Consider the following 126030-nt stretch of genomic DNA (forward strand, 5'->3'; position numbering starts at 1 on the left):
GTGGTGTTTCTTGGTTCAAATGGTACTTTTTGGAACAGATGTGTTTCGGTCCTTTCCGATGGTTTCATCCAGCTCATCAATAGGCTATCTGCCAGTGCTTTGGAAATGCAGTTGAACTTACTTGAGTCCTTATTTTCTCTACAGCTAGGGCTAAGAACAGAAACTCTAGATGTTGAAAGGGAGTGCAGTGTATGGAAATAAAATATTGAGGGGTGAGACAAGAGGAGGTTACTAGTCTTTGCTAAGTGGTAGGCACTATGAATATTTGCTCCATTGCTCAATAAAAAGACTTCAAACAGATCCTAAGAAGTGAATGGCCTACATCTGGCCATTGTTCAAAAGCATAGCTTTTATGTTGTCCTCGTGCTACTGCTTCCCTTGGAAAACTGATACAGGCAACGGTGTAATGCATGTAGATAAAGTCACAGACAGAATAAGCTAAAGGTTGGGACACGGAAGAGACAGATGGCTCTGTTGTACATCGCTCCGCAGTCATGGGCCATATTACAACATTATCTTCAGGTAGGTTTTATTCATTAAAAAAAATTGCATTAGAAGTTATCAAAACTTTCTCTGATACCAATAACATAAACGTGCTTGGCTGTGACATAAAGGGATTCTTCATACAGGGTCTGATGGTCTACTTCTTTCATGACGGTAGAAAGAGCTTCACAAATCCAGATCTTGTATATTTTTGAAAAGCAAAATAACAACTCTCTGACTGCGGAGCTCATAGTGGAACATATTGTAGTTGCTATTTTCTATTTCCTTTCCTCTATTAGTTTTGTATCTTCTTTTGTATCTTCCTATACAGAAAAGAGGAAGGAATAACCACTGTCAGAATTGCATACAAAAATTAGCGACCTCAAGAGTGTTTTTAGTGTTAGTCTGTCACTTGGGCAGCAGCGACTCAAAGCAGGTCCTCGAGAAATGATCCATACGCTTCATGTATATCGCATCTGAAGTCTGAGACTAGTGCTTGAGTACCCCCTGCCCCACCACAAGCTAACTGAAGCACTTACGCTTACTCAGTTCATTAGCAGAATTGCAGGCGCCCTTGGCTTGAGCCATGTCAGCTGTGACGGGAGCTTCCTCCTGCACCAGCAGTTCCCTGCGAGTGTGGTACAGGAAAGCACTGATGAACCTTAATACGGGGACAACCACATGAGAGAACTGAATTACAAAAATTGGTGTCTGCATTACCTGAAACATCCTTGTCCTTCATCCCAGGTGAAAGGGGATCTTACCAAATTTGATTACCTTAGAGATGCAGAGAAAAACAGGAATATCCCACCCAGGTTTACCTAGTGTAGTTAGCAATCCTGTTGTGTCTTCATCCAAGCTTCTTTCCAGCATTTGGACACAGGTTTTTACAAGTAATATGTGAAACAAAAGCAGCATTTCAGGTGGATTTCAGAGTTCCTACTGGAGTGCTGTTGCAGCACTGTTTTATTATTTGAACTGTACTGCTGATTTAAGCAAATGAAGTAGAATGCACAATTTTTTTTTCTTACTGATTTACCTGATGACCTAGGGCAAATCAATAAGGATATTGATCTTTATTCATCTTTGTATAAGCGTGTAAAATATTCCAGTTGGATATAGTAAACAAGCCCTAAGCCAGATCAGCACATTAAGAAACTGGACAAATACAGGGAACAAAGGAGGCATTAAATTAGGGTTCAGGTGAAAGAATTAAGTTGTGATGGGCGAGGCAAGCACCGCAGATTAATGGAGAGTGCAGAGCTGGTTCTGTCTAGTGCTGGAAAGAATTAGGGAAATAGATAATGTTGTACTTGCTCTGCACGGTTGGCAATGGAAAATTTAAGAGTGGGTTTGACACTAAGTGATCAGCAGAGGACTTAAAATGCTACTGCACATCTGAGTCACAACCCCTTTTTTAGTACTTAGTTTTTACAGCGAGAGGTATTAACGTTAATCAGAGAGACACATGCTGTATGAACGATCCCTGGAGGCGCGTGCAAGTGTCAAGGTGAGGGAAAGACTAGAAGAAAACAACTAGAAAATACCCAGCGCCAAGGCCTCGATGTCTTTATTAAGCCAGTAACAGTTGATAGAGCGGTAACTCCTGAAAGGAAGCCCTGAGCTGGCTGTCGGGGGTGAGCGCTGCCCATCCGCAACCTGGTAGTGACGGGGCAAGCCTGCTGCAGGGAGGCTGCTTAAGCGCCCAGCTCCCTGCTGAGAGCCAGCCTTGGAGGAAAGCGCGGCCGTGTTGTCCTTAACAAGCCTTGTTAAAAGCTAGCAGTGAGAGTCCAGCTTTCGGGTGAATCCTGCCATGAAAGCCCGGCTACAGGCCTTTGGGTGCTCGCTGGCCGGGGAGGTCACAGATCCCAGCGAGCAGCCAGAGGCACGCTGGCAGAAGGAGGGTACCTTGCTTGTTGCATGCCCCTGTCCTGATCCGCTGATGTTAGCAAGCAGTGGGAAATAAGTAACAGAAGAATGTGCGCCTCTGTCAGAAAATAGAAAAAGAGTGTTAGATAATACCTTCACAGACCAACAGCGTATGCAGTACAGTGAGGCTGGAGCCATCTCCACAGACCCACGGTCTGTGCCTAAAATAGTCTGGGAGTTTAAGATAAAATTATGCATTTATTTAATTCCAAAGAAATTGCAATAAATGAGGAACAGAAAAATTTGGAAATAAAAGTGAACCACCCCAGAGGAAAATTCAAAGCAAAAAATTTTCCTTGGTTAAGTGAACTCTGAGCTGCTATTCTGGGGAGCAAAGACTTGAGACTGCAGCAGAGCAACTTGGCAAAAGGTGTTTAGCCCTGAGCGAGAGCCCAGGCAGACTGCAGCGCGGTTTGGCTGCGTTTGCTGTTTGATACAGGCAGTTTAGACGGTAGGTGGGGGCCCCCGTCCTGCATCTCAAACATGTTTGCAGGGAACAGGCCGTGACAAGAAGGCCCTTCCAGGGCTGGGAAGTTCCTGCCACTCTCGGCCAAAGTAGAGCTGGCTGGGAAACCCCAAAGCTGTCTTCTTAGGCATCTCTTTCAGAGAATCCCATACGGCTTCTTTGGCTTTGCTTTAGAGAAAGCAAGAAAAACATCTGTACAGGAGCATTCTCAGGTTAAGAATCATACTGACAATGTGCCAAAAAATGTCATTTCCCAGGCCATGTTACATGGTGGAAATCAAAAGCTGTGGAAATCAAGGCTACCACGTTTTACATAGTTCAAGGCTGAATACGTTGGGAGAGACTGCATAGTGAAACTATTAAGGGTGGTCCCTCCCAGCATTTCCGAAGGCCCTTTCCCATCCTGTGTCCAAGAGTGTTTGCATGAGGTCAGCTCCTTTTCCCAGACAGTCCCTGGCCCACGCGTCCCCTGCCTAAACACCAAGTGACTGTAGATACCCCACCTAGCACCAGCTGCAAACCCTGGGGCTGTTCAGGATCCTGGATTTCATCCTACCATCTGCCAGTGGCAGAAACATCCTTATTTTTCACATGATGCCGTTAGAAGTCTTTTAACAGGGGGATTGGAAGATCATTGGTTTCTGAGCAGCTTTGATTTTATAGCATGAACCTCTATTTCTCTTCCTCCCTCTCTCCTGGCTGACCATATGGGTTCTTCAGCTCTGTGTATTAGCAGGGCCATTTCTTTCCCCATCTGCTGGCCTTCTCCCCTTAGCAGGTGGCTGCTGGTACAGAGCTGCCACCCCCTGAGTTTCTACAGCTCCACGATGCTCTCCATGGCGGCAGGGTGTGAAATACAGAGGCTGCATCTTGATGTCCAGCTGGAAGTGGACAGGAGGAGGAAGGAACAACTGGTTTAGCTTGCCCTAGCTGGTGAGCTGAACACCAATGAGGGAGAGAGGGACTTGTTGAAGTATTCCTGGTATTTGGAGGGGCAGTTATCTTTTGCAGAACTCTTATTTCATCCACACATGCACAGCCTCTACCTGGCATCCTTGGGACCATTGCCTGCAGCGCAATGGTAAAACCTTTCTCCTAGCAAAGGTCACTTTTACCAGAAGCAGCCCTGTATTGGGGACCCACCACAGACAAAACCTTGTTGGAACATCTTCTGGAGAAAGGCTGGTGCTTTCTCTTCAGAGGGCTCCAGAAGGAGAGGGGAGCCTCACTATCAGCAGCAAAATGCTAGAAGTTAGTCCCAAAGCAACTCTAGAGTGGGAGCACAAGAAAATTATTAATCTGTCTAAAAATGAAATTATGAGTATTTTTTTTCCCCCACACGCACGATGCTGAGCAGTTTAAGCGCAGCCGCTCATTCCACACTTCTGCTCTCAGCTCCAAATACTTTGAAGGAAGACAGTAGCATCACTAGCGAGGGCTGGGACAGCAGGAATTGGGAGGCTCCTTTCACCCGCTGCCGGTGTGGCTTCCCAGGCACCCCTGCCACCACCCCAGGCTCTGTGGGGTAGGACTGCAATAAGGTCTCCCCTCAGCCTCCTCTTCTCCAGACTGAACAACCCCACTGTCATTGCCGACAGTGCTTCCCCGCACCAAAGGGATTCATGACAGCACCAAGTGACAGCCTGGATGTCTCTCTGTGCCTCCCCAGTCCAAAGCAGGTCTCACCCCACCCGCCAGGATCCTGAAGATGAATTTCCAGCATCTTCAGGGGACAAGTAATTCCCAGTCAGTGTGTCCCGGCTCCTCTGCCAGCCACCAACATTTTGACTTTCCGCAGAGGACAGCCCAAGCACAACCACACCATGGGGACACGGACACGTGCGTGCACACACTGGGGCACCGACTGCAAAGACATCGCTTTCCTAGCCTTGATGGCAGCACGCACCCCTGCACTCACAGGTCTCCTCCCTGGTTCCCCGCTTCCAAAACACACTCACTTGCACACACTGGGCCATGGCTGCCTGGCAGCAGTGGTGTTTCTTGTCTCAAGGCATGAGAAGTCAAAAGCTCTGTAGAGAATTCAAATATTCCGTATCAGAAAAAGAAATTCTCTCCTGACTTCAGCTGGTGATCAGCTTTAAGTTGTGGGGCTCAAGATACCTCCAGGTGGGTTTTTTTAGCACTTAGAACTGGGGAACTATTTCACACTGCTTTTAAACACAGAGGTATTTCCTTGTTCAAGGAAAAAAAAAATCAAATTGCTTCTCAGATATCTTGCAATATGAGCTCCACAGATTGCTTATGTACTGGTTAAAAAGGCTTTATTTTAGATATGCCTGTTGAGATCACATACTTTTTCAATGCTAGGCTAAATTTGGGTTATTGAAACAACTATTTAATCATTTACCCTCTGACGGTTATCCTCGTTACTTAGGTCTAAACGCTGCCCAGGCAGGCAGGGCTCCGCACACCTTGTATGTATAGCCAGCAGCCCCTCACACTCCCTGCATATTTGTCTACTGATCAGTGTGAATCAAACACCCTGGAGGGGTGATACTGTTGGATCCACATATGCCAGAGTTGAGACACCTGAGATACCTACGCACCATCTGCACAACACGTAAAAGTATATGCAGCTGTCCCCATGGCTGTACGGGCACATTTACGTCTCCTCGCTATCATAGAATCGTTAAGGTTGGAAAAGACCCTTAAGCTCATCGAGTCCAACCGTTAACCTAGCACTGCCAAGCCCACCACTAAACCATGTCCTCAAGCACCACGTCTACCCAACTTTTAAATACCTCCAGGGATGGGGACTCAACCACTTCCCTGGGCAGCCTGTGCCAGTGCCTGACTGCCCTTTCAGTGAAGAAGTTTTTCCTAATATTCGACCTAAACTTTCCCTGGTGCAGCTTGAGGCCGTTTCCTCTTGTCCTATCGCTTGTTACTTGGCAGAAGAGACCGATCCCCACCTTGCTACAGCCTCCTTTCAGGTAGCTGTAGAGAGCAATAAGGTCTCCCCTCAACCTCCTCTTCTCCAGACTGAACAACCCCAGCTCCCTCAGCTGCTTGTGCTCTAGACCCTTCACCAGCTTTGTTGCCCTTCTTTGGACACGCTCCAGCACCTCGATGTCCTTCTTGTAGTGAGGGGCTCAAAACTGAACACAGTACTTGAGGTGCGGCCGCACCAGTGCCGAGTACGGGGCACTATCACGTCCCTGGTCCTGCTGGCCACACTATTCCTGATACATATTCCTGTGGCACACTCATGGCACAAAGGCATAGATGCGATATATAAAAAAAATGTATGCATGTGGGCAACCTCATACCAATACCCGCTCTCTCAAAGCCACGCACAGCATTTGCGCCTGTTAAGCCAGCATATTCACTGTGCAGCCTTTGCTAAGTGGATGCTACTCCAGAGTAGCAGCAGCTCTTGCAGCCCTCCCAGACTGCCGGTGGGATGACTTGGTGGGAGAACAAAGCAATGAGAAGTTTGGGTGGATGGCAAAGGCTCCCGCAACATCCGCAGTGGCCCCTCAGCTAGCCCACAAATGCTGGCTGAGGTGGGAGCAGTCCCTGCACAGAAATGGTCCCTAGGAGAAGAAGTGCTGGTGGAGCAATGAGTTCTCCCAAGCCTGCAACATCGCTGGACTTTAGGAACAGGCGCGCAAGAATTGTTAACATTGAGGATGTCCACGTCCTGCCCGTGGCAGTAAAGCACACGGAAGACGTTCTGCCACGCTGTGTCCAGGGGGAGCCATTCTTGACTAAGAGCCTGAGCGCTTCCTCACTCATGCTCTAAAATCTTTGCATTTTGAAATTTTCATCCCAGCGTAACAGTGGCTACTGCTGCAATGCAGGTTAAAGGTGCTAACCTATTAAAAACAATTAAAAATGTTATTACTCCAGCTATGTCAATGCCATTCTGCAACAGAACATTCTTCGGCCTCATACACATTGTGTTGGCAGGCACGAAGTGTTTACTTTCATCCAGCCTGAAGCATTTGCCTTTCAGTTCCACTAAGTGATCACTTGTGAAGTCATCTGGAGCTGTAAAGTAAATCGGAGCAACCATCCAGCTTTTTTTCCGTTCCTTATTTAATATATTGCTACCATATCTCCCTGCATCTGATCCATTTTATTGCTCTGTACTAATCATTCCTTTTTCATCTTGCATTTCCTTATTTATTTAATATATTATTTAATATATTGCTTATTTAATATATTGCTTATTTAATCATTAAGGTTGGAAAAGACCCTTAAGATCATCGAGTCCAACCGTTAACCTAGCACTGCCAAGCCCACCACTAAACCATGTCCTCAAGCACCACGTCTACCCACCTTTTAAATACCTCCAGGGATGGGGACTCAACCACTTCCCTGGGCAGCCTGTGCCAGTGCCTGACTGCCCTTTCAGTGGAGAAATCTTTCCTAATATCCAATCTAACCCCCCTCTGGCACAACCTGAGGCCATTTCCTCTTGTCCTATCGCTTGTTACTTGGGAGAAGAGCAAGGTTCAACTTACAAATTATCCATTGGCTCAGGCGGAGGGGACACCTGACACAGTGGGAAGATGGGGAAAGTGCATATTTCCCCCCCTCCATGCAACCCCAAATGGGAATCCCCCATCTGCAGCACCTAGCAGGGAGGTTTGTGCTCACTTTGGCTCTGTGCTTGAGGTCCCCGTAAGACTCCTGACCCCTCATTAGGTAACGGCGGGGGAAAAGAGGAGAGTGGCAAACCCTTGGAGCTGACCGAAGTGCAGCTGCTTTATTTCTGTAACATGGTCTCCGCGCTGCTGAGTGAGGTGCTGGTATCCAGGCATCCACCTTTGCTTTGATTTTAACCTTTGGCTGGTGATTTAGGGCAGTGGGCTCCAAACTTTTTTGATTGTGCACCCCTATTGATGAAAGTAAATAATTGGAGCATACCCCCCCATATATATATATATATTTACTTATAAATTATGTACATGTACTACTGTACTAACATTACGTACATTATAAAACATACACAAAAATAGAAATTAAAAAAGGATGAGATTAAGATGAAATAAATATTATTTTATTTATTTTATTTATTAATGGTACAAACAGTATGTTCTTCCTGCACCCCACTGGTGTTTTCTTCCTCACGCACCCCACTTTTTGAAGATCTCTGATGTACCGAAAAGGCTTTCTATGCCAGCAGGTGTAGCAGCCCCTGTGCATTGCCCTCGGTGCCTGGTGCATCTCCGAGGGTCTCAGAGCTTCCCCAGAGGCTGAGACTGGGAAACCCCTACAGGACTATGAGAAGATAAGAGGGCTGCAGAAATTTGCAGGGGACAAAGGTGGATGTCGGACGGTGATTTCCCAATCGCCATGTGGAGCCGTAACACCCCTCAGCTCCTCTCAGGTATGCAGGGTGGGGTGGGAGGTGCAGCGGTACCACAGAGGCCCCCCCAATGGGTCCCTTTGCCTCCTACCCCAAGAAGCAGCAAATCCCAGAGGCATGGAAGTGGGATGGGAAACCCGCAAAGCACGCCATGCTCACCCCCCCGCTGCTGGATGCTGTTAGTGGGAGCAAAGGGTGCTTTTCCCCCCGGCACGGCCTGGGTTGCAGGGAGTGCCAAAGAGGAAAGGGGGTTTGGAAAGCAAACAAAGAAAGGGAAGGAAAATATCTTGGAGAGAAGATAGAGAGCATAAGTTATAAGTCTTTTGGGAGGCACAGGGGTGTATGTGCGCATGAGTGAATGGAGGATGCAGTGAGCGGCAACTTTGATCTCCCAGGACATCTGGCATGTGGGCATCCGCCATACATCTGCCTATAGGGCAGGCCCAGAGACATGCGTGACTGGGAGAGGGGGATAAAAACCCAAAGCAAGATGATCGCTGTTTCCCATGCTCCGTGCACCCTCTCCTTCAAAGCAGGCAGGCGGTATCAGCCCCGGAGAAAAGGCAGGTGCTGGTGGAGCCAAGCGGCGTCCAGCCCTGACTCCCCACTGTTCCCATGCCTGCCAATGCCCTGGGGCAAGAGCTGTGGTGCCCAGTCTCAGCCCCCCAAACCCTTCTGAGCAACATGGAAGCTGTGGCTGTGGCATGGAGAGGCTCCTGGGCTGCAGGGAGATCAGCTAAAGCAGGGCCTGGGGAAAGGAGAGCAACCTTTGGGGTGTGTGCCCTGGGTTTAATTTCATTGATGCCTGAAAATGGGCACTCTGAGCCCAGACAGTGTGACACACCTGCTGGGATGGGCACAAGGCTCCAGGCAGGGTGGCGAGGAGAGGGCCGTGTTTGGTGTTTTGGTAGTCACAGACCCTAAACACCAGCAGGCCCGGGGCCAGCACCCAGGGTACAAAAATCTCCTGTACAACAGCCCAAGCCTGCAGCTGCTGGCCCTGTTCAGCTGCAGGGATGATCGCCATGTGGTGGGATGTCAAAGACGGTGAGCCCCAGCGCTACTGACTCAAGCACTTTAAATAAAAAACCCTGAGAGATTTGCTTACAAGGGAAAAGGGTTTGTTTCCCCTTGCCATGTGAGCAGAAGGGCATTCAAGATTTTCTTTACAGGCAACATTTTTAAATGGAAGATGACTGTCAAGTAACATCACCTGCAGCTTGGCAAACAGAGAAACCAGCCCTGCCCGGACTCATGCCAGAATCACAAGCTTTGGCATAAGCAGTGCTGGCAGGTTTCTGACCTTTCAGGGGGCTGAATTTGGGTACTTTTGTCCCTGCTGAGAGGAGCAGCCCCATCTCTGCAAGTCCCCCAGACCAGGGCAGCTTTCCCTGTACTGCTGCAGCAGAGCGTGCCCCATCATGCCGCCAAATCGCAGGCGTCCCCCTTGCACAATGCCCAGAGATGTGCCCATTGGTCACACACGTGGGACAGCAGCTAACACACACCCCCATGTCACGCTGATCACTGCCTTCTGCTCCTCCAGACCTGACATCTGGCTTGTGGTGGGTTGCACCAGCAAAGTAAGACCTGGTCTGATCCCTAAAAAAAGGCTGGTTTTGGTGATAGGCTTCATTCCTCTCCACCTGGAAAAGAAGCTGCCCCTGGTCCTGCCCAGGGCATCCTCTCGAGGGGACAGACTGGTGACAGGGGGGTTAGCTCTCTTGGGGAATGCCACAGCCTGTACTCAGTCCATAGCAGCCTCCCGGCAACTGGAGGAAAGCAATGAGATGTTGGATGCCCTCAAAGCTGTCACACCTGGGGCTCTCACCACCAGGAACAACTGGGCCCCATGGGGCAAAGGGCGGGAGGCAGGCCAGCCAGAGGAGGGGGGTTTGGTGGGCCAGGCTGGCTCTCAGGGAGCTGGGCGCCGAGCCAGGTGTTGGGGACATGCACGCAGACAAGGGCAGAGAAGAGGGTTGGGTTTGGTGCCAGTCAGGCAGTGGGTACACAGGTGTTAGAGGGGGAAATCAGAGCAGGAGAAGAGAGCTGCAGAGAAGTGACATCAGCATCCACAGGCTACAAAATGTGATGATGATTGACATGGGAGAGGAGGGCGATGCCTACGAAGAGGTCTGGCTTGTCTCCTACAGACTTTCTGGGGAGCTCGTGCATGGCTCCCTCTGAGTTGGAGGAGCTGCCTCCCCCTCCAGCACAAGGTTTTCAGTTCAAGATTTAAAAGGTCTGTCTCTTCTCCCCCACCCCGAGCTCAAAGGATCCTCATCAAACAAGGAACCAAGCAGCACATTTCTCCACATCGTGGTCTGCCATGCCTGGAAATCAGCACAGAGCTCCTTCCTAGAAAAAAAAGAGCACCCTGGTTCCCATGCAAGTGGTCAGGCTGGGAAGGCTGGTCTGGGCATTGCAAGGCCATGCTTGGTGTTACAGGAGGAGGCAGGTGAAATACTGAAACCCTTTCTTCTCACCCCAAAATCTAGGGGCTCTCCAAGGGCTTAACCAAGGCGGGGGGGTTGGTGACAGAGTAACTTCCCAAGGGAATCTGTATTTAGCAGCAGGGAAGTGCGGTAGGATGTGTTTCCCTAGGGAAGCGGAGATCAGAGGGAGGGGAGCCGGGGCAGGCGGCCAAGGGAAGCGGGGCAGACTGGTATGTGCAGGCTGCATTTCCTTAGGGGAGATTCGTTTCATATGCAGGTATGTCTTCAAAGGGGACACCCGGCTGCAGGGGAACATGTGCTCCTGGGATGAATTGCCCCCCTGGGAACTTGAGTGGAGAGGCAGATGCCTACAGGAGCCATTTCCCAGGGGATGGTTCCAGTTTGCCGCTGATTTTCCTAACAAAACCTAGTTGTGCGGGATCTTCTAAAAGCCCCGTGCAGCCTGGAAATGTCGGGGACCATTAGCAGCCGGGGCTTTGGAGATGGTAAATCTGCTAGCGTGTCCCATTTTGTCCAAGCTCCTGCTAAAAGTAGGGTCCTGATGCAGCTGGCCGGTCTGCAGGGCTGGCTCTAGGCACAAATCCTTTAAGACATCTTTCCCCACTCTGCTGATGCAGCAAATTGCGATCCAGCATCCCTCTTGGGAAAGAAAATTAAAGCAAACTCTTTCAAATCTCTCCGGCAGGAGCCTATCGTGTGGCACCCGTGGTGCAGTTTCCCTCACTGAACCCCCCATCGGGAAGCTTGAACTGTCAGCTGAACCGGCAGCGAGGCGTCCCCCTGCCTCTTGACAAAACCCGAGGGGCAAAGCGGTGTCCTTGTGCCCCCTGCCCCTCAGAAAGACACCCCCCATCAGCCAGCCAAAGGCAGCCCTCTCCCCTACCCTGGGTGCGGGCCAGGCGAGGGTTTGATGGATTGCAATCCTCCTCCGCCATGGTCAAAACAAAGGTCACGGCCTGAGGAAATTGCAAACAACTTTTGCCCACCGGCCCCGGAAGAACGGGTGCATTCGTGACAAGGGGGTGAACTTTTTACGATCCCGCCGCTCTGGCAGCTTCTTTGGGAAAGGAATTTAAAAAAGAGCAGTGGTCAGGGAACATGTGGCCTCCTGGCGCTGACAGAGGAGGAGGGGGCAGCCCTGAGACGCTGCTCCAGGCCCATGGTGAGCCTCTGCCTCTTCCCACCTTCTGCTCCTCCTCCAGCAAAGCTGCTCTGTCTCCTCTCTGCTGGGCAAGCACAGGGCCCTCGGGGCTCCCCATTTGGGGGCGGCTTTTAGGGCTCTTGTTATGGTCCAGAACAAGTTTGGCAGTTTTTGCCAGCACTCAGGAGACCCTAACATGCTCAGCCAGTGTCATTTGTTACGATATAAATACATATACAACGCTGCACCCTCAGACTGAGCTTATGGCTGGGAGCAAGGCATTCGGGTCCATTCCCGCCTGCCAGGGATGCGGGCTGCCCCGCTGGGTGAGCAGCTGTGCTTTTCCTTTCTGTGCCTGTGCCTTCTCCACCAAACAAAAATTGAAGCTTCGAGGGCTGGAGGAGATATAGGGGGGTCCCACCCCTCAAGAGAACCCTGTCTGCTTGGAGAAGTTGCATTTTACATCTCAACGTGGGACAAATTCAAAATCTTGAAATTATGAGTGGGTATATTTCTTCTAATACGTATAACAAAACATTTCCATGAACAAAAACCATTCATTTTAGGCTAAGTCTGAGTCTTCCTGAGCTACCCCAAATGTCCTCCCTTTCTGTGTGAGGTGGTGTCTCCCATGCTTAAGTGTGGTGACTAATAGGAAAATTCAAGACGGGAACTTCACCTGCAGGATTCTTTATTTTAGGGAAATACACAAAACAAAACAAATAAACCCTTCCCAAAACACTGATGGGTGCCGAGGACACTCCAGTTCTTCCCTCGCCATTAGGCACCCCCCAAAGATGCACCGTCCATCGGGTCTAGCAAAGCCTTCCTGGAATTGGAGCTCTCCCTGGGGGCTGCCCCATGATGGGGTGAGGGGCTGCCATTTATTTCCACACCCAAACTGGGCACTAAACTGGTCCCCATTGAAACCAATTCATCCACCCATCCTCAATTCAAGCCTACATGAATTAGAGAGCTGCTCTGAGATGGCTCGACAAAAAGATGGAGATGGAAAGGTGCTTGGAGGTGGAAAGCATCCCAGTTCGCAGGGAGAAGGAGGCTAGAAAGGAAGTTGAGAGTTTAAAAGCCTCGGCCTAAGAGCTCAGGAAAGCACTTTCTTAGTACAAGGGGTTATCTTTGCCAACCCATGGAGGGAAGGAAGGAGGAGAAGAAACAAGAATTGTGGACAGCAGAAAGTAGGAAGAAAGGTAAAGAATTAGGGGGACATGTGGCCTAGCTTGATACTGCCTGTTATATTCACGATAGCATCTTGTCGAGGTTAGGACGTGGCATTTCCTATAGCACAGATAAGCTTTGTCTTCGTCTGGGCTGCAAGGCAGCTCTAAAAGCAGCGACTTTCCGTCCCTTTCCTGGGACTGGTTCCAATTAGCACCGGCTCCGCTCAGCGCCAGCTTAGCCCCAGGATTAAAAATCTCCCCCTGCCAATCCCCTCTGACCCAAACGCTTCCTGGGACTGATGGGGCGACCAAATTCCTTGCTTTCCTAAATTGGACAGCTTGCTCTCATCACCCTGAACTCTGGCCCCCGCGGGGGGGGGAGAGGGGGAAGGGGGATACGTGACAGAGTGCAGCCCTTCGCTCACCCCCGGGGACAATTTACCTCGCCCCGGCTCGGAGGAGCCAACGTCCTCAAACAACCTTTGCAGGGCCTGGAGCTGCGGCTGTGCCGGGAAGCACCGACCGGCTTCACCTGCCTGGCCCAGGCAGCAGGGACAGCTCCCACACCCGGCTGGCGGTTTTGGGGTGCTTGAGATGTCAGGGTGCAGCAGATCACATCTCGGGCTCCTCTGAAAGCCCAGGGGCAAGACAGTGCCAACATGGGCTCCTGTGGGCTTCCTTGTGCGTAAAATATGCAAGTATGGGGCGGGATAAGTCACTCCCAGATCAAGCCACGGAGGGTACAGTGAGCCCCTGAATAGCCCCAGGAGCAGGGATGCGCTGGGGATTTACAGTCAGCTCTTGACCAATTCATTCACTTGGGCTCCTTTGCCCCTCTGTGTAAAATGCTGGTGACCTCAGGGGATGAACTCGCTGCTTAGGGCACACAGAGGGAAAGAAGAGCTACGAGGACAGGACGAGGCCCCAGGTTTGGCCAGCAAGTGTTGGGTTTCATATCACAGAGAAACATTTTGTGAGCATCTCTTTGCAGAGGCAGCTTTGGTGCTGTGAGCCGGAGGAGCGCGCTGGGCTCGGGGGCAGCCCTGGCCCCACCGAGGCCCCTGCAGGAGGGGCAGACGGAGCCCATGGTGTAAGCAGGCTACTCTGCAAAGCTGTTTTGGCAGGAGAAGAAGATGTGAGCAAGAGAATCTGTCACCAGCCCTGGAAGAGACAGAAGGAGCTTTCACCAGCTAGAGCTGGGGAGGAAAGGGAAGGCGCACGCAACGTGCACCTGGGAGCCTTCATGCCCCCGGCCTTCTGCCGTTTGTCCCCCATGCCCCCTTTTGCTCCACCAGCTTTTAAGGAAAATTACCTTGATGTCCTGATGAAAAGCTGCTGAATCAGCAAAATTGAGCACGTTTATTTATTCAGGGACCAGCTGAGCAAGGGTCAAGTGCAAGCTGCCCCCATGCACCTACAGCAGGTGCCTTCCCACATGAAACGGTATGGCCAGTTCCCAGTTTTGGTGCCAAAACCCTCGTGAGAAAGTCTTTCAACACCTCTCTGCTGGCAGGGCTGCAACCACTGCCCCATCTCACAGAGGAGATCTAATAAACAGCAAATGGCAAGCGCCGTTTTGGGTCCAGTATGCATTTGGACGACTGCACATGAGCTTGAAAGGCTTCCCATTCCTCTAACAGCCCCTGAGGGCCATCATACCCTATGCTGCTTATCATTAAAGCAGCACAAAAGGGAACCACGTAGGCTAAATTCATTCCTCCTTCATAGCAGCATCACACCTCAGGCTTTACTCAAGGGCAGTCACCATTTTTAAAGCAGAGAGAGGTTTCGTGCAAGTTTGGGGGAACGGTCTACCTGCAACCTAAGACCCTGCAGTGTTTTGGGGAGGGAGGCAGGCTTTCCAGCACACCTGGGCTGCAGAAAAACCCGCAGCCCACCAGGGACTCAGGGGGAAAGCAGTGACACCATCTCATTTCCACAACTGGGTTGTTTGTAGACAGACAGCTGTGTTTCGGAAGGGGAAACGATCCCAATTAGCTTTCCAGGTGCTCTCTTGTAAATGGCTTTCAGGTGGTACAACCGGGTCTGACTGTAGTCCAGGGCTTTGTCTCTCTGAAAAAAGCCCTCTGTGTTCCCCTCCCAGCCCCATCCGCTCCCCCCTTACAAAGGAAGAGGGAGACCATCCAGGAGACAAGAAAACACACATACAGCATAGGTGATTGCTATTTTAAGAACGTACTTTATACAAAATAACCAATTCATATGGAAATAAAATCTACAGACCTCCAAGGATCAAGCTTTTAAAAAAGTTCTTTAAAAAAATTACCCAACACACAGTATTAAACTAACTATTGAGGTAACTGTCGCTCTTGGGGAACAAAGGTAATCAGCAGACCAAGACAAAATATACACAATATAAAAATAAATAGCATTCCCCTTTCCAGTATTGACCAGGAAAGTTCACACAACTTTGCAGCAGCAGGAGAGAGAAGAGGATCCCTGACACTGTGCTCTATGGGACGGGGAGGGAGGCGGGGGCGAGAGCCGGGGCTCCTGGGCACCAGGCGATGGAGAGGTGCAGGACCTGAGCCCCCAATGGGGAGAGGAGCACTGGGGTGAGCAACTCCAGCATGAACTCCTTCCATGAGAAATTTGGGCTATCAAATCCAACCTTCCCTAAACAGGATGGGCAGCCGGCCAGCTCAGTTTCTAACTGAGCCGAAGACGAGTAGGACCAGCCTTCAAGCATTAAGTCCCACCACCCAGCAAAACACCCCGGTGCAGAGCCCCATGCATGTCAGATTCCCCCCACTGAAGGATGCAGGCAGGGGTGGTTTTCACAGCTTGGTGTGGGAGGTCTCTGCTGCAGCATCAGCTCACCCTCCCTGGGACAGTTGCAATCAGTTGACAAGGGCCAGGCTTTTGCCCCCATGGCCCCTAGACCCCCTCCCCGTCCAACAACAAAAAACACAGCAACATAAGAACAGCCTCACCCAAAAAGAGAAAGGCCCCCGTTTTCTCCTTGTGCCCCCAACAGACAGATTACATTCTTTACAAACTTACAATAATACAAAAAAACCCCAATGTCACCCACCTTCAGAAAAATGGATATAGTGGCATAGGCTCTCCCGCTACCTTCCCCATCAATGCCAAGTCAAGCAGCAGTGGGTTGCTCTCCTCCCCCAGATGCATTAAATCAGCGGTGCACCCACCCCTCGCTCTGCAGCAGCAACACACACCCCTCTTCCATGTGCTCTGCTTCATGGATGAGGCTCAACTTTACCAACTTGCTCCTTTCCCTTTCTACCTTCCTGAACACAGAGGAAGCAACCAGCTCTCCCCCGGCTACCTAAATCGATCCAACAGTCACTGGGAAAGCAGGAACGTGGCATAGACAAAATGCAGGGCCACAGAAAGCACCTTGCTTCCCACTCAAACTGTGAAGCTCCGCAGTGTTTCATAGCCATCTGCTCCCTGAAACAACATGGGAAGGTCAAAGTTGCACTGCTGCATGTTATTATTGCTCAGAAAAAATCAAGCAGCAGTGTTCATTGATCTATCAGGGAAGAGAGGCAACAGCTTTCACGGTTGTACACGGTATATATTTTTAACCTAAGCCCCCCTGGAGGTAGACACACCAGGATCATGCATGGGAACACTGCATAGGGGCCAGGAGCAAATCCTTGTGCTGGCAGAGGGACAGACATCACCGTGCCAGGATGGCAAGCCCCAGGCGCACGCAGGAGAACACCAGTGAGCCACTAAGGACACCTTAATTTCATGAGGAGAGTAAATGTGTACTCCCCACCTGCTTTATATATGCACGTGCAGAGGAGACAACTGGCAAGTTCAACCTTCCGCCCTTCTACTTGTGTGGGCAGTGAGCTTTCATCTCTGCACTTGACAGCAACCGACTGCAGCAAAGTGAGCAGAGGGAAAGAAACTTCAAAGCTAGGAAGCAAGGAGCAGGGAAGTGTTGGTGCATGACACAAAAGGGGGTCAGAGGACATTCCAGACCAAAAGTTGAGGCCTGAGCTCCTGTAGCTGCTTGGCTGGCTTCAGAAAGGGAGATCGCTCCTCTGACATACTCCACAGTGTTTGAGTGCACGAGGTGCCTGCTTGCCTCTTACTGATTTGAAGGCCAAAGGAGTCCCTAATGGCCATCTGGCCTAACTTTGTCCACAACAAGGGAATTTTGCCCACACAGAGTCAGTTCCACTTTTATTTACAAGATATTCCACTTATTACCCTTCTGCTAGTGAGCCAAGTGTTTCCAAATAAAAGGGGCAAAGGACAGAGGGACTTGCTAGAGTTGGTGAAAATCCCAATTAATCCTCAGCCCTAATTAATCGTTCGTCCCCTCTTCCACCGGTGGATGTAGCTCTTGCTCTCTCCTGGATGCACTGTCCTCTTTGACTTCCACATTTCAAAAAGAGGAAGACCTTTGCCAAAAGAAACCTAGGCTACTGCTGCAGATTAAGGAGGAAAAGCCCCAGTTGATGCAAGGCCAGCAGTGTTAAAACTACAAAACGCTCCACAGTCTCTCAAATACTGCATGTGAGCTGAGGCAGGAGAGTAATCCAAAAGGGTATGGCATCACACAGCTGGCTACACCTGCGGTTTGAAGGTACACTTGGATGTTACTATCTAGTTTGAAATACATACAACCCTGTCCTGAATTTCCTTGCCTAGGAGCGGACCGAGCCTTGCTCTTGTCATCCCAGGAGCTCCTATTCGGAGACAGCTGGAAACGGGTCCCCCCCAGCTCTTTTTCAGAGAGGGAGGTGGGCAGCAGAGAGTAAAAACCAGAACGCGTACTTCATTATGTGCTGGTTAAAAGCGTTTTCCTTCCGCATGGGCGGCAGGGGTCCTGCCAAGCCCAAATGTGCTTTACCCCCATCTGTATGTTAAACAGGTACAGATGGGGAAAGGCTGGAAGGTCAACGTTTGAGATGCTTTCTTGGTTACAATAAGCACATGCTCTTAAAGCTTGTCACATGGCCCGCAGCTGCAACGCTACTTTCATAGCCTGCTATCTCAATCTTGGCCTTGCAGAAAGGATACGGCACTCACACACCTGCTCTTCCACCACCAGCGCCGGACTTAAAGTGAAACAGGAATTCTGCAAGAGCAAACTCCTCTACCACCAATGCACCCCAGTAAAAACTTTTTAAGGGGTTGCTCTGATTAGGAGCAGACCCAGTCGCATGGTTGCTCTGCAGTGAGGGGAACCGGGGGCAACCACACTATCACAAATTCCCCTGTTTGTCCTCTCTAAGCCACCCCTCAGGATAGCTCTTCCCCATCACTCAGTTCAGCACCTTCTCCAAAACTCCACAATGCACAAGGCAACACCATCTCCTTGGAGAAGGAAAGCAGAACAAAGCCATCGAGAGCAAAGCTACAGCCCTGGCTGAACACAGAGATGCACAGAAGACTGACAGAGATCAGTAGAGGAAAAAAAGGAAGGTTGTTTCCTAATTATACTTTCATTTTAAATGGAGAAGCGTTGGGGTGAGAAGCTGCAGAACTGCCTCAGTCAGCAGAATGAAAGACAGCCTCTGTGACTAGCTTTCAGATAAGACATCAAGAAGCTGATAACTCTCCAGGACCCTGAGAAACCACACTTATAAAAATATACACAGGAGATTCGTTTTGGAAAGTCTGCATGGGAAAGGCATTTGGCAGACAATAAAGGATCAGAAGCTCTTCCAAGAAAAGTGTCTCCATGTACTTTAAAGTCACAAATCAAACCAGTTGGGCCTTGAAGCTTCAAATTTACTTTCCTCTTTTGTCCTCCTCATTGCAGGCTGGTGCCTGGGATTGCTACTGAGTGGTTTGGTGGGTCACACCATGGAATTTATAGACTGCAGACTTCTGCTGGACACAGCTAAAAATCACTGTGAAGCCTCAGTGACCGGCCTTCTTAAAATACTTAAGTTGAATTGCCAGAGCCTGTAGTGCTTAAGATGCTTGAAGCTTCCAGAGTCCCAGGGGAAGTTTATACAATGGCATTTATAATGGCAACTGAACATCTTGGGAACACCACACACCACTTGCAAAGGGCAAGGCGGTGGGGAGAGCAAGATGCTAAAGAGCCCGAGTCACATAAAAAGCTCTTCTGAGAATATTGGAAATTTTTGGCATGCTCAAGCATGGTCAACACATATTTGTTCTACATATTATATAGTCGCGTTTAATGTGAAATCCGTAATTACAGCAAAACATATCCTCTGTATGGGAAAAGTAATAGTTACAGGAAACTTTGCAAAGTCGCTAGCTCAAGATGCTTGCTGAAGAAGGACCAACTGGTAATATACTATACTACAGCAATGCTGGGGGATGAGAAAGAGGGCTTCCAACCAGAGTTCTGAATTCCTCTGTATTATGTTAAAATATTATTTAAGATAGTGACACAAGTATGGCACTCAAAAGCCAGGATATTTTAAAATGCAGCTACATTTCTCCTGCACTGTATGCCAACCCATGGCAAACAGTACCACTCTGTACATAAAGAGCTGCCATTTTACTCTCTTCTAAATCCCTCCTTAAACCTGTCTCTTTCACAATATATACAAAACAGCCCTGCGCAGCTTGGGTTGGGAAACCATAAACTATAAAATTCACATTTTCTGTGATTTGCTCAGATTGTACCTAGTGAGATAGAGCTCTGATTTTTGGGGCATCCCTAGATGCCATCATAAAAAGACAAAAAAACCCCAAACACCTATGAAAAAAGCATTTGAAAGTCTGGAAACTTCTGAGCTAAATTCCACAAGCAGCTCTCTTAGCGTGCCCTGTCCCCAGGATAGCCCTATCCCTGTAGCCCAGCCATAGTTACCCTTACGCTACATTAGTACTTTTCTACTATAAACCATGTGTCCTCACAACAGCAGCTTGTTAGTCACTTTAATAAGGATTACTGACTACGTCAAGAGCCATTTACCTAGAAAGCCTCCCAGGAGGAGTCAGCTTCACTACTCTGTTTTGTCTACCACCTGCAAGTCAAACCCTTCTCCCAGATTTCCATTATGTCAGGTAAGGGATAATATCTTCATGTCACACACTTCATATAGGATCCTCAGGGTATCTATCACTGTCTTAACACTCCACTACCCTCTCCAGGCAGACCACAAGCAATTCTTGCCTTTCTTCTTTGTCCCCTGTTTTGATCTGGGCTTGGTACTCATCCAGATGCCATGACCACTAGAACCATGTTTTCAGTGCCAGTTCCAGCTGAAGGCCAAGAGTGCTTCAGCTTGGTCGGGGTTTTTTTATAGCTTCTAAAAACCTCCTGTTCCACAAAGTTCACAATGAGCTGAATGAAAGGCACTTCAAATATTCGGGTAACTGTCCTGTGATACAGAAGACACAGGCTGAAGTATGGCAGGGGTTGTTTGCAGAATCTACACTCACATTTCCTGAATTCCGAATACTTTGCTACAAGTTATATTTTACAGGTCCTCTATTTTTAAATGTGCTATTTCAAATTATTTTTATATCTACAATGAACTAAAGATTGCTTTACAAGGAGAAGGAACTGTGTTTTCATTTGTCCCAGGTTTATTGTCTTGAAGAGCAGTTATACTTGTACAGTTTTTCATAAACACCTACTGCTGCTTCAGTACCTCCATTCAGGGAAGGATCCAGACCTGCATTTCTGACCAGCTGGGGCACCTCTGAAAACCCACTGCTAGCCGACGAGCCAGCAGCAGACCCTCAGATCTGGGACAAATTCGGATGAGCCATAGCATAATGTTCTTGGCTGGGGAGAGCAGTTACCTGCTTCTCAGTCAAAGGACAACCTTCAGGATCACCTGTTCCAGTTTATACCAATCCACCAGTGACAATTGCTCCCTGACAGATGAACACAAATGAAGAAAAAAAAAACCAACAAAAACCAAAAACACATCTCCCTTTCATAAGGTAATGGCATCTGTAGATAGATACTGCAAGTAATTGACATTATATTGCAGTCTTGCTTTGCAGAGGAGCCAGCTGTCCCAGGCAACTCACTGGACTAAGCAGACAGCAGCTATAGCTCACAGGCTAGCTGCAGCAGTAAGAACTGTGTTTATAAACATGCTTGTGGGAATACCTTGAAGAAGTTTAACTCCTGATAAACTTGGAAAATGCCTTGGCCCTACACAGCTCATCAGAGGCAGAAGTACTGTAGCAACAGAGCAGTGAGACTCATTTGTAAGAGGGCACTAATGTGGCAGTCCTTCCTTGTTCTATACTATTTCAAGAAAGAATATTTCTCATCTTTCAGGCTTTTTGTGCTTCCAAAAGCTTAGGACAGAAGGAGTACTGGCTCAGTCAGATGCTACCTGTCATTTGCTCAAACAGCTTTGCCAGCACATGGTAGATCTACACAGCAGGACAAAGGCGGTGCACCCATGCATGGTAGTGCAATCTAGCTAAAGATACGGGTGATGACACCATCCAAGACAACAAAGCAGCCAGAAAAATTCTCCAGAAACATGGAGACAAAGACCCTCCCCTAGCTGGTACCGCAGACTAAAGGGCATGCTGCTCTGTCCTCACTTCTGCTGCCACTTGTGCTTTTGCTAGCACACTTTGTCCAATGCATTGGCACACCCTCCTTTTAACCATACCGCTGTACCCTCAGTGCAACCAGCAGCCTGTGCCAGGGCTGCGGTCCCAGCAGGTCGTGCTGCCTGCTCAATCTTGTCATGTAGCAATTGCACCTTGTTTTACCCCAGCTCTCTCAAGAATCATCAGCTGTATTTCCTCCAAAACTCTTCTGTCAAACCTAGGTTTGAACATCAGTGCCTGGCAAAGCACTGACAAGGAGGGCTTCCCCAATGCAGTACTGCAACTGCGAGGAAAGCCCTTGCAGACTGTGCACAGCCTCCGAGGGAAGCTGCCACTAGCCCTGTAGGACTTGCTGCTACGTCATCAGTGATGACAAAGGTAAACCAAGTCAACTCAAGCACGGAGCCCTCTCAGACCTCACCCCCCGAGCCATGCCACCATAACATTTGATTTCGAATCAGTGCTTTCTGATTCACCTGCAACTTGCAAACGCCAAATGCAACTCCATAGGCCAACAAATGGCTCACACTGCAGCAAACCAACTGCTCCCCCAAAGCAGCCTCATGCTCCTCCTTCACAGGCAACCAAGAGTGGCCAGGAACCCCGGGGTACTTTCCGCTTCACTGCTGCTAAGAAGTGAATATAGCCAAGGGACAGAGAAAGAAAGGTGGGGACTTGGCTCCTCTCCTTGGGCAGCAGGGCAGTACAGATTTGCACAAAATTTGTTCTACTGGATAGGTGCTGCTCCACCCCCAGCTGCACCGGTTTCACTGAAAGAAGTCTAAGATGACCAGTTATGCCATTTTCTGTTTTCTAGAGCATATGTTTCTCCTGCGCAGGGAGAAGGGTACTATACTAGCAGAAGGGACAATGCCATGAGTGTCCTGTCCTGGTTTCAATTCCTGGTCCTGGTTTCCTTGTTCCCCCATGATGACAGGAGCTGGAAGTGCACTCAGGCCCTGGATCCAGAGGGGCGGAGGTTGGGGTGAGGAGGGAAGGAGGAAGAAGACAAGAGAAAGAGGAGGACACGTTATGCTCCTGAGCAATTCCTGCTATTCAGTTAACCAACCGTTGGGTTGTGTCTCGGTTGCAGAGGACAGGAAGGAGGACAGCAAGTCATCCATCACATGTTCCCTCACCTCTCCCCACTACCCTCAAATCCTCACCCTTATCCTGAAAGATTTCAGTGTGATATGATTGTAAACAGTTAAGGATTCCTCCAGTGCTAAGCCCACTACAAGCTGGGCCCACCCCCTCCCCCATTATGTACAATACATTCACCAACAACAGAAATTTATTTAAAAAGGCAACAGGTTAAATTCTGTAAACTGGATCCAGCTCCAAAACACACACGTTAATACTACAAGTAAAATTCCATCATCATCTTCTTCCACCCTGAAAAATATACCTGAGTTTAGCAGTCAATGAAAGTTTCCGCCCCCACCCCTGCCCTCCCCACCCAAAAAATCCCTCAAACCCTGAACGAGACGCAGTCTCCGGTCACAGAAAGCCACTAGTTTGCGATGCTCGCCCTGCGGTGGCGAGCCAGCTGCTCGGCTGGCTGAGGCCCAGCACCGCTCCAGGTTTCCAACACAAAAGCCGTCGCGGCACCGTGTTCCACGGACCCAGGAAGCTACATGCTGCTCGGGCGAGGGGAGGGTGGGAGGAAGGCCTGCCCCTCCTCCCCCTTGTCCAAATCAGGTGTGGCTTTCGTCTTCGTGAGGTCCTTCCTTCCTTGGACTAGCTCTGGAAGAGGAAGAACAAGAGTTGGAGGCTTTCACTGGCAGCTTTAGAAAGGAATAACCTCAGGATTGCATGCCACCCGTTTAAAGCTAGCACTATTGGTCCACCTAAGTTACGTTTTAGGGTCAGCTAAGACTACAGAGACATCCCCAGCTCCTCTGCAGAGCAGTAGTTTACTTCCTAGCCTCCTCCAGTGCTTCCCACTCTCATCCAACACTTCACCCCTTTAACTGGTGGGAAGGGAAAGACTCGCATTTCAACTCTGCTCTCTCCAGCAGCCCTTACTTGATCCAGAGGCAACGCTGATGGTTTTTGTGGCGTCAGATCTTCCCGGGACATGGTTGCTGTAGGCATCTTCGGGAAGGGAACTTGAGCCTGATGCATTTGCATTCTGGAGCCAGGTTGAATGGAGAGAGTTTTAGCACATGAACATCAAGAGCAAATCCCATCTACTTGGTTGAATGCATACATACAACATTCGCATACAAGCATGCATCATGTGTATTCTTCTTTCTGGCTTCCCCCCAAAACACCACCTTTAATCCATGCCACCCCTGCAATGGCTTAGTTGTAAGCCAAGTCCCCTGAATACTTGAAGAAGTATGCTGGGACTGTGACAAAACAGTAGCAGTCGAAGCACATTTATAAAATCTGAACAGGGAATTTTTGCAGTAGCAGAATTTTCCTCTTGGGAATAAAACGTGATACGCACAATCTCAGTGAGAAGTAATTTTCTGTGAGGGAAATTTGAGACAGAGAGGAAGGGCAAAGCAAGAGGAGGGGAAAAAGGGGGCAACATTAAAGTAAAGGAGTTCATAACTTTAGTTAACTACTCTGCCCCGCTACGAGAAAGATGCAATAAAATTCTTAAAAAGAAAACAGTAAGAGCTCATTTGATTAAGCAATGCACAGCCCTGGACAACACATTAACGAAACGCTGTCACATAAAACAAAGCACTGGTGTGGGGATGAGATGGATGGGACAGGCTAACAGGTCTCCACGATGGCTATTGCTACTTGTTTTTAAGGAGCTGCAACAAGACTCTCTCCAGCTTACAGAAAGGTCTAAGACACCTTTTACTCCAAGGGTCTAAGAGTCACCTGTTAGCCTCTCAACAGCACTTGCCATCTCCCCTGACTTCAATCCACGTCCTTTCAAGGGTATCCAACACTTATCGTCACCCAGGCATCACCCCCTCCCGCCTTGCCTTCTCGCAGAAAACACGATCTTACCCCGAGGGTCTATACAAGTCCTGGGGTGGCCCCCCCATGCCACCTCCGCTGCCTCTCTGCTCCATCAGCAAGGCCTGAAAGTGACCTACGTTCTCCTCCCGGCAGCGGTAGAGGGGTCCCTCCTGAGAGAGGCCGTTGGCCTGGCCGGAGGCCGGATGATGAGACAGGTGAGCATTCATGGGCGATCCATACGTCCTGGGCTGGAAATGACTGGCAGGATGCCGGGATGCATAAGGAGAGCCAGTCTGTAGCATCACCCCGTGAGGAGGGAAAGCCGACGGGCCGAATCCCATCCCCGAGCCCAGGTGCGGTGGGGGGGCTCCGTAGAGGAACTCCCCCGCTGCCACCGAGCTTTGTCGCTTTGTGGCCGCGTTGTGGTTGTCCAAATCAAGAAACTCTTTGGGACTCTCCGGTCTTTCCTGGGACTCCTCAGACTTCTCGTCTTCAGGCCCCAGATCCTGCCCGTCGCTCGGAGAAACCTCTTTGGCACTCGCTACGTCCATGCGGTTGGGAGAGGCCAGGGCGGCGCTCAGTGCCTCGCAGCCCTGCAAGCCGCTGGCGGACCCCCGGTCTGGGAAAGGGGGTCTGGCTAGGGGCGGGTGGGCGGTGGGGTGCCCGCTGGGGCTGGCCTGGGGGTGGAGCGGCCTCTGCCAGTCCGAGTAGCCCTGCGGACAGGCGTAGTAGGGCGGTCGCTGGTAGTGGTGGTAGGAAGGCTGAGGCTGTGGCTGGTAGGGGTAGGGCATGCCCTGGGGGGGCCGATACCGGGGGAAGACGCCGGGGTGGGTGCTGCTCGGCTGGAAGCCCCGCGGGGGAAAATGCTGGGGGTGGGAGGCAGGAGGAGGTGGCTTCCCCCCCATCACGGGACCAAACCCCTGCAGGCCCGGGTTGATGTGGTACCGCCCGGCCGAATTCGGGTATTCCAGACCGGGCATGTAGAGAGGGTGGAACTGGTTGGGGGCGGCCCCCATGGAGCTGGCGTCCATGACGGGGAGGCCACTGCCCTGCCCCATGCAAGGCACGGCCGCTTCGGACAGAGCTTTGCCCCCGCCGCAGAGGGGCTTCTCCAGCAGGTTGGCAGCTAGCCCCTTCCCCTCGGTGGCGGCTGCCGGGCCCTCGCCCGCTGCCCCATTCTCAGGCAGGGGACCCCCTCTCTCGGAGGTGGGCACCAGGTCCCTCACGCAGCCCGGGCTGCCGGTGTAGCCACTGTCCGCTGGCCATGCGCCCTTGCCCTGCCCTGCCTTCAGGTCACCCTTCACGCCGGAGCTGTCCCCCTCCCCGTCCGGGGGCAAGGCACGCCTGGTGCACTCCATGGGCAGCGGGGGCTTGGGATGAGGTAGGAGTTTGGCGTAGGCCCCGTCGGGAATGCCAATGCACTGAGCCTTCTCGTCCACGCCTGCTGGCGGCTCCACTGGAAAGAGAGGGGGGGAGAAAAAGTCACACATCAGTCTAATTTCGGAAATAGGCCCTCCCTACCTGACACATACACACCCCTACTCATGCTCACCCAAAGCACACATGCCAAACACTAATTCCTGCCAGCTTAACCAGGTTTACCAAAGTAGCCTCTCAGCATCCTCTTTTGCTGCTGACCCAAAGTTGCTGGGCAGCTCTGTCTGACAAGTCCCTAACATCTGGATGGAGAAAGCACCCACTTTCTAAACTATGCAAATGGAAGAGAATAAGGAGTGACTTTCTAAAGCCATGAAGGTCCTTCCATTGAAGGCTTCAAAGTACATGCTCCAAAGCCTACAAAATCCTGTCCTCTACTCAAACATCTCTACAGGACTGTTGGAGCATGGCACCAGGACAACTGCTCTTCTGTGGGGCTGCAGCCTCCCTCCCACACCCATCACACAGCCTTCCCTTCAGAGACCTTTAGCAATTCTGAAGTGCATTTTTGCAAAGTTGGGTAACATTTAGTGGCTGCTTCTTTTAAAAGAGCTCTTTTAAAAACTACTCATGAGGTTGCACCTGTCTTGGAAAGATGGCACACATGGACTGAACCCTCAAGGCACAGGCACACTGTAGTTTGTAAGCCGCTGATAAATCACACCTCCAACCGGAGTAACATTGCACACATGGGTTTGGTCTGACACATGGATGTGCAGAGGCTGCCTAATGGAGAGGCAGAGTTAGGAAATACCGCAGTGGTGTCCACATGACAGCAAGATAAGAAGCCGCGGCAATGGCAGTTTGATTTCAGTCTGTGTTGCCCCTTCTGGTCCACAAACCCCACTTGCCCACAGCTTGGTCAGAAGCAGTACCACACACCGAGATGCTGCAGAGCCGATCGCAGCCATATTTTAACCAACTGTGATTTAGAGATGCGACTACTTTGCCCTGCAATCACTCAACATCCTCCCCCGGTCTCTGTTCTGTATCCAGCACAGTTAAATGATGATGACTTTTAAGCAATGCCACACAAGGAAAGAGTTTCCTCTTAGTGCAAAGCACACGAGGGATTGATAAAAGATTCAAGGGTTTTGATCTCTAGTTTACCAGCTAGAATTAATGAAAAAAAAAAAATTTTTTTTTTTGATCTCTGGGGTTTTTTGATCCCTACTTTAGGTTTGTTTTATTTTTAGGTTTGTTTTTTTTTTGATCTCTAGTTTACCAGCTAGAATGAATTAAATTCAACTAGAAAGAAACTTGTGATGGCACACACGACAGGCTGCCATCCCACCTGAACTGACACGGCTGCTCAGGGGCTTTTGGGCAGTTCTGTTGTGTGAAGATTTTGAAATATTAAACTCACAAGGCACATGTGCATTTCAGAGAAGCTGTACTAACATATACTCAAAGGAGTGTTTTTAAACCATTTATTCACATAATGTCTTCTTTCCTTACCTAACTCTCTGTAGCTCCAATTTTTATATTAACTCCAAGTGAGCTCTAGAAGCATCACAGTCTATGCTTTGCATTTGCACCCCACGGCAAGCTGATAGCTTGCAGGTATAGCTGGGGCAGAGGGGACCTCTGGCAGGCTACAGTGAAACAAAACAATCTTAGAAAAATCTAAGTGATAGCTGGAGCAGAAAATATATTCCAATTCAGATTAAAAAAGACATGCGCAAAAAAGGTGTGTCCCACAACTATTTAATCAAAAATTTCATTCTTTTCTAGAAAAAAACGCTGCTTTTGTTGCTGAGTCTTAGCCACTGCTTAAAATTGACTCCAGTAAGTCTGAAAGTCAGGGCACAATTTTTGCTTATCCAGTGGCACAAATTCAAACAAAACCACATTTGCAGACACAGGTTTTGTGCATCTGCAAGACAGTTAAAGTTTGGGACCCTACAAGTATGGAGCCCAAGAGCAACAAAGCTGGCCTGGGGGTGCTCCCTTGCCCTCCTCACAAGCGTACTCCGGTGGGAAGAGGGTCTGCCCCGGCATGGGAAACGGTGATGCTGTGCAGTGGGCAGGAGGGATGCCTGGCAGCGAGCAAAGGTGCTGGCAGGGAAGGTCAAAGGCTACAGGCAGGGGCTGCTGCATTGGCAGGCAGGTGCTTGAGGGGTTACCTTGGTTGCTCTCCGGCTCCATGGTCTGACCGGTGGGATCCTGTGAGCTCCCATTCCCCACAACGGGTTTCGGAGGCTGCACACTGGTAGCAGAGGCAGCGTGAGCCAGCTGGGGAAAGGGTCCGGGGAGGTGCGGCGGGGGCGGCTGGCGAGGGTGGTAAGGCACACCCGGCGGGCACACACGGGAGGACAGCTGCTGCATGGCGATCATCTCCGGGCTGTCCATCATGGAGTCCCCGCCCTGGCACCCTCTTTGAACCTGAGGTGGTCCCCCAAACAGAGTGGCCGGCGGCTGCGGCATCCTCTGGCCGGTGGCTTTTCCAGGCGGTCTGATATACCCTGAGGGAGGCACCCCGTGAGGTAGGAAATTTGATTGCTCGGTCCACTGGCTGGGAGGCAGTGGCGGCCTCATGGCCCGGGGGTCCATCATATGACCCAGGGTGTGGGGCTGGAGCGAGGGTCCTGGCCCCATGGGCGCCTTCTCCTCCGGCCCCACAGCACCCTGGCTGGCGGGACCGTGGCTGCCGTTCCACAGGGCCGGGTGCGCGCGGTTCAGGTACTTGTAGGGCCGGTACATGTGCCCCGGGGGGACCTCCGAGCCCTCCGGCGGCCTCACAGGGGGCCCGTTGTGCCTCGGGGGAAGGAAACCCTGCTGGAACTGGGCTGGCGGGTAGACAGCGTCAGGCGGGGGGCCGCTCACGCGCCCCAGCTGCAGGGTGCCCGGCCGGGGGCCAAGGCCGGCGACGTGGGTCGGTCCTGCGCACGCCTGCTTCTCCGGGGCAGCCAACCTGTGCCCGCGGTGCTCGCTCAGTCCCACAGCCGGCTGGGGAGGAAGGAGAGAGAGAGATGGGGTGGGTCTCGGTGAGAGCTGTTGCACCAAAGAGCAGAGCAGACCTGCAGGTCCCGGGGTGCTGGGTCCCTTGGCTGCAGCGTTTCTTACCTGCATGGCAAAGTGCTGGTGCTGCTGGACTGGGTCTCCGGGATGGGGCTCAGGCACTCGTGGCGAGCCGTACAGTTTTGTGGGATCCGATCCACGCAGGGGACCAAACGTTCCTGGCACGGCTGGTCTCTGGGGGATGGGGAGGGGTGCGGGAGGGAGAAATAAAACAATTCATGAAGCACAGAAAAGCAGGAGAGCTGCTGCAGGTGAGGGGAAGCCAAGGCTGGAGGAACCACACAGATGAGCAGACAGGCATTTCGGAGATACCATGAAAAACCGGGAGTCTTTTTCCTACAAGGTGACACAGCTCCCATGCCAAAGCCAGTATCTCACACCTCAGCCACGCGTCCCTGCGCTCAAGGTAATACACTCAACTTGCCACCCAGCTACTTGGGAGGAAGCAAGAAGACTGGAAGGGACAGTGGTTCGCTCCAAGGAGGGGAGCGGACCACAACAGTATGCAAGCAGGACGACAGGGGAACATGCTGGATTTCCTTCAAAATACTCGTTGCCTCCAGCAATCCTACTGTCTCCCACTATCTGCATCGCAGGAATCACTCTGAACATTTTGTTTGGTCTCTAGCTAAAAGGGCGAGGGGTAGCCTGGATCTCAGAGGAGCAGCTGATACACCACACCACAAGACATCACTGGTTAAAATGGAAAAGGCAGTGAAGAATGGGTGAGGAACAGAGGGGAGGCAGAACAGGTGGCATTCAGAGAAATGTTGGGCTAAAGGGAGGTCACTGCTGCAGTCCAGGGTGGCCTTGTGTTTGATTTCGTTTACTGCTTTTATAAATACTCAAGGCATGAAATGCAGTAGTACACAGATGGTACAAAGTTACCAGGCATCTGTAAACAATTGAAACAAAAGAAGACAGGCTTCTTCAGCATCATAAACTGGAGGTTAAGAGAGGAAATGTGACTGCTTTCCCTGCATAACAGGGTAACTCTCCAAGGAGAGAAGAGAACTGGGGGAGCCAGGGCTGGCGCAAGCCCCTACGGGGATATGCTGGCCATAGGAAACATTAGGAGACTGTTCACAGCTAGTGTGGCAAAGACTGAAACTGTACCTGTTTAAATCTAAGGGCTGAAAAGTTTCAGTTGTAGAAACCACAGCCCTGTCTCCTTAATCTCTGGGAAAAGGTTCTTGACATGCAGTAGGGATTTCACAGTAGAGAGCTTCATTTCCCTTTACCTCCCTCCCTCCTCAGGCCTGATGGGTGAAGAACAGCAGAAACTGCTCCTTACCATCTGGCCGGGATGTGGCACAGGGCTGGGCATGCCGCCGTACTGCAAAGAGCGAGGGAAGCCTCGCCCATTGGAAGGGCCCACATCTCGAGGAGGCTGCATTGGGTTGCCACTTGGATCCTCTGCAGAGGACGAGGAGAAGGAGGAGGAAGAGGAAGAGGAGGAAGAAGCAGGAGCCCTGGAAGTAGCTCGATATGGTGGAGGTTTTCCTCCATTTTCCAGGCGTTGCTGCCTCTTGCCTGGTCCATCTGGGTCTCGCGACCGAGTCCAAACACTGCCTGTGCTGGAGCGGCCAGTCCGCCGGCTCCTCTTCTCTCGTCTCCCATCTTCTCTGATCCAAAACTCCTCATCTGTGTCTCCATCTTCCCCAGGGAAGTGCTTCATCATTGCTCGGTGGAAACATCTCTCTAAGTTGTAAGCCATCTTGGTATATTCTGCAGGCAAAAAAACCCAACAACATCAGGGACAGAGCCTTATAGAGTGAAACAATTAAGCAACGTCAGACTTCCCCCATGAGATAAATCATGTCCCCTCCACAAAGTCTCTCTGAGGAAGACTTCTGTTTCTAACTAGTCAACTTTGGTTTACATTCTTAAACTCGATAAGCAACGCAGCATCAGATTTGTTCAGTAACCCCACCAGAGGACAGGCACATGGGCATGACAAAGTACCATTAGCGGCACGGCCTGCACCGTCAGCATTAACTCAGTATTCCAGCATAGTGCCAAGAATTACATTATGAGAAGCACCATCTCTGCTTGCAGAGATGTGTGACCTGCACAGTTAGCCAGCAGAGTGCTGAGAGAAGAAACGTGAACTTCCAGCAATGCTATTTGATTACATTCAGAGGTTTTTCTTGGACTCGTTCAAATCTCTGCTGTATGCTACAAGACAGAGGAAAAGCAGCAAACATATTTATCCATGTATAGTTTCTAAAGCACTTGCTGCCCTGATGTGAAAGCTATTGCCAACACCAGTGTCCCCATTGCATCATTTCCATGGGACGGTTCTCCTCAGAGGGGTTCTTACTTTTCATTGGAGTGGATAGGAAGGAAAAGACATGTGAGAGGTGTTAATGATAAGGGCTTGAAGCAAATGACTTTCCATTTTTTTCCACTAAACTAACCCTGAAGTTCCTTGGGAAACAGACCTCTCCCAATGGCTGTGGCAGGAATGCTTTTACTTGGGGCCCACAGTGACAAGCCGGGTAGCTCTAACTATTTGCCCTGTCAAGGCGGTGCTGGTGAGACATAGTCTGCAGTGACGACCCACCACATGGGAACTGATTTCTTACCTAAGCAACATGTAGAATTTTAATTGGCATGGCAATTAAACCCAGGGTTTCCCATTTGCAGACTTGTGTTGCTCATTCATAGCCAAGGAACCTAAAAACTACATTTTCCATCCAAAGGACTACAAGTCTGGTTCATTCCCCACTTTTCTGTGATACTCAGCAAACACTGGGAGCTAACCAGACTTCAATGCTTTTCAAAGTCTGTGTTAGATATTATGAGAAAAAGGGGCACACAGACACACAAGCACACAAAGGAATGAGCTCAGAAAGAAACAGACTTTCTTCTTTTTGCATGTTCTGCCTTCACCATCTACCAACATGGGACTCCCTTAGTATGCCATGCCCCGATTCAGCATGACAAAATTATGCTAAAAACCTCGCTAAAACACCATGCCTTGTTACTCAGGAGCTCCTACTCTTTCGTCTGGCCTCCCAAAAATATGCTGAAAGAGAATAACTACAAATCAGTGGGTACAACTCACTACTTGTTGAGTAGGAAGAGATCACTGCTTGCTTTGACTGAGCACTGCAAATAGACGAACTTAGCATCTTACTGCTCTTACCACTGCCTTCACCATTGTACTTAAGACAGTTCCTGAACATGGTCTTCATATCGCCCACGAATTCTTCCTTGGTGCAGTACTGACCTCCATTCAACTTCTTCTCCATGCTAGAGATGTCCATGGGGGCCTGAAACACAACAAAACCTCCCTTCAGTTACAGCAAGCGTAGCAGGGCTTACACGGTTGCATAGCTAGCTTCCTCACAGAGAGGGGATGGGGAGCGGAGGCTGCTCTCCTGAGAGGCAGCCTCCCACCTTTGGTTTCCTTGACTTGTAAAGCTAGAAGGGACTACTGGAGTCATGCAGTTTGACTACAAGGGTAACACAGCCCACAAAACTTCAAAACACGTCCAAAAAACTGCATCCCGGTCAACAAAGCGCATCAGTCAAGATGGCTGGACTACTTTCCATACCTTAATGATCTGGTAGTAGTTGGGAGCATATGATTCATCAACAGGCTCCAAGAAGGGCCAAGAGTCCTTGTGAGCCTTTACCACATCTAGAACTGGCAGTAGCAAAAAAAAGGTGACTGGTTACACACACACGCCCAGGGGAGTATTTCACTTTGAGCAAGTCATGCAAAGGGGAAAGCTGGGGCAGGACTAACCTTTGTACATGGCTGTGAACTCATCATCCAGTTCAAAGCTGTAATGGGAAGCGCAACAGTGAATATGAAGACTGAGGACATATAAGACATAATTTCGTACTTCATCTTCCCCTTCCTCCCCATGCAGAATGCCATAATGCTGACAAATAGGCCTCATCACAAACAATCCTCTAGTGTGGACCAAATCCAGATGTTTCTCAGCTTACTCCTCGCTGTTCTCCAACCTTGCTGCTCCCTCCTCATTCCTGTGAATGATTGCACTCCTCTCCTTCCCCTACTCACTACTTCAACGCACTCGTGTGCTGCATGCCCAGCTGCATACTCACAGATCCTTGGTCCTTCGCTCTTCCCTGGTAGGGGAACTGGGATCCAAGTGGGAAAGCTCAGGGGGGAGCTCCTTCCCCTGTGCCAGCAGCCAGGCCCGCTCTTCACGAAGCTTCCTCCTCCTGGCCCGTTCTGCAGTGGGGAGGGGGGAGAGGTGAAAAACCATTCAGCACTCCTTGTCAACAACATCTTGCAGGGAAAACGAAGGCAGCTCCTGCAACTCTCAAGAACTCCAGTAAAACGTTCTTGTTCTTTCAGCAAAAGCAGCAACAGCAGAGGAGGTGAGAATACAGCGCACCATCCACACGCCTCTTCATTTTCCCTTGACTTCACAATCAATGATTTTGAAGCATTACGGTGATACAGATGCTCCCCTAGGCAGCTTCCAAATTCCTGACTATGGTGTGGTACAGAGAGAGTTCAACGCACAGACCCAGGCATAGATCAGCACTATGGAAAGAGCTGGCTTGTTAAGTTACCATCCTTCAGATGCTTCACCTCAGCCAGGTGAACTCAAGGCAGCTGGTTTTGCACCGAAGTGGATGAAGAGCAGTGCCGAGGGAAGGGTGAAGTTCTACCAGTTGGGTGACAATGAGTAACTGGGATCATCAATATCCTCCACCGCCACGGCTAGCTTTGGGAAGATTGCTCAGGTAGGCCTTCATGGCCAGCAGCCAGAGCGAGCAAGCTGCCACACAGGAGGGCCACTGGGACAGCTTTGGTTTAAGAGGTGAGAGACAGGAAGAAGCAACGCTGGTAATATAACCTGCGGTTTGCAACCAGACAGCTGGCTAACAGATTGCTCCATAATAGAAAGTTTATGGGCTCTTATGAACCTCATTTCCTTTTTCTTATAGGAAATCTGAATTCATTTGACTTGCTAAACACCTGCGGTTGTACCAACTTTCTGTAGGAGCGGAATTCTGTGAAAGTAATGTTCAAGGAGACATGTCACAGGAGTAAGACCCCAGAAAACAGGCCACATCGGGGAACACCCAGAGTGAAAGAAAGATGGGGGAGACTTGGCTAATACCCTCTAGTAGAGGCTCCGTCTTTGGAAAATGCCAAAGACTCAAGAAGCACCAGCTCTGGTGGAAGAGTATTAATTTACTGTCTTACTCTATCAATCAAAAACAAACTTGGGATGCGGGTTGAGGGCACAGGAAAACTAGGAATAGGTACAAGGTAGGTATTTCCAGGGAGGTCCATGGCCAGATATGTCAAAGACTGGTAAAAGAAAGTCCAAATTTCCCGTTAGAAGACTCTGGGTAGCACTGAAGTTGGGAGGACAGGACTTGCATCTAAGATGTCCTACAGAATCTAACAGCATCTATTATAATATTTAATGATGGGAAGCCCAACATCAAATTGCAGTTAACAGAGATTATCTGAGTCTGTTCAAGCACAGTTCAGTACTTCATGTTTCTTTCATAAAATTAGCATCACTTAGATGACATCGTAATGGATGTCTAAGTGAGAAAGCTGAGAAAAACATGAGGCAACGATTTGGGCAGCAAAAGGAAAATTTCATGGCAACAGCAGCCAAGAGGTAAGGTGATTTTAGAAATCCATCAAGGCCTGCCAAGGATCTGACCTGGTAAACTGACAGGAATCAGGGAGCGCTAACCGGTACCAGAGTGGAGCTCAGCCAGGATTAATGGCAGGTCCCTCTACCACTGCAAGTGATTAATATAGCATGGTAAAGATCACTGGCAGAGCTTGTTGTCATCCTGTTGGCCTGGGTTGAGTCCTACCCAGCAGCTTTCAAAATCTAACCAATGCCCTAAAAAGTACCTCAAACAGCTAGAAAGTCATATGTGCGGGAGATAATGTTGGAGCAGCATCTGGGAAGAGAACTGGGAAACTCTAACCTGCTGTTGTAGTAGAAATCTAGAAGGCTGCTTTAACTCAGAAGTTCAGGACAGTACAGATGGGCCCAGCAGGAGGCTCGCTACCTGGGGCGTGCGTTGGAGTGGGGGGAAGTGAAATCCCAGACTGGAAACAGGAATGTGATCTAAAAACAGGCATACAGTCCAAAACTGAGAAGCAGGTGGAGTGCTGATGAAGTTCATCAGAGAGCAGATATTTCACCCTGTGTTTAACATCACCCCTCCACAGAAGACCTTACAAAATTAATGTTAAATCCCAAACAGACTGCAAAACACAAGAAAATCTTTGTTACCCTAAAATCTCTGTTAACGGATGTCCAGTTTTAACAAGTCTGAACCAAGCAAAACAAATGACTTCATTTTCAAATCACCTTCTGTCCATCATAAGAACTGTCATGAAAGTAAATGGTAATGGAGAGTGTGCTTGGCAGTAAGAAAAGATGGTTAAGAAGCCCAAGTTTTACCTGGATAGCTGCCGTTTCTAGGGATGAAAAATATTGCAGTGATTTAACTGAACAAGTCAGCCGTTTAAATAACCTTTCCAAACAGCTTTTGCACCAGCTTAAAAGGAGACTTCTCCTGACTTAGCTTAAACTGAGTTAGTTTACACCAAACTGAAAGAAACTGCACAAACCAAAATAAAAGCATCTCTGCCAAGAAAAGCATGAATGTATGCTAAATTGGCTTAAAACAGTTTGTTGCCCAATCCCATGCCAGTTTCCTTGAGTGGCTCTGGTGCCTTTGCATCAGATGATGCAGTGATTGCACTTACCCAGAAAAGGACAGGGCTTATACCAAAACAGGACTTTTTTACAGGTACGTTTAACTTTGCAGCTCTTCTGGAACTTCAAGATTAATTTTGTCTATACAGATGGAGAATTAAAGCACAGAGAATATGCAATTTGCCAAGGTGAAACAGATATCTGTGGCAGATATGAAAGTTGGATGATTCTCAGTTTAAAGCACCGGATTAGCTAGGACTGGCAACCAGGAGTATATGAAGGCCAAGCAAGTAATTGGATTTTCTAAAGGTTAGAAAAGTAAGCAGGTAAAAGAAACTATTCTTAGATAACATCTGGTCTGCTACCAAACATCTGGTAGCAGACTGTTTCATCTTGGAAATTTTACAAGGTTTGCATGAACTTAATCTTTTTTCCTTTTCTGATTCTTTATCCTCTTAAGAATTCATGGTACTGATACTGCCACACATTACCACCACAGTCTTCTGAAGACGTTCAGCCTTTCCCTGGAACTGCAACAGCCCAGCCAGCCACTGCGGCAAAAGCAGCAGATAAAGGAATCCCCGTAAGGGAGGCTGACAGAGAGAAGGTGGTCAGAAATGAGCCTGCTCTTAGACACCAGTGTCTACATGTACTGGCTGAACGCCTGCTGTCTGTGCCTTGATCTGACATGTTAAAACACAATATATCTGTTTCTTGCAGAACAGCTTAAATCAACATTTAATTCAAAACCATGAAAAAACAAGACTGACACCTGACGTTGCCACCTCTGGTCGTCTATTTAGCCTGGCCCCCTCATCTTTAGTTCTCTAATTGATAAGGCCAGTAGCAATATAAAAATGCTACTCTTGCTGCTCCCATGGTGTTCCCTTCCCTTTCTCCTCAACGGGGATCCTTGTTGCATCATGCATTGGGCCAAAGGAACCAAATACTATTCAGCGAGAGTAAAGCCAGCTAATCCTGCACACAGGGAAATCCATGAGGAGGCAAGTGGGGAGACAGAAGAGAACTGAGGAACAACACAAATTGCAGGAAAAAAAAGTACAGCTGGGGCAAGGGAGAAAATAAGCATGATTTGAGGAAGACGACACAGTTGAAGGGTGCACTATAGAGAACAGCCACCAATACCAAGGGAGACAGACAAAGGAAAAGAAGCTACAGTCAGACCAATTTATCTGAGGTAAGCGCAAGAAATGATATCCCTGTTAGCAGGTCTGTCAGGGGAGGAATGCAAATGGCAGATCTTAATTCAAGATCTCAAACCCTGGCTTTGAAAGTTTCCACCCCTGCTTCACACTGGCCGCACATACCTTCCACTGCTTTGACCTTCTCCTCCATCTCTCTCTTCCTCTCCTCCTTTAGCAGCTGTTCCTGCTCCCTCTTCTGCACTGCTATAAGGATTTGGCGCTCCTCCTCTTCCTCTCTGCGCCTCTGCTTCTCCATCGAACTCAGCACGTTTGGGTTTACCTGTGACAAAACGGTGCACCAAAAACTGTAATGCATTGGCTTATTGAAGTCTGAGCAGAGGCACGTTTACTTTGAGCAAGTATTAAAGCGTACCTACAATGAATGGCTGGGGGGAAAAAAAGGAAAAAAAAGGATTTATACATATGAGTTCTCAGATGAAAAGCAACATGTAAAGGAAAGTTATTTGTCAAGCAATGAAATCCTACTGATACAGGGACAAAGGAAGGAGAAGTGATGGGTTAGACAAGCTGCCGCTCTGCCAGGGACACACCACATGTATTTCCCTTCTGGGCAAAGGATTCGGGCTGTTGACACCCCCACACAACACCTCTACCCCTTCCATCTAGCAGAGCCCTGAGTTGCAAGCATGAGCAGAAAGAACTACTCTGCCAAACCTGGCTCTGCTATAAAACAGAGTACTTAGGATAGGAAAAGAGACTGGTACAGCCTTGCATCAAGGTATCATTTGGAATGTTTTCCTTTCCTGTTCAAAATAAGGCCCACCATATTTCTGTGTGTTAATCTCCCCTGAAATAGCTCTCACTTATTTGTTTGGACAGTTTTCCTGCTGGGTCCCCCAACCAGTTTTCTCATTCAAGGACGCCTGGCTCTTTAGTGCCCCGCTTCCTCACCTCCCCACCGCCAGCCGGCGGCAAGGCTGTGTTTGATCCCACTTAGACTGCAGGGTTCCCAGACCAGGGATCGCTTGCTCCTATTTCTCCAATAAAGTGCGAGGTATGTATATGGCAGTGTAGAATTACCTCTATTAGCTTAACTTAATTGTAAGACGAATGAATCGGTCATCTACCAGGCACTCCCACCTCTTTGAATTCTGCAAGACCGAGGTATGTGTGCCTTATCAGCAGGGAATATCAACCAGAAAAGAACAATGTGCATACAGTTTTCTCCACCTTCATTTTCAGGGAATAACCAGCAACCACCACTTAGGCAGAAGGCATTTCCTGAGGATTAGCAATCGGCTGGGGTCCCTTGGCTGCTGCTCAGACCATCAACTTCTCCAGGCCCATTATTAATCCCCAGAAAAAAATCTGGCACCATGATTACTATTTTGTCGGTTTTTTATTGCCTAGAAGTGGAACCTCAGGGTGTTTTGATAAACACCTAGAAACGCTGTCTGGTTTCACTGTACATTCGTTCCCCCTCTGCTTCCCCTTCGCCTATGCAGCACTGCCCTACAATCTCCCCCTGCAGCTCTCCGTGGACGAGCATTGTGTATTATCTCCCTGTCTCCAGCAGCAACAATATATTAAGAGAATTACGCTTCAACCACCAACAGCCACAGAGAAGTGTCCAAGAGAGGGTGATGGGACTCTTGATGACGTTAGGACCATATCCTGCACCTAGGGACAGACTGGACAGCAAAAACACCTATTCTGTGCTGATCTTTTTAGGTGAAACGCACAGCATAATCTCACCACAAGGGAACTCTGCCCATCTTCTTTTCCTTTTCAGATCTTTGCCAAATACTAATACTTCACTCTTCTACCGCCTTCCTAAGGAAACCATTCTGTGAGTCTGCATGCCTTTAGGTTAGGCAGCTTCTCCTCACATTCAGTCTAAAGTTAATTTCTCATCCCCTCATTCCATCCAATTATTCCTAGTTACGCTCTTCTGGGCAAGCATAAATTCTCTTCTTCAGCCACATTCCAGCCTTTATGGGCTTCCTCGGATGCTTACACAAAACTCCCATGTTTCTGTAATTAGGTTAAATGTTTCCTTATAAAGCAACCCTTCCAGCTCCCTAAGCATTCCAGTTGTCTCTCTCGGACCTTTCCTCCAACTGATCAATATCCAAACACCAGGATGCCCAGGACTGAAACTGTTATGCCAAGTACAAGAGGTCAAGAACCTACAAATCCAGGTGCTACATTTCTGCTTTTGAGTCTTTTCATATCCCTTTCTCAATCACTCTACCATCCTATTTTCTACTCATGCACTGCAAACATTTTCCTTTCAGGCCTGATCCTGATTATTATCAACTAGTTTCCCTTTAACTTTCTTGATCAGTTTTTAAATTGCAATAGGAACCAAAAAACATCAGGTTCTGCAGCAATTAAGAAGAGAAAGAGGTGAGCAGGAACCAGCCACCAGAAGTTGGTACACCAAGATATTTTATTGAGGATGTGACCATCAGCCTCTAGGTTCTCCAGCCAGTAGATCTAAGCCAGCCTGGCATGCCACACTAATTTCTTCAACTGTTGGTGCACAGGTCAGACCTTCCCTTTCCCGGGATTCATACCGCTTCCACCATTCATGCCCTATGGAAACGTGAACTGAACATCCAAGCCGCAGCACTCACACCAGGGCCTCTCCAAGCCTGCAGGGTGCATTCAGCACCCTACACTGTAATGGCGCGACACAGAATCCATAGCATGTTCCACATCAACCCACCACAAACACGGCATTGACAAAGCAACGGGACAATCTGAAACAAAGGAGAGGATGTCATCCTAGCAGATTTAGGAAGAGAAGAAAAGGGAAAAGCAGAAGCCACAAGTGCAGTGCAGTGAGCACCAAGGGCTGCAGCAGACGCCCGCAACAACTGCACTTGCTCCCTGCAGCACTTGCAGGGCAGCAGCAATGCTGGCATGGGCTCTTCAAGACACTTCAGACACAGAAATAGCCAGATTTTCAGAGGGATCTACTGCCTGGTGTCCCACTTAAGCCCATTGGGGATGAGGGTGCTCAACTCAGGGTTAAAAAAATAAGCAAACACAAACAAGTAAACTCCTACTAGATGTGATGGAAGCAGACGCCTATTGGAAGAATAAAAGCAAGAACCCAACACAAGTTATACTTCCTTCCTGAATGAAGAGGTGGCAAAAGGACATTTCTCCAGCTTCCTCCCCACTTGGAGGATAAAAAACACCCCTCGCATCTGCGACCGCGGCATCACCGCCTCCTTCCCTCCGCCAGAGAGCACTCCAGGACACAACATCGCTGCCTTTCCCCCCTGGGACCCCGAAAGGGCCAAACTTCTGCCTTTTGCTTTGCTCTCCAGACAGTGGGTATCAGGCTTCAGGGGCAGAAGGCCAGGAGGCACGGCTGCCCAGTGCACCTCGGCCCCTCGCCCTCCAAACCTTCCCTGCTCCGGTTTCCGCAGCGCTGCCCTAATGAGGGTGCTGCTCAGGCGGCTCTTTAATGAGGAGCTAATCTGAACCACCTGTTGAGAAATCCCCCACAGGATTAGGAGTCTACGGAGCAGTTATATCTTGGACTGAAGCTGCATCCAGCTCGTGGAGCCAGGAGGAAGGGGTCACCCCTGCACTGGGCTGAGGTTTTCTCCCCCAGACTTGCCTGCTGCCCACTCCTTACTCGGCAAAAAAGCCATCAGACATGCTGGCACCTTCCCTGGCTCCCTACAGCAGGGATGGCTGCCGCGTCCTGCTGGGGAGCCAGCACGAGCATCGCCACCCTTGTGCTGGCTGGCTCCCCGTGCCTCAGTGCAGCGGGTGCCGGGAGGGCCCCCCGCTCGCTGGAAACGTTTCACTGGCCCACAGGCAGCAATTAACAGCCCTCTGCCGCCGCAGACCTGGAGCACCTGCGGTACTGATTAGCATCATTCAGGCTCCATGTGTTTCCCACTCCCCTCCTCCTCTGGGATTTCTGCTGCCTGTGAAGAAACACGTGTCCCCGCGCTTCCTGCATCGTGGGCTTTGCAGAGAGCAATTCTGGCCCCAAACTGACCATCGCTGGGGTCTTATTTTCCTCTCGGCAGGCTTTTATCTGCAGCATGATGAGAGGTTCTTCCTTCCTTTTATTTATCTATTCTAAGTAATTATATTTATTGCGGGGAGCTGCACTTTCTCCTTTGTTTTGCGGGAAGCCCTGACCCTGGCTCACGTGGAATATTCCCTGCAGTTTAATTTCCCAGGGTTTGACAAAACACCAGGTAACTACGTTTTCGTTACATCTGCAGTGAGAGATTATGCCACGGCCTGATAGAATCAAGCCAATTTTTTCCTCCAAAGCTAATCCTGTGTTGCCTGACCGATGGCTGTGGGTAGCAGTTGCCAGTTCAAAGACCCCCCATCTCCACCATACCATGCCCCTGGCTGTGCCAGCGTGACTGCTGGGGGCTGCATGGTGAACTGGATCAGAAAGCCGATCTACGTTAAAAATAACCCTGACCAAAGAAAAAGGTTATATTTAACTCCAGTCATTTTCCTGGGTCTGGTTCACTGCACAGACCCGCAAGCGGCAGCGCTGTTACACTGATGGGGTGGAGAGGAGATGAGGGTGAAGAGGCACGGAGAGAGCCATTTCAGCTGACAAGGCTGCAGTTTGATAAGCATTTCTTTAAGCGGCCTAAATTGTGACTTCCATTTCCAGCTGACCCCCTCCTAGCTCAGCTCCGTACCGCATCAGTCATTCTTCTCTCCCTCCGCACTATCTACACCCTCATGTGTTTGCAGCCTCACGTTTTCCCCTTGGCTGAATTTCTGTCATTTCCCTTTGTAAGCCGGTTCTTCTAGCCCTCTCATCCTTCTTCAACTTTTCTTTGAACTGCCTCGAATGTGCCAGCACTTTCATTGAAGTGGAATTCCCCAGACTGAGTGCAGATTTCCATATGCAGCTGCACCGGAGTCTGCGGCGAGGCCGGTTACCTCTGCGATCCAGAGGGCAGCACCTCCCTGCTCGCCATAGAAACCCCGAGTGTCAGCCTGCCTTTGACGGGCATTACCACCCATCTCTCTTTCAGCACAAGCACTTTCAAATGACTCCTTCCCACTGAATAGCGATGCTGCGGTTTATTTTTTCCCCCAGGAGGCATCTGCTCTCGCCTCCCTCCGTCGTCCTCCCCCTCGCACCCCCCCTCACCTCCTGCTTGATTGGTTTGATGGGCTGATGGTCAGACATCCACCTGGGAGAAAACTCTGTCCGCTGCAGACGCTTCTCCTGAAACAGGGTTGAGAATTGAGGGAAGGAAAAAGAGAGTGGAGGAAATTAGGGCACATCGGTGATACTGGCAGGAGAAACTCTGGGGGCTAGAAGTGACCATGAAATCCGTATTAGCTTTACAAGGGTAGCAAACAAGCAAACTGAACTCGGTCCAAGAACATCACGCTGACTCCAGAGCCCATTTTACAAAGCCATCTAGCCGAAGGATCCCATTCCAAATCTGTCCCACCTGAAAACATTCAGTTGCCAGAAAATACCCTTCGGAGTTTCGGGGCTCTGACATACCAGCTCAAGCAGATTTAGCCAGGACAGCTAAAGCAGCCACTGCCCCTTCAGCAGAGCCAGCTGAGAAACAGCAGTAAAAGTGGAATCACAGGCAGTTTGCATAGAAAAGCTAGGCTGTAAATTGCAGCAGTTCAAAAGCAGACAGAGATTCCCTGCTAGCAGAAAAGGGACAGAGAACAGGGCTGAAGACAGTAACCCCTTCAGCCATCCTACCTATGCTGCTGTGCAATCGCGAACCAGATCCTTAGGTATCGACTCTAGCCCTGCCGCTCCATGGGGGAGAGCCTTTCTCCCCCTACACACGCTAAACAGCCCCCGCATCCACGGCACTTGCAGGCTGGAGTGGGGGGAGCAGGACGGGGTGAGGGCTGCTTGGATTTAGCTCTCCTTCAATCAGCAAACGTCCATGCTCTTGGAAGCGGTCATAGAGAGGTAAACAGGATGCCATGTCTCCTCACCTTCTGTGCAATCATGTTGCAGATCTCCGGCAGGAAGTCTTCACTCAAGAGTTTGTAGAGCTGCCGCTCTCGGAGGGAAGTCCTCTCTCTGAAGCTCTCTGTGACCTGCCTCCACTCCTCTTCCGTCTGACACAGCAGCCACCATGTCCCACGGCCAGGCCCTTGGGACCCTTCAACAACATGAAAGGATGTTATCTCCACAGCAGTTACGACTAACAACTTTTCTTTATCCCTTCTCTTCTCTCCTCAAGGCTCGGGAAGAGCAAAAGATACTGCCAATGGCCACTGTTATGGGAAACATGCTCTTTGCTGTAGACCCAAAGCTCTCTTGATCCACCAGAAGCACTGCTACCTCCCCTACCAATGCTGAAAGCGATGCCAAGACACAGAGGAAGTACACAGGTGAAGAAGTAATGGTGGCACTTTGCAACGCATGGGTAGTGTGACATGCCTGTAGCAAGCCTCTGTTCCAGTTATGATGGACCAGAGAAAAGGATTTAATTTGTTTCTTGTAATGGAGGCTGTTAGCCAGAGCAGGACACTGGGTAATGCAAATGTCTGATTTAGTCTGGCAGCAGAATAAAAACATTGAAAATTAATGTTATTTGAAATAAGCCTTTTTTTTTTTTTTTTTCCTAGCACTGCAAACCTTTGCTGCGGTGAATAAAACCTACCGTTCTCCCCAAATGAAACATTTTGTTTGCAGGCACTTGAAAGAACAGAAGAGGAAGTGAAGGCCGGGCTTCATCGGGCTGCCAGATGAGGGGGAAGTTCCAAAAGTTCACATCCCACCCCTGCTCGATGCAGAGTGGGATCTGAAGCAGATCTCCCACCGCTCTGAAGCATGTCCCAACTACCAAGACACTCTGAGCTGTTCCGCCTTGTGTGGAACATTTGAATATTAATTGTGAAGGAAGGACTCTCTTGCGTGGTGGTTGGAACACCCACCTGGAGAGGGGGAATGTGGTTCCTGCTCCATAAATGTTTACACAGAGCAGAGAAGCCTCATGGGTTACAACTTGCATGCTTTTGCCCCGGGACACTCTCTAAGCAAAAAATGTTGTGGGGAGGGGGAATTTTTGGGGAGGGGGAAGACGTTGGTTCAAGCCCCTTCAGGCTGAGGGGTTCTCAGCTCCCTCTAGACTTTTCTAGGGCTAACCACAGACTACTGGAAAGAAAGCAATGGTCACCACCCCCACTGGCAGATGTCACACAGCTTCTCACCGCATTTTCAAGCAAATTAACTATGAAAAATATAAAGAAGCAAAAAACAGAGCCCCTTTCTCTTGGAAGCCGACCCTGGGCCCTTTGTGGATTTGAGTTGCCAGCGGCGCCGGCACATGAGCTATCAGGTTGCCCCAGGAAGACTGGAGAGCTGCAGCCTCCCTCCAGCCACCTGCCCTCTGTCGGAAACCTCCGTGCCGCAGTAGCGGCCCAGAGCAAGCATGTGCTAGCGCCAGGTCACAGGCCAGTGTGCAGCTTAACCCGCCCTTGGCTTCAGCTCAAGTTAACATACTGGGGACTGGTAATCGCCATGGTGAAGGGCCAACCATGTGCCGGTTTCTGCCGCCCTGGCTATGCAAAGCTGTCCCCTGCCCACCTGCAGTGGGGACCTTACCTGCACACTGCCCCCAGAGCCTGCCCCCTGGCTTCCCCTTCCCTTGCCAGCTGCCTACCGGCCACTCAAAAGCAATCAAGTTTCAAAAGCAATCAGGACTAAGGCACTGCTTTGTGCCACCAGAAGATTACTCCGCAGCTGAAGTGACACCATTTGCTGGAAGACAATGACCTGATAAAACCCCCAGTGCCTCACCCGGCTCTGCTGCCCAGCTCCGGAGCAGCCGCCAGGAAATCTGAAGACAAAGGGTGAAGAGAAGGAGGCAGGGCAAAGAAAATGCCACCCTTGCCTTTTATTGTGGGGGAACATGGGCAGGCTGAGCCCCTGGGTTATGTGGGAGCCAATGGATCTGCATGTATGACAAATGAGTCCCAACCCCCTCGGATTCACTTTCACATTATGTTGCCAACTCGCTTTTTCTGCTTGCCTCGTTAACCCTTAGGTGGGTATCCCCAAGACATCATTTACCGAGTTCAGCCACCCAATGGCCACCGGGAAGGAGAGGCAAGGAGAATCAAAAAGGTTCCTCTTTCCCTATTTTGGCATCACTGGCCCCACTCTCTTCCCTATCTGAAAAAATGCACCCGCTACAAACAGGGGCTTGTGTTCACCTCATCCCTGGAGGAGCAAGGGCCATTCACAGCCCATTTCCATCAACTTCAGTGAGTAGGTGGGCCCCCAAGACATAGTGTAACCCAATACATTACATTTCTTCATCCCAGACTAATCCGCTATAAGATAGGAAGCCCGCAGGTGCCCAGGCTCCCAGCTGCAAGGCAGCCTGTAATGCCAACCCCTCCTTCCAAACTTGGCCCCAACCACTGGCAGAAAGACTCTCCCTTTCCTGAGAAAGGCATCTCTCTGGGCTTTGATAATTTAAGAGCCATGTTAGCTGATCGTATCAACCCTGACCCCGCAAAATCTTTTTACCATTTCTTATCTGAGTCTCACGGATTAGCACGTTCTCTTCTGCCTTCTCCCTACCAAAAAAGAAAGAGAAGGAGTGATACAATAAATACATTACTTCACATCACTGAAATGCAGGCGCTTCTGAGGAGAAGAATGGGGGATGCAGCAATTATTCAGCACACAACAAAACCATGAAAAAAACCAGCATGCAGAACACATGTTCGATATATATATTCACATATATATTTATCATAGCTTCATAAAATTTTAAGAAGTGAAGGATGCAGGCTGGAGTTTGGCAAGGACAGTATTTCAATTCTTCCAGGAAGCATCACAAAATCTATACTGACTCAAGTAGCCAGGATTTTGGCTTCAAGCACCACGCAGTGAAAGTGTTCTTTATCAGGAGCGTATCCCCTAGCACTCCATGGGGGAACTGCATCTGAAGCTAGGCGGTCAGAGGAGTGATACCCACTGTTTCACCAAACTTGGCTTCCAGCTCAATCAGAATTTTCTTTGGAGAGTGATCAAAGCACCCACCAAGTCTGAGCTTGCTTCACTTCAGAGATGCATTGAAATTATGTCTGCGTGGTATATACATACTTATTGGGGGAACCCCAGAAGTTCATTGTACTTCCCTCTGGGAACATATGCATTTTACGCCTATTGCAGGAACAACCTTTCCGTACCTCAGCAAATTTTCTTCCAGTAGTTTTTTCCGCTTTGGGGGTCGCCCTCGTCTCTTGCCCGTCTTCCCAGGAACATTCGGGGTGTTTGTCTGCCCCCCGCATCCCCTGCAAAATGGCAAAACCACGATGAAATATCTGCTGAGCAAGGGAACTGCGCCTGGCAGGATGGGAGAAGGGCAGGGAAATTGGAACAGCTGCTAGGAACCCAACCAAAGGAGGGATTAAATCAGAGCAGCAACGGGACGGGGAGGGGAGGAGAGGAGGGATTCCCACTCGCTGGGAGCCTGATCTGGGAGCCGCCGGCACAGTGCGGGGCAGACAGGGAGGAATGCGGTGGGGCAGGCAGCATCGCTCCCACAGCAGGCTCTCCTGGTGCCACAAAGGCTGCAGGCTGGCTCCGACACAATGCGTGACGCGGGGCAGCTCGCAGTCTGCTTGGCAACTCCAGTCTCGCCCCGCACCGCCCCAGCCCTCTCCCAGGGCCCCCCCGCCGCCCCCCGACACAACAGCAGTCAGGCGGAGTAAGTCCCCTCCAGCCGGGCTGGCTGGGCCGCCCACCGCCTCGCCCCCCGCACCCAGACACGGGGGGCACGGGGGGGGGCTGTTACCTGTCTGGAGCCAGCTCTCCGTTGGTTTTCCCCTGCACCGGGTCCTCCTTGTACATCCGCGTGCCGTAGAAGTACCAGTACAGGGCACCGCTGCTGTCCTCGCCCAGCGGCTCCACGCGGAGGCTGTCGGCGTCCAAGCCCTGTGCCCACAGGGAGACCCCCGCCAGACGGTGACAAGTTGAAAAGCGGCCACATTGTCACACAAAACATGATGACACCCCTCCGCAAACACCTCCCTCCCTCCTCCCCTCCCACCATGCCACAGCAGCAGTACAGCTGCTCCTCCGGGCCGAGCTGGGAAAATGTTACTCCAGGGGGAAGGCGACGTTCCCTCTCTGTCCAGGGAGGGATTTAGATTGGCATCTCTAATTTGAATGGTCTCTCTCGTTTTAACATTTCATCTCTGGTGCTCCTGACAGGGAAGGTCTAATTAGTGCTGGCGACAGTCACGCGCAGCCCTGAAAAGCTCCCTCCCCCCTCCCTGCCACCACCCTTCCCCCAGCTCCCCCAGTAACTTCAGCCCCATGCTTTCATCTCACACCATCCCTCAGCAAGGGAGTCTCAGCTCTCACAGCCCTGCCATTACAGCTGGAGCATCTCCAAATTCACTCTTCACAGGAAGAGTAGCTAATGAAGCCAATTTACTTAGTGACTCCCGTGTTACGAATACATCCACACAGGACAAGGGCCTCAGGAGCAGTCCTGCGCGCTTGCCTTGGGTCCACTGCAAGGCAAGGGAGGGGATGGGGAACTGACGACCCACTGCACCACCACCGATGGCCTGGCCTTAAAATACACTTAATAGCATCAACCCTTCTCTTCCCAGGAAGATTCACTGATCTGGCCCAGCTCCAGCAGCCGCACTGTTTCCCCCTTCCCTGCTGCCCAAAGCACCTTGAGGAGGTCGAAGACGTCATCTGCATCGAGGCGGTAGTCACAGAGGCGGTGCAGGATCTCGACCCGGGTGCGCAAGGGCAGCTCCTGGAAGGTGGACTCCCGCAAGGGGTTGGGTTTCCCTTCCTCCAGCTCCCAGCGATAGTTGATGATGTCCTCCAGGTAACTGTGAAATGTCTGGGATCTAACCAAGGAAACAAAGTCCCACACGCTCACTGTAGTTCACTATGCCAAAAACACCTGGTGCAACCAAGCAACTCGAACAAACACAACACAGAGACAGCTAACACTTGAAGGAAAGTCATGCCCCATGACAGCTATGGTTAGGTGCAGCTCTGTAACTCAGGTTCCCAAAACACAGCAATCTCATTGCAACACCATGGGATTTCACATTATACACATACAGCTTACAGGACTCTGCATTACTGTTATGTCTTTCCAAGCTGAAAGAACAAGCTAAATATGGTGCTAACTCAGCCTCATCCCCTTTCTATCCCAACGGGCAGTGCCTTGTGCTAGCACCAACATTGTTCCTTTACTAAAATAGGATGCAACGAAGCTATGAGCCTGATCCCCTTCCGCCTCTCCCCATTTCATGCAGAGACCTTCTTCTTCAGCTTTCCATTTGCTCCTCACATCTGCCATTGCCAAGCCCTGCTCCTCCCTCTGCCTCTTAAGTGGTTTTCCATGCCCTGGTTCAGTGGCCTGAAACCTTCCCTAGCTGATTGTCTCCCCCTTGCTTTGCTGCTTCTCATACTCCTATTGCAGCCCCCATTCTCCTCTCTCTCCATCCCCAAAGATGCTGCCACTTTCTGCCTGTTCCTCCACCAGTGGCTCTACTGGGACATCTGCACCGCCCGGTTAATGGACGTGGCTCAGACACTGCCACACAACACAGCTCATTCCCAACATGAGCATATCTCCCAAACAGGATTCAGCCCAGAGGACTCTCTTCTCTAGTCTCCCAGATGATCAAGCTGAACACTCGAGCTCTTCATAAACACTGCGACTAAAATGATCTTTCTCATTTGCTAGCTGGGCCACATTAAGTCCCCCTTTCGTTGCCAGCAGTTCACCATATAACCCAAGGAACGCATTTCTTACCCTCCTCTGGCATTGAGGCGTGTGTCCCCATCTGACACACATTAGACTGCTGATGGAGCTTAAGGCTAAAATAACTCCTGTCTATATTTTAAGGAAACTTAAGTCCTTATTCTGATTGCTTAAAATTTCAGGGGAGGGAATGAAAAAGGGCTGGTGAGGCTGTGTGTCCCTAAATATAAAACCTTCTTAAGATCTGTCAATGCCACTTTGAGTCCTGAGACTTGCGAGGCTCGCTCAGCCTGCTCGAGCTGTGTACCCTGAGCAGAGCGAAGGGGGACCCCCCCATGCCCCAGCCATTCTTGCACACACGGGAAGTCCATATGCCGGCAAGAACACCACTGGGTACACATTCCCACCAGCTCTCAAAAAGGCAGCTCAACTTGATAGGTTTTTGGCACAAACGGATTACTCTATATGATTAATGGAACCGTGCCAATGCTACAGAATTGCATTTGCCTGAGAAATTACTAACTACTACAAAAGCTATTATTTTTGAACAAAGAGATAGAGGAGCACAATCCAATTGGAATAGGATTGTTAGAAGTCAACAAGAAGTTAGCTATTAGACAGCGGGCTTCACACGTTTGGTAAAGACTGGACTTGTTTGCAAGGACCATGACTGGCTGGTGACTGCAAGAACGAAGGAACAGATGCCACATGATTCCTCAAGCCATGTCCACCTGGCAGCATTCCCCTTCCTCCTCGAGTGGAGGGAAGCTGATGCTACCACCCCGCAGATCGCTCCCCACCAGCCTGCTTCTTTCTGACGTCAAACGCAAGCTGACCTCCCAGAGATAACTCCTCACACCGGAGGAGTTTTACCAGCTCTCCGGTTGTATTTAACAACAGATGCCTGAATGTACCCGGATCTAGTGCCTTCTGCAGCCTAGAGTTTGCTCTTTTCTGCATGACACAAGCAAAGCATCAGTATTTCCAAGTGTCGTCATTTTGCCCCACTAATATCAGCAATCAAACAAACGCAACTTGAAAGAGTTTTCTACACTCACAAAGTTCAGTCAACACAATAAAGGAGGACTGTTTCATGAAGTGATCTCTGTGCTGTCTCAAGTACTAATTTTAGGGTAAAAACTACAGCAACTATCCATTTTTAAAATGAAATATTCAGTGCACAGTACACCCACGTGAAGTAGCTGTGCATTCCCACAGTGCTATCCTCATATACCTCAAGACCCAATCCAACTTCCAGCAAGGACTTCAGATTGACAAAAGGCGTGATACTAGATTATCTTTATAGACTTTTTATTTTTAAGAGTGCTATTTGATCACACACAGCTTAAATATTAGATATTTACTGAAGCCACTGGATTAAAACAAAAAAAAAGAAAGGCAGATCAGACTCCAGCTTTCAAGAACAGAAACAGTGATGAGAATATCTTTTCCTGAAAGTAGGAAAGCAACACCTGTATTTGGATGCTTAGTCCTTCATAGAAGGGGAATGACTGTAAGCTCTCAGAGAGCATCTGAGTTTCAGCCCCCTGAGTTCAGTTGTTCAACTCTGTCAGAGCTCAAGGCAGAAGATTATTTAATCAGATTGATACAGAAGCTCTGGCTATTTCCAATAAAACTGACTGAAAAAACAGCTTCCCTAGGATCCTGAAAAACTACTGGGTGACATGGGATGCCAGGAAGAAGCAATAAAAGTAGCAGGGCTTTATCTGCTCCTATTTTTCTGGGATCAGACAGATACTTTCACCGCTTGCGTGAGTTCACTTATCTTGCTCTACCATTTTGGCTGTTCTCAAAGAAAACTGATCCAGGAAGCCCCTCAATTCCAGAAGATCATCTGAAATCTTTGCCTCATGTAAGTCTCATTCTCCCTGGGGACCGGCTCTGTTGACTTAACCAATTTGGTTTGAGTTTGACTTTCAGGTAAGTGGCTAACACTAGAAATTTCCGCCATCCACCCAGTGTCCGATACATTACAAGCTCTGTTCTCAAGAGTACTTTGAGTTCCTACCCCCATCAATTTTCAAAGACAGCTACTGTGCATTTGTCATTTTGAATAAGGATAGAAATGAGAACCAGAGATGGGAACCAGATGTCTCAAGGCATTCCCAATCACTCTCAATCTTACCCAATTTATATTTTCCCTCTTCATGGGGGCCGGCCTCTTTTCTCCAGACAAATGTGGGGTGCTCGCCTTCAACCCACCTGCCACACCTACGGTTAGTCTCACTTAGCCTGCGTCTATGCCATTTCCCTTTGAAAAAGGTTTCTGAAACAGCCCCCCTGGTTTGGAGAAGAAAACCGCAGGGAGCACAGCAATCGAAGATCTCTGCCCTTGGGGTTCTTCCCTGTGCAAAGCAGAAATGCTCAGGACTAATTGTTTAGCATTATCCATAAAATTCAAAACCAAGAATCAGAGAGACAGGGTCCAGGAGTGGAATGACCTGGATGCAGTTGTCAAATGGCCTTTTTTCAAGCTCACAAATAGGACGGTGATACACCTGTAGGCGTGGCAAGTCCTACAGTCTCTGCTGCAGCTCAGAACCTCCGAAAACCCTTTTGTAGGTGGGAAGAAGGCAGGGAGGAGATCACTGGGATGAGGAGACAGATGTAGCTCTTCTCTTGAGGTTCTCATCATCACTGAGACTTGTAACAACACTCAACCAAGAGAGGCAATGTTAAGTCAGCAATGTCCTTTTCTCTACAAATCCAAGTATTCCCAAGGAGAATGGACTGGTACATGGACACATGCTGTTTCAGGGCACATATCCAAAGCAAAATAAACTCTACCCTTAATGTAAATTGGGGTTCCTAGAAACAATTTTTTAAAAAGTGTGAGACCATGGGCCCTGATGTTTGTCACCATACCTCACACAGTTCTACCTCCCCCTGCTATACAGCAAAAGTATCTTCCATACAGCTTATTAACCAAGGAAAACTATTACAGAAATCACCTACAAGAGGTCAGAAAAGTTACCTTAGAGTACTTTGTAACTGTACAACTTCGTCCTTCCCAGCGACTGCCTTTCTCCCCATCCCCATTTCTCCCCATTCACTAGCACCATTAATATTTCAGAAAACTCAGACACAGTTTCCCTCACTTGCCACAACATCCCGTACTTTGCAGTTGCCGCCCGATGCGCAAAGCAATTTGGATAGCTGTAGTGGGGAAGTGGTCGAATAGTACATGCATATCTATGTGGTACATCCCAAATGGATGCAGGGGATTTCTCGTGAGCCCAATGCAATTCTTAGTCTCATCCCTGGCTGTGCTCCGAAACCACAGGGTCGTTGTCAGAGGTCCCTACCTTTTTTTGCAGTGATTAGGAAGGAGGTCAAAGCTGAATTGCACCTGTGGTTGAAAGTTTTAATCATACGTTGTGGACCTCTACATATGCAAAAGGAAATCTGGGGCACAGGGAAGGATGCGACCTAGCACATCAGTGTTGAAGGGGAAGAATAACAGCAGACAATCCACAAGAGCACCAGTGAGGCTGCAGCTCAAGTTGCCTGTGATCTTTAGTAGCAGCTGCAAAAAAATCAGGGCATAAAGACAACAGGAGCAAGTTGAAGGAAGGGCTCCTCCCCAACACGGGTATCAGCGTCCAGAACAGCCAGAGAAATGATACACCCCCCGAGAGCTCAGCGCTGCAGCCCGGCCATCTGCCGCCCGGCTGCCTCCCAAAGAGGGAGGTTTCTCTGTGCTCCAGGAGAGGGGAGCTGAGGACTCCTCCCCCTGCCTGGCAATCCCAATTCGGCAGTCTGCCTCGGCCGTGGCTTCCCCTGCTTGCAGCAGAGGCACTCTTCCCATCGCCTGGGGTTTTAATGCACGGGGCCACACTGCTGTTGGAAAAAGAAGCTTGGCCAGCATGTGGAGTGAGCCCCCATCCTGCTGCTCGTCACCATGCCCAGCTTCCCGGAGGGCCTACTTTGGAGACCTCTGGAAGAGAGAGTGAAAATTTTGCAGGGTTGATGGGATATATGGAAAATTTTGGTTGGAGCTTCTGGTGTGCACGCTTGGGAAGGGACAGCTGCACCTAGAGACCCCAGCCCCACAGGCACCCTGCAGGGCAAACTCAATGTGAAATGCCTCCTGGGCGAACCCAGCACTGTTGGGGCTGGAATTATGCGTACACACACACACGCTTTTTTTTTTTTTTACCCTCGTGCCCAGAGGAAGCAGAGCAACTTGTGCTTTTGGTTTTAAAGTCTCCAAAGTAAATCAAATCTTGGCTGGGAAACTGTAAACAAAATCAAGCCAAAAAAACAGAAGCAAAAACAAACACTGATTCAGTGAGAGAGTCCCCGTGTCAATCTGCACTTCCCGCAGGCAGCATGCCATGGCCGCAGTGTGGAACTACTCTCACAGCACACTTCCCTATCTGGTCTATTGCTACCAATGTTGTTAAAAGTCGCCCCCCCTCCACTCCCCTCAAAAAAAAACCCTACACCCCCCCCCCCCCCCCAAACTCCCAACCCTGTGGGAGTAAATACTAGATTACCCTGTGGGAGTAAATACTGGATTAAAAGAAACATTAGGGTAAGGAGCTGGAAATATTGGAGACAAAAATCCCTCAATGATGCTCAGATGCTGCCGGCACACACAGATAAGTCTTCTGAAAGTTCAGATTCCCAATAGTTGCCTGGACCCACTAGCTATAATATCTGTCATGTTGACAGCGTTTTAAGTCTTTTGTTTCATTTAATTTACAAAATGCAATGGAAGAGTAAATACCGGAACGCTCTTGAGCTAAAACTGCTGGGAAAATGGCAAGCCTGACCTATGGCTTATCCCAGACAGTATATTGTTCTGTACTTCAGATTAAAACCAAGAACCCTGGCAAAACCAGAGGATGACAGAGAGCAGGAGCAACAACAGACCTCCTCCACCTCCTGCCCAAGAGTCATATGTGGGAGGAACATGGAAAACAAGACTGGGAGAGCTCAGCCTTTCCCTCAAAGACTATTTAAACAGGAATAGAATTACTCTTTCGTTCCTTTTACAGAGTTAGCCACTAAGAAAAATAATAGAGGCGATACTTCTGTCTGGTAAAAGCTTTAAAAGCTGAAAAAAACTTGGATTCCCTCAGCCACCCAGCACAAGCGGTGCTTTTAGAAGGTTCTCAGTAATAAATGAAAAAAGACTTCTTGGGCATCTAATTCACAGCACACAAGACAACTGGTTTTGCCTCTGTGATCTGTCTAGTTCAAAGAAACAACAACAACAAAAAAAATCAAGGTTTTATCAGAACAGACGTTTTATCATGGAATTAATTTTATGGACTGAAGATATTTCACCTTATGGGCTGGCACCTTTTAAGTTCTGAATTGGCAAAAAGGCACCAGCTTGGTGTTGGGAGTCACTCAGGTGTTAATGAGAGCATTAACTGACAGATGGCATTCAAGATATTTCTCCCCTGTCCAATGAAGACAGCTTCTTTGCTACAGCAGAGATCAGGAAAGCTTAATTCTTAACAAGCGTACAATGCTTTGGCATAAAAGCCAGCCCTCTGGAAGGCAACGGGAAGGATTCAGGGTTTGCTGGGATGACCTCAGTCAAACATCATTAACAGGGGCAGGAGAAGCAAAGCCTATTTCAGAAGAAAAAAATAATGTAAGGGTCCCTGCGATCAATTTATCGTGGCTTGTCAGAAAGAGAAAGCTTAGGCTGACCTTAGAAGCAATATGAGTTACTACTACCAGCCTGACCTTGAGCTCTCATGTAACAATGGAGACTTTTTTTTTTTACTGTATTAATGAGCTTTCTTATCTGAGGTGGGGGAGGAAGCCTTATGGACCAGCTTGTACTTTACCTTCAAACAATTTACCCTACGGAGAAACTAAGTCAGGCATGATGCAGGGGGGAAAAAGGTACTACCCCATCCTTGTGGGGGAGAAAAGGGTGGGACAGATATATTCCCTGTTTCCTTCCAAGCCCTCTGTGTGCGGCTCGCTCAGAAGGTGTGCAAGCCAACAGAAAGCACGTATTCCTCAGACCATGGGCCAACTTGTCATCAGTGCGATCAGGCTGGTAGAGGCTCCAGGGCAACATGCACCTGGAAGGGTCCCTCCTCAAAACACTTCACTGAAGCAGAGCAAAATGACTGAGGAGCTGGAGATCCAGGAATCATGACCTCAAGCTTTAATATCCACATTTCATTTCCAATTCAACTAGCAGCGCCACTAGCTGCACCACTGGTGGGGACAGACTTCACAAATTCCAGCCAGGGACAGTCTCCAGGGAAGCAGTAACTCCTGTCCGTGCCAAACTGGTGACAGACCTCAGCAAGGTCCAACTCCAGCAGAGCCCTCGTGATGGAGGAAACAAACACTCAGGCTTCTCCTGCTTTTTAATGCCCTCTTTTGATTCATGCCTGGAGAAGATCGGCCTGCCTACAAGGGGCTGTGAACAAAAGGAGGACAGCTTACGTTAATGGACCCTGAATGAGATAAAAAAATGGGGGGGGGGGGGGGGGGATTAAACTGGGCTTATCAAGGTTCCAGAGTGAAGTTTCTCCTCCCAGAGCTGGAAAGACAGCAGAGATTGCTGGAGTACAAAACCATCACAAGGCATGTACAGGCCTGCCTCTTGTCCTCCACTTCTAGCTAGAACTAGTTTTCTGAATGCAGACACTGCCCAAACCCCAGGTGATTCTGTGGCTTACCTGTGTGGCCGTCAGGAGCATTGGCAGTGAAGAAGAGGAGAAAGACCCTCGAAGAATCAGAGTGTGGATTCCACTGAACTCTACATACAGTGACCTCCAACTTCACCCTTGATGAACTTTCTACATTACAACCACAGTTTTGTTTCAAACAATAAGGACAAAAAAATAGCTTGTTAGCAAATGCTAAGCAGCGGCAGCTCTTCCCTAAAGTAGTCTGATCTAACTCCTGGATTTGGCAGTCTGAAACATGAGTGATCAGAAGTTTCCACATCCATGAAGGATACTCCCAAGTTTTCCACACAAGTAGAGGACAGCAGAGTAAATTCAGCACCATAGCAATTCCTGTTCACCGCCCCTCACTTGTCCACCCCATAGCTTGCTTCTAGAGCTCAAATGTGGCACTGAGACCACTCCCAAGAATATGCTGAAGATGTGCTTAGAGAAGACATCAGGGTTCTGGACCTTTCCTCCAACACGGTAATACGAAGTTACGACAGGAGGTTCTCCAGCTGAAGGGCTGCTTGATCTTGCTAAGGAAATCTAATTTACGTGGTTGGATGCCAGGGAATCCACTGCCTTCCCAGGTGAACTCCTAAACTGTTCATGTTTAGGAGAGGGAAAAAATCAGCTAAGAAAAACCAAGGCTGTCAGCAGCTAAGAATACTCCACTCCTGCTCCTTGTCTTCCTCCATCTTACCTCGAGCGATCTTCCATACAATAAAAACTGGGGAAGCTGGAAAGGGAGCTGGCAGATATGCTGTATCCCACAGAGAAGCAGAATAGGAACAGCTATGGAGCGAGGCAGTGTCTCCAGGGAGGCAGAGAGAATGGAGAGCTGATGTGGGCTGTCTAGTCTAATAAGGGATCACACCACAGGAGCATGTGCTGGCTTGACAGAAGCAAGTGCAGCCACTTAACCTGGGTATGACAGCTGAAGTGGGAGCGTTGCTTTGCTACCCACAAAAAAGGGGAGCACGAAGGAAGAAGGGGAAGCCACGAGGTCACCACAGCTGCCCACCCTTCAAGGGAGGTTCCAGGTCTGCTCATGCGGACTTCTCCCCCCAGCCATGGCAGAAAGACTGAGCAACCAAGGAAGTTTCCAGCTCAGGCTCTTTAGCAGTACCAGACCACACTCACCAACTCTTGAATTAGATGGAGATGCCCTTTTACATGCTGTGAGCTGATACGTGCTGCCTTCCACCCCTTTTCCCTCACACAAAGGACAGGAGGCAGCAAGTCCACCCCTCCAAAAGGAGACGCCAGCTGTAGGAACTGAACTCATCTCACACGCCAGTGTGGCAAAAGGGCATGCTCTGATCTTCCCCAGCTGCCTATGGTCCACGTTTCTCCTGTGATTCTGCTTTTATCTAGCAACCACCCTACGCATGTCACAGCCGCTGGGAGTGACTTGTTTGTTATTTTGCTGAGAGAAGGCAGAAAAGCAGGAGAGATATCAGTGCAGATATAGCACAGTCCCACGTTGGTCTGTTCTGAAAGGGCCCTTCCCTTAGGCTGGCAAATGCCGGGGACAGGCAGGAGTGCTGAGATAAATGTCTATTTGATCTTTTCTCCCCCATTCACCCTGGATTTTTCACTGCTTTATGTTCACAAAACGCCAAGGCAGCTAATCAGTGCTCTGTGACCCCTGTTAATTGGGCTGTGTGAGAGAAAGGCAGCACCGGCAGGAGAAATCACACATACCTGTTACTTTGAACTGTCCTGTCATTTTCCATCTCCCTGCTTGCAGGAGCTCCAAGCACCTTCTGTGAGCCAGGGCTGCTCTATTTTCATCACCATCCCCAGGATTAGCAGGAGGGACCACAAGTCCTTCGTGTGGTTGTCCTACCTCTAACACCTCAAGGTACTAGGAGCCAACAAAGAGGCATGTTGTTGCTTCTCCTTCTGTGTGAGAAGGTGAAAGTGATTTTTGGTGAAGGAAACACAGTTGGAAGGTGCTGATGGCCCTTCTTCCACCTACACCCAGCTGCTCCTCACTGCCCTTAGCTGCCTCTCCGTTGCTCCCCCTCTCCCTCCCCGCCACAATACCAGGAAGAAGCGAACAGATGCCCAGCATCCATCTCCCTGTCTCAAGTGACCGGCAGCCTATTTGGCCAAGTAAGCCAGAGAAAGAAAGCAATTGGTGTGAAGATGTGAAGCATTGGAGGAAAGAGGGGTTGGATTTGCCAAGCCTGGTGGATTATGCAGTTCTTGGAGGATGAGGAAGACACATATGGTTAACTAGATGCACACTGGGTGCGGGGCCCTGCATTTGATTTTTAGGTAGGAGCAAGGGCTGCTTGCATGTTTTTGTTGTTTGATTAGGGAAAAGAAGAAATAAGAATATGAGCAGCAATAAAACCAGAGCAGCCACAAACATCCCAAACAACATCTGAAGGCATATGGTACCAAAGGAAGAGAAAGTCCTGGGGGCAAAGGGGATGAGCAGGAGGATGCGTACGCTGCCCAGACAGATTCAGAGAATATTAATGGGATTAAAATAAAACTTAAAACGTGATGACTACCAGTTTGTTTTTCAATGCCAGCTCAATCTTTTCCTCAAAGTTAGCGAGTCTCTGCACAGTCTCCATGAAGTGAAGACCTGTGCTCTCAATGCATGCAGGGTTTTGGGGTAGTGGTAAGGATAGAGAAGCAGGAACCCCCTCCCCCACTACTGATGCTGCAATTTGAGTGAAAACTGATAATGACAAATCAATGGGTTGGATAACTGAATTAAAAAGGGGGAAAAAGAATTCTGCTAAAAGATCCTGAAACATCACTGTGGTGAGCAAAGAGTATTGCTATATATATTTGTGAAAACATGAATTAAGGTAGCAATAGATGAATAGAAAGGATTATTTACCTTGAATGAATACAAAGAAGAGACTATTTGAGACAGTTTTTAAAATTGTCTTTTTCCTTAATTGTAACTGCATAAATATGATTAATTAAGTGTGATTATGCTATTTTCCATGGGCATTGTTGGGCTTGATTCAGGATGACCATGTTCACACCAAAGGTGTGTTTAAACACACCTGTCCAGCTTTGCCAACATATTAACCCCACAGATATTCTGTACTTCACTGTTTATTCAATTTTATCTTTAAGACACTGCCCTGAAACTATTAGTCAAAGGGTGCAATAACAAATCAGTTGCCTTCAGTGTGATGTACAACCCATGAGAGCAGCAAGGGGGGGTTAAAACTCCAAGAGGAAACCAGCTCTGTAATCAGCCACTAACATGCATTTTCCTATCTGCCATTGTGTTGAAACATGCACCACAGCTGCAGCATGGAGGAAAGCAGATGATATTGCAGCTACTTTTTCTCTTCTTGCCTAAAAATACAGACCTCAATTCCTTGAGATTATGGCTGAAATTGTAAAATATGTGCATCTGGAAATATATAGGAACCTCCAGAAAACTCCTGGTAAGATGGTCTGTCAGATATCCTGCCGGTCTGAATGGGAGAAAGATTCAAGTGTCCATCAAGCAATAAGTGGTTTCTGCTTCTTTATCAGACGTTGCAGTGGACAGTCCATCAGTCATAGGGGAGACAAGATGCATGTCCCCAGCAGTGTCAGCTGCTCTTTTCCTTCCTTGAGGAATCAATCTGTTGAGCTGAGGGAGCCCAAGAAAGAGGCAATATCAGTTACCGAAGCTTTACTCAGAAAGGGAGGCAGAGCTGGTACCAGAACAGAGTGGTACCAGTGCTGATGGCATCACACATCATGCCCAAGGTGGAAAGGACCAAGGAAAGAAGTTATCTCACCCCAAGCACCTAAGAAAAATTAATGACAGAACTGAAAATGTATCATGCCTGGAGAAAGTTTGGTGTCAAGCTGGCATGTGATACTGTGGGAGGATACAAGGGAGATGTCTAAGTGTATGTCACCTTTTACCATGTGACAGCATTGATCTTGGCTGGGCAAGGGCCAGGGAAAATGGCTTTCATTAAGCTATGAATTCCCTGGCATGCTAGTGAATAGGGTCAGAGAGCTGAGGAGAGCCAGAGCCCAATGCTTCCCTATCTAACAAGATCTATCACAAGCAGCTAGACTGGGAACATGAATTTTTCCCTGACAGTATGCTCAGATAAAGTGGTAAGAATCTCCTGAGACCCTGAAGTGCAGCGTTTTCTGTCAGGCTCCAAATCAGAAACCAAGTAACAGATGTCACTGGCAAAGGCAGAATGGCAGGAGGCAGAAGAGAGGTCCCGAGTCTCAGAGCCAACACCAGGGTGTGTACTGAAAGCACTGGGGTGTAGGCTGGTACCGAAGGACCAGAAGATAACGGTGATGAGATGTCACGATGACTAGTACTGAGGTTGGTGATATCGGTACACAAGACAGAGGTGCTAAGTAAAAGAGGCAGCTGGAGGAAGAATGCACTGATCTGCATGGCACAGCTCGTCTCCTGGTGAAGCATAAGATCACCAAGAGAAGATTAAGCAATGCTGATGCCAAACTGGAGACTTCACAGGCACATCAGCAGGCAGCAGGCTTGATGACACCGACAGACTTAAGAGTATCAGTAAATTATGTCACTTTTTGGATGCAACGGAAAAGCAAAGAACCTAGGTTCTCCTCAGAGCACGTGGTTCCGAGGTAATAAATCTGAGACACAGCAGTTCCTGGGGTCAGTTTTAGAGCTTGAGGAGCAGTTCCTGGACCTCAAAACAAAACCATCTCACCTGGACATTTCTGAGCACAACTTAACAAAGGGAAGTACCTTGGCCCCCCACAGGCAGGAGGCCAGATTTTTGTCAGCCTCGTAAAGAAAGTCAGACAAAGGCAGGAGGGTCCCTAGGCGGGGTGAAATGCTGATCCTGAAAGGCCCTGATCAGCAGGTGAAACTCCTCCAGTCCCAGCATGGATGGATGCCTCCCAGCACCCCTCAGGAATTCAAGTGCTGCATTCTTCTCTGCCCAGTTCTTCCCCAAGGCTTATCAGACACTGAGGATGGGAATCACTTATAGGCATAACGATCCCACAGGCAAGACAGTGTTTGAAGCCTGGGGGCTTCTGCATTGCTTCTGTGTCAAGTACCTTGCGCTTTGAATAACAAAAGGCAATCTCCTGAAGGATCAAAAAGGAAAACAAAAAGAACCAGTGTTAGAACTATTTATTAACTAACCCAAGAACTAGTTACAGGCTGTTAGATACAATAAAAAGGGAGAGAGAAGGATCTGGGTGCTCAAGAGGGAAACAAGTACCTTGGGGGAAGCCAAGTCTGTCAATCAGTGCAGGGGAGGGGGGGATTTGGGTAACTGCTGCTGTGGGGCGAGAGGCCTGGTAAGACACAGGCTGTTGGCTACTGCTTTGAAGGGTTCTGCTAAGGGAGACTTTGGCTCATGCACGCTGGGTGTGTAGCCAGCACATACTGATATGACCTGGAAAAGACGTGCAGTCCTTAAAGGAGGGATCTCGATAGCTCCACAGACACAATGAAGTGTGAGAACCGCTGCTGCGTGCTCTGCTCTTGCCACACACTGCCTCCGTGTACACACTTTGACTCTTAAGGCATGGAGGTTTTTTCCCCCTTGTTTTGTATCTTCCTCTGTGTGACCTTGACAACCACCACGCAGCGTATGCCCAACAACAAGCCACTCTGGATGTGATGAAATGAAGGTCAAGCCACAGTAGTCTCTATCTCAGGAGGGATGAACACAGCCTTCTGGATGGTCCAGAATAAAGGAACGTACCTAGAGCCCAGCTTTCACCTTGTGAACTGACCTGGTAAGATAGCAAGGGCTTTGGTTGGTCTACGACGGCATTTCACTTCTCCCATCAATTACCTTCACCTACATCTAACCAGGCTTCAATCCATGCTCGCCAATTTTCATCCACATGCTTCTTTCTTTCTACTACTGTTATTTGATGGTGACCCTCTTTCTGAAGAGAAGCAGATCAGCCCTTGGGAGTTGGAGCTGATTAACTTACAAAAGACCCAAATACATCTCCTATATTCTGAAAGAGCAAATAGGAATGAGGCTCGCTGTGCCCTGTATTCAGACTCGAAGAGGATCATTACTTACTATTCATCCCTGGATCCTTGAAGAACAAGTGAAGCCAGCTTAATGCTGCATTGTTCATTCCTAGTGCCCATCAACAGAAAGCATGCTCCCAATTCATAGCCATAAGGAAACACAACAGTATTGCTGCACCATAAGCTCTTCTGATTGTTTAGGGGCTGTAGAGAGGACCTTAGGGTATTACAGTGATGATGAGCACTGTGGGGAAGAAGCTAGAGTTATTGTCTTGATGATGATGGGGAAATAGGACACATGCGCGTATTATGGCACAAATCCATATGAAACGAGCCCTTATGTGCCTTGCTGCTCATAGAAAAATATGCTTAATGTGGGAGAATAAAGTCTCTTCTGAGGCAAAAAATACCTAGCATGGGGTTGCCTTGAAGCAAACAAGCTTGTCAGATTCATTACTTAGAACTAGCCCCACATTTTACAAGTTTCTGGAGACAATGGATAAAAACAAGTTCTTACAGATAAATAAATGAGCCCTAAAGAAGTCACTTTTGGGATTCATTTCGGAACAGGGTTTTCCTCTTCTTTTCTCTAAAGCTTAAACTGCTGCACTGATCGAGCCAGAAAGAAACCGACAAAGGATGGAAGGTAAAATGAGAGAAAAATTAAAAGTATAGGTGACTTAGAACAGATACTGACATGACACACCAAATCATCGTAGTGGCTTAGCAGCTCGCCAGCAGCTGCCCCAGCTGTCCATCAAGCTCACTGGGGCTAAAAGGCTCAGAGAAAATAATTTCAGAACTTCTCCAATATTTACCCTTGGACTAAAGATCAGTTTCTGAACCTGGCTGAGGTGTCCTGCAAAACCAACTGTGCTGGAGCTAAAAATCCTGCACCGGTGGTTTGGAGCATCGCTATATTGAAATGCAAGTCTCAAAAGTGAGAGCGAGGTTTCACGTGGAGAGAACTTCCACATCCAGTCCCTCTCTCTCCATCACTCTTTGTCTTCTTCCTTCTACTTGCCTCTCATCCATCTGCCCCGACAATAACAGCACAACTTTCACGTTCTCTTTTTCTTCCACCATTTTCATTCCTTATTCTCCACCACACCTATGGAATAGTACTTCCAGAACGTGCTACCAACTTTTATTCAAACTCTTCTTTAAAGATTTATTTTATCCATCTGAGAATCAAAGACATTTACTTAGCTTTATTTATACTTGAACTCTATAATTTTATTCCACTGTGCTACTCATTAATCTCTGAATGACCGTGTTATTTTACTGCTGTAATCTCATCCTTCCTTTCCCAACACCTGCCAGCTGCCTCGTTTTCACTTTTTACCCTTTAAAAGGCTCACCTTGCATGGCTTGGCTATTACTATAATAAATATTAATATTAGATTCAAGATGAGCAATGTAGCCACTTCATCTCCCTTGCCCCCTCACGGTATCTCCTGTGCTGATGATACTGGGTCGATTCCAGAGGCCATCCACCCATCTCCATGATGTATGCAAGGCAGCACTTGTTAAAAGTCAGACTGTAAATAATGCTGATCTTGTTGATATTCACTTGGCATTCATGAATATGATTCTGAGTTAGTGAGGTGCTTTGTGGCTGGGCCATTGAAACAGTTGTTATAATCAAGGTCACTGGCACAACTGCAAGAGCTGGCTGCTGAAACTCTTTCTGAAAGGTGGTGGTCCCCACGTCTGCTGCGACTGAACTTAGGCTGCCCGCCCCAGATGTTATGGCACGACTGAAGTGTTGAATTCATTCAGATTGTCTTAGTACCTTGGCTTAGCTATTCCTTCAGCCCGGTTCACCACAGTATCCATGAGACTGAAAACTTGGCATTAGTTTGCCAGCTATCCCAGTTGACCTTTATCCCCTAGACAGACCAACATACAGCGGTTCTTAAAGGACACAGCTCATGCAGTCACGTGCAGAAGGGCAGTTTTAAGATGTTAAGTGTTTTATTGAGTGCACTTCTACCAAAACATGAGACCTGGGGTAACCCCCAAAATAGCCTGTAAAGACACAGTCCACACAGAATAAAGGACAAGGATGGACAAAAGTGACAAAGCAGACGGAAGAAGTGAAATACTCGGAGCTATTAAACACAGTCCTCAGACATTCTGCCCCAATGGGTTAGAAGATTTCAGATTATCACTTATCTCTTTCTGATGAAAGCTCAAATAAGTGATTACAGAAAATAAGCAGAAGAGAGGCAATATTCTTGATTGGCAATTCAACAAGTACAGAATGTAGCTCTTCAGATGCCATACTGGAAGTATTTCTCAATCCCACCACTAAGGGTATGAGAGAAATAATAATTAAGACAATTGTGAGGGAGGGAAGAGGAGTTAAGGAATATCCTCTTATGATCCATATTCACAGAATCATAGAATCATTTACGTTGGAAAAGACCCTTAAGATCATGGAGTCCAACTGTTAACCTAACACTGCCAATCCCACCACTAAACCATGTCCTCAAGCACCACATCTACCTGTCTTTTAAATACCTCCAGGGATGGGGACTCAACCACTTCCCTGGGCAGCCTGTGCCAGTGCCTGACTACCCTTTCAGTGAAGAAATTTTTCCTAATATCCAATCTAACCCCCCTCTGGCACAACCTGAGGCCATTTCCTCTTGTCCTATCGCTTGTTACTTGGCAGAAGAGATTGACCCCCACCTCGCTACAACCTCCTTTCAGGTAGCTGTAGAGAGCAATAAGGTCTCCCCTCGACCTCCTCTTCTCCAGACTGAACAACCCCAGCTCCCTCAGCTGCTTGTGCTCTAGACCCTTCATCAGCTTTGCTGCTCTTCTCTGGACACGCTCCAGCACTTCGATGTCTTTCTTGTAGTGAGGGGAGCAAAACTGGACACAGTATTCGAGGTGCAGGACGATCACTTCCCTAGTCCTGCTGGCCACGCCGTTTCTGATACAAGCCAGGATGCTATTGGCCTTGGCCACATGGGCACACTGCTGGCTCATATTCAGCCAGATGTTGACCAACACTGCCAGGTCCTTTTCTACCAGGCAGCTTTCCAGCCACTCCTCCCCACACCCGTAGTGTTGCATAGGGTTGTTGTGACTCAAGTGCAAGACCTGGCACTGAGCCTTGTTGAACCTCATACAGTTGGCCTTGGTCCGCTGATCCAGCCTGTCCAGATCCCTCTGTAGAGCCTTCCTACCCTCCAGCAGATCAACACTCAGGCCCAACTTGGTGTCATCTGCAAACTTCCTGAGGGTGCGCTCGATCCCCTCATTCAGATTGTTGATAAAGACATTAAACAGAACTGGCCCCAGTACTGAGCCCAGGGGAACACCACTTGTGACTGGCCACCAACAGGATTTAACTCCATTCACCACAACTCTTTGGGCCCAGCCACCCAGCCAGTTTTTTACCCAGTGAAGAGTGCACCCGTCCAGGCCATGAGCAGCCAGTTTCTCCAGGAGAATGCTGTGGGAGACAGTGTCAAAGGCCTTACTAAAGTCCAAGTAGAGAACATCCACAGCCTTTCCCTCATCCACTAAGCGGGTCACCTTGTCATAGAAGGAGATCACGTTGATCAAGCAGGACCTGCCTTTCATAAACCCATGCTGACTGGGCCTGATCCCCTGGTTGTCCTGTATGTGCCGTGTGATGGCACTCAGGATGATCTGCTCCATGACCTTCCCTGGCACCAAGGGCAGACTGACAGGCCTGTAGTTCCCTGGATCCTCCTTCTGGCCCTTCTTATAGATGGGCGTCATGTTTGCTAACCTCCAGTCAACTGGGACCTCCCCAGTTAGCCAGGGCTGCTGATAAACGGCGGGAAGTGGCTTGGTGAACAATTCCGCCAGCTCCCTCAGTACCCTTGGGTGGTTCCCATCTGGCCCCATAGACCTGTGTGTGTCTAAGCAGTGTAGCAGATCGGTGTAGCAGATCGCTAACCATTTCCCCTTGGATTATGGGGGCTTCATTCTGCTCCTCATCCCTGTCTTCCAGCTCAGGGGGCTGGGTACCCCGAGAACAACTGGTCTGACTATTAAAGACTGAGACAAAGAAGGCATTAAGTACTTCAGCCTTTTCCTCATCCTTTGTCACTATGTTTCCTCCTGCATTCAATAAAGGATGGAGATTCTGCTTAGCCCTCCTTTTGTTGCTAATATATTTACAGAAACATTTTTTATTGTCTTTTATGGCAGTAGCTAGATTAAGTTCTAGTTGGGCTTTGGCCCTTCTAATTTTCTCCCTGCATAATCTCACAACATCTTTGTAGTCCTCCTGAGTTGCCTGCCCCTTCTTCCAAAGGTCGTAAACTCTGGGTTTTTTTCCTGAGTGCCAGCTAAAGCTCTCTGTTCAGCCAGGCCGGTCTCCTTCCCTGCCAGCTTGTCTTTCGGCATATGGGGACGGCCTGCTCCTGTGCCTTTAAGGTTTCCTTCTTGAATAATGTCCAGCCTTCCTGGACTCCTTTGCCCTTCATATTAGAACAAACCAGGTGCAAACTACAAGCCAAGGGCTCCAAGGTTAGTTTACAGATCCAGAAAGAATTTAAGGTGGGAGCAAAACAGATGATCCACTTGGGAAAAAAAAAAATTCCAATGCATTAAGGGAAGAAATAACAAGAAAAAAAAAAAAAAATTGATGTTCCTAAGGAAGCAAATTCCATCTATGGTGCCACAGAAGTCAATTAGATAGTTTTCAGCTACAGTGATGGACTAATCTCCTGGGGTATAAGAAAAAAAGAAAAATCTCATGGGGCATAGGCAAGAGCAGAGATATTGTTTTTATTCCTCCTCACTTTCTGGCACCTTTGTCTATGTCAAAAAAAAATAAAAAATAAAACGTGTTATAAGAAAAAGCAATTAAAATGTTTTTCAAGAGACAATAGCAGCATACAAAATGTCTCCCAATGAGAAATATGATAAAGTCTTTGAAACTTTTTATGCCATCACATTAGAAAAATAGCAAAAATGCAATAACAGAGCAGTGAAGAATGAGTTTCACCCAAAGAAATGCTGAACAGCGGGAGCTTTTCTGGATTATTTTAGTTGAGTGTACACATCTATGTCACACCATCACTTCTTACTTAAAAACAGCTGCAGAAGGCTCCTGCTGCGGCTGTTGCCGTTAGCTGAAGCTCTGATCTTCCTGTCTTGATACAAGTCATCAAGTCGCATTTCCTGCTGGAATTAAAGTGGCAGCCCCTAGGGACTATGCAGCTGCCCAATTTATATCAGAGAGAATCTGAAGCAAGCACCAGTGTTTTTTTCAAACTCCTTAATTTTTATTTATTTATTTTTTATAAACCCCAAATTCTAGTACGAGTTTTCTCCCTCATCACTCCCCACTTCCCAGGCAGTTGCATTTTGAAACAATTGAAACAAAAGATAGACATTTCAAGGCCTCTGTACAAAAGCTAGAGGCAGGAAAAATGTATGGGTAAACTCACTGGCATCAAACCAAACGGTGCCTATAGCATAAAACTGAGCAGAGAGATCATACACAAAGCTTCAAGAATATTAGTTATTACGTGGTTAGTAGCTAGATGGTACAGATGGTATATGAAAACCATGAAGGCTATTTATACAACAACAAAAGCTGCGGATCGTGGCACAAAAGTATTTTGGGTCAAAGCAAAAAGAGGAGAGCAACAGCAAAACTGTCCTGGCCAAGTGTTCGAACCAGCCGGTGCCAGGCAAGGACAGCTACGGGGTCATCGCTAAAGATGCTAGAAGCCAGAAATGCAGACTACTGTCTTTTTTGTTCTGTACTTCTACAGTGCTTAACACAGCAAGAACCAGGTAATTGAAAAGTGCTCCTAACAGCTATGATAGGTTATGATAAGTAAGAATTTGGAGAATATCATGTGGCATCCCATTAAGTAGTCTCTGTAGTTAAACACAGATATCCATAACTCAAAGAAAGTCTTAAGTTACCAGACATTCAACACTCCTTAACCATCAAGCAGGGTAAAAAAACAGTCTCTCTCGTATGTAATTATTTTTCAAAAAAACGTCCATCATAAAGAATACCAAAACCAAGGCAAAGATGCTCTACTTCAAAACCGAGAATCACAAAAACCCTACAAAAGTATTAATCTCATTTTTTTCAAAGAATAATAAGCAAATCAAACTAGAGTATGTTAAATTGTGCATTAGAAGGGCGCTCAGCTAGGTTCCACTTCCAAAATTACTTGAGAGCACATTATAATTAGCAAAGGTATGTGACAGTTTTATACCCCTCTATGATGCATGATTAAAGCCAGGCAGCCCAGCTCCGCCACAAGTTCTGCACGCCGTCAAAACAGATGTGACAAGAACTACAAGCTGCTCCCAGACAGACTGTGAGAAAGCATAGACAGATAACATTTTGGCCATCAAAGAGGTAAGACACGATGCAAAACTAATTAAACCTCAAAACCCCTCGGAAAGGCAAACCGTGTTTTGTATGAAGTTATATGAAGCATCTTGTGCTCGAGCTGCAGTGCTCCAGCCCAAGAACAAGGATGAGAACAAGCTCCTACCTTCCCCTCTGAGGTGCAACAGGGAGCAAAGTCTGCAGCCTAAAGCTTAACAGCCCACAGCCTCAGCACAAGGATGCGGAGCACAAACGACTGGAGAAATTGCTGCTGTAACGCCACTGTGATGGTCTGTTAAACTGCTCATTTTTCCCACGCAAGACGGATACCTACTGTCCGCAACAGAAAAATATGGAGTCCTAGCCCATTATGAAAAGCCAAATCTAAACTCTACACAAATTCTGCCCCTTACATTTGCACATTTTTGTCCGCTGAGCACTCAAAAAATGAATTAGAGGCTCAACTCCTTACCATTAACTGGGGCCTCTTGAACTCAGGTTAGAGGGAACAAAGGTGTTGGAAATAAATGTGTAAGGAACAAGGAGAATTTTAGGCTTTAAAAACACACATTCATTTTGGATAAATATTCCATGGCTGATTTGTAAGTGTGAAACAAACAGTGGGGAAAGTTTGTTTCCAAGAAGTGTACCCAAGCCATCTTTTTTTCCTCATTTATGTACAGATTTCCATGTTTAGACTACATCTTAATGCCTCTTCCTTCGTGAGGTCCCTCTGCATACAGCTCCTTTCCCTCTTTTTCCAGGTAGCCTCCCCCATTGCTTCCTCTGCAGAGCTTCAGAGCCCACCTCCCTAACATCCCAGGGGCTCCAGGCAGTTTTCCTGATATATTCCTTCAGCCATTTCCACCACGCTGCTCCTGCTGTGCTCTTTTTCCCATCTCCTCTGCTGAAAAGACTTTTCTCGTTACTGCCCTGCCCACGAGGCAGTCCCCTTCTACGGGAAGTGCTGTAGAAAGGGTGCAGCTGGTTTCTGCTTCAGGCACCTCATGTTTTCCCTAGCACTACCATTCGGGTGAGGTGTAAGTTCTCACAACTTCACTTCGTGACTTCACACTCTTCCTTTTCCTACGGCACCTCTTGTACACGGACAGACACACAGCAACAGCTACATAGGTGCCTACCTATGCCACATACGCACCCTGACTAGCCTGCACAAAACCACGGTTGGGTTACCAGCTCTTCCTTCTGCAATGATGTTACCTCCGTGCAGCTTTTGCATCTCAGAGTTAACCAAGGCTGTATTTACACAGGCACAAAGTGGGACCTACACGCAATATGGAATAACTACACGTTGTTGAGCTGCCAGGTGAGTCAAGTAACTGCACGAGTCTATACACATGTGTACATGTGTAACCTTCCCCAGACAGACAGAGAGACAACTTGCCAGTGCTTAACAACTCACCCATGAGTCATCCCTGACTTTTGTTAGTTAAAACATTGAGAAAGGGGAGGCAATTAGATGATGCAACTGCTAAGTGGACACTTCTAGGTCTGGAGAGTTGAGAAGATCCTCAGATTGTTGAATTTATCAAATTTATCAAAGACAAATCTTCCACTGCTTCTACAAGGCTGAGCTGATTAAGGTGGGCAAAACATTTAAACCACTACTTTCTGGTGCATGTTTATAAGCAAGATTATATTGCTCTGTGGTTATTTTGATGAGGGAGGTACACACGATTGCAGTCCCTTTACAATCAAGCTTCTCATCAGATCAATTTCATTCAGAGACAGTAAATGCAGTGCAGCTGCCTGGTTCAGGTCCCAATACCCACTTATGCTGAATGTCAACCCAGCAATGCAAGAGAACTTACTTAAGTGGCAGATATATACAAAAAAATAAACTATATACATTTTGTTGAACATAATCCGTTAATTAGAAATAGAGCTCTCAATGCAAGCACCTATGGTTATGCTTATGCGCCAGCCTAAGCCTCACAACAGGGGAATCTTAGGGAGCAGGATTGCTTAACACCTCTTCTAAGCAACTGCAACTGTTGCCAAGCTGTCTTTGTCTCCACAATTATGCTTCGCTATTAACATGATTCACAGAACAACAAATAAAACACACTGCAACAAGCCTTCATTATCACTGGAAGCACATTTCCCTGCGTGAGTGGTGATCGTCTAAAGAATGATGTTCTACAGATGTCTCATTTTGGGAGGCTACTTTGGTGGACACTAACAAAGTGTCTCTGGATGTCAAAACATCACGAGAACATGTCAAATCACTTTCCAACATCCTGCAACTGAACTGATTCCAATACTCCTCTTATTTCCAAGAAAACAATTACAATTGTCCCTCTGTAAAGCAAAGGAATCTTCCATGCAAGTGAGGTGGCTGCAAAGCAGCAAGTTTTATTCTACGCAATACATATAAAATGTTGAAAACATATGTGATGATTTAAAGACTTACTGTGATATCACTAATTTGACCAAACAGAGCGCAGAGCGTAACAGCAGATGTGAATGTTCACTGTGTGCGCTAGTGCTACAGCAGAGCACCAAACAGATTTGCGTAGGATCCGAACAAAGAAGTTTGCTTAACAATGGGTCTGTAAAATTAAAAACCTACGACTCAACCCGAGAAGAGCTGGAATTCCCTTCCACTCGGTGAAGCATCTGGCCTGATTGCTGGTGGCTGCCGATCACTGCCATGTCATCACTTTAAAGCTGTGAAACATCCCCACGACCGTGTTAATTAGCTCCCCTTGCAAAGCGTTTAAGCCGTAGAGCGAGGTTACTCACGTGATGTCTCTGCGCTGATAGCAACCTTGAAGAAGGCAGGCGATCAGGTCGCTGATAAACTCCACATCATCCCTGTGAAGAGCAGCTTCCAGTTCCTAATGAACAGAAAGGAGAGAAAAAAATTCCAACCATCAAACTAATTCCTTAAAATTTACTGCTGGCTGATAAGGACCAAAAAAGACCCGAGCAGCCTCAAGTGCGTGTACAGCAGCAGAGCATACACTGGGTATGCCGACCTTCCCCATCATTAAAAACACTGCTACTACTACCTCTTCATTGCAAGAGTTCATGGGAAGACCTTGAAAGGCTTTTACTGAATGTCACTCTCCAGCCAGAAGACTAATGGAAACAGAAAAATAGGGTTCAGTGAGGTTGAGATACTAGAGTCTAATAAGAAACCCATGATTTCTCCCACGTCCAGCTGATGGGCAGGAATCAACAGTTTCACTCTCCTGCTTTGCTTTCCACTCACTAAGGCTGGTGAGTTCATTTAAAAGATGTGCTCAGAAAGCGTGGCCCTAAAAGCCACTTACACAGAGAAGCAGCAGTTTCAGATGGATAGCCAGAAATGGCTGAAAGCCGCCAAGCAAATGCCTCAAAGAAAAGCAAGCATTCTGATTATTTAACTTATTTCTCTTTGTTTTGTTTGTTTGTTTGGTTGGTTTTTTTGCTTTTTGTTTGTTTGTTTGTTTTTTCTCCTCCAATAAGAGAGAAAGAAAGGATGGAGGGATGTCAGACCTCATGACCCAAAACCTCAGCCCTTGGTGGAGGGGTGGAGAGTATCATGGCTTATTTCAGCACGATGGAGTTCATGTAAAGGTGCGAATCAGGAACCGATCCACAAAAAGGATAAACTTCTGAAATGTAGTTACTACGAATTTCACACGTGTTGTGAGAAATATCTGTTTTTCGGCTAGAAATTTCAAGCTTTGTGTTCAAAATATTACTAGGTTAACTAGTTTTATTTATATGCCAGAAAATCATTCACAGTAAGAAAAATCCACTTCCTATAAGAGTTATCATCAGTAGCATACAGCAGTTAACAAGATTTAATATGGATAAATAACATAGGCATAAGAAGCTATTCATTTTTGGTTCAGAGTAAATAATGGATTGAATACAAATTCCTACTTGAATGTTACTCAACAGACTGTTACACAAATGGCTAAGCTAATGGCTACAGAATAAAGGTTAATGGCCAGAGAATAAAGGATAAACGTTTTGGCACTTACCCAATAAAGAAGAGAAAGTGCTTTTTTATTAGACCACAGTAACTGTGGTAATAAAATTATTGATAACAGATTGCAGATTAAATGCCGCTTGTAGTTTTTTATTGGAAATGTATTAATGGCATATTTTCATTATCAACACTGCTCTTATTTACCTCTTGCGCGATACCCAAAGTGCTTCACGAGCGGAAGCCTGACACGTGCCCCGTGAAGAATGTATTAAACGCATCTATTATACGTGGAAACTCGAGGCAAGGAAAGGGCGGCGGGCAGCCAAAGCCTGACACAGCGTCCCTGCCACAGAGCTAGGAAAAGTCCCAGGAATCTCTGTTCTGGCCTCTAGACGACTACCCTGCTTAATGACAAGTTAATACAAAAACTGCAGTTGCTGCTTGCCATCCCTTGGAGAGAGTGATATTATTGTTGTATAAATAGTAATCACGCTATGTAAATAGCAATTACTGAGTGAATTCACTGGGTAAGCGGCTAGTATTTTGGACGTGTTGACTTATTTTATTGGTAAATTACTTTAGTGGACATCTGACCTCTAACAAAACATACCTGACACGGAAAAGAAAAAAGATGTGATGTGCTAAAACATCCCAGGTATGTTACCACGGTAAACTTTAGCTTGTGAAAAATGACATGTTAGGACCCAGAATAAAGGGGGAGGGGGAAGTAAGTCTCCAGGATATCCCCCCCATTCAGCCTCTCCCTTATCCACATATACTCGTGCACTAAAGCTGTCAGTCAGCAGCCTGCCTCTGCTAGGATGCGACAGCCTTTTGTATGAAGGAATATTTAAATTGCTTCCCGTGAGCCTTTTCAGCCTGCTGTTTGACTAACACTCCTTAAGCAGTGGCCACAACCAGCTCAGATAGCCCCTATCTCCAGCCATTGTTTTCCAGGCCCAGGAGTGACCTTTATGTTTTCGGAGCCGGCGGGTCACCCTGGAGCTGAGGGACATTCCTCGGGCACTGGGCAAGGTGCCGTCTCCTGGGCAGGGACCTGCTGGTCTTCCCCAAAACACCTGGTGGGGGAGTTCCCCCCACTTCATGCTGCCCCATCTCTCTCAGACGGGTGCTCCTCGTCCCTGCCTTCATGGCCAGTGCCGAGCAGATTTGGGAACCCGACTTGGCTGCAGACCGATCTTGCAGCCGTTTACTGCAGGCACTGGGCACGCAGACCCACACGGGGCTGGGTGCAGAGGCCCGGTGCCACTCTGGGTTAAGGGGCTCTGGCACAAGTCAGGATTAATGAGCGCACCCATAGCATGGGGCTAACGAAGGTCTATCATTAGCAGGCACGAGGCTGTTAGCGCCTCTGTAGAAAGGTGCTTGCACCGCGCTCCCCAATGCCACCCGTGCTGCCTGTAGCCCACTCTGGTCCTTTTGTCCCTATCGACAGTCATACCCGGTGCCAGCAGGTTATGGTAAAGGCACAGTCCGAGTATTACCGTGATTATTTGTCTTGGAAAAAAGATACTGACATTGTCCTGTAAAGTTTTTGTCTACTTTTTTTCTGTTACTGCTTTGACAGGGCAAGAGCAGTGCAAGGTGCTTTAATTTCTCAGGGATAGGTCCATTGGCCCTGTTGAACTGAATGTCACAATTTTCTATCCCACTGGATTCTCCAGCTTTCTGTCCCCAAACACCTAAATCCTGGACTTTCCCCACACGCCCAGAGTGCTGTGGGAACACCGGGGACCAAGAGGATGCGATGCAAATCTTAACATCTCGGGACCATGAACGAGGAGTTAGGATCCCCCCCCCACCTAATTCTTCAGCCCAGATTTTGCAGGAGGAGGAATAAACCTTGTTTTTCCAGGCCTCCAACAACAGACGGCCGGCAAAGCAGCAGGGTGCTTGAGTGGCGCATCTGAGCAGAGGTGGCCGAAGGGACCCGAGGGACTCCCAGGAGAAAGAGACCACCAAAATCCCCCTGGTCCTGAGGGCAAACCCTGCCCGGGGCGCCCGTCCCTGCGCTCCTCTGGCCTGGCCAGGGCCAGCGGCGAGTGGCTGGGCTTCCTCCCCGCCACCATCCCCCCCACGCCTCCAACCCTTTTGTTTTTCCCCTTTTCTCTTTGAGCACTGAGCTGTGAGCACAGAAATCTGAACCTTGCCAAAACGCTTTGGGGACGGCACAGAAAGGAAACAGAAGAGGCAGCAAATCAGCAGAGGAAGGGGGACACACATCTCCTCCTCCTCTAGCTGGGGAGAGCAACAGACAGGAGAAAAGCAGGATTCTCCCCCTCTCCAGCTGGCGTCACACCTCATTAGGGAAAAGCCTGTTTAACGTCTCTCCCTCCCCCCAGCCCCGGACTAAATCCCCCCTGAGTCAGGCAAGGGCTGTCGGGAAGAGGCTGCCGCTGGAGCAAGGGTGACCACCTCGCCCGGGAGGAGCGCTGGCCCGAAGCAGGGTTAGCCGGGGTGGGCGAGAGGGCACCAACCCGTCCCTCCCCGCTCCCTGGGAAAATAGCTGGCAGGGGTGGGCTGGGAAGAACCGGCTGCCCCACGCCTGCCTGCCCCACGCCTGCCTGCCCCACGCCTGCCTGCCCCACGCCTGCCTGCCCCACGCCTGCCTGCCCCACGCCAGGCGCTCTGGCAGGTACGGTTAACCCCTCCGGCGTGCTGCTGGCCAAGGTTTGAGTCCAAAAGGAACGCTGCTCCCCCAGAGCTGCTGTGAACACGTATTAAACCCTGCTATTACCTGTGTTTTGTCGCAATTGCTACTTCGGTCTGCTCTTGACAGCACGCAAGTGCTGTGGCCTCTGCACGTGTGACCCAAACACCACGCTGCCTGAAGTATGCTCATTTGTGGTATCTGCCCGGACTTCTAAGAGGAAAGATGGTTGACTTCCCAGGTAAAAGTAAAGGAACGAGTCCACAAATGTGACAGCAGTGACACCAATCACGAACACCAGTGCAGAGGGGACGGCGGGGCTGCTGCATGTGCTGGCTTTTTGCACTACGGAAAGCAGCCGGTCAGACTCCAGCTCCTAGCGAGCTGTCTGCTCAGAGGGTGGCATCGCAAAGTTTGGGGCCGTTGTTTCAGAAGACAGGCTCCTCCAAAGCTGCAGGGAAGCCCAGCATGTGTGAGAGCCTGGCGTGAGCAGGCTGGGAGCTGAGGTACAGGACTGCAGTTCAAAGGCCTCCTCTGTGCTGGAGCTGAATCATCTATAACCGAATCTGATGGACATAACCAGTTTAAGCACAGCTAAGCCTTGTCCAAGTTAGCCATCAGTTTAAAAACCCCAATCCCCTCAGCTCTATTTCCATACCACTGCTGTTATCAGCTTTCCATTGCAATGCTCCCAAGTGACTCAACAGGCTTTTGCAGAGGCTTTAGGAGATCACAGAAAGCTACCAGCGGGCTGTGCTGAGCCAGCCCCAACCCATGCGCTGAAATTTCAGCGCTGTCACCGAATCAAGATGTTCTTTTCCCCTCGCAGATAATTAATGACAACAGATACCTGAGCAAGAGTTAGGCGAATTCATGCAAAAGAGTACAGTTACCAGGATTGGGCAGGAAGATGGGAAGTCAACTGCAGGTCTGAAATGCTTCCAACAAGCATCATTTACCCCTGTGTTGCCTGAAGCCAGTGTGTGTGCTTCACCTCTCCAGCTAGGAGCTCCTGCTGACCTCCCCACTGAAGACCCAGCTGTCCCCTGGCTGCGAGGAGGATGCAGGGACTCAGTGAGGGACCAGAGCTTGCCCCAACATGTCCCAGAGGGGAAAGTGCAGCACCCTCCTTGGAGCCACAGAGCACACCCAGCCAATTCACCCAAAGCAGCAGCAGAAGGCCAACGCAATGAAAAGCGGGATGCGGTCCCAAAGCTGAGGTGACAGGATCCAGCTATATCACATATATTGGTTATATGTATATATATAATGTATATGTATATATATAATGTATATGTATATGTATATATGTAATATATATTGGTTGCTCTGCCAAACCCCAGTCTCAGCTTGTTGGTCTGTCGGTGCGCTCAGCCCCTAGGACGTACTCAGCACGCCTACAAAAACCATGGCCCTTCCAGCAGCCAGAGTGGCTTCTGCAGCCCAGTGCCACGCTCTCTCAGCTTGCGATTGCTGCCGTCCTATGGAAATAGTTTTCAAAATATGAAACCTCTGGAGACTGTCTGACTTGGCATGACAAGCTGGGAAGGCATTGCAGAGAATTAGGAGTATTCCAAGGGCCACAACACCCTAGAAGCACAGACAGCGGTGGGTTTAGATGGCTGCCAGAAAGTCAGAAAGAAGTTATAGTTTCAGATCCTGATCAAGTCTTGCAGGCATGTTATCTTAATTTTAGTGGCTAGTTGGAGACATCACCCATTACCTAAATCTACCATTGGATGCATCTCTCCCAGCTTCCCCACAGTCCTGCAGGAGCCTGCACCCTCTCTCTGTAAGATGCTCCAGGGCTTTACAGCTTCCTGAGCCAAAAGGACCCCGTCTTCTCCGCTCTGCCTTTGCATTGCAGGGAGAGCAGATGCTGAACGCCCTCCCTGCGCTCCTGACAGCAGGGACCAAGTCAGCAGCTCTCCTCGAGGAAACATCATCAGCTTCACCTCACCCCCTGGGGACCACGAGTTCAGGGGGAGCCAAGCTGGACTTCTAGAGTAGCTCTGGGGGCGCGAGGCGAAGAGGTTTAGTGACAGTGTGGTTCTGAACCACAGCAGTCCCAGCTCTTACCTGAGCTGCCAGACTGGTGTGTGCAAGGGCAAGGGCTGAAAAGTAAATACATGAAGACGGAGAAAAGCTACCCTGTCAGAAGCAGACTATCATTTGGGGAGGGGGAAAAAGCAGGAACAGCAAAGGTCGTCTCTTTTCTCATTTCTTCAGGTACCCCCTTAATGTCTGTCAGTGCCTTCTGAGATCTCTACCTCCCTCGACTTTCTGTGAGCAGACTTTGAAGGCTATTTCAAGCGCATTGTAAATAGGGGCATAATGTTACTCTGAGGCTAAGCAGAGGTGTGAGATGACAGCTTTGTATGAGGGAGATGGTTATAAACAGAAAGCCAGGGAGAATTTGTCGTATTGCCTCCACATTACGGCTGTTTGCAAAGAACAAATCCCACGTGCTCCCCCCAAGTGCCGGCAGCGTGACGGGTAACCTCAGCTGTCCTCTCCTCCAGCATCTCCCTTCAGCTACGAAAGGGGATGCACAGACATTGAATTCTGCTTGGTTCAGCCCAAGTAGGTTTGAAAATGCAAACTCTTTCCAATGTCGATGGACATTTTTGGTCAGGCTAGAATTTTCTAGGCTTGGTTTATAGGCATACTCCAGTTTTGTCCTCCTTTAGCCTCTCTATCAGGATGCTTAAAAATCTGAGACCACCATGCTATCTATCTACCACCTATCCCACTGGCCAGAACGGTTGTGGCTTCTTGTTCTCCACCCATGTTAACCTGCTGCCTGATCTCTCCTTTGGGACAGGGACCCTCCCCTGTTTGCACAGCGTGCCGCGGCTTGCTCTCCAACTGGAATTTTTCACCGCTGTGTAATACAAACAAATATGAGCAGCTCACGCTTGGTGGCTAAACTGTACTGAAAAGAGATTTCAGACTGATCAATCCAGTCTCCCTCATGCCCCATAGCAGCGTACCGGTGCTAATAAAGCTTTCCTCTCCTCCTAGCTCATACTGACTGCAGTGCAAGCGATTTTGGAACAAGAACTACATTTGTTATGAATTTTATGCATTGTCAGCGCTTAAAAGCTGTAAAACTGCTGCTCGTTCCATTTCTTCCCCCTGCAAAGTGCCTTTTCAGATGGACAGGGTACATCTGAAGCTCTGAAGTAACAAGCAATTAGTTTCTGTTTAATAGTTAGACATTAGTACTTTATGCCTCTAGAGCAGCTTTCATCCTAGAGCATCAAAGCATTTAAAGAACATTCAGTAAAGCTTTGCAGCACCTGTGAAGGAAGGGGAGGCACACACCCATATGTGGAGCAATTTTACAGATGGAGAAACTAACACAAGCCCCAGCATCCTCACCAGGGGCACGCTTCACTCAGTGGCGAGGCTAAGAGAAAAGCCATAAGGCTTGACACTTGATGCCACTGCCATCGTCTTTCTTTTTCAGCAGTTCTATTAGCAGCCAAAGCATTTGGAGACTGTGATATTTTCCCTCCAAAGGATCATTTCTCCCTTTCAGAATAATCCTCTCTTCCTTCAGAACAGATAATCTATACCATTTACCATAAGCCAGTTATGCTGGCTGAGGGGCAAGCATTGCACTGGGCACTGAGCTGGTTTTACATGGGAGAGACAGAAATTTCAGGCTCAGAACTGGTGGTCTCCAGCCTGTGGTTTGCAGACCTCTTGCAGACCCCGTGGAAGACTTCCAAGAGGCCTGCAAAGGGCAATTAAGAAAAGCAAGCTTAACATCAGTCTGCTTAAATTTCTAATCAGGGGTCCATGCCTTCATGGGAAAAGTACTGGGGTCGTGCCCTTAAAAAAACCCCAAACCGAAACACCCCCACAAAGTGGCTGACCATTATTGCCCAAGCCACAAGTTCAACTCCTCTAGCTGAAAATAACCTCCAAACACAACAGTATGAGAGGAAACACAGTCTGCTTGAATTGCATCCTGTTTTCCTCACCCTCAGAAAGATATCATTTATTATCACCCAGAAAGGTTCTCTCCCAGTAGCTGTGCTAGTATGGAGTATTAGATGTATTTGGGTCGTTGAATTACTTGTAGATTGTGCTGGTTTAGGCTTCTGGGTTTTTTTGCTGGGAAGACAGGCTGAGAAAAGTGGTGAGCAGACAGCTAGAGAGTGGGACCATTCTGAAGTTAACCCATAATACCACATAGATTATATATTGTTCAGCTCTTACAGTCCCACGCCAGTAGTACCTTGCTGGTAAAACCAAACTAAAACAACCCCCAACTCCCTCTCTCCACAAATGCTGTATTTAGCATTCCCATTTACAGGCCAAGTACTACCAGCAGCTAAAGACTAAAAATTTTAGCAACTGTTTTTACATAGCGCCTTGGGTGAGCACAATCATCACGTTGGTGGGGAACAGCATCAGCACGGCTCTACCTGTTCTTGAAGTTGTTTCTGGAAACAACATCACCGAGTTAGCTATGGTCCTTCCCCAGACGATTCGGCTGCACGATAAATAAAGCACAGCTGATCCTGCCGTGTCACCATCTCCTGCGGTAAGAGGCTTCCTGGGTACCTAGTGGGAGTTCTGCTAAGCTTTTAAGCCCATTGGCAACGTGGGGAACAGTCTGTAGCTCCAAAGCCAAGAGGCTCGAAGTAATAATCCGATTTCAAAGCTCCTCCTCCTCTCCAGCCAAAGGCAGCAAGGGGGGATGAGATCAGACTGTAGATGCTCTTCATTTTAGGTCTGGCCATTGCGCTCATCTGCTCAGCATGAGCACAGGGAAGGGAAAGGATGAGCGCCAAAATCTGGAATGGATTGCTTGGCTAAAGTTTCTGCAAAGATTTCCAGACTTACTGGGAAAATAATTTTTTAAAGGGGATTTTCACCGCTCTCAGTGTATGCAGACTGGCCCATCTAAGCTAACGTCCACTTTCCTAGTTCACGCGCTGGCCAAAACTCCTGGGGGATTTACTCCCTGCCATCGTGTACTGCTGATGCAACATGGCGTGCAAGCTGTGCAGCTGGTTTGCACTCGTACCATGCAAATTCTCCTGTAACAGCAATGAGTGGTGCTCCGGCATTTACATCACTCCCCGCCTCCAGGATGTTATTAGCTGCCAGTTGATAAGCAAGCCACGAAAAAACTATCTCCATGGGCATCGAAATAAACAGAAAGCCCAGATCAACCCTTATGGGCTCAGGTGATTCCCTTACAACCCTTCTGCCCCTCAAAGAAAAAACAATGACCTTGCTTTTGAATGGGGGAAGAAAGGTCCCTGCTCGCCCTTGCCTGAAAAAGCAGGATGAAACAGTAAAATACATTAAGATAAAAAGAGGCTGTAAAGCCTTGCTTTTTCCCTTTAATCTGATCTCCACAGCCAGCCATTCTTCTGCTTCCCCTTTGGACGCTGCGCGGAGTGCAGCCCACAGCGTACCCACCACAAACAAACCCTGGCTGGCGGCTCAGTGGGGAGATCGGCCTTAAAGTGCTATCGGCATTAAAAACTCTTCCTCCTCGCTCCGGGTCAGACAAAAGGAAAGCCGCCAAGAGAGCCTGCAGCCACACACAGGTACCCCATGGGTTTCTACCACTGCGCGTGGCCGAGATGAATGGCGGGTGAATTCTACCACAGTGCCGTGCTGAAATCCAAGTTCTAGCATTTTTTCTATTAATTTAACAAAGAAGAATTTGCAAGAGTACAAAATAGCTGCCTACCGGTATCAATCCTGATGAAGCAGCCAGCCAGCCAGCCACTCAGATGCATGAACTGCCTGTTTGCAACAACCTTAGTCTCAAGCCTAAGAATAAGTTTTAAAAACACACATCTATTCCATGGCATAACAGTTTGTGGAACCATAACTAATAGGTCTCTTTCGTACTCTCAGATAACTGTTTGCACTACTCTGGATAGCCAAAAGCACCACCTTGCTTATCTATCAGACTCTCTGAGCTTTTTCCAAGCTTACACAGTCCAGGCATACTTCAATACAAAAATTAACGGCTTTTATACAATTTTTTTATTATTATAAAAAACACAGATGCTACCACCCTAATGAAAGATATATGCGCTAAGGGATAGGCTTGTCATATGAAATGGCGTTTCACGCCTGTCGAATACCGTAATGCGAGTCACAGTTCCTTACACAGCTCTGGCTTCATAACGCACGTCACCGCAGGATCCAATGTTGAAGTAAATACGAGAAATTACCTCTTCCAGTACTCACACTCCACCTTCAGCCCTGTCCAAAAAAATCTGTATTTCATTGGATATGTGGAAAAGCCCCCCAGAGCTTTTAAAGCCTGGTCAGGGGCCAGAGCCTCTGCCCCCAGCGATGGCTATCTAGCACGCCTTCCCCGGCCGACCTCCCGGCTTCAACGGGAATCCCATGCTTCCTTGGCTGTCCTGCTGAACATGCAGGCCTGCCCTGCTGCACTGAGCCGTCATCTTCCACAGGATGCTAGTAAAAACCCAAACAGGACCCAACAGGGTTGCCTGGTGACGGAGGTGGCTGCTCTCGGGGCTGGGAGCAGCCGAGAGACGAGCCGGGAGCCCCGTGGGAATTCCCGTCCCCTCCCTGCAGCTGGGGAAAGGCAGAAGGGAGAAGGGTCTGCTCAGAAAAACAAAGCAAAAAGCTGGCAGTCCCAGGGTTTTTAGACTGTTGGGTAAAGCGTAAAATCTCAGGAGCTGCTTCTTGCGACATACTGTGAGCAGCTCAACGTTCGCACAAGTGTCACCAGTGCGACTGTCCTGACTACGGCCCCTCGGCCAGAGGTGGCCGTGAACCACCGCCTCGGCCCGCGTCTGGAAGGAGCTCAGCTCACATGTGTGTTTGCCAAGGGAAATGATACAGAGCTCTTCGTGTGCTTAGGAGACGGACGCTCCGTGTTTTACTCCACATCTGGCAATGCTGCTCCATAAAAAAGGTGATGGAGTGCTTGTAGCTCTCCTTCCAGAGCACAGGATGAATATCTTCTTCAACACACACGCCATACAGGAATTCTCTAGCTTAATTTAATGCCGTCTTTATTGCCAATAAATTTGCAGATTGCTACAAACACTTGGCTATTTACGCAATAATAGTTATATCTGCCAGAAATGGCAAATTATTATTAATGTTAATTATTACTGTTATGATGTTCATAAATGTTAATGCTAACTACACTCTTAAAACACATATTATAAACAGCATCGTAACTTGAGAGAAGGGCAGTAAACTATTGCCCAGACACAGAGCAAACCAGGTCTATTGCTGTAACACTTATTCTACAAACATTATTTGGAGTACCTTTTTTTTTTTCCTAAATTCCTTCCTCCCATCCAGAATAAGGAAAAAAGAAAAAAACAGACTTGTTTCATTACATTTTAAAAAATGAAACGAAGGTCTGTTACGTCTTGTAAACTGGAATAGCCAGCTTTGTTTCTGCAATTCAATGCAGAAGTGATGGCACTGGATTACCCAAAGATCCACACAAAATGCTTCAGTTGGATGAAATAACTGATCTGCCTGAAGTGGGGGAAAAAAAAATATGGTAACAGATAATTATATAACCAGCTTGTAAAAGTGTTATTAGTAGAGCATGGGATCAGGAAAGCCCTGGCTTTTATTCTCACTTCATGCATTCAGTGATGAGAGCTAAATCTCTGTCCGTCTCTCTCTCCTCCCCCCACCCCCCCCCCCCCCCCAAGTTAGATAATCTTTAGCCAACTCTGTAAAACACTTGCAATCTTTGAGTAAAAGCAAGGCTGAGGTTAATGTACTGCTACTTCTCTAACATTCAGATGCTGTGTTCTACCTTGATAACAGAAGAAAACTGGAAAAAAATTTCCTCTACCATTCAGATAAGGTAGCTCGAGGACTCAGGGGTAAACTCTAAAGTTCAACATTTTAGTTTGAAAGGACGTTTCCAGTCACCGGCTACTGGAATTCAGATCTTCAGATCTTGACTAAGTGATAAAATGCAATAAAAAAAAGCTTAGCCAGAAGGTATCTCTTTCAAGGAAGGAATGGGAACATTAGCCATTCTGTACATTAACTAAGCATAGCAAAAAAACACACGTGGACCTTGTTCTCAGTTATCTGCAACTGGATGTTTCTGGAAATCTTTCCTCAGGAGTACAGTTTTGCTCCTCCTTTCTCAGGAATGACAGAGGTGAATCCAAGCAGGAGAAAAATTAAACTGGTGGCAATGGACCTTGAAGGTCTGACAGTGACCTGCAGTACTGAGGTCTTCAAAACCACTTTCATTTGCCAGAACATAAATTAGATTCCTCACTAGGTACGGCACCAGGGTTAATGGGAGCTTTATAAAGCCTTCTTTGAACATACAGATTATCCTTTTCAAAAAAGACTAATCTTGTGGTTTAAAGTACAGTACTGGGAGCCAGGAAACCTATTCCCAGCTCTGTCAGGCTGGGTGACTTCAGGCCAGCCACTTGACTATTCTCTGCTCTTTTTCAATATGCACAAAATAGAGACAAATACCTAAATCTCCCATGAGGCTTAATATTTGTAAGACAACGAGAACCAGCTTAACTATTCACAGATCCCTTGAAGCAGAAGAGGATGGCAGGCCCTTTTCTACACAGGCTTGCTCAAACCTCTCCAAAGAGATAGCAGCAAGGACACCTGCACCAGGCACTTCATACGGGCAAGAATCCTGAATTACAACATTACCAATTACATTTTTTTCAGCAGTGAAGGAAGTGTCTCATCCTGTCCAGCATTTCTGTCCAAAGGAGACACTCAAAAGGAGCAAAACTGAAGAACTAAGAAAAATTCTAGTTTAGGGAAAGCTGTGCTGGCTAGGCAACTGTCAAAGAGCAGCCTTCCTCTACAGGATCTGATTTCACTGCAAGAATGTTAATAACAACTTAAAGACAACAAAATAAACTCAATTAAAAAAAAAAAAAATCAAGCATTTCAAAGGTAAAATACAGCAAACTACCAAAAGCACGAGATAACACAGAACATTCAGTGCTGGTAACAAGGGTCACTACTTTCTTTCCAAGAATAAATTAATCCTAGACAACTCCACTGTGAAAACCAATACTGGCTAAGGGTCTCCTCTCAGAAGGTGCATGCCATTCCTCCCAAACTGTCATAGTTACATACTCTTCATATTGTAGTTTCCATATATTAGTCTCCTTCAAACTTTTAAATAAAATGAGGGAGTCTAAGTCATTCACAAACCAGCTCCAAATAAGTACTGTGACATATCTTTGGGTTTTGTTCTTTTGTTTTTTCCAAAAACTGAACTGTACACTGATATATGACAGAGTGCCCATCAAACATTTGAGTATAAAACAATCCCATGATTTCCAAATCTCCTTAAAAGAGGGCAAGCATTTTACTTGTGTTATGCATTACAACATTTCAAAGACTCACATCTTTTAAGACTGACCACAGCTGTTTTCTGCACACCCCAATATTTTGATCGATGCATTTGTATGCTGCTACTGTTTGAAACACCTACTTGCCCATGAGCGCAGGTGACTCTGACCTGGTCACTCCCAGAGGACTCAATGCCATCGTGTTGATGGGTGGTAACTTTTCCTGTGACTCAGCTTCAGCAATAAAGCTTTAGCAAGAGGAACTCTAAAGAGTGTTTCCCAACTCATTCCCTTCTAGCATGCAGAAATCTCGGGAAGTCATTTTAACTCAATAACCTCCATGCCACTTCCACCCAGTCGAAACAGAAGAAGAAAAAGCAAACAAACAAACAAAAAAATCACATCCTACTCTGCACACTACAAAATTTACTCATTCCAGAATTTCTCAGAAGAAAGTTATCCATCCACAACTATGTAATGTCACTTCCTTTTCCTCCGAAATAAATTCTGGTGTTGAAAAAATTCCACCTATGCATTTACTATGGGCAGTCTCAGTCAACACAGGAGCACATCCACAGCCAGCAATCAAGGAACAGCATTCAGGACTACCTCTGTATTGATTTCTAGCTGGGGTGCAAATTTAGGAATTTGCTTCTCCCCACTCCATCTGTCCATTGATCTGACAAGGAAGAAAAAAAATCCAAAAATGCCCAGACACACTTTTGTATAAACTGAGGCATCATAATTATTTTTCAAATAAAAAGCAAATGATTATATTTTCCTAACAGCACTTGTTGAAGAGCTAGGGCAGTTTGATCCATTGCTATTCATTCTTTCGAACACACATCCAACCTTTCAGTCACTCTCTGCTTCTTGGCTATGTAGAAGGTAGAGCCGTGAGGAGCACTAAGGGATTAATTCTCACAATAGCAGGAAGCAGGAGTCCCGGCTTTTGGGGGGGCAAGGGGGGGAGAAGGATGAGCATGTAGGCTGCATCCCTGGTCTTTGGACTTCCTTGCCATGATTTCATCTTCTGCCTGAAGCTATCTTAAAAGGGAGCTACTGTGGAAAGGGTACCCCCACGACTTAAATGTAAAAAGCGTTATGGGAATTTTGTTTTAAACCTGCAAAGACTACGAGCAGGGGTTACATGCGAGATGAATGCGAGGCATGGCTCAGCAGGGAAGGGAACAGCGAAGGCACAAACAGTCCGTACTCTGTTTGTTGGGAGTCACGCAGTAGCTGAATAGATTTATGATTCAGATGTTTTAGTGTTGGTTATCAGCGATTAGCTCAAACTTTTAGAAAAACAGAGAGAGAAAGAAAGATTAAGCTTTTGTCTGCCCCAGCCCTCATCCTTCCTTCGCCTGGCAGCGGGGGTTTACTGATTGTTTCTGCCCCTTTTTTAACATCAGAATGGCTCTGAGCCACGCTCCTTACAGAAGCCGATCACACTGCCAATATAATCACAAACATTAGATTCAACAGCTAATCATTGAAGTGCAACATCCTTTATTCAGGTACAGCCTATGCAAGTAATATTTGTAAGATTTGGTTATATGGGAACTTTTAAGAGTGGCGTTTTTCCAACCATGGAGATCATTTGGGACACAGAAAGGGCTGACAAAGAGGGACCGCTTTTGTTAACTTTATCTTCCACCTCTGTATAAGCCCAGTAACATATACACAAGAGGACTTCATGCATCTTTGTGGCATTTAACCTCACAACAACCATGTGGGCTTCTCACAGATAAGCTAAGTGACTTGCCCAAGATCACACAGGAAGCCAAATGCAGAGCACTAAAACCGAGCTTAACAACTTTTGGAACAGACCTCTGACCATTGCCGCATTAATCCATTTCTAATTTAGTTTAATCAAACTTAATGCTCAGCTAACAGATTTATTCCAATCCACTATTACATGGGTGTGGAGCTGTACATCAGAGGAAGAGACTCAGACTTTTCTGTGAATCACATCTCTACATGTAAATGTAATGATGCAACCTTAAGTACAGAGTCCTCCCCAGCACCTGCACAACCAGGGGGCCTGAAATGCTGCCGGCCTTCAAAACCGCGCTGCAGCTAAACTCTGTGGTTGTGGAGGACAGGGGAAGAAGGACACTGATCCTGCCTCACTGCATCCACAGAATGATGTATACCCCTAGCTCAGACCAAGGTCCCAAGTCCATATGGAAGTACCTGAACACAATGCTCAATTTTTCAAATGCTTGGAGCCCATAACAACCCCTTTTTGCTGAAAAAGTAAGGGACTCCATACTTTTAGCGGAGAGGGAGGGAATCAGGGTAATTTAATAATCTGTAATGGGGATGTTACAACTCTAGGTTATACTGCTGCAAAAACACCGAGTTCCCCCATATTACCTTGGTTTTGGTTAAAACACATGGCAATACTAGGACTTGCCCAGGAAGGCACCCGATGGCAGATTCCTCACTTACAGATCCGGCCAGGACCACTCATCCAGGACAATTCTGGACAAACGCTTACGTGCTGACCCCGCGTACAGCGTAAGCAGCAAACACGACGCGCTCGGTACGTCTCCAGCCTCACACATGCGTGTTCACTGCTCACAGAGTCCGTCTGTGCCCCATCCAACGCGTCTGGAAGGCAAACAGGCTGTACATCTGCACATCAGTGGTGCAGCAGGTCCAACACAGAGAAGGAACATCAGGCTTATTATACAGAAGTTATGCAGATCATCTGAGTGATTTCTATCCAAAAGCTCCTCGACAGGAATAGAGGAGGCCCCAGAATTCCCTGGTCTGCTTCGTAAAAACTTGCAATGCTGCTTTCCTTGAGATGCTGCATGCAGCGTGAGTAGATTAAGCTCTATTAACGTAAGACAATTTTAAACAGTGCAAACTAGAACTAAACTTGGAATTAACTGGACTGGTGTAAAATTATACCTTAATGCACACAGAAACCAGATTAGAAGACAGATGGTGAAGAGGAAAGGAGAAAAAAGAAGAGTGGATTGGATATACATATGTGGATTTACATTCTGTGAGCTTGGCACAAATCTTAAGAGGCAGTTTTTTATTTCCAGCATAATAGAAAGTTGCCTGACAGTGCTGGTACACTAGATAAGGGGAAAAAAAGAGCAGATGCTTTTGAAGGGCTTTGTAAGTATGAATCTTCGGCAGGAATTTAGAGATCAAGGTGGGTAGGAGCACGGGAGGAAGGAAGCTCTTTCAGATATGGTGGAAGCATAAAAAGGGAGAAGCAAGAGGAAAAAGGAAACTCTGGTGAAGCAAGAGTAACTGTCAGGGTCCAGATCGTAAGCAAAAGTGCAAGGGAAATGCTCAGCAGAGACGCAGCTTGGGCAGCAGCGTGCAGAACCCTGAAAGCAAAAGCAATATAGTGGAAGCTGTCAAAAATGAACTAATAATCGTGGGCATGCCGAGGAAAGGACCGTAAACCATCATTATACCTCTGTGTCAATGCAGAGTGTATCTACACCTTGAACACTACATGCAGTTCTGGTCCCTACATTTGGGGAAAAAAAAGACAGAAGAACTGAAAAGCTAGAGCAGGGCAACAACAGTGATCAAAGGCATGAAACAGCTTCTGCAGGAAAAACAATTATGTGAAACAATAAAAGACTATAAAACCAGAAATGGCATGGAGAATGAGTGCTCATAGTCCCTTGTGAAAAAAGAATGGACAGAAATCAGATGAAATTATCAGGATAAAAACAAACAAAAGGAGACACTTGCACAAGCAATAATTCATCTGCCTGTCTCTTTGCTGTGGAATATTATGGATGCTAAAAGTGTACATGGGTTCACAGAAGAAACAGGCAAATTAACAGAAGGGGGGTAAAAAAAAAAAAGGAAAAAAAAAAATCTATCCAGGGCTGTTAAATACAAAAGGAAGTTTCTGAGCTGCAAATATGAGCCGGAGGCTGGGAGCACAGTCTAGGGAAGTATCATTGCTCGATTGCCCCGTTCTGACACTCTTCCCTGGGCATCCGCTGTACAACAACAGACAGGATGCCGGGCTAGACAGACCTTTGATCTAACACTGTACGTCCATTTTTGTGTACAAGGCAGAAAAGGGTTTGTATTCCACACTGAATCAGGCTGGGGATAGTAAAATTTGAACAGGAAAGAATGATGTAGATGGCAAATGCAGAAAAGACTGGTTGCCTAGAGTTGAATGTCATAGAGGAGGGAAAATGTGAGGCTCCTAAAAAAAAAAAAAAAAAAATCTTGTTACAGCATTAAAATGAAGGACAGAGATGAAACTTTTGATGGCGATTATGTATGAATACAGAAAACTGCATTTCAGATGTAGAAGGGAATAGAGACTTGATTTCACACAACTTGGGATGTAAGAAGGGAGGCAAAAAAAGACGGGATAAAAGAACAGTATTGAAGAAGACTCCCAGGATGAAAGAACAGTGTTGAAGAAGACTCCCAACATGTAAAAACTCCACTCTCCTCCAATGCCTCAAGGTATAAGCAGAGGCAAAAGAAAAGAGATGAAAAATGCAGTTTGGCATGCTCATTCAACTTCAAGAGATGAATCTGAGATGAGGCAGTGGAGATGATCACGTAATTAAGGTAGTGGACAGACACGAGGAGATCAGAGTTCATTTCCCAGCTGCGCCACAGGCTTCCTTCACGATGTTGGGCATTTCACTTTGTTGTTCCATAAAACTGAGAAAATATTTTCTTAATGCACAGGAAAGCTGTGAGGCTGAATTCTTTAAACATCTGAGATGCACTGTGGTGTCAGAAGGAGCGCGGTTCAGATAGCAAATGCCAAGCGCTCGCATGACAAGGACCAGGTTTCACAGGCTACTGGGACCAGACACAACGTGGGATGTTACCCCAGCACAGAGCAGCAGGGACAGGGAAAATAATTCCATCGCAGGAAATGAGCTCAGGGAAATCAAACCCAATAAGGTGTGAGGGGAAGAGGTATTGAAGCCAGTCAAAGTAGAAGACATGGAAAGCACGTTTAGGGAGCCGAAAAGTTTGCAACACCACTGAAAAACAACTCTGCGAACTATAGGAAGGAATCAGCATGACACTACAAGGGTGGGAGATAAGTGGGGTGATTGGGTATAATGTGCCAAGTACTGCAATATGTCAATCTACATCCAACATGCACTTGAGTACTTAGAAATAAAAAAACAATGCTTAGCCTAACATTTTCAATGCTTTCTACTGAACTTCCACACACCACCACCACCACTCCCCCCCCCCGCTGCAATCAGGAATATAAACCTTAAATCGTTTGAATATTAACTGTGTCACTAAAGGAGATATAAACAGGCTCTGACTTGGGATACCAGCACCAGTGCAAAGTCTGCAAGAACCGCAATACAGGCTGTTTTGATCCACTGAAACGTTACACTCAAATACTTAAGATACACTAATACCTTTAAAACTTATCTAAAGCTAAATTTGAAAGGACTATAACCAGTAAGAGCTGAAGCTTTCTCTCACTTTTAATCAATCCTTTAAATTATACACAAAAACATCCAAACCCAATATTTGCCAAGAGATGTAAAACGACTCCCAGACTGAACTGGCAGAAAACACAGAAGAGCCCAGAATAGACCTTACTGATAGGATAAATTGAGCCCTGACATGCGTGGAGCCCATCTGCGAGTGGTGAAGAGAACGTGCTTAATTTCTGTTTATTCCCTTCATCCTGGATGAAATTTCACGGGTAACTTTATAGCAACACTGCCAGGCTGGTGCCCCACTCCCCTACCTGCGTCCCCCCCTCCGCTCACTCACAGCTCTGCAGCAACTCCTGGGCATCACCAATGACCAGGCACGGGGAGGTTTTAGGATTTTCAATCCTAAAAGCGGTCAGCCGGTTGAGTTTTCTTTGCTGTGTTATTCTAAAGGCGGATCAGCCTTTCTCTGCCCAATTTGCAGTCACTGATGGCAATGCAGCATAGTGCATGGGAGGACGTGGCTGCTGCCAAGCACCTACCTACAACCTGAGCACAACCCTGGGGAGCACTGAGCTGCAAGCCAAAAAGTTACTTTCTTCTTCCAATTTCTGGATAAAAACCTTTATGTGAGATGCTGAGATGTTGACTTCATAGAGCCCCAAAGGACCTGAGGATCCAAAACCAACCGGGTCAAGTTGGCTAACTGCAGTAAATCAGTTTTAGGTGCAAAGCATCCCATTTAACACAATTTAATACTAAACTGCATCATCAAACTGATTTAAAAAGTTTTAGTGCATTTTTTAATTTGATTTTTTAACCAAAAGCACTGTAATACAGGTCATAAGCAAATAGTTTATTCTGTAAAGAGGAAGAAACAGTTATGATTTTGTAACATAAAACATTGAAACGAATCCAAGTAAATGAACATCAAAGCCATAAATTGCTTAAACATGTACAGAAGAAAATACTGAATTGAATGCAAAGACTGAATTTGGCTGTAAATCTCCAGACCTTAGCAAGATCCAGAGATAATCCAACTTTCACTAACATAAAAGGCAAAAAATATTAAAATCATATGTAAACGACAATTTATTGCTTGCTTGTTTGAATTAAAAAGTGAAAATCTCCAATTTTAACAAACCTGTTTAAGCTTCCCAAGAGTTTGAGGGGAAGGGGTTGTCAAGATACTCGGAAGACCTTTTCAAAGCACATCTCCAGAGCAAGAAGCATACAAGAGAGGCTGCGCTGGCTGCACCAAACAGATCGGTATTGGAGGGCATCGCGGTCACAGAGAGCTGAACCCTGCAGGAGCCCTTGACGGGCGCCGGTAACGAGCAGTTCAAGAGCAGGCACTGTAAAAACCCAGGGCAGCCTGCCACTGATGCCTGGAGTCACATAAAATTAATTTAAATTGGAAACAAACTGGCCCGGGTAGCACTTGCCCGAGTTTCAAACAATGTTAAGAACGAAGCGGCGTATTACGTATTTTGCTGGCAGCTCAATCATTAAAATTAAATAGGAAGTGGCAAAGCTGCAGGGCAGGCGATACCGTGCACTTGAGTATGAAAAGCAACAGTGAGCTTGGGAATTACAGACACTTGTAAACCTTACTTTAGTACCTGGTAAAATGGCTCAACTGGGTAGTTATGAACGTTAGATTAATGCCATACAGGAGGCACAGACTAGCGTGGTATTTCCCTAAGAAAAATGGGCACCTCCATATTTCCTATAAGGAGAGTCAAGACAGTGGTTAAAGAAAGACTGGTAGATGTAATTAATTTGAATTTTCAAACAGCCTTTGGTAATATTAATCACTGGAGCCTATTAGGGAAACTAGTCATGGGGTGAGAGGTAAACATCTGTCAATAGATTAAAGCTAATTTAGAAAAACCGAACAGCATGAATAAATGGCCAGTTTTCAAGAAGGTTAATGGGGGAGGTCCCAGGGGTGGATACTATGATCAACATTTAATATATTAAATGATCTGGAAAGGGGCATATACAATGTGAAATAGGGAAAAAACAATTGTTGATGGTACTGCTCTATAGGTTAGTGAAAACCAGTGGGAATTAAAAAAATTAATCTGAAGGATCCACCCAAGTTACAGCAAATAAATGTTAGTACGCATGAGTGCAAGGTTATGCAAATTGGCAAGGAGAGTTTGAACTAATTGTAGACATGGATGGGTTCCACATTAATTGTAACCATTCGGAGAAAGATCTAAGTGCCCTTGTGGACAGCGCAGGGAAAACATCTGCTTAGTTTCCAGTCATTGTCAAAACCGCAAACCAGATGTGGAGCTTTGTATTAGAGACAGATAAAGAATAACACGGAAAACACCATTTCAGTCTCGAACATTGCGTTCAACCCGGTTGTCTTTGTAACAAAACAAAATATCAGAAACTTGAAACTCCAGAAAGAGCTGAACATAAATTAGAGCCGCAGAAAGATGCTCGTCTAAGAACTCAGTTACAAAATACACAGATTACAAAACTCAGACTCGTTGAACCCTAGTTAGCATGACTTTGGACGGCCTACAGTCCATTAAAAAGTTTGCTGAATAAGAACTCTAATTATTTTCAAATTTCTGGGCTACGTTCAAGGGGCGATAAGTAAGAGGTGAAATGATCCAAGCATATGATACATAAAGCAGGCAGAGAAAGCCATCTGGATGCACTTATTCTCCATTCCCACCCTCTTTTTCTCCCAATAAGACAGGAGCAAGGAGTTGTCCAACTAAATAAAAGACAATAGATTTAGAAGTGATGAAAGAAAATACTGCTGCACCCATACAGACAGAACTAACCCACAGAACTCTTCTCTGCAAGGTACTTATTGAAGCAATAACCCTAATAAGATTAAAAACCACAAAACATCAACAATGTCAGCAATTGGAGTCAAGAGAATTCTGCAGTTTTCCCGCTTGTCTTTGCAGGATTTTACTCTTTCTTCCAAGGTATCTAATATTAGGCATGACTCAGGACAAGAAACGAGAACAAGCTGGGCCAGTGGCCTCATCCAGAACCTGCTCAGAAGGTTCAATGCGAGGAGGCAGACAAACCTTGGACATGAAAGTAGCTCAAAATGAAAGAGGAAGGAAACAGGGAAGGCATGATTTTAACTTCATTGTGTGAGTTGCATTCAAGGAAAAGATGGTTTAAGTCACCACAAGAATAGCTGAAAAAAACGCTGAGAAACAGAGCTTTTCATGTCTAAAACCTTCAGCCTTCTCTGAAAAGTAGTAAAAGGCAGCATCAACTCTACAGTTACTATCACTGACTCTCTCATCCAAACGAAACAGGAGGCTTTTTTTGCCTAGGTTTTGCCCACACCTGCATATCCATTCAGATTAGAGAGAGGACTTAAAAGTAGAATAGCTGTTGTTGAATTGTAACGTGCACAGGCAAAACTTGGAGTGGATGTTGTCGCAATGCTGAAGGGGAGAAGGTTATGTGACCTGCACATCTGTCCTGCAGGTCACATAACACGGCCCACATCATGTCATTTTAGGCAAAGAGAAAGGTGGATGTGAGATTACCAACCTGATGTCTATCCACCTCTGGAGGAAAAAAATACCCAGTATTTGAGGAGATGCCAATCTTTTCCCCTATTGTTGAGGGAAAACATCTCCATCAAAAACTGACCACTGAGCACAGTCAGCCTACGGAGCACTGACTCACATAGCAAGATCATTGTATATTTGCCATCTAATTCCTTCTCATACCTTACGGTAAATCCGTAGTCACTTGTTTAGTACTTAACCCAAGGCCACAAAAGGAATGCATGTCTGAAGCATCTCCACTCTCCTGCTTTGTCAAATAATCCCGGTATTGGTTACTGAGATGATCCCACTACTGATTCATGATACTAACCATCCCCTGCTTTCCAATTCACTTTATTGAGCATAAAATTCAGAGACACAAAAGGCATGTGAGATCCTATTTCTAAACCTGGACTATCTGGGGGATATTCTCTGCTACCTCTGTCTCTCCAATGTATTTGTCTAGTGTAAGTGTTTCAAGGGCAGAGCTTCCTATTTCTGCTCAGGAGCCCTTCCTTGTCTTCAGAATCAATTTTCTCCTCCTCGAGCTCAGCCTATTATTTCTATCACCCAATTTCCTTGGGTTCCTTGGTGTCCATGTCCTTTAGATACAGGTAAGCATCCAATATATTGAGGCCTTTCAATCTTTCTTTACAATAGGATCATTCTCCCACTGTTATTCTGGTTGATACTCTACGACATCCACAAAATTTTAAAATCTTTTTGGTATTAAGGTGTTCAGAAACAAGCACACCACAAGTGTGGTTACACAAAAGGGTAGGGGTTACCACCAGTCTTAATACATTTTATGGTATAACATTTCTTTGTACACAGTCAGTAGCTTTCCTTTGTATCAACACACATTTAAGAAGAAAACATCATGCAACATTATGCTCTTATAGCACCTCTTGAACTAGTGGTCTGTTTTACTGCTCTAAAACACTCAGAACAAGGTGTCAAGTCCGCAGCAAACATGACCTATTGGATTCACAAAATTTTTAAAATGATAATAAACACTGGACTCAATTTGATTCTCTAAACTGGGGGTACACTTGGACCATATTTTCAAAGCATCTTCAAGAACTGAAGAGTCAAGTAAAATATGAAATACTGATTTTGACCAAAAGTCACAAGAGATGGCACACTTGCTCTCACATCTTGAGTCTTCCCACTGACTAGCTCTGGTTTAGATTATTTATGTCCAGATGTGATAGCATATGAATTTCTTTATCTATACTTTTAATCTCTTTCTAAGCCCTCGCACTTTTGAGTAGTACTCCTTTAGCATTTTTAACACCCATGAACTTAAATTAATACACTGCTTATTTCCTTCTCTGAATCATCAGTGAATTTGAGACAGAAACTACTTCTGATCCCTGTGGCACCCTGATACATATCCTCTAGCAGCGCAGCATGGTTTACAGTTACAGGCTTGCCCAGGGTAGGGTGGGAGGACCTGAGGTTTTTTCGTTATTGCTTTTGCAGCTCTCAATATAAATTAAGCAGCATTATTGAGATAAATCAAGTGTTTTCCAATAACAAAGCACTATCTACCTTGAATGACAGCCCTTACTACAATGTCATATTAACAATGCTTCACTTAAATTTCTAAACCAAAGGAAACTGCAGGAAGCATAAAACTAAAGAAAAGGCTAAAAGTCAAGTTATTCTCCATCCAAGAATTACTTTATGTACCTACGTGCTATTATTAATCAGCATTAAGTCTCATTTTAAGTCCACTTTAAAAGGCACCGTGTTTTGAATGTACCAGAGAAAGCAGTTGGCAGATGAGGGCAGGTTACTGGAAGATGGGACTCACGCAGGCACAAATTTTCTGGAAGCTCATGAAGCGTCTGGAGCCCGTCCACGAACACCACGCCATGCGCTCTGCAGAGCACCTCGTGTGCTAGCAGGAGAGTGGTCGAGCAGCCCAGTTTTCTTCCCTTCCCCACTGCCCCCCTCCCTCCTTGTGAGCCCACCTCTGTCCTCTGCCACCAGAAGACCTAGTCCAGATTCTGGTTTTTTGCTTGCAAAAAAGGGACATAGAAAAGGGACTCCAAAGGGTCACATGCATCTCTACACGGTGTTAGCATTTCCTTAGCAAAGGTGGGACGCTGCCGCACATTCTGTCTAAAGCACAACAGATGAATGTACCCGTGGGACTGGGTCAGACCAAAGGTCCATGGAGCCCAATATCCTGCCCGAGACAGCGACCAGCAGCAAATACTTGGCGGGTACGTAAGAATGGCGCAAGCATGCCATACGGCTTCCCCCCTACCAGCTTCCAGCAAGCTGTGGCTTAAGACTTCCTGTGCCAGAGATTGTATCTTTGTGCTTAATTGCCCTCGATGAACTTCTCTTCCATGAATTTGTTTAATTGCTTTTTGAACCTATCTCGACTTCTGGCATCCACAACATCCTGTGGCAATGAATTCCAGTTTAATTATGTCTTGCATGAAAAAATACTTCCCTTTTGTGTAGGAAATTACTTCCTTTAAAAAAAACAAAAACCAACCAACAACTACCACTATGTAAGACTACAAGTTCTGGTAAAATATTGCAGGGGCTTTAAAAGAAATCACTGCATTCAGTTGTCCTCTCTGGACTTCTGTAGAAGGTTACTGCCCAGAGTAGACAAGGCTGCTGGTGAAAACGATGAAATGCTACATGATGGTGGTAGAGTCCTATATGAGTTCAGAACTTGCAGTAAATGAAAAACAAATGGGTTGCCTGTGTTCCTGACTGTTGCATGCACTTGCTAAAATCCAAAGTTACAAGACAAGATTTGTTCCCTGCTAGATTGCAAGAAAGGGTCTACTTTCTAAAAAGTTTCTAGTGTCACGCTTTTAGAACTTAGGCACTGCAACCCACTGCAAACGGTGACAAAGAACATCATTCTTTGCCTTGCTCATACTATTATTAATTTTTGTGGTTTTAGTGGTTATTTATTACCACTGTTTCAGGTCCACAAGAAATAAACTGAAGCATAGAGAAAGAACGTAAAGATAATATTATATGAAACCCCTTTCTACTTTCCCCTCCTTTCCCAATAATCCAAGCCAAATAGCAGAGTCTTTCTATACATTGGGTTTCTCTAATATAGGGCAAATTTGGCAAACTGCACCCTCTTTCCAAAAGTGAAAGGAAGGTATCAGAGCTGAGAGCCATCTCTATAGCAAACCAAAACAATGACGGTCTTTGCAGGACCACGAGGAGAGCAGGCGCGGCCACCAGCAGTTCCTCCTTACTGCTAGGCAGGGAATTAAAAGCATTGACTAACTCCCTATCTCCTGCCCCCCTAACCTGCAACAGTGCTTGAACCAGGCCACTCTACATTATAAACTGGTCTACTTAACTCAGCTGAACATCATTTCACTTAGCCCAAAATGAGTGCAAGTGGCTCCCCTGCGGAGTTACACACCAATTGCTGGATTCTTGCAGGGGCTACTCACACCACACTTCCAGGGACATCTCTCAGCTCTCATGCCATATGCATAGCTGTTCCAAAATTATTTCCCTATAAACTGCAGAAGAACTTGTTAATGTTCTGGAGACACGAGATGAATTCAGGAAGGTGCTAAAGGGCCTTGAGCACTCAGGTGTTTTAGCCTCTATCTTTACAGCGAAGTCAGAGGGTTAGCAATCTGAAAGAACGCAACGCTTCCGCCGCAGGTGAGCTTTCTTGCCCTGTGCCAAAGCACTTGCTAAGCTCATCGCAGACCTTGGGGCAGGGGCATAGAGGAGAAGGGGAAGGGCAACACCCAGGGGAAATCAAATTCTCCAGGTAAGATGTGCTCGGAGCTGAGAGCTGGCAAACACTGCCTTCCACATGTTTCAGAGCACTCCTCCTCATAGGTAGCCTCCACGTTTTACCTATTTTTTACATATTTATTGCCAATGTGCCACAAGAGCTAGGCTTGGAGCCAGCTTCTGTTTGGATGGGTGACAGCAACCAGATAACTAAAAACAACAACAAAACTCAGTATTTAGTTCTCCTGAAGCCAGGCCCTTGCTCTTCATCAGCTGAACACAGAAGTGCACTCAAACCCCATTTTATTTATTTATACACGTTGCCTTGCTCTCTATTCCTGGCAACTGGTGCTCAGGACATAGTGGCCTGGGACATGCTGGAACGGGGCTCTGGGTCACCTTGTAAGTGGTGGCAGCAGCTGCCTCCTGGATCAAGCAGTTATTAACCAGCAGCTCGGGAGGGCTCTAAATTAAGTTCTCTGCTCCGTTCCCACAGGGGGGGAGGGAGAAAAATACGCCGCCACCAAATCCCTATTTGCTTCCAGCAGGACTTGCTGAAGTTCCCCCACTGCTCCCTCCTATCCTTGCCAAGATAAGCCGCCCAAGCCCAGGTTTCCGTCAGCAGCCGTCCGGACTATAGGAGACCGCTCGCCGTTCCAGCTGCCACAGCTTTCCACAAACTACATAGCCTTTTTTTGGTTGATGACGGTGGTATGCGGCTTCTCTCCCGGCACAGATCCAGCCCTTGGACCACCTCTGCCTCTGAGATGCCTGCGCAACGCTGTCCCTACAAATCCCAGCGGCAGAGGGTTGGGCACCGAGGGTGCTCCGGGCCCAATATCAGTCGTTTGGGAGGGGAGACTGTATAAATAGCTGGCGTGCACATATTCTGGAAGAGCAGCAGGGGAGGGAGGGAGGGGGATCTGAAGTGTTGGGCCCCAGCTGTGAACTCCTCTTGTTTTTGTTTTAGGGTAATTAATGTTCCCTTGAATAGAGCCAGGGCATGGGCTCCTGTTTCTGCAGCTTTCAATGCTATCAGCAGCCCTTATTGGACTGGGCTGGGAGCGGCGGGGGGGAGGTTTATATTTCCTGCCATCCCCATTAAATGAGGTAATGCGAGCGCGGGGGGCTCGGGGGGCTGGAGGCAGGGCACAGGCAGGGGGAACCCACCCGAGCCCCAAACCCCGAAGCCCGCTGGCCGGGGGGAGCGCGCCAGCCTGCTCCTGAGAAACCTCTCCAGAGAGCCGCCTGCCTCTTCCCGCTTCTCCATACTTATTAATTTTGCTGCCAAGGCAGGGGACCACCGTACCCCCATCCCACCGCCCCTCTGCCTGCTCCCCTCTCCCACCCCAAGCTCCCCTCGCGCCTGAATTAGATACATTCCCCCTGCGCTCCCAGACGTCTCCATCCCCTCGTCCCCTGACAGAGCAATCATTTATCAAGTTGTTTCACGCGTTGTCGGGGAGGGGGGCCCCGGGGGACGGGGGTTTGTTTCGTCCCTTTGTTGGAGCTCCACAGGACCGTCCAGCTTAGTCTCCAGCCAACTGCTGAGAGTTGCCGGAGTTCGGGAGCAAATGTTAAAGGGGCTGCCTTTCATCTGCAGGCTGATCCTGCTGCCTTTTCATTTTATTCTTCCAGCTTCTGGGATGTTACTTGCCTACACGCCCCCACACCCACCCCGCTATCATTCTGCATGCATGTTTTTGAGGGAGCAGGAGCTTATTTTCCATGTGCTTGTCTCTTCTCCCCCCTCAGCAGCTTCTCCTGTCACCAGCCCACTCAGCCTCTGGGAGGTTTTTCTACCACTGGCCTTTGTCTCATCCTTGAATGTAAGATATCATAAACCAAACTTGGTTAAAGGCAAGTCCTGCTCGTGCAGCCCATCTCTTCCTCGCACGCGCTTTGGTGTATTGCAAGCTTTTATCCCCCCGCTCTGTGTGCCTGAGAGATGAGTAACTACCTAGAGCATACCACCACCACAATACAGTATTTTAAAAAAAGGGAAAAAAGAAGAGACTTTTTGGCAAAAGAACTAAGTAGCACTAAAGAAAAAAGAAACGTTTCGAGCGCTCTCGTGCTTTTAAGCGCTCTTGTGTTTTCCACATGTAGGACTGGAAGACAGATGATCTGGTGTGTAGCGCAGGCTGCCCACGCTCACGCAGGAAGTTTGTGGCAGGTCACCCAACCCCTCTGCGCTGCACCGTGCCGAGCCTCACCGGCAAGACCAGGACGCTGCCCGGCTCCCGGTGATCCTGCCTGCCTGTACTCATTAACCAGCCACAAACACCCTTAGGATTCCCAGCTGGAAGGAAACATGGAAATACGGAGTGCATTAAAGCAGAGACGCCTACCTGCACCCCAAAGCAAAGTTCTTAGTTACCTGCTTGGGAACAGCTGAATAACCAGAGGGTAGCCCAAGGAGCTGTGAATCCAAACACACCATTTCCTTCCTTTACCAAAGCGCATATGAAGTGCTCGCAAATCTTATGGCTGCATTTATTTTTGGACAACTATAGTTAGTTACAGTTTGTTTTCTAGCGAGCTGCCAAGACTGTCCTCTGTGCTTATGTGTGAGCATTTCCTAGCTGTAGCTTGTTGTAGTCCTTAATTTAAAGGATAGGCAGAACTTAAAGGCCAAAAAAAAAAAAAAAAATCCTACTTGCTTAGCAGCTAAGTAGCCATTGTAAATTCCACACATTTCCACACAGTAGAGAGGGCAGGAGCTGCCCGAGATCTGATGTATTCCTCTCACCACCTTGCCTCCATAACTCTTCCTTGTGGAAGAGAGCTGGATTCATTTGCTTCCCAAGTCAATCAACAGAGTTCATGAGTCAGCCAAGGGAATGCTGAAAAGCAAGAGGGTAGGCTCCTGCCCCCAGGAACTGATTACACTGCCTCTTAATTGTTCCCAGATTCTATTATCCCCAAAGAGACGGAGCAGCACCAGCACCAGTCAGCTTGTTGACAACATCCACTCCACAGAGCCTACCTCATCAGACATACAGAAATTTGCATTTTCGCAAACCACGGGTCTGTTGAGACTACAATAGTTAGGTTATTAAAAAGTCACGTCTTACAGACATCTATAAGAAAAATCATCTGTCTCCTGAGTCAGAGCTGCATATCCTACAATTTTGAGTCTGTTGGTAATCACATGGTCAGAAAGCTATCTGATACCAGGACAGTTCGAACCTATGCCCAGTATGATACTCCGCATCTCTCTGATCCAGACAATTCCCTCTATTCACATTCTCTACCAGTGCTCATTTTTTCCCCTGTTCCCTCCTGTCCTCACCCAAACGAGGACACCCAAAGCTTCATTTCACTCTTCACTCATTGTTAACAGAAGTATTTTGGTGTTTACACTGCCACACAGCTTCACTCCTTACTGCTTCTTTCGTATCGCCTGGGCAGATTGTTGACCCTCCCTAACAGTTCAGGTGACAGCATATGAAGAAGGAAACGCTACATTTAGGACTGTAAAAACAACCTGAGGACTGTCCCATTATTCAAACCCTTTATAGTAGTTATTAAATGAGTAATCACATACATCTCCATTACACTTCATTCAGTACATGGGAGTGTGAGACTAGGAAGTAGACAGCTGTTCAATATTGATTTTTATCCCTCTTATTCTTTATGTATCCCTATGCCTAATTTGCTACATCGCTTCCCAGCCCAGCCACCAAATAAGCTATTAATCGCTTCACAGACCTTTTTCTGTGGTGGCCTCCACATAGCATCTCAATCCAATAAGCATTAATTCTTTTCTCAACCTATTTACAAGTTAATGATTTTTAATCTGATTTGACAAATGAGAAAGTGGCAAAAAAAATAATGACTAATGCTGGCAAAATTCACCACTCCATTTAGGAATCCAGTGGCTGCACCTCTATTTGAGATTGCTCCCCAACCCCAAAAAGAAGCCCACAAACCCCATGCTTGGCATTCTTATGTCAGCATTTAAAACACTACGGAGTTTTAATTGTCATTTTTCCCATGACTATGAGAAGGACGGTAGGTAGCAATACACCCTAGAGGCAGGGAAAGCAAGGGAGAGAAAGGTGCCTTGATCAAAGCCGCCCTCAGAGAACCTGTGGCAGAGGCGGGCTCTTCCCTGCAGCACTGTTACCAATTTCAACTTCAGCACCGAGCTCTCAGCACTTTCTAAAGCCATAGTTTGACAATACAGTTAAGATAGCTTCAGCGGGTTCAGTACTGAACCAGAAGTGCCACAGAGCACTACCAAGCATAAACTCCCTCTGCCATTTTTAACACATCTCCCCAGTTTAGCTCTGTACTGCCTGGCACCCACAGCAGTTCCTCAGCTGGCTAATTCAGCAAATGAAAAACACGCCCTTATCTAGATCATCTGGATCACCAGCAGCTGGGGATGGAGGCATGTGAAAGGAACCAGGGCCCCAAGCCAGAGCTCTGCAGCACAAATGGGGGGTGAAGGAGCCTTTCCCTCTGTGCTACAGCCAACGCAGTAACTTGTGGGGCCTGTCTGTGACATGATCTGGGACCTCATGCCAGTCTCCCCTGGCTTCACCTATGCTCTTTCCCAGCCCGCACAACAGCTCGCAAACAGTTGTGTTGCCACAGCTGGGTGGAAGCACACATCCCAAGCTGCTTTGGAGGAGAGCACTGCCAGCAATGCGGGTAAATGATTATTTCTGGTGAGAAATGGGGCATAAGCAACTCGCACAGAGCCATAAGTCAGTCTGGGTCTCTGCAACAGAGATGAATGCTGAGACTGAACATGCAACTCTACATCAGTATGTTTCTCTTGGCAAAACCTATGCTTATTCCTCTATTCCTACACCTCTTCCACTCATTTGAGGGCTTCATTGTAAGGCAGACAACCAAAATAATTTCAGTTAAAAAAAATAAAACCCCCAAATTTAGTTTCTGAAATCTGGATCATTTCTTTCCCCCGCCTCCCTTTGTAAGCATGGCCCCACAAAGTTGAACTGATGGATGAAAAGGGGCTGTAATCTCTTAGAAGAGAGGAGAGTCAAGGACCTCACACCTGCCTTGCCACTGGCTAGACCGACACGGCACTACACCCTCACTTAGGCAAAAGACAGCCTTTCTTTTCCCACAGCAGCCCCCCATCTTTCAGGTCCTGCCCACCTTCAAATTTCTTCAGCAAATGAGGTGAGAACCACATAGCTAACAGCTTCGTTCGGTGTGTAGCCTTGATTTATACTCTCAGCACCATCTGCCCTACAGAGCGAGCACTGCCATTCTCCCACTGAAAAAGCGTGTGACCCTGTAATTAAAAACAATCATCATCTGCAGGTACAAGGCGATGCATTAAAGGTTGCACAGACAACTGTAAATCTATAGTTTCCTGTCAAGTAATTGAATTTGTAATCATTTAGCATCAGTTTCAACACAGAAAACAATAATGTACAATAAGCCCCTTGCTATCCTGTCACGGCAGTGGTTTGAAGCAGACACCTTCTCTACCACTGTTACCACTTGAGCTCAAGTACAAATTACATTATCAGGCAGAGAATATTGCTCTTTGAAGCCCTCACTGCAGGACAGAAACACTGAAAAGCGTGCAGGAACAGCCCTGTTTTGTAGGCAGCCTACCCAAAGGCAAGCAGTTAAAAGTGGGGGTTTTTTCCCCCCCCAGAGCTAATAATTAGCTCTTCAACCAGTTACGTTATGGTTAGCAGTTGGATTTTCGTGGTATCGCTATTGCTTGCACCTGCCCTGTTATAAGGCTGGGATTCTCCTTCTAGCTGGTGACATTTTCTGTATTTACAACAGCACTGAAGGTGAAGCATTATGAACATTAATTAGGCATGATGATATTTTCATTATTAAAATATTAGAGTCAAAAAATGAGGTTTAAGTTTCATGTCTTGTCTGAGCTGGTGCACTCAGTTCCTCTTCATCATCCACAGAGTAAGAGAGAACACCTTCAGAGTGATTCATTCCAGTCTAAAATAGACTCCTCTCATCTCTCAAAGATCAATTTCTTTCCACTGACAGTGATGAACCCCTGCATGATCAGCCTGACATGACAGTCCACTTTGAACACTAAATTATTCTTGCCCCTTTTCTCATCCCCACCGTTTATTCCAACTCCTACGCCATGGTATGGCTGGCACAACTGTTTGCCGGGCCACTCTACGAGCCAGCTCATAAAATTAATCCAGGCAAAAAATAACTGGATGGAAAGGGAGTTGAAGTGTTTTGCTATTTTTTAATTCACCAGCCAGATCAGCTCCCTGACCTATCTCAGTGTGGCCCTACAAAGAGTTGTGCTGGCACACCTGAGAAAGTCCTGCTAGGCATGCAAGGACTAGAGAGTCACCTAGCTTTTGGGCACGTAGAAGTAGATCAAATGAGTTAGGTCTTAAAAAACCAAAGGCCAGAACTCCTGGGCTATCTATTCTCAATAATAATAATAAAAAAATCTTCCTGTCTAGTCTAAGGCATTTCTGGCAAGGCAACAGCTGCTATTTTGTGTCTTCCTTACCCACAGGTCCCATTTGGAGTGCTTGCATAATGACTCCTGAAGTAAGGTATCAGTGCACAGGCAACAACCATCCCTCAAAGGCAAACTATTCCCTACAGAATGAGAAAAAGAACTGGCAGTTTCCAACCCTGTCTTATTACCAGTTACAGTTTGAGTGGAGTTTCAAAAAAAAACAAAAAACAAAAAAAAAAACAAAAAACAAAACAAAACAAAAAAAAAAAAAACAAAAACAAAAAACAAAAAAACACCAGCAAAAGGTGTATCCCTGCCTCAGAACTAAACACCCTGGCTTCCCAGCTCTCCTTCTGCCTGAGCTGAATTTCAGGAAACAGTTTTAGACCATGCATTGCTAAATGTTCTCTTAAAACAACTCTTGTGGCAATTCTGCTCTCTTTTTTGGGGGGTGGGAAAAGGGAGAAGAACCAAGAAAAGTATTATGCATTTTTCAGACCATGGTTAGCCTGATCTGCTGTTGGCAACAGTCTCAATCCAAGCAAGAGGTTGGACTAGGGACTTCTGACTATGTATTTTTGTGATTCTATATTGGGGTTTCCTTATCAGTCTTTCCTGAAATCAGGTCTTGAGTGGCTTTCCCTTCATCATCGTCTTCACAGGTCATTTACACCTTCAAGGTCTCAGCCTCCATTTAGCATCACCTCTCTCTGTTCAGACGCCTTCTTTCACTCTTCTCCATGTATGACACAGCACAAAACCAGGTGCACACCATGAATGGTCAGAAAAGGCAACAAGCAAAGCCATTACACCCAGGGTAGGACACCAGTGCAGCAGTGCTCCACCCATCATGATCAAAGGAACGTGATGAACAAGCATTTGGGGCTGGATGCATGTGTCTATATGAATGCTAAGAGGTCCACGCAAAGTTATGGTCGAGTAATGTTCAACACACCTCGGACCTTTTGATGGAAGAAGGCGGCATTAATTTACTCAGGAATGAACCTGTCTCCAAGCTGCAGCAGGTGCCACTCTCCATCCCGCATCTTATCGCATCCGGGAAGAAGTAGAAAAAGAAATCAGGGAAACCAGGATGGTTCCTTACTTCCCAGCTATAGGAGAAAGGGCAGCAGAGGAGAGGATTCCTCCTCTTCAGTTGCAGAGGAGAAAGCCATTCTTCTGGTGCCACAGGTCAGACCTCGTACACCCCTCCTACAGGGGGAGGAATGGAGACTCTCACTTGCCCTCTCTCTGGGCAGGAGTCCCAGACTACAAATAAGAGGTTTTATTTGGCAGCTGGGTATCTGTCCTACAAGAGGGCTCTGCCCTAGATAACGTCAAGCATCTGCCTGTTAACCAGGAAACATCACAGAAGAAAACATCACCCAAGTACACTTTTTCTTCTGCTTCTAAAGAACCCAGAAACATCCCCACACTGTTCAGCATCTCCTACCCACCCCTCTGCTCCTCATCCTGCCCCTGCCAAGCCACCAGGCTAGGCCAGGGCTCACATGCAACGCGATAACTTCTGTGCAGTACGCCCAGCTAACTCCTCAACATCCAGGCACATCCTCTTGGCGCAGCTGTGTAGAGCCCTGCTAATTTTTGTGGGTGGCAGTGGGGAAATAAGCACTCAAAAAAAGAGAAGATGGGGAGCTTGCAGAGCCCTTACCATTTGTTTAGCTCAGACACAACTTCAAGCACTGCTGTAATTGTCTAGAAATCAAACAAGTGGTTGATAGCACCAATTAACACCTTCCAGCATAACAATACCTTCATCTCATCTCTCCCCATTCTCTCAACGGCTTAACATATTGGCACCCTGAATGACTTCTCTCCCAGACAGCAGACAAACAGTAATATGGAGGGGAGTGAGGAATTAAGGTGTACACAGTGCTCTAGCATGAGGAGAGAGGCAGCACAAAGTACTAGCAGTTATAAAACCTTATACAAGAATAAAAAAATAGGAGTTGACCTGAGACAACCAAGAAAGTGAAACTAGTCTAGAGAAATACTTTTTATCGAGATTCAGAATATTTTTTGTTAATAGCTACCAGCTGAGAAGATTTTTTTAGACAGACCTTCTGCCAAAGAATACAGTACCCTCTTCACACGAGGGGAAAAAGCCATGAGCAAGTTAATCAAACCAGGGGAAGATTTTTTAAAAAAATCTTCAGTTTTTCTTTAGTATAAAGAAGCAAAGACAAATAAGTTCTTATGCTTATTAAGTTACCTCTTTAAGCTTCTTGTGTAAACTTAAGTTTGCCAGTTCAACCACATGCAACAGTCTTGCATTACAGGAGCACGTAAGGCTGTTTCTGTAGCACTCCATATTCAGCGTACAGATTGGGTACCACACGGAGCAGCAATCTCCTCCAGTTAACAGGCAGGGGATATCCCAAAGACAAAACTTTGGTTTCAGATGAGACACTGCTTTCTGCCATTACAGCATAAATCGGAGTACATTGACTTGAACCCACTGGACTTGCTCCAAATTTACACCGCTGTGGCTGAACACAGCATTATGCCTGACAGGGAGAGGAAAGGGGCAAAGGCTGGTTTTATTCAATACACTGTTTTATTAAAGTAATAGGACTGTGGAAGTGAGATTCCCAGGATTTAAAGCAAAGCCAAGTTTGTGGAGAGGCAACATCTATTAGATCAGCAGCTACAAATGGGAAAAGTCAACAGCTTCTGGATTCAGAGCTGTTGTTTTTTTTTTTCCCCTCAGAACTTGTGCTACCATTTAAAACAATTAAAAAATTATCCTTGCCTGAAAAGAAGGCTAATTACCCTTCACGGTGACACTGCCCATCTACCTTAAGATTCAGCTGGAGGGATAGCTGCAGCTTGGGCGCATTCCAAACAGGGAGAAGCCTCAGGCTTTGCTCCTCACCAGAGCCTGGGAAGGACGGCTGCTGGGAAAGGAGCAGTAATCCCAAACCGGCTAAGCCAGGCCGCCTTCCACCACAGCCTAAGGGCCTTCGCCTCCAACATTGAAATGCTAATCTGACTTTGTAAACCCATAAACAAAAACAAAGAGGAGGACGCAAGAGGTAAAAAACCTCCCTGAACTCCAGCCCCAAACCGAATCTCCAGCATTCAGGCTCTGTCCTACCGAGCATGATTTTACCCACGGGAGTGGGTCCCACTAGCTCCGATATCAAAATTGCTGGCAGGCAGCATCTTTATGGTCAGATGCATTCAAATGGCCACTTCCACCACACACCAGACTATCCTTTGTTTCAGAAATCTCCTCAGAAAATGGCTTTTTACTGCAACAACAGGCCAAGCGCAGACCTGCTAGCCTTACTTATTGCCCTTTTACAAGAGGACACCATCAAATATTAATAATACTAAAAATAACTAGCTGCTGCAGCTGGGCTCAACCTTGACCCTGCATGTGTTGAATGCACTTTCCCCGCCTCCCCCAAACTCACGCTTTTAAGACCTGTGCCTGCCCACTTGCTCACAAAATGGGGGCAGCACCTTTCCGGAGACCCGGGCTAGGAGTCGGAGGTGGGTACCATGGCTCTGGGTCTGCCACAGGTTGGCATGGGGCGCGTAGGTCAGCTGGTGAGGAGAACAGGCCCGAGAGCTTCCCTTGGAAGCGGAGATGCTAAATCTCAGGGATCAACAGGGACACGCGATCCCAAGGCTCGCTGGTGCTTCTCTCTGCTTATTCTGCTCTTCTTTCAAACCCTGTCAGCATACCCACATCTGTAGAGAGTCAACACCGGGGATCATTTCTCACCAGCGAATGCTCCCTACCAGAGGGAACACTGCAACCATCTAATTACCCTGAAAGCTGCCCTTTTGTTTCCCATCCTCCCTGTTTTCTTCTGTCTCCTGACCTGTTTTCGCAGGCATTTCAGGCTGCCTGTCATGTGGAAGCCAGATTTTAAAGACAAAGCAGCAACTCAGACATTTATCCCTCCACTGAGGTTGGGCTGACTTCTGAGGGCACTGCTGCTACCACCAGATCTTCAGGGGAGAGGAAGAGGATGGATCCAGCAATGCAGACCACGGGTAAGGGGAGAGCCATTCCACACACAGCGAACAGAGGAGCAGCAATTCCTTACTCGGGTAGCTGAAGCCAGCTGTGGTTAACTTAGGCCAGAAGGTCCAAGGGCTTTTCTCTGCCAAGTTTAGTCTTGGATGACAGTGAAATGTGCTTAATTTGACAGTTTCATTTTAACATGCATGGGCAAAGTCTAGAAGGAGACGGCAGCAGCAAGGAAGCAGAGTTGGATCATTATAAGGCGCCTTTCCTGTTGCCTCAACCCACTGCTCAGTACTAAAAATGGATACCAAAAATTATAGATGCTGACTCTTCACCCTGGAAATGAAATAATTAAACACAGTGTCTTCAACACTATAACAATATTCTCACAGGTTATAAAAATTAGCCTTTCACTATAAATGTCAAACTCCATGCCACACCTCTGGCATTACAGAAGCTGAAAGCTTGGGTGAAGCATTGAGGCTGGAAAACAGGGAAATTTTCTCCTTATTACTCTTTTCACATTCTTTTTTAAAATCTATAATAAAGGAAAGCTATGACATTGATATGACTTCTGTGTCCTCCTCAAACTGTAGGAAATATGCTTGTATTTCTGTAAGCATGTGGAAAATGCAGTTCCTCAAGCAGCCACTGAAGCAGTAGAGAAAAATAAGTGGTCAACAACAAGTTTAATTAGTGGAATCCTGTCGAATGCATGGAGGCAACCTGGCTTGTTTGGGGCTGTGCGCCAGTGGGGACAGGGAAGAAGAACGCTTTGAAGGTACATGAGAACACCTGATCTCTGCTTGACTGCTTCTCCTGAAGAACTGTGAAGTGCATCTTTCTTCGTCAATATTTTGCTCTTCATAAGGTGATACAAAGCCATCGTCTGGTTTACAACGCATACCTGGGCACCAACTTCCATAAGCCCAGTGCATTCTCCAGGCTATTTGGGGATGAGTTTTTTTGAGTATGTCTGGCAACACTCTTAACATCGCCTACCAGGTAGGCCAAACACCGGCTACACTGCAGGGTATAACTGTGCTATCTTCTCCTCTCTGGGCTCTTGATGAGAAAGGACCGTCTTGGCAGTTCAGCATGGGCCACTTTGCAACCATCACCCCCTTCTGCTTGCAGTCCCCACATTGGGGAAGCTGCCCTCTCCATTTCACACAAGTGCACCCCAGGCACGCAGGGCAGTGAAGGGTTAATTTAATTAGTTCTGTGTGTGCTCGAAGAATTACAGGCAACTTCATTTAATTATTAAGTAGCCAATCAGGTAATCTCTGTATCTGATTAGCACGCTAATGAAATAATGTCTTCCAGTTCAAAGCTGTCATTCCAATCAGGAGACAGCCCTTCAGCTAGAAGGAAAAGCTGGCCAGGTTTCCATGGGCTCAAGGCTTTGGATTTTGAAGAGGGGATGGGAGCAAGGAGTGGAAACCTTTCCGCCTTCCCTCTCATAGTCTCTGTTCTTCTGCACAGCAGACAGAGTCTCTCATAGTCTCTATTCCTCTGTGCGGCTCCCCCTTCCAGACGGGCAGGCACGTTAGCTCCAGAGAGGGTCCCTGATGCTCCAGGCAAGCGTCCTGTGTCACCACCACCACCGTGCGTCCCTTCTCTCCTGCTCCCAGGTGTCCAAGAAGACTCCAGTCAACCAGAGCCCAGAGAGTGCCAGGCCGTTAGCGTATCTCTTAGGCACTGCCAACTGAGAGGTCTGCTAAATATGTGGGGCATGACTCTGCTATGGTCCACATGGGAGAAGAGTCACACAGCAAAGCCATTATAGCACTAAGAGGAAGCCAGAAACCCTCCTCCCTCCCCCATGCCGCGCTCTGCTCCTGTGTCATATGCAGTTATTTCCAGCCTGGGGAAAAGTGCAAGGCAGCAGCTGTCACACGAGGCGAGGACTTGCCCCTTTTAAACAGGGATTTCAGGACTAAATGACCCATTACAATTAACACAGCTGCAAGAACTGGGACACTTCCACACAGCCCGAGAGGGGCTTCCGGAGTGGGGGAGGAAAAGAGGAGACAAGCAGAGGGTTAGGATCATACTTCCAAGACCTGGCATGGAGTCTCCCACCCCTCCAATTTTAAGTATTAGCTCAGCTGTCTTCTTCCAACTGCTACTGCTCTGCCTAAGCCCAGCGAGGCAGCCGAGCCGGGGTGTGCAGCCCAGCCCAAGCCCACCACACCACCCCCTCCATCGGCCCCTTACTCGCACAACCGCTCCTGTGCAGACCCAGCTCAGAAACTCCCTTTCCCAAAGAGCAGCACCAGCTACTGTGCGACAGAAGCACGGCTGCTTTTTGCCTAGCCGCGCACATGCTAACTTTTAATTAGCTAGCCCAGGTTTATCAGAGGAGCTGCAGCAGGATGTGGTTCAGCACGACCAAACTATCCCAGCGTTTATCTGAGGAGCCCAAAAGATGTTGCTGTCCACGCTCAAGCCTGTGCTGCTGCATCTGTACTTCTGTACGTCCTCTACTGCTGGTTTAAAAGCTAACTCAGCTCCAATTGCCACAGCTGCCAGCGTGCCTTTGCACCGCAGGGTGGGCATTCCCATTTCTGAGCACTAGATCACCTTCACAGTGATGATTCCACTCTCCCGGCGCATTTCCCAGGAAAAGAGTGGAGCCTCCGGGATGCTCACACCAAACAGCACTAGTTTTTTTTAAGTCACCACGCTGAAAACAAATACAGAGAGAATCCCAAGAGGAAGCAGAAAAATTGTGAGCAGTCCCCAGCCGGCCAGACAGCCAGCTGGCTTTCTATGAGAACGCTGAAGTGTTGACACTTTTTGTTGACCCTTTTTTTCCCTGAGCATATCCCATGAACAAGGAACAGCGCTGCCGAGAAGAGCTGCCTCTCTTCTCTCTGCTGACTACAGCCATTCCACATGAAGGAAACCGGTTAGATCAAGAAATTCAGGCTTGGACAGCACAATGAAGCATCCACTAATAATCAATCCCTTCACAGCAGCCTTCCTGCCAACTGGCTACGGACTAGGCAATGATTATAAATTGTAGTTACTCCTCCAAGAAAAAACAACACAACATCATATGGCGGTCCATGCTCATCCTTTAATTCTGAAACCAGTCCCACTTACAAAAAAGTCCAGTCTCTCTAACTGCCCATCCTGAAAAGAACCCAGCCCTGAAATCCAAAGCTGGGTTCCTCCCGGCTTGTGCTTCGCTATTCACAAAAAAAACCCCAAAAGTGATAAAGCTTGTGTCACTAAAGTCAGCAGAAATTTCTAAAAATGCTAAGGGGGTGAGTTTCTTTGCTACCAAGATACTAATGTCACCCCCATATTTCTGGCATCCTGCTACCTCGGGAAGCGCACAGAGGAGAACCTGCCGAGGCAGAGCTGCCCCGCCACTTATTAACCAGCAGGCAGATGCAATTTGAGCCCGACTTAAGCGCAAGCGACTGAAGCAGCCACCTGGGGACCTGCATTCCTTGACAGCAACGCAGTGTGCATTCCAGCCCCCTCGTCCCCTGGCCCTGAAACCAGGTCAGGGAGGCACAGCATGACCTGATCTCCACCTCTGATAGCACTGAGCCCTGTCCCATCCCTTCTTGCCACCCTGGCCACAGTCAGGCCACATGCATCGCCTCTCCCCCTGCCGAGAAGCGCACAGCAAGGATACAGATACCCATCCACACATGTGAAGGGACTCCCTCTCAATGCCATGGCTATTTGCAGATCAGCCATCATCCAAAACTTCCCAAAATGAGAAAGTCCAGGCGTTTGGCAGGTCAGATGCTTACTACAGTGAGTAGTTTGTTCTGCCGAGCGACTCGTAACACCCTCCCAAATTACACATTGCCCTTTACGGGATGCCGCAGCAGCTGGAATCGGCTTCCTTCTCACATTCCTTAATAAGCACTTCCATCAGAGAGCAGGGTGGATGCAGGGCATCAGCTGCAGTTAATCATAACCAAGAGGCGGGCTCCCTTTCCCCATGCTCTGTGGCACTATCTGCAGTCCAAGAATATCCAGCACCATCCGCCCTGCTGGGGCCGGGGGAGTCAAGTGGTCCGAGCTCCCAGGCATTACAGGTCTCCCTGTTACAGGAGACTTTTACTCTGCCTCCCCCAAGAAGCAGCAGCCTTCAGCAGGGCCCCTCGATAGCTGGTTGAGATCCTACAGATCATGGAAAGATAATCCATTGCACTACTAATACACTACTGCAGCTGTCCATGGAGAAAATCCCCTTTCAACCAAAAAAAACCCCTCAAGCCCTTTGATCCTCTCCAACACACAATTATCTTAAGGGCAAAATAGTCTTCTGTGCCTCGGCACCTTGTATTGGGCTGAAAGAAAGGAAATCGAGACTGCTATTCCCTGTTTATTCTACATGGCTGCCCTGTCCGACAAGACAAGCTGCTCAGGCTTCTTCAGCACAGGCAAGCAAATCCCGATGGATAGATACCTGCATTGCTGGGTGACCAGAGCCTAAGGCAAACTTTTTGGAGAAAAATGGTTTGTGTTTTTTAAAAAGAAAAGCCTGAGTTTCTAAGAAAGAATAAGATTTTACACTATTTTGTTTTTGTGCAAGACTGTCAGCTACAGTGAAGTTTAACCGATTTCAACTGCATGTTCAGATCTGACTTTGGGAGGAACAATTTAAAGGATCACCATCAACTTCAATTTAAAGTTTTTCTAACCAGAATGTTAACTTAAAAAATAAGCAAGCCTTCATATAGTACCAAAAAACAACCCCCAAACCCCTTTTACAGAGGCTGATAAGGGTTCTTTCCCAGGTGCCCCCCTTGCTTCATGACCTCTTGTTACCTGCGCAGTCTCACTCCACCTGCTACCCAGGGCTGCAGTGCGATAAGCATTTCTTTCAGCAGAAGGGTCAGCTATAAAAAGCCCTTCCCCTCCCCGCTGCCTATTTCCATTCCCGTGCCACTGCTTCACTCATGCTGGTACAACCCTTTTGCGGGGCTGCGGAGGGAGCCGGCTGGGGGAACCGCTCCTGGTTAGACGCAGCTCTCCTAAAGAAAAAAGTGTTGTGGTTTTTAATCCGGGTGAGCAGTTTTACTGCCATCTGTGACGGGTGGCAGGAGCTGCCGTGGGAAGGCAGCTTCAGAATTGATGTCCTCTGGTTCCACCAGACATCACTCATGAGTCCACACTAACAACACAGGGAAAATGGCCACGTGATGTCAAACCCTCCATAAAGAATACAAAAATAGTAAACAAACAACAACAAAAAAACTTCTTTAACACCCTAAAATCCTATTAATTTTAGAGGTACTCACAACTGCATTTTATACAAGGATTTTTAGAAAACTCATCTAAAATTCCCAACAAAGTATTACTCCTTGTGCACATTTCTCCATCAATCAGCCATTAATAAGTTTTGAATTCTTGGCTGACTCAACGAAAAGCAACAGGAGTGCTGGAGGCTTGGACACACAGTTTCTATAGAGAGTGCTCACCATACTTGGCTCCTGCAATCATCCCAAACGTGTACATGCCAACACACACACGTGGCCTGGGAGCTGCATGGGACAAGGCATGATCTTTGTGAGAGGAGGATGCAGAAAAGAGGAGAAGAGAAGCACTGAGAAACATCAGACATAGGGATGTGAAGGGCTGCCATGCTCCATGTTCAGACTGGGAACCCTTCTGAAACCAAGACTCACTTTTACTTGCAAGTGCAATGTAGTTTGCATTTGGAAATGCATTTCACTTTTACAGAGCCCTTAACGTCACTTATTGAGGTGCCACGAAGCATCCTATGTGTTGGGGCAGCAAAGGTTAGGCCTCAGTGAGGTCCTGAAATACCACAGGAAAGCACGGAAGGGGTCTTGCTTGCTGGGCTTTTTTCTCCTTGCTTATTTTTCAGCATTTGAACCTTCCCCGCACACCAGAAGAGGGAGCCTTTGACTCCTCTCCCATGCTCATCATTTGTTTTATATTAGCAACAATGACAAGCTCTATTAAGAGTCAAGCTCTTTAAGTGAACTCTCACCCTTTGCCTCCTAAAACAAACAAAAAACCCAAGCAAGGAAGAAAAACCCACAACCCTCTTTGCCTCGTGTTATGGATATATAAACATTTTTGCTGCCACACAACTCCCCGTGTACAGGGCTCACCAGAAATGAGGAAACTAGCTCTGCTATCCAACCTTTTGGCCGTGCAAAGCTCCAGCCACTTTACAGCAGGCTTAGCTGGAGAGTAAGAGCCAGAGAATTAACGGCTTTACCAACGAGGAGGAAAAAGACCCTCCGGAGCTCCTTTTACATCACCCGCCCCAGCAACCAGAACTAAACCAAGGCTAGAGTTTCAAGAGCCACAGCAGATCAACCCGGCAGCTTGCTGCTACCAAAAGCACAAGGTCCCGCTCCCACCACAGTACTGCAGGGCTGCAACCCCCCAAAAGCCCAGCCAGGACACAGCGAGCAGCTGGGCTAGAGCCAGGGAAGGGGCAGACCACAACATCAGAAGCACAACCAGGGCAAAAGCTTGAAAGGGACCGAGATTGTCCTTCTGGTGGCTGGCAGCCCCCAAAACCAAAGCTTCGGGTTTTACTGCTCCTTCAGCAGGGTGTGTGCTCTCCTTCCCACCAGGCTGAACATGCCAGCTCGACCACACTGATGCAAAAAACCAACAGAGACACAACCACCACCCCCTGTTGCTGAACTACATTAATATAGGGAAGAGCTGAACCAGTGTAAGTATATCTAGGGTGAAGAGCTTGCACTGTTTAAATCAGATCAGTCCCAAAACTGTGTTAAACTGGTGGCCTGGCCCAGGGCAGAGGTGGCCTGAGGACCATTACACCCCTCATGTTTCAAATTGTTCAGTATTACCTTTACATACTGCCTTCTCCAGCCAGCCTTCAAGCAGCCCTACCCTGCATGATACCAGCAGTTTTGCTTTTTCAGTGGAGAGCTGGTGGTTTAGCTAGGCATTTACAGGCTACAGAGAGTTCATCAAGAAGTTGAGCCAGGTCTGAAAGCAGTTGCCACGTTGGGCTGCGAGGCCACCTCGGAGCAAAGCAAAGACCTTGACTGCCATCAGCCCATAGTGTCAAGTTATTCCCCCATCCCCCGTAAAGGCGGACTTAAAAGCCCCCAAAAAAGCAGAAAAATGTGTGTTCAGGCAGTAAAGCAAACCACACTTTTCCCCATCAGCTGTTTTCTCTTCCTCACACAAAAGGCCGCAAAACCCCTCCTAATTGCAGGAGCCTTCCACCTAACAGACCCTGCTCCCTCCTCCCCAGGAACTGGGGGAGAACTGGGGCACAATAGGAAGGAGACCGGCTAAAGGGAATAGATCTGTTAAATTAACACATTTTCTGTCAACCAAATCAGCTGCCCCCAGTGCTATTGTTGGTGAAACAATGGAGACCCCAGGAATGGGCACCCATTAAAAGGAACAAGCCTGCTGAAAGGATACACTCTGAGGCACAGCCTTGTGTGTTTAACAGGATTCTCTACTGTAAGGAAGGAGGAATCACTAGGCTGCATTGTTCCCACCACCACAGCAGATGCTGTTGCTTCTGGTAACGAGGGGAGGGGGAGAAAAAAAAATAATTTTCATACCTACCTACAATAAGGTTTACACGATAAACTTTTAATTCGGGAACTTTTAACTGCCTGGCTGTTGTCATTTCTGCCTATAGCCCTTTTCTTGAGGAGATTTTTGCCTGAAAGAAGTCTATGAAAGCATCCATTGCCATTACAAAAGTTAATTCTTCACCCTTCATGCAGGCACTTAACAGATGCCAGGGGCAGAATGGCACAGCTCTGCCGGCATTATTCGCTGGGAGAGAAAGACCGCAGTTAAGCAGGTCTACATATAAAGCTGCAACACTTTAAAGGTGTTACTTTTAGCTGGTTTGGTTAGAGCAAATTCCAAAAGGAACAAACTTTTGAGGCCTAATTTAGATGCACTATGCAGAAGTTTACATCAGCTGCATTGAATTGGTGCAGGTTTGTGGTAGTGAGTCTTTGTAAACAAAGCAAACTGCGAAGTCACATTCAAGCTACTACACAAAACATTTTTTTTTTTTTCTTCTTAGCAGGCAAAGACTTGCACCAGATTATCTTAAATTGTTTTTTAAACAAGTTCAGCTTAAAGCGTTAAACTTGTGGGCGCACAAACACGTCAGCTAACACCAGACGTGATTTTCGGAGTCAGCTGCGCTAGCGGAAGAGGCAATTGCCTCTGACTACTAACACCGCAGAAAATCTGTGACATCGACCTCCACGTACTCCTTCCAAATCTTACGGCGTTCCTCTTTCTCTTCTGCCTTTGACTGCTACAGTCATTCCCCAGCTCCCCTATCACCTAACTCAGATCCATTCAAAATGTTGCTGTCAAAATAACCTTCCTCATCCATTGTTCAGACACCCTTTGGCTGCGTGCAGTCACTTCGTGTTTCTTTTCATAGGCTTAAGATAATGTTTTAACTCACATCTCAGCCTCCTGAACTACCTATTCCTTCTTTTTGTATCCAGTTACACTAGAGTCTCATTATATAAAATGTAAACACTTGTTAAAAAGTTTAAAGATCTACAGTTGGGAAAGATGTGACTTGCATTTGAAATGGAAACTGATATAATGCTTTCCAATTTGCAGACCACTTGAAACAACAGCTCTGAGAAGTATCTCTCTGCCTCCCCCTCCATTAATCTCAATGAACTCTAGAGCCCAATACTGACATGTAGAGTGTTAATGATTCTATTATGAACAGAATAACTAAGGCAGCAAAAGTGAAGACCAGCAAAGTAAGAACTGCTGCTGGAACAGACACAGGGAGGGGGATGAGGCACTGGCAAAGCAACTAAACCAAACAGTGAACGGGACAGGTAGGAAGAACAATAAAGAAACCCTGCTAACCCTCCATTTCATTTTGTTCTTTAAACTTGATTTTCAAACAACAAATACCCAACTCGCACTCTCCACTCCGATGAAGCCAATGCTGCCCAGGGGAAGCAGAGCCACCATAGAATGACTGTGGTATACAACCCAAATTCATACACTGGTCCATAAATGGATCTCTCTGCACAACGGGGTTGACACTTTTTCTTTTCAGCACGTTTGAAGTCCATCATTTCTTCCAACCCTGTCTACTCGCCGTACAGTGCCTCTCCCTGCACGGCCAATTACTCTACCTTTCCTCAGATAATTTGCTTCTTCTAAAGCCAGGTGCTTTGTGGGAGAGTGAAGTTTTACTGAGCAGGTCCATCGTTTGCTCTCGTTTCAGTCAGTCAGTGCCTGCTCCCTTCCACTTTAACCTTGCCTACCGCCAACGGGCAAATGGCAAGAGGGACGGACATCCTAATGCCCAAACTATTCTACCAAAAAGGTGTTTAAACTAACTCAGACTTACCCTCTCTGAGTAGAGCTGACCTACATGAATTCACTGACGTTTTGGTCAGCTTGCTGCACCTACTTGTCACATTTATCTTAACTAGATTCTAAATTCTTCTGATTAGAAACTGTCTGGCCATCTCTGCTATCATACAACACTATGAGGCATCAGCAGATGCTGTATATGCTACTGTAATACAAATAATAATGCAGTAGCAGACCAGAATAGCTATAGAGTGGTACAGGCTTAGCACTCAGGTACTGTACCACACTGCCTGTGCAATTAACCCCATACAAACCACTGACGGAACAGGAAGGTTGTGCCATTTTGGTGTCAGGGATCACAGGGGACCCACCCAGAGGGCACAGAGCAATGGGCTCCACACAGAAATTTTAGCAGGACCTAACATGACAAGACAGTGGAGGTCAAAGCACATACAGCTGTCCTGTCTTCACCAGGAAACATAATTTTTTCAAAGTATTTAAATCCTAACACATTCGGAGTTTACCACGTTAAAAAATATTTTTTGCTTTTGAAGCTGTATCTGGTTTGCACAGATAGAAGAAACCCTGTTCTTTGCCTTTTCCTTCACATGGCTGCAGCACAGCTCTCCCTCTCTCCACACTCTTCCTCCTCCTGGGGGACCCACGGGAGCAGTCGCAGCCGCTGGCTTGAAACAGCCTCATAATATTCCTGACAGAAAGAGCCTGTTCAAGAACCGACATGGCAGATACCGCACTACAGGAGGAAAAAGGTGGGCAAGAGCAGCAGTGCCCTGTGTGTGTGTGGGAGGAGTGTAGCTAAAGGTAGAGCCAGAGCCCGAAGTGCTAGGAAGGGGCAAGAGGCGAGGAAAAGCATCTTAAAGCCGTAGTGAAGTTAACAGCAGAGGCAATTTGCCCAAAGGCGCTTTTAAAAGCCACAGGAAAAGATTTATGTTTTCCCTGTGTAATGTGGCTTTTCCCCCTTTTCCAAATAAACTAAGTTAACAACAATGTTTTGACTATTTTCAAGCACGTTCTGGAAAGTCACCTCCCCTCGACCTACCCGGGCAGAAGTTCCTAAATGTTTTAGCCCACAGCTCCTGGGAGCACATGCCAAAGAGCTGGGTGGCCGAGCCATGCTGGCTTCTGTCCAGTGTTTTCAAGTTGTGCTGAAATACGGTTGAAAACGTTAAATATTCTCCTAATATTTTCGACACAAACAATCCCTGTGGCTGCCAGGAGGATATTTCAGTTGCAGAGGGGAGGGCACACGGCCAGGAGAGACTTTGTCACGAGAGGTGTCCCACATTACAGCCCGGTCTTGAAGAGGGAAACAAATCACTCCCTATCATCGCCTGCACTAACTTGACTATGGAAAGCATCCTTTCTGTCCATCAAGGCAATGCCTACCAAAAAAAATGATGTGCCCTATACAGCCAGACCTTCTCCCGCTGAAGTACTGTTAGAGTAGGTACAGACAAACCCACTCAATGCAGATTTTACAAACCACCAAGAAAGAAGCCACAACAACCAAACCAACACAAGCAAAAGCCCACTTTTGAAGTGGCATGAAAGTTTTGTACAGCAGATGGCCGACAAGGCAGCCATTTAAAAAGGGGGGAGGGAAAAAAAAAAAAAAACGACGACACAAAAAACCAAAAACCCACCCCAGAAGGCAGAATTGCTCTCTGCCATCCTCAGAGATCCACGTAAAAACACGGCGTGAAGCCGAACGCGTCCCGGAGCACCCGTTCCTGGCCCACTGAACTTTTGACCCGCTGGCGGTAGCTGAACCCCTCCTGAGTCCATCGCCGGGCGATGCTGCGGCGGAGATTTGAAAAGAGGAGCCCTGCGCCTCGTCAGGCGCCTGCATCTGCCGGAGCCAGCATGGGGGCTGGCTGCGCCCACCCCCTCCCCGAACAATGCCCAGGGCCCGGCCTGATGGATGCGCTGCTTTCTTTCGGTTTTGGACACCCCTTCCCCATAGTCTCTGGCTACGCGCTGGTCCAAGCAAAAAGAAAAACAAAACATCTGCGTCCCAGGTTTCTGACATCCAGCTGCTGATGGCAGCCCCGCATCTGGAAGCTTCACTTTCTTTTGGGCCAATCAGTAGAGGGCAAAAGGTTTGCATTTAAAAATAAAATAAAAAAATAAAAAAGAGCTCTGTGCTGCCTCCCTGTACTAAAGCCCCCAAACTTCTCAAATACCGTCAACAAATCTGCTCGGCACGGGAGGGATGGGTCCAGATGGCCTATCATTACGGAGCCTTCCCGCTAGCTCTGGGCAGACCCACCAGAAGAAAAAAAATCAGTGAGGGGGGGGGAGAAAAAACACAAAACAAAAGATAACTACAGCTTTTTTTTTTTTTCCTAAACATATTGAAAGATCAGGTTTTGTCTGGTTCGGGGACTGCAGAGACTGTAGCAGTGAAACTCTAACCTCACTCTCCCCTAAAACTGGGGGGAGGGAGAGAGCAGAGATTATTTGTTACAAGCAGAATTACTGTTTGTTTAAAACTTTCACTTTTTGTAACAATGTTGTTGAGTTTAGTGCTGAACTGCCCGCTGGCGATACACTAGTATCAGAAAAAGAAAAAAAAAAAACAAAGCCACCAACCAGGTTTTAACTTGAGAGGAGCTCAGCCCTCCTAGGAAGAGGAGAATATCCTCCTAATCTGACTGCGACCGGCCTAAGGCCATCCCTTGGACATACTGACACAGTCGGACAGACATTCGCCATGAACCTCGAGGAGTTTGAGCGCGACCCCCCTCCCGCTGAGACCGTGCGAGGCGAGCCGCCCCAGCTCTCCGCTTCTGCTTCCACGCGGGGGAAAACAGGTTCACTCAAACCACCTGTTTTACTTTGCATCCAAATGGACCGGGGCCCCCTCACCCCTCCGTTACCCACCAGGGACAGTAACTTCTCAAGCCGCTCACATTCGGCCCCAAGCACGCCTCCCCACAGTAACCAAAGCTAAAGCAAGAAAATGTCACTTGTAGATGAGCACAGCTTCAATTTTTGATGGCTGGCTACGGTTTTATTTCCCCCTAATATTTGCCTCAAGTCCTAGCGTTGCCCCAAGCTCCTAGAAGAGCTGACACCTCTGTTCCATTCGGACACCCCTGGTGCTCAAAGCCCATCTCAGAGGCAGCAGTGAGACAGCCAGAACGGGCACCAGCATTATTAGGTCCAAAACCAAGGGGGGAGCCTTCTTTAGGCAGCCAAATAAAGTACAAACCAAAAATCACGCAGAGCAGTACTCTTAGAGAAAAGAGAAGTACAAGGCTCTTCTCTGACCATCGGTTTCACACCATGAACTGTTTGGGCAAGCTCTTTGTGCAAAGCACCGTTCCCAGATATCCCTGATGAGACTAGAACAACTACGCCAGGCGAGGGGTAACAAGACGGGGAGCTTGGAGGAATGGCAAGTTTTGAAACCGCCTGCTCTGGGCTGCTCGCTCTGTGCCGGGGAAGGAGATTTACTCTGCGTGCCTGAAGACGCGGGGTTCTGACAGCTGCATCCGTCCTCTCACAGCATCCCAATTTTAACCGCGATTTCCACCGTCCCTCAGACAAACGCCATCCTTTAAAACCCGTTTCTGCCAAAGGCTGCAGGCCATCCACGCGCAGAGAGGTTTTTGGCGAGGTTTTTGGTGGGCCGCTTCTGCTCTGCGACACCCCCGGCCCCAACCCACACGCACTCCTCCTCCCGGGCAGCCCCCCCAAAAAAAAGCAAGTTAATTTGTTCCGAGCGATGTTAACTCCCCCACCCCAAGCGTGCTCTGGGAACCAAAGGGGAGCCCACATTTACTTCATTTGTGAAGCAAGCCAGATGCTAATTGCCTCCAAAGGTGAAAGGCTAGTGCCTTGGCCCTTTTATCATTGTAAATTCAGGTTCCTTCAAGACTTTGCGCTGCTGGGCCCGGAGAGCCTCCCCCTGTAATGGTTTGGCATCAATAGGAGGGGGAGGGGAGTTCCCTTTCGCAAGAAGTTGCATCATTGAGAGACCTTATCCCCTTTCAAGATTTCGCACCGCATAAGGGATTCCCCCTCTTCAGAAATTCACATCCTGCTCGAGGAGTTTTGCTCTTTAGGGCTTCGCGCATCCCATTGAACTTTTAAGCATCTTTGGAATTCGCATTCACGGGGCAATTACTGTCTTTAAAAAACACACGCCAGCACGTTATTCACCCGGTTTATTGCCAACGCGCTGGCAAGAATAGCTTTTCACAGCAAGCACAAAAGATTTCCTACCAGGACACACTTTGTTTGTAACGTTTGTAGCCGGAGCACAAAATATTTACGGAACATTAGCCGCGCACACGAAAATAAGAATTAAAAAACCAAACCAAAACACAAAGCAACCCACACAAGAAAGTTACAGGGGAAAACGGGTAAAAAGGCAGGAAAGCCCAGAGTTTTCCCTACGCGGGGGCAGCGCGGCGGTGAAGGCACCGCCGCTCCCCGGAGCCTCCGCGGAACGGCACAATGAGCGGCGCGGTGCCCCGCGGAGCCGCCCGGCCCGGCTGGGGCCGGCTGGGATGCGGGAGAGGCTGCACCTCCCGCCGCCCGGCTCGGCCCGGCCCGGCGGCGACCCCCGCGCCCCCCCACCCCGCGGCGGCACCGGCCAGGTGGGGACCTCCCCCCCCCCCCAACAAAAGGGACCCCCCCAACAACAGCCGCGGGTACCCCCGGGGGAGGTGGGGGGTTACCGGGCCGGGCCCGCCTCTCGCCGCCACCATTTTGGGCACGGGGGACCCCACCGCCGGCTCCGTGCCGCGGCCGTCTCCCCCCCCCCCCACCTTTGTGTGCGGACACCGGCCCGGCGGAACAATGCGGCCCGGCGGCGGCCGGCCCCGCTCCGCTCCGCTCCGCCCGCGGCCGCCCCCGCCGGGCCCGAGCCGGGGGCGGTGGGGGGGGTCCTGCCCGCCGCCGCCCACCGGCGCCCCGGGACGGGCGCGCCGAAAGTTTGCGGACGCGCCCGGGAGGGACGGGGAAGTTGCTGCGCCTGCCGCAAGCGGAGGGGAGACGCCGGGCTGCACCGCGCCGGGGTCCAGCCGCTCGCCGGCTGCGGGGGGAGGCGCCCCCGCCCCACCGGCGCGGGGCACGGGGAGCGGCGTGCGGGACCCGGGGCACGGCGGGGACGGCGCCGCGGCAGGGAAGCAGCCGGCGGGCCGGGGCGAGAGCGGCGGGCGGCTGCGCGGCGGGGCGCGCAGCGGGTGGGGGACGGCGGCCGCGGGGCTCTCACCTCGATCTCGAAGTCGGGCAGGCGGAAGGCGGTGCGGAAGAGGGAGCAGAAGTGCGCGATGGCCGGGACTTCCCACCAGGAGCGGAGCTCGTCCAGCGCCACCGCCGCCTCGGAGCCGCCGGTGCCGGCCACGCCGCCGCCGCCGCCGCAGCCGCCGTCCTCCTCCGGGCACATCTCCCGCGGCCGCCGGCTGCCTGCCGCCCGCCCGCCCGCTCGCTGCCTCACTCCGCGGGCGGCTGCGTGCCGCCGCCGCTCGGCGCTCCGGCTCCGCCCGCCCCCCGGCGCCACGCCGCTCAGCGGCCGCCCCCCGGCGGCCCCGCGCTGCCCCCTCGCTGCCGCCCGCGCATGGGGCGGCTCGGCGCCGGCGCGGGGGCGCTAGGGCCGGCGGGGGCGCTGCTGCTGCCGCTGCCCCTGCCGCGGGCGGCCGCCGCTGCGCGGGCCCATCCTCCTCCTCCGCCGCCGCCCGCGCCCTGCAGCGCAACCGCCGCGCCGCCGGGAACAGATGGGACCGGGGCGGGGGGGGGACACGGGGGACGCGGGACCCGCGAGGGGAGGGGCGGGGCCCCGCGCGGGGGAGTGGGCGGGGCTGGGGGTGGCAGGGCGAATGGGGAGGCGAGAGCGGGCGGGGGGCGGGGCGGGGGCGGGGCGGGCCGGGCCCGGCGGGGCGGGGCGCGGGGAGTGGACAAAAGGCGTGAGGGCGGGGTGGGCGGGGCCCGGGCGGGCGGGGGGCTGCGCGGCCGTGCACGAGGAGGGGGCGGAGCCGGCGCTCATCACAACAACAGGCCCCCCGCGCCCGCCCGGCCACGCCTACCGGGGCGGGGCCAGCGGGGGTGGGCGGGGCCGGGCGCTGCCGGGCAGTGGGCGGGGGGGCGGCGGCGGCCGTTGTCCCCTCGCACGCGGCGGTGCCCGCGTCCCCCGCCCGGCGCCGGGAGGGACGGGGCGCCCCGGCCTCGCCCGCCCGCTGCCCGCCGGAGCGAGGCGACGGGGCGCAGCGCCGCTCGGGGCTGAGCCCCTCGGGGCGCGTCCCCGCCGACCGGGCAGCCTCCGCCCCCCGCCTGCGGCCTGCCCCTCGCCTCAGGGGTCACCCGCCTCTGCCCCTCGCCTCAGCCCTCGCCTCGGGCCGCGCTGCTGTCCGGCCTCAGCCCCTTCCCTCAGCCCGGGCGGATCTCCTGCTCCAGCCCCCAGGGCGCTGTGGCTGGCCGCCGGGCTGCCGGGCACAGTGCCTCGGCCCCGGCGCCGGGCCCGCGTCCCCCCGCCGGGCCCTCTGGCAGGTCACCGGGGGCGGGGGCGGCTGCTTGGTGTGGCGGCAGCAGCTGGGGCTGGCTCCTGGGTGCAGCGAAGGGGGAACCCTCCAGGATTTGTTCTCACTTTGTGTTTTGGAGCGAGGGAGCCCAGGCGGCGCTTCTTCTTCTGCCCCTGCCGCCGCTGCCACGAGGAGCCAGACACCCTCCTCTGCCCTGAGGTGCTTTAGCGTCTCACCCGCACCTCCATTTCTCCCGGTGGTTAACACTGCCCTGTTTTGAAATCTATTACGGAAAAACATCCAGCAACAGTGAGGATGGAGGTTTTTTGCAGGACTGCCCTAATGAGCCATAGAGCTCCAGCGAAACACCAAGCTGCTACAACTTTGCATGCCGTCACTGCATCACTTTACAACCTCTCAGTTTGCCTCTGTAGTCCACCTGCAAAGCAGTTGCAAAGTATCACTGTGCACAGCTGCACCAGCTTCGGGTCTTATCTCCAGCGAAACCATTGCAAAGCTGGTGTTTAACCACAGTTTAGGACTTCCATCCTTCTACTCCTTCCTACCGTCAGCTGGCCGGGGCCGTTTTTACACCAGTCCCACTTTTCCTAGCTTTTCCTTTATTCTGTTAACTTTCTCATCTTTAGCCTCTCCCCTGCACACCTTACATTCCCTTGCTGTTTCCAGTGCCATCTCCAACTGGCCGAGGGTGGCAGGCAGGGGCTCAGCGCAGGACGGCAGAGCGGAGGCGTGCAGAGCTCAGGCTGGGCTGAGCGTGATTAGTCCAGGACTGACTGGACAAATCCCACGGCCTGGGGATCACAAGCGTGGATGCGAGGAAGCAGTGAAATGCCTGAGACAGGGTTGGAGGGGGAGCGGGACCTCCCCTTTCAGGAGCAGGCTGAAGAGCGGCTGGATCAGGCTACGGGGAAACCTTGCAGATGTCCCGCTCTGTCTCTGACTTCGAGGCATCAGAGAAGGAAAGGCCAGTGGCATCAGTCAGCATCATCGTATTGCTGCTGAGCTGATACCAGCTGACGCAGAGCAGTCTGATTTCAGAGCCTGCAACATCAAGCATGTACTTTTGAGACTTTCAGGGTTTCCTCTCCCTGTTTCCCTTCAAAATGAACTTGGCAACAGAGAATAAGGTGAAGGCATAAGCTCTGTGCTGTGCCCTAGGCCACTGACTAACAGCCTGACCCAGGAAAACTTTGGCCGAGGGTGGGAACAGCTCGTTTAGAGAAGAAACAAATCAAGAGACAGCGGCGCGGCTCGGCAAGAATGAACAAGCTCTAATTTCATTGCCCTTTTCCATATTGCAGGATCAAGGGATACCCAGCGAAACTGGAAGGAAGCAAATTTAAAATGGTGCAAGGAAATATTTGTAGCATGTGTAATTAACACATGGCATTTGTTACCAAGAGGGTTCATTGAGGCCAGGAGATTAGCAGGATTCAGAAAAGGATTAGACATTTATATGGATACTGAGAACATTCATGGTCACATTAGACAGGATATAAATAAATTTTAGAAGGGATATAAAGCATCAGGGTTCAAGGCACAACATAACCACTAACTGATGGCAAAGGATTAGGGAGAAACTTCCCTTGTGGGCAGGTTATTCTATAATTGCCCACTACGGGGTTTCTCACACCTTTCTTTGAAGTATCAGAGAGTGGCAACTGTTGTTGAGAAGGCTGGATAAGGAGGGCTACTGGGCTGGGCTGGTACGGCAACTGCTGTGCCCTTCGGGGGGGTAGGGGCTGTGAGGGCCACTTGAGAAATGGAGCAGCAAGGAGCATAAAGTGTTATGTGCATACAACATAAGAGGCAGCATCAGGCCTCTTCTATCATTCCTTAGACGCAGACCTCACTCTCCTTCGCTGTAAATTTCACACCCACAGCATAAATGTCCCAGGCCTTCCTCACCAAGGCGTATGCCAAAATGTGCACTGCTTAATCGGTTTATTAGCTACCTTTCTGAGTGCAGTCTTTGCGTCTGTTTTCCCCCAAAACCTTTTGACTTAGTTAATTTATTATTTGCAGGAAACCAATATGTTATACTGAGACCCTGACTCTGCTTCAAGGCACAATGACTCCAAGACTTGATCTTGAGCAAGGCAGTATCTGATCTCTCGTGTATTGTATCTGTCTGCGCTGGATTGAGCCAGCTCCAGCTACAACACAGTAACTGCTGAAGATGAGAGTGCAGGCTAACTTATAGTACTTTGTCAACACATAGGATCACTATAAAATACCAACAGCTCTGTGTGAGAAATCTTGGGGTGACAAATCTTCAGACACAGTTTCCTTTGGGCCAGTTACAGAACTCTACAGTATTACTTAATGCCCGATTCTTCATTGGAGCAATCTTTTTGTCCTCTGGCCATGTAAGGGGAGTTTATGTTGCGTTTCTGTCTTGCTCTATCCCGACATTCCTCCCTGAATTCCTGTAATGTCCAGCCATGGCTTATCTTACTGCCGCATCTTTGCTTGTTCTTGACACTAGGTCAAATAGCTTTGTAGTATACCCACTCTCTACCCCACTAAGAATTTTGTGAACCTTAATGAAGACTCCTAGTTGCTCTTTTTGTCAGAAGAGCTACAGTCCCAATTTTGCCTAATGTTTTTTTAAATTAATTTGGCTCCCTCTATCGTCCCCATTATTTCTGTCAGACTGTGTTTTCTCTTATATTGTTCTTTTTATGCAAGGGTGCTGGGGGCTGCCCACAATCACCTAAGGTTGCTTCACTTTGCCAGGTTCTTACACTGTTCTTAAATTCCTTCTTTAGATTTATTATTCAAGCACAAAAATCTCTGCTCTCCCACCACTGTTCAACAGTAGGCAAAGACTTGGTGAGTACAATACGGCATTTCCTCTTCTTTGATAAATATCTCCGTTCACAACTCTGTGTGCTTCTCCCCTTCCAAGCCACCTTTGGTTATGAGTTTCCTGTTTGTAACAAAACCAAAGCCTGCTCTGACCAGTGCCTTTTCCCAGTATGCTATATTCTTCCTCTTGATCATTTTTTTTTCTAGGCTATTGGTAAGACTTCCCCTACCTGCTGATTTTTCAGCTCAGTATCCAATCCTGGCTGCTCACTTCCCTCCCTACTTACACTTCTCCCCTATCTTCTGTGCTTTTTCTCTTCCTATCTTCCCAAACTGGCTGTAAGTCGAGTGCCTGTACCATGTAGAGCCACACTGAAAAAGAACTCTGAGGCTGATGGACCAAATCAAAGCCTCATGGTTTTGTTGTTTGAGGTCATCTCTGGTTTCTGAGCTCATTACCTCGAGAAAAAAATGCCAAATTCAAAGTGCTAAAAACAAATAAAAAGGTTGTAGGAGATGCAGGGACTGAATGTCCCCATTCCTGTATGACAAAACCTTTCACCTGGAAGCAAAAAGAAGGGAGAAATGTTTTCCATTTTCTCCAGAAAGACCTGCAATATGTGCCCGATTTGGCAAAACTTAAATGCAATACTAGGTTAATGACAGGTAGATCTCTTGTAGCCCGCCTCTGAAAGAGAAGGGATTACTGACAGGTACA

The 126030-nt window shown here is 48.1% G+C and overlaps 1 protein-coding gene across 2 annotated transcripts; it reads right to left on the bottom strand.

The window, feature by feature from the left end:
* Positions 1 to 22982: 22982 nt before the first annotated feature.
* Positions 22983 to 121411, bottom strand: CECR2 (CECR2 histone acetyl-lysine reader; the record flags this gene model as incomplete). Of its 2 annotated transcripts, XM_082308453.1 has the most annotated exons (19): positions 22983 to 23257; positions 23540 to 23645; positions 24488 to 25895; positions 28003 to 28825; positions 28943 to 29071; positions 30192 to 30625; positions 32049 to 32175; positions 32461 to 32552; positions 32655 to 32692; positions 32981 to 33110; positions 36918 to 37074; positions 41917 to 41994; positions 42741 to 42910; positions 45289 to 45338; positions 45957 to 46061; positions 46565 to 46704; positions 47459 to 47642; positions 70296 to 70390; positions 121238 to 121411. In XM_082308453.1, the coding sequence occupies 19 exons, from the start codon at positions 121409 to 121411 to the stop codon at positions 23252 to 23254; spliced, it is 4446 nt and encodes a 1481-aa protein (XP_082164579.1). In that variant the 3' UTR covers positions 22983 to 23251. The 2 variants fall into 2 exon arrangements, with proteins under 2 accessions (XP_082164579.1, XP_082164580.1); XM_082308454.1 differs by lacking the exons at positions 41917 to 41994; positions 47459 to 47642; positions 70296 to 70390; positions 121238 to 121411 and having other exon boundaries at positions 46565 to 46698.
* Between the last annotated feature and the right edge of the window lie 4619 nt (positions 121412 to 126030).

This window comes from Platalea leucorodia, assembly GCF_965183815.1.
Source record: "Platalea leucorodia genome assembly, chromosome: 4".
NCBI classification, from domain to species: domain Eukaryota; kingdom Metazoa; phylum Chordata; class Aves; order Pelecaniformes; family Threskiornithidae; genus Platalea; species Platalea leucorodia.